Consider the following 113,109-nt stretch of genomic DNA (forward strand, 5'->3'; position numbering starts at 1 on the left):
GATTCATCCACATAACTTAACCATGGGAAGGCTGCTGGGATGGCTGGGTTGTCACTAATGTTTGGCACATTCCAGTTTGCCCCAGTTCTGTATATAGCCAGCCAGGCTGGGCTTTCTCTGGAACCAGCTGGCACATTTATCTGCAAATGAAAAACTAATCTAAAAAAAAAATAAAAAAAAATGACCTGCATGTACCAACTGCTGAGATGCTAGTGCTGGGCCTTATTGCCTTAAAAGAGGAGGGCAGTACAAGATTCACTGGGGCCTGGTCACAGCCCCAGGAGTCCCCTGGCCGCTCCCTGCCTGCTGCCCCCTCCACCCCCCGGCAGCTCAGCCCTGGCAGGGTCCCGTGGGCAGGGCTCTCTGCACAGCCAGCCCCTCATCAAGCACTCACACTTCATTTGCATCTAAGTACATAACCCGGTAAAGGCCATTAATCCCTCTAAGCCTGCCAAACACTCCATACTCTCACTGGCTGGTTATGATTCATGTTTCATGGGCAGTTAAATCCCTGCAGAAGACCTTGAGCAGGTTGTGCTGAGCTGCTTCAATTGCAGGTTACCAGAGCCAGCTCCAAGGGTGGGCTAGTAACGTGAGAAGATACCAGGAGCCACCCTCTCTTGGCAGCCCCATGCACTGCACTAGAGCCTGTGCTGCTGTGGCACAACAGGTAGAATGTGAGGCAGGAGCAGGGGTGAGCTCTGCTTGGGCCTCAACCTGGACTGCTTTTCACCTTAACTTGGAAAAAATATGCACTGCTCTGCACCAACCATGGGTGTTGTCAGTTTGTGACAGCATGTGCCTAGAGCTGAGCATAGGTACTTCAGTTGTTGTCTCAGCTCTGTACTGACAGACCCCACATTCAGGAGCAGATGTTTTCCAGCACATGGCAGCCTAAACACTGCAATGTGAGACACAGTTGTACAGCATACACTCTGGAGCAGTTGCAGTAAATTAAGTGGAATTAACACCCAGGATCCTGTTACATGTGAGCACACCTGCAGAGAGAGCTACATCTTAAGACTGGTTTTAGCCCTTGGACAGTTTGGGTGACAAAAGCTTTGCCTCAAGGTCCCATCACTTGGTGCACAGTCAGCAGGCCCTGCTGCTCCCTTCTGACGTGTCAGTGCTGATGCTAACGTTTCTTAGTATTAGCCATTTTATACTGCAAGGACTAACAGTTCCGGATTGGATTAAAAACATGCAATCTGTACTGGTCAAAGTTCATCACAAGATAAATAAATATTAATTTGCACACCACCTCTGCAGATCTGGCAGACTCTTGACTAGAACAACCTGAGACACATAAAGCACCTTGTTTTATCAAGTAGGGATGGGTGAGGCCTCCCTCCCCTCACTGTGACCAACACACAGGCACACGACTTACCTGGGCACAGGGACAGCCCCTTGTATTGTGTACTCCTGAGCTGCCAGAACAGCACCAGCTTTGCTAATGTGGTTAAGCTGGACTAGGGTATCAACATGCAGCTGGTAAAGTTTATTAAACCATTTAATCTATCCTGAAGCTCTGCCTAAGGAACTGCTACCTCAGCCTTTAAAGAAAAAGCTGTTTTAGCAGATGCCAACCAAGACAACTTCAGCCCGAACAAACAAGTTTGATCAATGCAAGAGAATAACAAAGTTGGCAAGTTCATATGCCTCCAGATAAAAAGCTGTATTTTCTTTAAGCTTACGTTTCTACTGCTTTCTGTTTAATTTATCACTCTCATGACCTTGATCAGTGCTGTTCAGTGGGAGCTCTTCAGTGCCTGCAGCAGTCCCAGCAAGCTGCAGCCCAGGGCAGCCAGCCAGGAGCTGGTGCCGCCCTCACACAGCAAACACCAGGAGTAACAAAGGGCAGTGACGTGCACATCATCAGTTATGCATCAATCAAGATATCACTTTTATTAACTGGATTTTCCATTTCTGTTGCACACCATGAATGTTTATACAATGAAAAAGCCAAACATTGCTGGAAGCAGTAAGATCAGCTGATATTTCTGTACCCTCTTAACACACGAACATGGATTCTTTCTTGGTGAGAAATTTGTATATTTCTGTTCATTAATTCTGCTTATTTATACTGCTACTCTTAAAATTCTGTGTCAAGATTGTCACATATTAAATACAGATTAAGTTGCTAGAGGTACATTTTTTTTAATATATATATATTTATATACACACATACAGAAAAATACAAGACTAATTGTTTTTCCACAATATTTAATTTATACACTACTGTAACTATATGCAACTTTTAAAGACACGTTAAGGGGTACAAGAAACTGTTTACTTGCTCTAAATAGTTTGGTCCAATATTATCTTAATGTAGTGGTTATTCTCGCCCTTCCTTTTACGTGACAACATAACACAACATACACCACATGCACAGTCATTCACCTGTCAACAAATGGGGAACAGACACCACTCAGACGAACATCTGTACGCCCAAAGGTTCAACCAGCCACACACAACTATAAGGCTATAATACAACTATGCAGCATAAATGGTCAACACTGCTGTTCTAAAGTGAGCACCATATATACAGTTGTATATAAAAACATTGGAAACAAAATACACCCAGGGTTAGTTAAAAGGTGCCATTCCAAGGCTGTACATATCAGGAAAGAGTATTTACAATACTTGGAAAAAAGCTGCAACAAATAAGTTTATTGCCAATGCCCTTTATAAACTTGTCTCCTACTTGGATGTTACGCTCACCGTCTGTGAACCACACATCTCATTTCTGGCCCTTGGTAAGATCCCTGCTCAAAAATTTCAAGCAAATATGTTCTATGGCTTCACCCACACGTCTATTCTTGTAGCTTGTGATTTATAAATATCACACTGACTAAACTGCAACTAGAGTTTAAAATGTAAAGCAGTAAAACACTTATCCTCTGCCTTGTTGAGGAAGCAGAATGCATCATCCCTGGCTAGGCTAGCCAGTAAGAATACCCCATGCAATTTAGACTCTTAGTAAAATCTTTTACTAATCAAGAGCAGCTGTCATGAGCTGTACACATTATGACCCAGCTTTAACAGTTCTTTGGTGCTCTGCTCACTCTGTGACATGAAATGTGCTGTATTTGACCATTCTGCAAGTGTTACAAGATGCTCGACAGTGTAAACTCCTCTCAGACATCCAATGTCTGCCCAGGGCACTGCTACATAATACCACCAGTTTCACTTGCTTAGAAGACCCAGTGCACAGCATGAAAAAATAAAACATTCTTGCCCTTCCCAAAACTAGGAATCTGCAATATATTTTATTCTAGATAATAAAATTCCACAAAGTTAATTCATCTGGTCAAAAGTATCCTTTTGTACAGAAATGCTCTACATCAAGACCTTGCCATGGCAACGGGAAACCCAACAGGAAGGCTAAGAGCTGTAAAATAAATACTTTTCCTATATGCTATTTTTAATTGACTTTATGAAAAAGCATAATTACTGAGGGAAAATAAGTGGCACATGTGGGAAACAGCAGTATTTTAAGTCTTTAAAAAAGTAATAGTGAGAAAAATATCAATGACAACAACATTTTCAGTTTGAATCCAATTACCTAAAGATTTTCCATCCCTTATTGCCTTTTGAAATCTCAGGAAGGGAAGGAGAAGATAGGGAAGAAGGTTTACAAGGTAAAAACCTAAAAATACTAAGTGTCATGATACACTAACAAAATTAATTCACACAAATATTTTCAGTTAGCATGTTAAAATTCAGAAGTAGATTAATAATTTACCTTTGTTATATTAAAAAAAGATTGTCTGCTTGTAATATTAACATATAACTACGGGAGAAAGCCTTACAAAGCTACTCGCCTTTTTAAAAAAGAAAAACTGCCTCTAGCAAAACAAGATCTTTTCAGTTTAATTTTTGAGCCACAACTTTATCCATATCATAGCTTAAGACAAATAGGTGTGGGTTTAAAATCATATTTCAAGATCACTAATCTTCAGTGCATCTTTGCTTTGTACAAGCCTTGGAACATCTGAAAGCTCCCTGAAGAGTTTTCAGCATCAAAACATTATTGCTTTGGTTCTGTTTCAGACACATAGAAGTATGTCACATATCACATATTTTAGATATCACAGAAGGTTAGAACAAGAATTAACATTTCACAAGCAAACAAAAGCTTCTCTCTCTAGTTTAAGTGCAGAACATGAAACTTCTAAGTGCTCCATTTACATTAAGATCCAGATACTAGTTTTAATTTAATCCAGATCTTCCATAGTGAAATTAAAAATGTAAAAATTACACAATAAAATATTCTGTTTTGTCAAAAAAGAAAAATATATTGGCTAGCAGCATGCAGAGACCATGCATTGTCATACCAACAAGCAAACACAAAATTAAAGTGTAATAAATAACTGCTCAAAGCCCACTTAAAAATCTTTAGACGACAAAAAGGGGTCTGTTGACAAGGTGTTCACAGCTCTGAACAGGAAGAATGATGCTGTCAAGTAGATTGAGCTATGGAAGTCAGGTCATTGTCAAATGACATGACAACAACTGGTCTGACTGGAGGTACACAGCAGCCCCTCCTTTGGGTTCCGCTGAATATTCACAGATATCGTCTTTTCACAGAGAGGTAGTTGTAGCACATTGTTTTTCAAGTTCCTGTTCTTTATCCGTTCCAATTTGTTTGCTGCATCTGACATTTGGTCAGAAAAAAACTTTAGGCTGCCCAACGAAGCCTGGTTTGCGCTTCCGCTGGAACTGATACACATTTTCCATGTTGATTTCTCCTGTACTTTTACACTGGAAAAGGACAGATTGTTTTGAGGATCAATAATGTATTTAGTGCTGCCGTGAATCTGTGAACCTAAGCAAAGGCTCATTAACTTCAGGCTTTCAACCAGTTCCCCTGCACTTCTAGACGAGAGCTGCATTGAGTTGCCAGATCCAGCGCATCTCCGAGTGGAACCTGAAGTGTTGTTGGTGTTACCGCCAGAGCTGCCGGAAGGACTCCCCCCACCCTTGTTGTTATCACTCGGGCTCGTTTTGTCTACCCCTCCGTTTCCGTTGCTTGGTTTGCTTTGCCCACCACCATCTCCTTGGCTGCCGGGTGGCCCCTCGCTGCTATCCCGTCTGTGCCAGGAGTAAGTAAACCCACTATCTTTGTCTAGGCGTCTCCTGCTTTCCGAGTCATCATCGCTTGTTTCTGAGCTGCTGCAACTCGAGCCCCGGCCCTGGCTTTTCCTCCTGTGATAGCGTTTATGCACTGTGCTCGGTGAAGCAATGTTCATTTTTAACCTGCTGAGCTTTGGGGGTAAGTTCTCGTCCATGTCAAACTCATCATCTGACTCGCCCTCCTCAAAAATCTGATTGAGGACTGGCGCGCTCTTTCTCGAAGTAAGACGATTTGTAACTGAAGGCTTGCGGCGCAGAACAACTTGAGTAGAAAGAGAAATAGGTTTCTTATCTTCTTCATCCTCCTCTTCATCTTCTTCTACTCTGAACAAGCACTTCCGGCCACTCGTAGTGGGTTTTAAGCTCACCGATGGGACGGCTGAAAGTGCAGGTCCAGCTAATTCAGGGGTATCTTCTTTCTTTGCCGAGTCTCCGAGGGCCTTGCTTCTGTGGCCGTTGAGAACATTCTCAGCCGTGCGAGCTGGTGACTGAGGAACAGTTGCATGGGAGAGAGGAGAAGCTGTGAGGTCATCCTCCAGATCTTGGGGTACATCGATTTTTGTTGGCCACGATTGCCTACATAAACAAGTACAAAAGGAAAGTTAGATCACGGTGAGCATTTCAGAACACAGAAGAAAGTGTAATATCTGCACAGGAGCAGCACAAGTATTGCCACACGAATGGGCCTGCTGGGCGGCATATGAACGTCCTTTATACAGAAGCATAGTTCAGAAATTACATTGGTTACTCTCAACCAAAATCTTAAGATTTCACTGCTTTCAGAAAATGAATTATCACTTAAAGTGAAAAAGCACTTTAAATAATTGTCTCAATAACATGAAGTAGTAGAAAGATGCGAGCTTATTCAAGCACAACTCAAGTAAGACAGTATTGCAAGCTGCTTTTAATCTTATTTTTTCCCAGCATTCAGAAAATAAAATTAGGTTACAATTAACATGACTCAGACTGAAAAGCTGAGTCTTAAGAAACATTCTCATTTTCAGTAAGTCTCATTCAGACCAAGCTCTAGTCTACAAAATCCCCTTCAATTTTAAACACAGATGAATTGAGATTATCTATTTGTCCTTAGCTGAGCAACTGGAATTATCCAGCTGCATGAATCCAGCACTCAAGCTGCCTAAGAATACAAACCATAAATCAAAGTTCAAAATGTAGGACTATGTACTCCATTAGCTCAAAATGGAAGTAACACTTCAATGCAAGTAAATCAGTTTTAACAGTTATCAGCTGATGTCTTATCACCAGTATTTAAATGCTTATCTAATGTTTTGTTTTTCACTGTAAATCCTAATATATACAGTAGTTTTCTCATCATACACACAAACTAAATAAAGAACAAAGACTGCCAGTCTTTCCTCTTTGTATTTTGAAAGCCTAATCCAAAAGACCAACACCTAAACACTGAATAATTCTTCAACTGCTTCACTCGGTGTAAGCCCCACATTTCTTGTGGGCAAGACATTCTTTCTAGCGTCTCAAAGTTAAGAGTTACCTGTAATTTTAAAATGTAACTTCATATAGCTAAAATACTCTTGCATACCACATGAGAAGCTGTAGTGGAGGCCTCTGTTCACATATTGATAGTGTATTACAAGACCTTACCAACTATATTTTGGGAGTGCCAAAAGAAAGGGCCGCATGTCTTTATAGCCCATTTCAGAAGCAAGGTGTTGGTGGAAAGCAGAGAATGATTCACACCAAGTGTGACCCCAGATATCTGCTCAGACAGCCTGCATACAAAGAAGGATCATACCAGCTTCCTGAACTCCACTGTGTTAATAGGTCAAGCTGAAGAAACAAGGAAAGCTCAGACACCTCTTTGCTATTCTTATTCTACACATGTTCTTTTTAAGTGTTTATTGTTAATGAAAGCACCTGCACTATGACTGCACTTGCACAAGGCTGCCTCTGTCATGCCTGGACAGAAAAGGATCCTGAAGTGTGAGATGCTTGTCTGCACAGGTGACAACTGACATCTGTCTTCCCAATTGTATGAGCTTTGAAGAAAAGTACTTCATTAAAGCCAACATTAAACTCATCAAGCCTAACTGCAGAGTTCAAAGTGCTTTGCTTTGCAAACCAGTGATACAAAAATCCACCAGGATCCTCTAACAGCAGGACCTGGCTGCCAACACACCCATATGAGCCCATGTAGTCCTTTCCCTGATTTCTCACTGGACACGGGGAGCTGCTGGTGCCCTCATACCAGTTCCCCTCCAGTGAGTTAAGGGGCACTGTCTGGAGGGAGACCACGTAACCAGCAGCTCAGCCTCAAGCTGTCCAGACAACAAGTGGTGCCTGGGCTGTGGTCCTCCTTGGTTTGACACTGGGATCCTCCCTTAGGCCCCAGCTGACTTCAGAAACGCTGGGAACCACTGACCTAGTTTTCTGATGACTTGTGCTATGCTGGTTATTTTAAACACAAACAACTGTCTGTGATTAACAAACAGGACTTAAATAATGTAGAAATCTAACTACCAAAGTGGCAGAATTTGAAGATCTAAACATTTTGAGGATTAACTGTGCTTTAGGAACAAGCTGGTTTGTCAGAAAAAGGAAGAGTTCTGTGGCTGTCACAATAAAAGGTAAATATAGTATCCAACAGTACTGTAGTTTCTAGGCAATAAACCTCCTCACTACAGTATGTTTATCTCTCTGTAGCAGCCCATGCTTGCCTCCCATCCCCCCACCCCTTATTCCCAGGAGGCCTGAGGGAAGAGTGGGATAGAAGGGAAGCTCCAGGTTGCAAGTTATTTTTTTTTTTTCTTATTAAATCTTTTGAAGTCTCAAAATCAAAGTAGTGCACTACTTTGTTGCCTTATCCATGAGGTCATTCTATATAGACACTTTGAATTTAGAACCATCATGAAGACAAGGAATTGCTACCTGGGACCATTAAGGGCAAGAGTTCCTGAGTTTATGCTTGATCTCCTTGTCGTGAAAAAAATAATATTCATAAGGCATGCTTCAACTGCTCCATTCAATTTTACAAATTCAGAGATTTAGGGTCCATTAACTTGTTTGATCCTGTTCCTCATATAACTGGAGCAGGTCTTCTACTGAAGGAGTGACAATGATGCAGATAAAAAAACTAAAACAATTTAAAAGCAGATTTCATAGTTAGAGAATTTTCATTTGAAGGTAAACTCAAATTTTTACTCTAAAATAATTTCTTTTATATCTAATACTTAGCATTAGACACATTTGATGCTCTTGCTTGGATTTCTTTTTTAAAAGAAATAGACATAAGAGGATGGTGGTTTTTTCTGGGTCTTTTTGTGTTGTGGTTTTTTTTGTTCTTTCTCTCCTCCTGTGTGGATGGTTGAACTTTGTGATCTTAGAGGTCTTTTCCAACCATAATGATTCTGTGAGGATGAGCACTTGAGAGAACTGCAGATGAAAGTTACAGTATTATCCTTTAAAATAAGTAAAATCTGGAACACCAAACTGCAGACCACTTGGTTCTGTAGGCAACCTTTATAAGAGTTATTGTTGCAGGCAACTAAAGTAACTTGTAACCATACAACATACCATAAAGTGACCTTGGAGTGAATGAACTTTCAGGGCAGCAACAACTTACCAGTCTACCCTAGTACACCACACAGGGTGCAGTTGGTGTGGAGATGACCAAGTTAAGTACCACTGTTAAGGTTCAGAGAGAAACAACTAGTTCTTCAGGGAGAAAGAATGGTATTGACAGCCTCCTCTAAAACTCAAAATCTCAGCCTAAATCCAAGTTAACAATCGATGAAGATAACTTATCTTTAACCTATTTTCCAAAGTGCATGCCCTTAATTTATACCAAGTGACCATTTTTTCTAGATTGAGCTTGAGGTAGTAGTATCTGACTTTTATCAATTAGGCCAAGGAAAATACGGATATGCACCAGAAGGCCACCATAGCATTTATGTCCTTCTCATTATTCCTATGGAATTATTTCACATGTGACCTGATATGAAAGTTGCACAAAGAAACCTTTGGAATGAACAGGCTGTTTTGTCTTTTTCTCCAAATTCCACAGACAGATTAACCACACTGAAGGTAGGCAGCAGCTCCAGACATCAGCACAAAAACTTACTAGTCGTCTCTCACAAAGAGATTAGAAGAATATTTTACCAAAACCTAAAAGGCAACTCTTGAAGAGACTGGAGGTAAAAGAACAAAAATTAACAGAAATTAACAAATTGTGCCTCAGCACAACCTCCACCTTCACTGGAAAGATTGTTTAGATGGGCCAAAATAAGATTTTTTTTCAGTACCATTGGTTCCCTATTCATAGTCTAATGCTTAACTGAGCAAGTTAAAACAAAATGTTTATGAAAAGTAACTTATCAAAACATGTATCCTCCAATACCAATGCACAGGTAGAAACGACACTATTCACCCTGTGTTTGTTTTTTTAAAGCATATACTGCTGTCACTGAAAACAGGGGGTGCGCTTTGGTAACTGGTTGCAGAGCAAATGGACAAGTTCAACTTATCAATACCAACTAGATGCCAGAATCCCAATTTCCCCTTTAGTTTTACTGTGTCACAAGCTTGAGCTTTGAAAAATCTCAGGGAACTTTATTGGATGTTTTTTTTAATCATGTTTTTGTTAAAAAAAAAAAGTATGGCCATATCTTGAAATGGGTGATTAAAGCAATTAATTCAGCAGTTTTTCTTAGACAACAGGTACACCAACTGATAATAAAAAAAACATAACCTACTCATTTGCTAAGCTATTTTTTTCCAGGGTCATTACATACACAGTTTGTATGAGGAACTGAAGGTCAATGAATATGCCCTTTCCTAGCAGGTGTGAAAACTTACTACTTTCAGATACAGAATTCAAATTGATTAGGCATTCCATGAACGTGGTACGGACCTGAAAATACTGTTGGTAACTGATTTCTGAACAGTTTCGGAAGCATCCACAGCACTTTAAACACATTTAAAATCTGCAGTCAGTAAGTATTTTCTTGTTTTTTAAGAAACAAGTACTTCAGCAATTCAGTAATACTCACATTAAGCGAGGTTAAAAATTTAAATTCCTAAATTCTCACCTGAACTGAGCTTTGATGTTGCTAGGGCTTGCGGATCTGGTCTGAATTTCTTTCTCTTGTTTTTCTCGCAGAATCCTTTCAGCTAGTAAGAAGTAAGTAGCAGTGATGTGATTGTATTTGTTAGTTTCCAGTGCCCTAAGGAAAGCACAAAACATGAAATAAACCATACCTCAGTGGTTTTCTAAAAAGTGGATGTGCATCTCACACAACATGCTGTACTTCTCAGAGTGGGAAGAGTGCCTGAAAGCACAACTGCCTATTTTTGATGTTTTGACAAGCATGTCTTGGTTTTATTAAAAATGAGGAGCCAACCAGCCAATTATAGTGGCATGAGGACATCCTCAAAATATCATCCAACAAAATTAAGAAATTCTTCCTTTATTGAGCACTCTTTACATGATGAAATAGTATTTCATTAATATTATGCATCCATGATGGGTTTCTCCACTGGCACATACAACCACAAAGTACTGAAATTTGTTTATGCAACAACTGGAAGAAAAGCCTTCATTTTAGGGCTGTCACTTTCATTTTACAGTAAAATTAAGCTGATAGGCCAGGAGGCATCACTGAGACATTCTCTAAGAAAGGATGCCACTATTTTGCAGCTAAAAGCTTAATGTTAGTCTGCTGCTTCCCAACCCTCCCCAATAACAGTAAGACAGCAACAGTTTTTCCAGCTTACACAAACAAATAGGAAAAAAAAATTAAGTCCTCTTTCAATTTGGGGAATATTTTCAATTTTGGGTTTTAATCTATTAGAAAAAACTATGTAGCTTACGAGTAAGCTCGCTCAGTGACAATGACTATTTTGAATTATATAAATAAAATGGAAAATATTTTCAATTAACAAACATCCAGGTATAGTGGAAATGTACTATGGGAAAAACGCTAGAATTTATCACCTCCAAATATGCATATGAAACACAAGTAAAAAGAATGAATTTCCAAGCAGTTTACTGAAAACTGCAAACTACTGCAGGAATCACACACTGTTCCAAAACATTTTTTTCAATTTTTTCCTAAGGTTGGGTCTAATTAAGTATTTCTCATCCTAGAATATACTATCACAGAGCAAGATTGCAATACTTTGTTTGTTAACTGAATGGTTTGATATTTAAGCCCTGAGGAGCCCTTGTTCTCATTACATTCTTCAATCAAAAGTGACAGATACACAAAATAAACAGCATATTAAAGACTGACAACTTACTCCACGATTGTATCCCGGTCTGCTATATCACCAAGAACCATGCGTTGTATTATACTGTTGTGTTCCTCCTCAGACAGATTTTTATATGACACAAGAGGAATATTGTACTTTGTCGCAGGAGATGGGTCAACTCCTTGGAGCCATGCGTGGTTTTCAATCTCTTCCAAAGATGCCCTTCGCTTCGGGTCTCTCTGCAACATCCGTGTAATTAGACTGGGAATAAAAAATAAATCTAAACAAAATGCACTCACAAGTTTAAAAAGCAGCCATTGTAAAAGCAACACTAGGAAGAAATTTTCTGCTGTTGGTCCACATAAATCTTTAGCAGTCTTTACAGTAAGCAACATGAAGGGAAATTATTTCTTCTCAGACACTCCAAATATTGCTGAATTGAAACAATTTGCTTATTAAAAACCATAAATATCACAAACACTGCAGTTTTTATTTACCATGCTTAGATTCTTAACCTGATTTTTCTGGTTAGTTTGTTTTTAATCGGTCTCACAGGGCAGTTGTCACAGATGGCCTACAGGCTGGTCTGTAAAGTAACAGAAATATGATTTTCTGTTACTGCTGCTGTCACCAAGAATATGGAATGGCAAGATAAGTAGAAATATTTTCTTCTGAAATACTTATCTGACACTGGATTCTTCAGAATCCCTGAAAGAACTGTGATCTGTTCTATCCATAGAGAGAAAAACCCACAACAAAATACTATCTGGGAGGATGAAGTGACAAACCTACTAATGGATTGATACTGAGTGTTTACAAGGGCTGGAAAGAAAGTGCATGAATACCCCAAATAAACATAAAATCACTTGATTAGCAGAGCACATCCTTGTTCACCTACTATACATGAAGAATTCTTGAGGGAAGTATTTTTGGCTTTGCACAACAAACAGAACATGGATACAGTTTTAGTGCCAAGGTTTCAGTGAAACTTTATTGCTTCAATATGTGGAATGAAAGCTCTGCAGCTCTCACATAATGCTTTTTATTGAACTAACTATACTACAACATGCAACTTCAAGCTGCAAGGCCACACAAATTACAAAGGAAAGAATTATTATTATTAATAATATTAAGAATTATTATCATCAATAAATTATTATTAATAATAATATTTTAGTGTGTGAAAAGATGTATGGCATTAAGAAAGGAGGCTAACTCAGACTTCTTAAAACTCTACTGTACAAAAAAGTCATGTATATACTTAGTAGCTGGGTCTCTGCCTTTACCAAAAGGAAAGGTGAAGTGAGACATGGGAGACTGGATTTTTCTTTGGTTCTGTTAATACTCTGACAGAAAGGGAACAAAATAAATACTTCATTTGACTTTTTTTTAAATTACACCTGTAGTAAAACCACACCAATGTACACATTTGCCTCCTCCTTTGAGCTTGCTTAAGCATCCCAGACCACCAAAAATGCTTTCATTCCAAGCAAGAACTTTAAATATTCCCAGTTTTCTCCCTAGGCAAACCCAACTTACAGGACTTGGGTAACTGACCATACATTGTTGATGCATCACTGTAGAGAAAGCAGATCTACTTGGGCCTTCAAGCAAGTAAGCCTTAGCCAATAGATTAAGGAAAGGGCTACAGAAAGTAAGTTTCCTGGCCTCAGCAGCAGCATCACAAAAGACTTACTCATGGAATTCACTGATAAGAGCTCTCTTATAAACCTCTCCTTGTATGTAAGGCTCTTCAAGCTGTTGGGAACACTGATGGCAGCTTTTCCATGTTACTATTAAATGCTAGACACTAATGACAAGACAGGAAAACCATCCCAGACATCATGCTATGCATTAGATTCCTGGACCACCCAGATGATATGTGAAGCGAGGAATGGTCTGTATTATCACAGCTGTAACAAATACCCTCTGTGTCAACCAACAGAATCCCAGGTTCTGCTCTAGAACCTAGATGCATTTTTCAGACATTTATAAAGGCACCTGGACTTTCATATAGAAAATGAAAAGTTACTCTTCTGCAGATTCAAGAACCCAGTCAAGCATTGTAAAATAGTTTAAGCAATGCAATTGGGATATATATTAAAACGACTGAAGAGGTAATTAACTAATAGGGAAATACAGGAAATACTGGAGCATATTAAAAAATCAAAAAGCTGCAGTGAACACAGCAGAAAAACAACAAACCAAAATGAGCCATGGTTCCTCAAGTGGCATATGGTATTTGCAGACAGAATATTTTTCTCCCTTGATTGCTTAGAATGTTGATTCGGAGTTGCAATTTCAGGAGGAGATGAGCAAAATTTGCTGTGATATTACTTGGGTTTTGACAACTTGTATTTTGAACAGAAATTTATAGGAATCACTACCTTTTTAATCCCTGCCAAAAAATACTCTCAGCAACACCTTGTAATTTGTCAGCAAGAGTGGTGGCCAAAGTCAGTCAATAGTGAGCAGCTCCTTCAATCATTTATAAAATACAAGACAACTGAGACATATAGAAGAAAAACACATTGTGTGAAATCAAAATGAAATTTCATACACATGTGGGAAAAACCTATTGGCAAAAAGTTATTATGGAATTAACCTTAGTATTAGGAGACACAAAGAATAAAAAAATTGCAATACTGTTTCCCAAGAAACTACACAATCAGTGGGAAGAAATACTGACAACTAAGCATAGGTATAGTATCTTAACAGGCAAGAAATACTCTGCACACTTATAATACAGTATTGGGGAACTCCCAAAGGTAATGAGAACCCACTTCTATTATGCTTCCTAGTTCTTTAGTACTCTACTTACTCTTTACATTCTTTGGACACATGAGGTGGCACTGTATATTTGCAGTCCATTATCATAGTCAGAGTTTCACTGTCATTTGCTTCTTGAAATGGTGGTTGTCCACAAACCAACATGAAGAGGATGACCCCCAAACTCCATATATCTGTAAATATATAGCACATATATTAAAATAACTGTGAGGAAGCAGACAATTGCCATCAAAATCATGAAGTATTCTTGAGATGCATGCTGGGGTTACTAATGCTCTCTTGATTATCAGTGTGGCTTATGGAATTTGCAATCCCACTAAAGCAAAAAATATGGTAGTTTCATTATTTGACAGCTTTTAGAGTGTTTCAGAGGATAAATGTATCATATTTCATTACTTCAAGGATGCATACCAGCTTGAGATGCATAACATTTTTGGTAGCAAAGTGTTAAATAAAGTACAACAATCTGGTCACTCAGAATACAAGAATTTATTACCCTTTTCCTCACAGGTAGGCACAGATTATTTAAGAGATTTGTATTCAAAGCACGTTCCTTTTTGAAGGACTAGCATAAACTGTTCTCAGTATTGTTTACATGCTACTGTATGAAATAAGAAATTACAAAAACAGTCACTTCTTTCAATGAGACTGAACCAGATATATTTTTTCTTCAGTACCATTGCTTTAAAAAATTATTTGCTACTTGTAACAGCAAATAGTAATTGAAATTTACATAAATCCTACACCAATCATGTTACAAAATGTCTTGTAATGTTACAAAGCTTTTTTATTGAAATATCAACCAAACATAATATAATTAACAGTGATCCCTACTACACTCTAGAATTCTTCTTGTTTTCTTTGTATCCTTCTAATTCCTGCTTGTATGAAATACCAAAAGATGAAAAAGAAGCACTTCTGGGCATGAAAGCTTTTAGCTGGTAAAAACTAATACTTAGGTCAAATCTTTAAGATTTTGCCTAGAATAAAATATTTCACAGGTCTCACTGCATGCAATACAAGGAGCTTAAATATCGAGAATATCGCACAAAATAAGTAACTCCAATATAGGGTTAGAGAAAAGGCCATGTTCTTAAGACTTCAGGTACAACTCCATGGTCTCGACATGTCAATGGCAGTTTTGGGTCTTATACACTAGCATTTCACAGACCTGTACCCAGTAAAACCAAACAAACAGCTATAGTGAAAGAACTGAACAGGCAGACGCCTCCTGACGGAACAGGGGAGAGCAGCTCACGGTGGTCTAGGAAGCAGAGTACACCAGCTCTGTCCTGGAAGGCTTGCAAGAGAAAACCACGCTACATTACCCACCCAACTGCATCTCGCTTTCTGTACTCTACTCCAAATACTTGACATACCCTTAATGCTGAGGAATGGCTACAATTGTATTTAATAATGTAAATCACACACATTCATCCCTAGAACAATTACTCATTTTTGCTAGTTACAACCCATTCTTCATATGGTTTAGCTGACAGAAGGAAAAGAAACACTATATGGTAATTTTCTTTTGAGCTCTCATTTGCAGTAAGTGTATGCTATTAACTCAGACAATTATTTGATTTCTGTTATACTTACTAGGGCCTCAATCCTGTACATACTGAGCATTTTGAGGCTGGTACATGATATATACCTGCAGCTCCAACAGGACTATTCACATGTTTAAGATTCAATAATTGGTTTAATTCTTTGCTAGCCCAATGCCAGAAAGCTGAATGTTCTGAAATGCAGGATTTTTTAAAGCCTCACAAGAACTAGAGGTAGTTCCACCTAAGAGGTATACTTTCAATTTTGTAAGCCTCCTTATGTCTTCTCCTGTTTGTGGCCAAAATAAGTGTTGGTGCAATATCTATTTCACACCACACAATAGATTACAATAACTCATTTTTGCATGCACATAAAATATGTAAATTTATGCATTTCTATCAGCAGTCATCTTTTGAATATCAATGTCCTTCCTACGTTTTAAACTTTGCCTACGATCTATTTTGTGATATGATACCTAGTATTCTGTTCAATGTTCCCCCCACAACAGAATAAATGCTTCAAGTCTCCTTTCAGCGTCAAGTATTTTAGAAAAGTCCATGTAGTATTCATAAATACAGACAATGTTTGCTATAATAAAGCAGTACACACTGGCTAAAAAAAAAATTGGGGAGGGGAACAGTATAACTAAACTAAGTTAAAAATAACCATAAAAAACTTCAAACAGAAGGAAAACCAGAATATTCTAAGACATCAAGCTTAAAGTAAGAGTCCTGGGAAAAGGACAGCATTCACAGTAAGAAGACAAGTTCCATGAAATCATCATACACAAGAAACTCCAGCAGATCTTGAAGTTTCAACTGCACTGAATAGATACTGACCATCCTTAACTATTTTCTTTCAGAAAGAAGCCTGCTAATCAATTTTCTCTTTTACTCACATGGCTTCTTTTCTACACTTTTCTGTACTTCAGTTTAGAAGTATTTCTGATTATAGTTACTGGTTAATAGTTTTCCACAAGTTATGCAGATAAACATGTATGTTTCCTTTATAAATAGAATAATAAATAAGTAAGTTCTGAAGCAGAATCCAACTGATCCTCTAAATGCAAAGAAATAACTATTGTTTGCTATAAGGTGATGTCTAGTTAGATATCAAGCTATATGTTTTGACAAATAAAACAGTAATTACTGACTAGCCAGCACATAACAGAAATTTGTATATTTTTTATTTCACTAGTTACTGTATTTTGCACTCCATATCCACAGGTCATTCCAGTTAAGAAGAGCTGTAAATGAAACATTTTTATTTTAAATACAACAGCATAAAAATAGAATATAAACTCTTGTTAACAGGGAAATACCATGCACTGAACTGCTAATGTATTTCATTGTACCATACATTTTGTATTACTAAAAGGGCATCATGTGTATGCAGAAAAAAAGTTGTTGGAAACTAAGAATGGTGCTTAAGACCTTTTGACCTTGTCATCTAGATATTCTTATGCTCTCAGTGAAGAGCACTAGAATCGTAGAAGGGTTTGGGTTGGAAGGGACCCTAACAATCATCCAGTTCCAACCCCTCTGCCATGGGCAGGGACACCTCCCGCTAGATCAGGTTACTCAAGGCCCCATCCAACCTGGTCTTGAAGACCTCCAAGAAGGGGACATCCGTAACCTCCCTGTGCAACCTGTTCCAGCATCTCACCACCCTCACAGGAAAATACTCTTTTCCAGTGTCCAACCTATCACTGGCTCAGGTTGCCCAGAAAAGTTGTGAAATCTCTATCCTTGGTGAGATTGAAAAATTGTCTGGACACAGTCCTGGGCAACTGACTCCAGATGACTCTGCTTGACCAGGGGGATGAGGCCAGATGACCTTCAGCAAAACTATACTTCCTTTTGCCCATCAGAAGCAGTGCATTGTAGGTCTTTGAGAAAATGAAAGCATGACAGCACAGTAAGAACTAAAATAATGTCCATAGTCTCAACACACAGAACTTGAATGCTCCATTTAAACCAGCACAGGGTTGTCTCAACTCAGCAATAAACCACAATTATTTTTCACTCCTCACACCAAACACAGTGTAAAGGATAAGTGTGAAGGAAGTGGTTAAAAAAAAAAAGCTGACAGAAACCAGGAAACAAACAAATGTTCAAAGTAACTTCACTTGAAATATAAAAACTCTATAAGAACAATTAAAAAATGGAACTAGTAAGTGGATTATTCATTGGTATTTTAAACTACCACAATTATTCAGACAACTGCATGCAATCCTAAACAAGTACAGTAACAACAGTATCTTGCCCTACTCAACTTACCACAAAATTTCAGATTGGCATTTTTTCTTAGACATAATCGTGGATGAATTTTTTTTTAAAAACTGATTTTTACTGACAGATCTTTCTGCAATTAAGTTTCCAGGACAACAGAAATCCCTGAAGATTTTGCATTATAAAGTTTTTATTTTGCATGTTTTGAAGACACTTAGAACTTGACATAGGTGGAGCTACCAAAAGAAAATGTCTCCTCTTTATAAAAAGGAACCACAAACTTCAGAGTTAAGTCTTATTTATTTGTAAATACTCCTAAATTTAAATAGGTGACCTACACTCCAAACAAGCAAGTTTAAACATGTTGGTGTGCTAGCCTTCAGTGTAATGCAAAATCCAAGATTTAGAATCTGAAGTCAAAGTAGATATTCCAAAATAATGAGTTAAACCCCACATATAATTTTGAAATAATAGATCAACAGTTAAATTACTATATGGCACATACATGAGAAATGCTAATGCTTGTACCCCATTTATTAGTTTTAAGCCCTTCTATACATGAAAAAAAAAAATCAATCCTGTATCTGTCCTTTCCACTTTTCTCTACTGGAGATCCATAGGTACATATTTTTCAGTCATATTCAGAAAATATACTGCAAGAAGATTGAAAGAAATGAAAATGCCCTCTCTTCAAAGATACAAATTTCACTCAGCCATTTAATGTAATAACCATAGCCCATTTGGGAAAATTGTTGGTTTCCAAAATAGAGCCATTTGGCTGATATGGGCAAAATTCTTTAAGCACAGCTGTCTTTTAGAAATTAGTGAAGGAGAAAGATTATTTTATTATAGTGCTTATTTACCACATTTTAGTATTTCCCCAGAAAATCCACAAAGCCACACACAGAAATGTTCTTCACCATACTATTTTGTGCTGCCATAACCAGCACTGTTATATTATTATTTCCCATTAAAGAGTCTGAATGGCATGGGTTCATTAAAGGGTTGCACAGGCACTAGAGTAAAAAAACAAACCAAAACAATCACAAATAAGAGTTCAGAACTATACAGGCAGTATCTGAATGCAGAGCGAGATCGTTTTTTCAGACTTATTAAATGAACTGTGCCACTAAAAACACCCCTCATGTTCAGTTCAGTGCAAATATGGTCTGACAAAGTATACACAGTAAAAACTCTGCAGAGCTCTGCCTCTCCTCCACCTTCACACCCCTGGCACAGTGTTTTAAGATACTGTATTAGCTATGGTGCTATGTTAATGCTCAAACAAAAATATCAGGTTTTAAACAAAACCTTTAGGTAGTGTAATAAATTTACTACTGAAAAGTTTAACCAGATAAAGGAGTAGATTTTGTGAGCAAAACTCCTTGGCTTGGGCCAGGAGTCAGTACATTTGCAGCTATATTCCCTTATCACAGCTCAGAACTCAGCTGCCAGTACCAGTTTTAGATTTGAGACTCGTAACTGAAGGAACACAGAGAAGTGTTACAGAGGCCCATTTTTAGAAGAGCAGATTTAAACAATTTTTCCACATTTTTTTCAAGGTTTTTTTTCTACTTCTAAGAATTAGTAGTTGAAAGCTTTATGGAAACTGCTTCTCTCGTCTCTTCAAGGGTCACCTAATTTGCTCTCTGCACATAACTGACTTAAAAGTACAATTCTGGCCTGACATGCTGCATGCATTTAGTATGCCTAAAGCCTTTAAAACCTCAAATGAGTATAGTGAAGAGAGGCACACTTGTATACTGTAGTGGGCAAAATCAAAGTCTTTCAAACACACAGTGAAGTTCTCAAGATGCAATTTAACCTTTACATTGGTTATTAGTAACTTGAAACTGCCATTGCTGTAACAAGAATAAAATAAGATTACAACTTTTAAAAGCACTAGTTAAATAACTGCAGTACAAAATATTTTATTGTTTTTAAAGCCATTATTTAATGTTGATCAGGAAAGGACTCTTCAAAGCAGGATTCCCAGAACCATGACAACCAGGGCTGTGTATATGCAACTTCCTTACATAACATGAAGTCACTGCCATAGAAACCAAACTACGTCACTAGCTGTCTACACTGTGCCTGTCTTAAACACAAGCCACTCACACATCTGTTACGTTCCAGTTTGTACACTGCAGAAAGCATATCCATATTCATCTGCTTAAGCACTAAGCTGGGCTTCACCATTTCATTAGCCATTTATTGCCTTCTGAAGTTCCTGGCTTACTTCTAAAATAAGCCCTACAAATTTCAGAAAATTTTAAATTTATGTGACATAGGGGATCCTTATAGCATAAGATTTGCTCAAATTTAGACCATTCCTCAGAAGCCAGATCCTTGTCACACTACATAGGCTATGTAAATTTGTGATTGTAAGCAGCTAAAAATCCATACTCATTTTGGAATAGACACATTCACATTTAACTACATAAATTGAGCCATTTATGAAAGTTGCTTATTTCTGACCTTTATAGAAACAGATACTTGTTTTTTCCTCCTAAATTAAATGTAGAAATTGGTTAGCAGTTTACAAAGCATATATTGCTCACTCCATAAGACAGCTCTTTCTACAGAAAGTCTGCTTCTTCAGAAGCAATTTGTAATATTGAGTAAATTTTGTCAGGTTTTATATATGTCTGACGGGAATGTTTGCTATAACAGCTGAACACAGTATCTTCCACTAGACGCCACTTAATAAGCAAAGAAGGAAAACCTTTATGGAGATTACAGAAATGTTTATGTTTATTTTGCCACTGAAGTATCAACAGACTGTGGATAAATGAAGGATGGAAATGGACCCTGATTTTCAGCATCACAGGCAATTACTCTAATCACTGTCTTAAGACATTTTCTGTAATGTCATCACCACTGCTGCTACAGCCTCTTCAGAGCAGATTTGTGAAGGAAAGCCCAAAACAGAAATCTGTTGAAGACAAGCCTTGAAAGAGACTCCATACATGAGCATTTAATATCAAGTTCTTCTATGCAGAGCTAACTATGAAAATCTAATGCAAACATCATAAGCATCTCTGCGCTCTGATCATGTTCAGGGCTAGGCAGCAACTGAGCAATATCTTGAAGGCTGCTGTTTTGAACTCAGACAAAAGTGCATCATGTTCTTTATTTGGATTGGAATTTAGGGGTGGAACCTTCATTAAGCTCAGGAGTAGGTAGAGACTAGTAACTCAGGAAGATAACAGTGGTAAGCATGCTTATTACAAGTTGAAATTTAAGATCCTGCTCAGACCATAGGCTATGGAAAACAGAATGAACACTCAAATTACAGCATAACTTCACATAATTGTCTGAAGAACCAAAACACAGCATAAGAGTAAAAATTCATATGACAGGTCAACACTGCAGAAAATGAGACTTCTACTAAAAACAGTGATGAAAAATTACATAGTTCAATATAAGAGATTAAAAGCTGGTATTCCTGTTGTATTGTTGATGTGCTTCAAAAGGAGAGTAAGAAAAGTATTTCCACTCCTGTATAAGCTACAAAGCTGAAAAAAGTTCTATCCTTTGTATAAAAAGTCAGCAGCAAGATGAAAACAATTTTGTGTTAACAATTTCAGCATGTCTATGCATCACTGGTATGTTTATGCTACCATGTGTACAGACTGCTGGCAAATCTGAAAGATGCTCAGATTTGACCAGTTGTGAAAGTCTAAAGAGTATGGGTAAAGAACGAAGATCACTTTTGTATAGATACTCAACTTTTAGCTGACTGAACCATTCTTCCATTCTTTAACTTTTCATGAAAAAGGCTCTCAATAAACTTCTGATCTGAGCTCTGTAGTTTTAAGAGATGTAACTGTTTGTTAATCCAGTGTTTTGGGTTTTTTTCAGTCATTGTAAAATGGTATTTTTTTTCCCTTGCAGAAGGCTGAGGAAAGATAATCTGCAATCAATGCTAACATTTTAAAAAGTAATGGGCAGATCTGGGTTTTCTCCTTCTTTTAAAGCACTACAAATCCAATTAAAATTACTATTAGAACACATAACAGACAAGAGAATTAGGAGAAATATTTCCTTCCCTTATCCCTCCAAAAAAGAGCATAAATAGCAAGTGGCATTTGGCAAAATTGTTTTCATAATTAGCTTATCTGTCTGATGAAACAATCTGTTCTATGTTATTTTGACTAAGACATGATCATCAGTAACTAGTCTTATCTTTGGAAGAGGCTTATTTTCACTCAGTCAGGCAACTAGTACTACTTTTTTCCCTGAAGACAATAGCTTGGGTTTTGCTGGTTGCATAAAACTATCCTAACACAGACAAATAGTTGATCTCTATTTTTTAGTAACAAGCGCATCTCAAATTTCAGTAAGGACATTTTAACAAAAACCATGACCATTGAAAAGTCTTGCTGAACACATGCCACTGCCTTTATTCCAAAATAGTCTGGTTTACTCTTGATTCATTCTGCATTTAGAAATGCATTCTTTCTCCTTTGGTTTCTGTTGCTTAGCCACATTTCAGAAGTTACTGAATCTACATTATAAACACAAACAAAACCAACATTCTCTACATGAACTGGCTTTCCAGTACTACCACTCCAGAAAATAATCCATGATAAAAACCAGTATTTATTAGTTAAATATAGAAGAAAGTTTTTCTCTGTATAAGCCATGTTCTCAAAATCACTGGTCATAATAAAATCTGTGCAACACATACAGCTTATATACATATTTCACTGCAATGTTTGTGGTCTTTATATATAAATACTAAAGACAATTTGTTCCTGGCATCCAAGAAATCGTTCATATTTTCTGATCAACTATCTTTTCCTAAAGGTTTTTGCTATAAAATGTATAATTTGTACTTTATAAATAAAAGTTAACCTCTTAGTACAGTTTTACACATGAATGTAAAACTGAAGCATCTGGTTTACAACTAAGTAGTAAACCATCGATTAGGTCCCACCAGATCTGTGCTGCCAACTTAGACAGCCATAGGCTCAACATAAGTCATCTGAGTATTTGCTTGCAAGACACACAAAATGAAGCTTCCCAGCTCCACAACAGCAGTTTGAAATATTATGAAAACAGTTATCCCATGAACCCAGTGAGATGACTAAGAAACATTCTTAAGTTGCATTTTAGCTGATACGGTAGTAACTGAAGACTATCTTGACAGCTTCTCCTCTGTAGTGTCACTTGGATAAATTTTTGCTTCACTCAACAATTCACTGTCTAATGCATTAAAATGTGCATAAAGTAATCCAGAACTGAATATAAATATTTCAAAAATATTAAGCAGTACAGATTCACTTAGAAGTCATCAGGATCACAGACTCTCACCCTTCACATCATAAATTTATTTCTGAACACAAGGCTTTGATACCTGTAGCATAACACCCTCAATAATTTGAGGCATTAAAATTATTTTCATGTCAATAAAGTAATAGTATTGAGGGGAAAAAGGCAGAATGAAAGGATAGCATCCTACATTAAAATTCTACTCTCATTAAAAATAAATTTTACTACCTTCCACAGAATGTAAAAATACATTATTTGTTAATACATCCTGAATATCCTCAAGATTGAAACTTTCTGAAAGTGTTCTACAATCAGTTCCTTACACTTTCCCCTTCTGAAAAGTATAAAAAGCTAATTTCTGATTATTTTTCAAATTTGTTTCAGTTTTTTTCAGCAGTGAGACACACAGAACAGCAGGCCAGAAAAGCACTGCCACAAACACAAGTACACAGGAGGAAAAATCAGCACTGCAATACACAAGGTGCTCACATCAATTCCTTCTGTTTTGCTTCAAAAAGCATTTGAGGCTGAAAAAGTAGAGCACACAATTCCCCTAAAAATGCACTGGCAATGATACTCAATGAAATTCAGTCAAATTAGTTTATTTCACATGGAAGGTGAAGTCAGCTAGGCTGAGCTGCTCTAACCTAAACTTGCTAACACAAAAGAGGAAGAGGCCCTATCACCTTTCCCCAGAGCTCTAGTTCAAGCTACATGCTCACTTCACTTCCTCTGCACCAGCTCTTCCTCTCAATGCAAAGGGAACAACCAGCTCTGCTAACCTGGCAGAAGTTAAGCCTGCAGAAAAGTTAATTTTTCTGTCAAGTTAGCTGATCAAATCAGTTCATCAAATGGTCAGCCATGCAACAGAGTGCAACACATGAGAAGGGGTAGCTCTGCACTGATGCAAGTAAAAACAGAAGCAGAAGACCTCTTATACTAGAAGCAGCTAAGTACAACACTCTAAGCTTTCTGCACCTTTACACCTCCAAGCTCATTCTACAATATAAACTATCCATCTTTTAAAGTGTTGCAATACAACACTAAAAAGAGGGATTTTCTAAACAAAATAATCAATACAAAGCTTTGGTAGTACTTATCGCTTTTAATTTCTGTCAAATTTGGCTGCAATCTGATGTTGAGCATATTGAAACTCCAAAATGCTGCCAGGTATGCTAAATGATTCAACACTGTATATGGTTTGAGAGTAATTTACCACTTCTTTTAACTCAAGTCTGTCAAATCTTTTATTCAGCATTTTTATAGCATAATGTTACTGTACATACCTATTGCTCATGCTTACATTAGTCATTCATTTTGTGACTAAAATACTATACACATGCAGAAACATTAAAACTAGCTCCACACAGGCCAAATAGGGTCATCAGGGCTACTTAGCTATGCTCAAGCACAAGGTAAACCTGGTTGAAGCTTTCAAAGACCAAACTCACTCCAGCAACACTATATGCAAAAGCAAAAAGCCCTTGCAAAGGCTTGATGCAAAAACAAAACAAGAATTTGGGATCATTCCAACAGAGACAAAGTGGGTCTAAAAGCATTATTGTAATCTCAGGAAAGGGAAATGTATGCATGACAAATCCTCTCTTTCCCTTAGTCATTAGAAATACATGACTCTGTAATAAATACATACATCCATATTATTGTACCATATTGTCAGAAGACAGCCAGGTCTGAGTTGTGCAGGAAAGCCAACATCTAACTCTTAAAGCAGTGAATGCTATCTAGGTAGTTGGCCCCTGCAACTTTCAAGATGGCAGTAAATTGGATTTGGACCTACAAACTGCCAGCTCAATAGCACTAGGCTACAGTAACCATAATATTCTTGTCAGTCACATCTTTTATGAGGAACATCTTGCCACCATTCCCTTCGTGTTGCTGTGATGACAGACTCCAATGATAAATAACTTAAAATGTTATTTTTGCATCACAGCTCAACTGTGCTAAATAGACAATCCCAATCTTATAATCTGAATTTGCCCATTTGTCATCCCCAGAAGGATTAGTTTACACTGCAAATGTTCCATGCATCTACAAAATCACATACAGAATACCTGACCACAATAATAACCTATCAAAAGGGTCAGTGTCCTCCAGAATTACTGTAGCCTACACAACGCTTAATACTTTGTAGAGACGCCAAGCAGTTAAAATAGAATTTGCTCTCATCTGAAAGAATCAACTATTCTGAAAAACTGTAATTAAACTTTAGCACCTAGGAAAGAGGGGGTTTCTATTTATTTAATGATCCGATCTCTGCTGATGCTGGCAGAGGAAAATAAAAAGTATTACCAGAAGCGTGCTTCATTCTCTCTCATCTGTAGTTAACCACTTTAGAATACTGCTGGAGTTCACTGGATTACACCACTGCTTTAGACAGAACTCTGAGCTAAAATATGTCCATTTGATTTACAAAATGAACTTTGTGCCACCACAGTCCTCTCACTTTCCTCTGACTAAAACAAATTTTAATTAGGTGTCAAAGAGCATGGGAAGCTACAAGCAACAATTTCTCATTATCTAACTCACTCAGCTTTTTGAAAAGCCCTGGGAACATATGATCATTGCCTAATATTCTTCTTGCATCATTTTAACTACAGCCTTAAACACAAAAGGAAATGAGAGACCTAAATTAACTAGCCTCTTTTCCCATGTTAAAACTTTTAAGTAGCATCACAAAGGGGAGATTAATCTCTAAACCAGCTGAAACAGCTACCTTTTCATAAAGCAAGCTTTTCCATGATATTTATTAAGCCTATAACATAATACAAAACTTGCCATGAATATTTCAGCTCTTTGAGCAAAAATATGTAAACTCCTTTCCTTTATATACTCATTCTAATATTATTCATAAGACACCAGGAAAGCCAAGTTTGTGGCAAAAATCTTTGGCAAAAACAACCTTAACATATAACTTGAACAATTTTTCTTGCCTTTTTTTTGCGAGTATAACAGCAGTTTTAGACAAATTAAAATAGGTGGGGGTTTCTAAAATATTATAATGAATGCAAATGTACCTTAAAATGCACAAAATGTAAGCAGGGAAACCCTTTTTAATTTGGCATTTTAATAAATGGAATCGGTTTTCAAGTGGTCAGATGTTCACAAAGGGAAAGGATGACAGTTGCACTGGAGAAAGCATGACCTCCTTTCACATAAGCAACTAGCTTTTAGATTGGTTCAGCTACAATGTAGTTTCATCCCAAATGGCAAAGTAAAAAAAAATAAATCTTTGCCATTGTCAGCCATTATTCTTGCAATACTAATAGCCCTATATTCAGTCAATAGCTAGGTGATTTCATAGGCATTTCACCACAATTTCAGACTATATATGCACACCTTGCACATTACTAATGTAATTTATCTTCTTTTGAAAATGGCTACTTCCAAATTTATGAATACTTCTAGTCTACAACTATGCCTCATCTTAGCATGAAAGTTTATCTTTAAAGGTTCAGAAAGGTTTGCAAAGCTAATTTCTCAGTTGTGAAATTACAGGCTGGTGGTAAACTTCCTAAGCATATACTCTTTCAAGATTCTACATTTAAGACTACATTTGGTAGAAGAAGGGCAGGGGGGGGGCTTTAAAGAAGTCCTTTATTTTTTTTTTTCCACAATCTTTGCATTTAAAATACACAAATAAGTCATATTTAAAAATCTTACATTGCCCATCTTTTTACCCACAGTTAGAAAAGGAAAACCCAGACCCTTCACAGTCTTTGTCTTATTGGCAACTCACAATAAATGTTGGTATTTTAATTCTGTAACTGTTGTACTGACAGTACTTTAGAGATTTTGTAGTATGCTACAAAGTGATGAAAACTGTCACTAAAGAAGTTACAACAAGCACTGTAATCTGTCAAGTAGAATAGAAAAAGTTCCAAGTATCCAGTAACTGAGACAGTGTGCTGGGGAGTAAGTGAGCAAAAACTAAGCACTGATGTTTACTTAAATATTCTCAGAAATAGAACTTGACTAGAATCCTTATGCATAAGAATACATTTTTTCTAGGTTTTCTACTGTTCACATCAATCCACTCTATACAAGCCAGTCCACCTCCTCTATGAATCCACTCAACCACTTCTATTGAGAAGTTTACCTACCTTGAAAAGTCCTCTAAGAAACATTTTACATGATGCCACCATTCTTAAATTTATCATTTAGAGATCCAAAGTGCACACTAACTATATAATTCCATTTGGACAATCCAGTCAATGCTCCTAATGTGCTACTCCCCACCCCAGTAATCCCTGTAGACTTTCTTCCAAGCATATCTAGCTGGGCAGCAACATAAAAATGTCAGTCTTTGTTTACCCTCCAAAACTTGTCAGCTATTCCATTTTTCAGGAAAAAATTCACATAAGGCACAGTTTAAGATATTTAACAAATACACTTTCCCATCTACTTTTGCAGGCCACTGTATCAGTTATACTCGTGCTCCACGAAATTCAAAATAAAAAGACACAGAAGAGCTCAGTTGTTTGCTACTAATAAAACCAGAACCAATTCATCTAGAACATTTGACTCTAAATAGAAGTAATTTTGTCAAGCATCACTGTAGCATCAACATGGATTTACAAAGCCACAATTAGCATAGGCATCTAAAATTCCTCATTATAGCACACTTGAGAAATTACTTTCAAGTCCAGAAAACCCACAGTAAAATACCTATTCAATGTTAGAAGCCATGAAGTGACACTCAAATGTTTAAAAATAATGCAAGACTTTTAATTTAACAATGTGCAGGAATATTCTGTCAGCATACAGAGTTAGCCGACTGTTTACCTCAGGTAAATTAGCAAAAAATTGGACAAATCAGTCTTAAACTACCACTGCAGCCACCAAAACCATAGCAAAACACACACACAGTCATGTTCAGAGTCCTAATGGGTGTTAATTAAGACAGTAAAAGTATCAGATACTGGGCCCACAAGAACAAAAGGGATGTTGCCTACATAAGCTATTTTTGAAGCATCATTTAGAATTACATGTACCTACATTTGCTGAAGAAGCAAGTTCTACCTCAACTAACAGATACAAACAATCTGTATGTCTACAGGACATTCTTCAGTAACTCTACCAACATTTACAGCTATTAAAAAAAACCAACAACTTTTAAGTTTCTCCTAATAGCATGTGCAGCAGACCTAACAGAGAGAGTACAAGCATTATCTGTAGTAGTCTCTCTAGCAGATCCCACTTTCCAGCTAGAAACATAGACTACTTTACACATTACTATTTCTTCTACCTTTTAAACAATTGGAAACAACTGGGAACTCATCCCTACTTTCAGCTCCCAGACAAGAAAAAGGCTGAGAAGGGGAAGAGGGAGTTCAAGCCTCCTTAATTTACTGTTTTGTCCTTTGATAGCCAAGTTAGTAGTCATTAAAAATTTATTCCTGCCATCTCACAGCAGAACATGTAAGCAGTCTGGGCTCACAATGTCATTCTTACTGAACTGAGAAAAAAAAATCACTGGCTGGTTAGGGTTTTCTGGGGAGGGATGTCAAATTAAAATCAAGCACTTTTCTGAAAAGGAGATGGGTCCCCTAAAAAAGCAAGTACAAAGATACAGACTGCATTCAATTATTAATATTAAAGTTAATTACAATGCATACAAATGCATAATCTCATCAAAAAAGAACTTAAGCAGTTCAGTAATTTCATATTAAAAGTACTTTTAAGCATCTTTTAAAATGTTTGATTATCTCCTGTAACAAAAAACAGAATGGTGCAACATCATGGCACTTAATTTTAGACTACTGATTGAATTCAAAGAAGACATACCCACTGCTGGTGCATCGTATTCATCCCCAAGTAAAATTTCAGGAGCAGAATATGCAAGAGATCCACAGCTTGTAGTGAGCTTCTTTCCAGGCTGAAATTTGTTGCTGAAGCCAAAATCAGTCAATTTCACAAGTCCTTGTTTTTCAAAGAAGACAACATTCTCTGGTTTTAAGTCTCTATGAACTACATGCAGTTTATGACAGTAGGATATAGCATGAACTATTTGAGCAAAATATTTTTTTGCCAGATCCTCATTCAGACCTTCTTCATGCTTCATGATGTAATCAAACATATCTCCCCCATCACCTAGCTCTAAGATAAGATAAAGCTTAGTCTGGGTGTCAATCACTTCATATAGCCGTACTATATTGGGATGCTGCACTAGTTTCATGCATCTCACTTCTTGAAAAAGATGTCCGGTGGCTAAAGTGTCCAGCTTGGTCTTGTCAATTACTTTTACTGCCACTTTTTCACCTGTAAAGACATGCCGAGCAAGTTTGACCACAGCAAAATGCCCTCTGCCCAAAGTTTTATCCAAGTCATACAATCCTGCAATTTTTCCATCATATCCTCGTTTGAAGCCTGCCATTCTGTGCCAGAAGATGAAATACTATTTAGGATCTTTGGAAATGTGTTCTTTTCATATAAGGGTATCTGATGCAAATAAATAGTCCATTGTCACTGCCGAGCATACCTAAAACCAAAGAGACAAGATTATATATTTGTATAAAAATAAGCAAAATTACTATCCTGTAAATCCTCCTGAAGTTACACTGACACATTATTACAGACTACTCATTGAATTCTTCAGAGGTTTTTGCAAAGGGTTTGATAAACCATGCTGTGGTAACAAACAGGTTTTTGAAATGGCATTATCATTATGCTCGAAGAAAGTGAATTTCAACAGTGCAACAATGATAACTTGTCTAAAACGCAGCAGCCTTTATGTTCTTGAGTTAAGAAACCTTGCAAGCAACACTAAGAAATAAGTGCTGTAAGGACTGCTTAAACTGGCGCAGCTGCAACCTGTAACTTTTCCAGCTACATTAGAAATAAGCTGAGTAATACAGAACATTGACAAGAGGAACATGCTTGATTTATCTTAATTTTGTCTCATGCCTTCATGTTGCAGCATGAAACAGCTGTAATATAAAGTTTTGATGCCATGACTTTCGACTTCTACCTTCTCCCTTTTAACAGCTTCCTGTTTAACAGGAACATGTCAGAGTGACATACAAGATTTCATTTTGTTACTCTATTTAGTTTGAGCATTATCAATCAATACTGTAATTACAACAAATGAATATAGATTTACAGGCTGAAATGAAATATTTGGGTTGGATGTACTCTTAGTAATCAATAAAAATTCTTAAATATTTTGACCAGAGTTACAAAAACTGGTGATAAAAAGTTTCCATGTAGGCTGCATTTGTTCAGCACTCCTGGGAATGAGTCAGGAAAAGAGGAAGAACTGAAAGGAAGGGGAAAGAATTCAAGAGTTCACCTCATTTGTGCTAAACTCCTGCTTACCAGTCAATAAGGCATTCAAGCAAACAAGATCCAACTTGTAAAACAGTCACATTTCACAGAATTGTCACAGAATAATCATGCTTGGAAAAGATCTCAGAGATCACCCAGTCCAACCATCAACATAAAACAAACAAAAACCCACACAAAAACCACCACACCCCACCAAAAAACACCCACAAAAACCCGCACAACCTCAGCCTCTAGAGCATGCCCTGAAGTGCCACATCTACACATTTCTTGATTACCTCCAAGGATGGTGACTCAACCACCTCCCTGGGCAGGCTGTTCCAGTGCCTGACCACTTTCAGTATAGAAATTCTTCCTAATATCCAATCTAAACCTCCCCTGCTGCAACTTCAAGCTGTTTCCTCTGGTCCTATCGTTATTTACTTGGGAGAACAGGCCAACACCCACCTCACTACAACCCCCTTTCAAGTAGTTGTAGAAGGCAATGAGGTCTCCCCTTAACCTCCTTTTCTTCAGACTAAACATCCCGAGTTCCCTCAGCTGCTCTTCATGTGACTTGTTCTCTAGACCCTTCACCAGTTTGGTAGCTCTCCTCTGGACACACTCCAGCATCTGTGTCTTTCTTATAGATAGGTGCCCAGAACTGAACACAGTACTCAAGATGTGGCCTCACCAATGCCGAGTACAGGAGCACGATTGCTTCCCTACTTCTGCTGGCCACACTATTTCTGAAGCAGGCCAGAATGCTGTTGGCCTTCTTGGCCACCTGAGCACACTGCTGGCTCCTGTTAAGCTGGCTGTCAACCAGCACACCCCCAGGTCCTTTTCTGCTGGGCAGCTCTCCAGTCACTCTTCCCCAAGTCTGTAGTACGGCATGGGGTTGTTGTGATCGAAATGCAGGACCTGGCACCTGGCCTTATTGAACCTCATGCAATTGGCCTTGGCGCATCAATCCAGCCCATCCAGGTCCCTCTGCGGAGCCTTTCTACCCTTGAGCTAATCAACACTCCCACCCAACTTGGTGTCATCTGCAAATTTACTGAGGGTGCACTCTATCTCCTCATCCAGATCACTGATAAAGATATTGAAAAAAACTAGCCCCAAAACTGAGCCCTGAGGGACACCACTGCTGACCAGCTGCCAACTAGATTTGATCCTGTTCACCACAACTCTCTGGGCCCAGCCATCCAGCTAGTTTCTTACCCAGTGAAGAGTACACTTGTCTATGCCATGACATGCCAGCTTCTCCAGGAGAATGCTGTGGGAGATGGTGTCAAAGGCCTTGCCAAAGTCTAGGCAGACAAAGTTCACAGCTTTCCCCTCCTCCAATACATGGGTCATAGAAAGAGATCAGGTTGGTCAAGCAAGATCTCCCTTTCATAAACCCATGCTGGTTAGCCGTGATCCCCTGGCTGCCCTGCATTTGCAGTGAGAGCTCACTCAAGATGAGCCTCTCCATGATCTTTCCCAGTTCTGAGGTCAGGCTGACAGGCCTGTGGTTCCACAGATCCTCCTTCTGGCCCTTCTTGTAGATACGAGTCACATGAGCCACCCTCCAGTCATCTGGGACCTCCTCTGTTGACCAGGATTGCTGCCAAATGATAGAGAGAAGCTTAGCAAGCTCCCCCACCATCTCCCTCAGCACTCTAAGGTGGATGCCATCAGGCCGCACAGACTTGTGAGTGTCTAGGTGCAGAAGCAGATCATTAACTACTTCCTTGTGGATTGTGGGGGGCTGTTCTGCTCTCCATCCTTTATCTTCCAGCTCAGGAGGCTGAACACCCTGGGGGTAGCTGGTGTGACTATTAAAGACGGAGGCAAAGAAGGCATTAAGTATCTCAGCTCCCCCACCACCACATCCAGTGGATGGAGATTCTCCCTGGCTCTTTTTTTATTGATGATGTATTTGTAAAAGCTTTTTTTTTTCTCTTTCTTTTTTTGTCCCTTATGTCAGTGGTTGAGTTGAACTCCAGCTGGGCTTTTGCTTTCCTAATTTTCTCTGTATGACCTCACAAGATCTCTGTTCCCCTTGAGTTGCATGTCCCTTCTTCCAAAGGTGGTAAATCCTTCTTTTATTCCTAAGATCTAGCAAAAGCTTCCTGTTCAGCCAAGCCAGGCCATCTTCCCTGCCCTTTGATCTTATGACACATGGGGAGAGCCTGCTCCTGGGCCTTTAAGATTTTCTTCTTGAAGACCATCCATGCTTCCTGAACCCCTTCACCCTTCAGGACTGTCTCCCAAGGGACTCTCTCAATTTAAACCTAGTTTTGAAGGTCTTGTGTCCCACTGCCACTTTTTTTCCACACACAAATCCTCCAGAAAAACCTTTTCCTGCATCTTTAACTTAGATGGAGGTTTAAATAAAAATCTGTACCTACCAACCTCTGAGTTGGTACTTCACAGAAATATGAAATTAGATGGCTTATTGCCAACTGAATAAAATACAGAAAACATAGCTCTTTAGAATATGCTTTCAGTTTCAAACCTGAACTTCAAAAACAAAATGTATGAAAAGGAAGCTAGCAAACAAATAGACCTTTGCATTAGTTATTCTCAAGTTGAAATGTAAGCATTAGATTAAAAACACTCCCTGCTAAACAAGTTACTTCACAGGCAATAAAACTAATGAACCTGGTTTCATATGGATTCAATTACAAGGTTGGGGGTCCTACAAGGATTCTCTGATGTTTAACAAGCTTACCTTACTGCTTCTCTCAGCTGGAGCCATGGTATAACCTCTTGTCTATCCAGCTGTCTACTTCCACCAAAGCCATGGGAATTCAGCTTGAGACCTCTACCCCTGTAAAATTTGAATGAAATCAATCAATTTCTAGAATATCACAAATTAGAGAAGGAACAGAGTAAATGCAACAATAAATATTAGGGTTTGGGTTTTTCTTTAAAGATAGTGATTGAACTTTTAAAAACTTAATTGGCTTTTGTGTTACTGTACTCTTTCATTCTGCTACTAAGTACTGTGCTTCAGATGCTCTTCTAAAAACTACTCCACCAAAAGATGCCATAGTATCAAAACTGGGGTTAGCATGTCTGTTTTCCCAGCACATCCCAAACTGCTAATCTAACAAACCTTCCCCTACCACTACCAATTCATCATGTAATACCATCCCATCCTTATTCCAGAAAGCACAAGACTAGATTAGAGCATGCTACATTAAACCAAATGACCACATCAAACACTCTCCTAGCTGGTAACTAACCATTAAAGGATGCATAGGGAAGAACACAGTACTATGACAACATAATGATAAGTAATTAAAACTCTCCTTAAAAAAAAAAAACACCTCATTTAAAAAAAACAAACTACTTCTTTACATCAGAGGGCAGTGGCTATGTGCTTCATAATGATTGATGGATTCTACCCCAACATCCCCCATGAAACTGGGCAGATGCTTTATTAAAGAATGTGAATTTTTAATATCAAGAACATCCTGCAACAAGGAGTTTAATAGCTTAACTATATGCTGTGAGAAGAACCACTCTGTCTTGTTTGTTTTTAAACTTTTAATAAATTGTGCATCTTCTTATTCACTGTTTCAAAACAAGAACTATCATACTCTATTTACCTTGCCTTAAGGAAATCACAGTTTTAGTTTCCTCCCTTCCTAAACTCAGTTCAATCTTGTTCAAGTCCTAGTCTATCATTCATTTTAGAGGTTATTGCACAGGCTAGAACATACTTCTCCCTGAACATTTTCTGGTTTGTTCTATACTACTTTCTTAGGCAAAGTTGTGGTGGTTTTTTTACTACTACTGAGCATTGTCATAATGTTGATACAACTATAATAAATAAACAATGTTCCATCATACTGACCTAACCCCCAGAACAAAGGCTAACGAAAGATAGTCCATGCACACACGAACCACCTAACCTTAATCTGTACGAAGCAACAGAGAAGGTATTAACCAACAGTGCCCCATATGGTTGTGTGATTCCAGAAGCTCATTTCTAAAAGGATTGCAAGCATTTAAAAAAAAACAAACAACAAAACCAAAAACACAACAAAAAACCCACCCCACAAAAACATGCTTTATAAAACTGCTGTCTCCATAGCACCCTAATCAGACTCTTCACTCTTTCTACATTAAGGAAATAATAAAAAAGAGTATACAAACATACCAAAACAATTTTTTCAAACTGCCACTAGGACATCATCCCTCCTTAGAAATCTCTTCAACCCATAATGCATCCTATTGTCAATACCTTATGGTAAACTACTTAACAGTTTAAGAATTCTTAAACTAAAAAAAAGGAAAAGTTATTTCAAAAAAGAAACAACCAACAGACAGCCATTCCCTATGCAATTGAAGTTACCACCTAACTCCACCGTTCAAGTTTTTACGGACCATTTCTTTCTTGAATATCATGACAAAATGCAAGATTTACATCTCTATTCACGTGAATTCATCATGTCCTACAAATCTGGCCCAGATCATGAAACACTTTTTGTCTTCAAGGAGACATGGCTTTAAGAAAGATTTTTTCTGTTAAGTCTTTGATTTAAAAACAACATCTGCACACAAGATGGAGCTTTCTTAGTGCATGGCAAAACCAGAGTTTTGCTACTGGAAGAGGTAAGGAAGATAGAAGTATAAAAGCCTCAGTCAATTTTTACTTCACTTCTGTTTCTTGTATTCAAGAAGGTTGCACCTCTGGAGCAAGAGGGAGAGAGCACACCCAGCCAGATGTAACAGAATGTAACTTGTCTGAATTTAAGTAACTGCAATACTCAGCAGTAAGAAAAGATTTATACATAATTATTTTGTTCACTTGACACATTCCCAACCATCTTTGTAGAAACTCAACAAGTAATTTATTTCTGAATGATATCTCTGAATGACAATACACATAAACATCGACCTGTCAACAAAACTCCAGCAAAAATCAGTTATGTTTAAGCCATGGAGAAATACATCAGACAGTAATCAATAGGATAAAAGCTTACAGAAATGGAAGAAAAACTATGCTTACTAATGTCACAGCCCAATTATCTGAAATAAAATTAATGCAGATTTATTAACAGTTTAACACAAACACTCCACAATAATAGACCAACTAACTTTTAATTCTGTGGTTTTAAAATTCATCTTCAGAGATGAAGCTCCCACAGCTAAACACAAGGATCTTAGATGCACACACAGTTTGAACTGAACATAACAAGAATCGTTCAGTAGTAGCAAATGGGGGATGTAAAACTGTCACAGGGTATACAGACATAATTACAATTTAAATGGGCTACCTAAAGGATTGCAGTTGCTTTATCAATACTTATCAGAGAATTACTTTCTTTTTTCAGTTTCTCTCTAGAGTAAGAAAGCAAAATTAAGGATCAAGAGTGCAGTTTCACAAGGTACCAGCTTCCAAGCTGAAACCTCTTTGTGATCCTTACTTTGCAGTTGTCTCCTTAGTTACATCAGCAAAACTTTTGGAGCCAGCTATAAATGGAATAATCCAAAACTTCCAGATTTAACACATTTACTACCATAATGCGCTATAGTAGGGTTAGCTTTAATGACAGATCATTTCAGTGATCCTACTGAATGTGACCTATTGAACATTTTTACCAAATGAAGAAGCTGCAAACTGCAGCCTGGGACAACCATCTATACTTCGCCAGCAAGTCAAAATACAGCCCAACAAAAAAACATTTAAGTGACATTTAAATCACAGAAAATATTTATTTATCCTTCTTTTAATTCACATCAACTCAATTCCTTTGTAAGTTCGTTTTTCAGCTTTAGAGTTTGGGTTTTTCAGTTGGCAAGCTTACTAACCATTAGCAGCATTTAATGTGGCTTAATCATGGTTTTAAAAATGCAGTTTTCCCTAACTATGCCAGAATTCAGCTATGCCCCCAATACTCACTTTGTGCAATTTAGACATATACCAGTAAATAGATTCAGAACAGATCCTTCCTTCCATGGAAACTAATGTACCCTATCCCACAAAATACTGCAAACAGTCTCTGTAACGGAGATCTGCAGAAGCTGTTCCGTAATACCACATGCACCCTATTAAGAGGCTTAAACAACAGTACTGCAATCTAACCATATCTAAAAGATGGATGAATAGACCTCTAATAGGTCTGTTTAGAAAAGCAGCATGTTTCAGAGACACTTTTTTCTTTAGCAATTCATCCCATCCAAAAAGTTTCACTAGATTATACATTAGATGTAAGACCAGCATAGTTTGTCTTACTTTAATGCATATATTAGCTTATTACTTCAGAAAATGAAGATTCAAGGTTGCATTTCAACAAAATGTTAGAATTACATCAATGCAAAAACTTCACTGCATTCTCAGGCTGACAGATACATAAGCTCAAGTTGCTTTTACTGGGACTCATCTGTCCACAGACAGCTAATCATTCCTGTCTCACTTCACCATGAATAGAGAAGCAGCCAACACAGATAAGAGTTTACAATAAAATAAATTGCACCCTAAAGAAGATGCTAAATAGATAAAATTAATCATTTATTAGAAGTACACATTTTCATTCTCTGTAACACAAGTTTAGGATGACTAGTTCAGTGGATGTACACATTACACTCATCCACAAGGCAGATTAAATAAATTCCACCTTGTTTCTCCTTTTGGTCTTTTTTTGTCTCAAATGAATAACAGCATCTATACCAATCACCTCCTTAGTACATAGTTATATGTTGAGACTTAAGTTGCTATTCTTCCTAGAAAGAGTAAAGCAAAATTTGAAGTAAACTGATCACAGAGATAGAGAAGCATTTTTTTTTTAACCCTGAAAACAATTTGTACTAATCATTAATATCTGAGAGCAAACTGAAGGAACTATCAACTCAGTATATGAACTGCAAAACTGTAACTTCTCACATTTTTTCCCCCAATATTTCTCATCAATTTTATCTGCTATCCTACTTTAAGATACCTTTCATGGCCTAATCCAGGAGCCTTTAAAAACAGTCTCTTTGTTACTGTGTGAGCCACCACTTACATGTGATGATGTTACACCTTCACCAGTATGTCAATCTACTTTTCCTAAGAGGGCTTTCGAATACCTTTCCTTTTATATAAGGGAGAGCCAACATGCTAGAAACAGGTACAAAGTGTTGCAAGAGTCAGGTGTGAAGAACATACACTCTTAATGCATAGCACTTGCTCTGAAAACTAGCCATGATTCTTTTCCTCCAGAATATATGACAATTTTTCAGCCTCATACTATCCAATATTCCTTGAATATTTAAGACACAATAGGGGAGTTAAAATCCCAAGAACCTGTATTCTCCCTTTGCTTCTACACACAGGTGTCACAGTTCAGCAAAGCCCTTCCTCCCCCAGCTTCCTGTGCAGAGTAGGTTCTTCAAGGTGTACATTCACTTATTTTCATATCATCATCATCTCCCACAGCACCAACATCCACCTCATACTGTATTACAAAAATATCAAGATGTATCAGCAAATCTCTCTACCATTCAGCACAGCTCCATCTAAAACTATGAAGATAAGAATTATCAAGTAGTTCAATGTTCCAAACAAAAAGATTTAACCTGAACAATCTAGTGGTATTCCCTAGTTTTAAGTAGGCTTCAGAATTTTGCTCTGGAAAGATACAAGAGCTGCCAATTGCTCAAGTTTTGCCATTGAACATTTGGGAAGCCTGTACTGAAATGTCAGTTTTTCATTATTTCAGAATGTACTGCAGGCATCAGAGCTACCGATACCTAGCCTTAACTCTTCTTAGAATCCAGAAATAAAAAAATGCTAACAAGAATGCTTCAACTCTAAGGTCTATTCAGTAAGCAGCAGCGATATTTGGCAGGTCAATAAACTTAAAAAAACATCGCTTCTGGACCTATAAACAAAAGGGTGGGGGAAGGGTAGAAGTATTGAGTTGAGAAGAAATTGAGACAGAATAGAAAATGACCTGAGATTCAAGATCAAGACTTCAAGGCAGCTCTGACATATAAGAAAAATTAAACTTAATATGATACACAATTCAGGATATTGTCAACTAAAGAACATATTTATTTCTTAGGCAAGAAATTCCCAAACGTTTAGACCTATAAGACTGCTGTAAACCATCCTGTTTTCTTAAAGATTAGTACAGTCACGCCAAGCACGGACAGTTTATTTCTTTCACATGGGTTTGCAAAGATGTGGTAAGTGGTTTGCAGACTGCTATTAAGAGCAAACTAAAATTTGAGAACTATGTTGTAGAAACCCCACTATGCAAGGGTTTCTCACAACTTTGTGAGAATCATCATCAATACAGACAAGTGAAAAAAGCCACTTGATCTGGATTGGTCCTTCAAGGTACCCCACCTTAAAAGTCAAGGATATGCATTTCCTTTTATTTTTTTCATAACAAACAGGTGTATGAGAAAAAAAAACACAAACACTGAAGCAGGTATATACTGCAAAGCAATACCAAGATTATGATTACAGACTAGATGTTGAAGCTACTAACAGAGATGTGTTGTGAGTGATTAAACTATGATCCATTGACAAACCCATGATTAGCAGTCACTGGCATCAGTTCCAACTGCCTCTACTTGTGAAATTGGGTATAAGCCCAAGATACTTTCATAACCATGCTGATAATCACTGGAGTTCACAAGGCACTTTCCATTTCTAAGAGGAGGTATTACACAAGACAAATGCAATCTACCCTATGGATTTGAAAACTCAGCAACAGCTTTACACCATTTAAAGTCCTCACAGCAGCCAGAGGTCCAAAATAATTAATTTCATGGCATTCATGTTTTCCTCTTGTGCCTACTCTCAAAGTCTAGTATGTAGCTAAACAAATAAAAAAACCTCCAATAAAAACAGACACCATCACCCTGTTCACTTATCAGGTGCTTCAGCAATACACCACACAAGATCTAAAGTTGCTCTTAAATTACTACTGAAGAGGAAAAGAGGAATACCGAACCTTTCTAAATGGCCATGTCTTCCTAAATTATCTCCTGCAAAGTAGTATGCGATAACATCTCTTAGAAAGGACTTGCTCCACATCTTATTATATCTGCTAGCACTTTCTTTTTATATGTGTAAATTGGTTATAAAGCTTTGTTCAGATGTCATGATACATAAAAAATAGTTTCAATTGAAATTATAATATTTTGCAGTTCCCACTGAAAATAAGTTTGTCCTCAGCTACAGGAAATTCACATGGGTGTCTTGGTTACAGACATTCATAATTCTAACCAATTAAGATCTGCTATCAAAAAAGTCTGAAGATAACAGAAACCAACAAACTTTTCAGTCAACCATCTTATAAGCAACAGAGATAACTCATGGTAGTTTGACTTCCTAGGCCAAAGTTATACTTTTCCAAGCTTGATAGGCAGTATACCCAGGTAGCTTCTCAAAGGCTTTAACATTCTAAAACTTCTCACTTTTTTTCTTCTTGTTTTTTAAAAAATATAAAAATAGGAACATGACACTGATGAAGAAGTACTTTGCATATCAGACAGAAGTCATGTAATTGTGATTCATGATGGTATCACTATCTTTTAGACAGGACACTACATCTCTATTTCCAGAAAACCTACTGCAGGAACTTTGCAGAGGAGAGAAAACACAAGATTTCTATTCCACCAATCTGGAATCTTTCAGAAGAATTGCCTCATCTACTCCACATTCATGAATTCTCAGAATTGTTTCACCTTTTTCAAGTGTCTGTTTATTAATATCACCACATAACTTTCTCATGCCAGACAGTGTAGCAAAGACAGCCTTAAACATTCCACCATTAATCAAGGAACACTTCAGTGTAGCTTAAGATTTTGATAAGTTACCACTGCTGTAACACCTATCACCACCTTTGTTGTGTAAATTCAGAATCAAACATGCTTTTTATTCTGTGTCAGGGGAGGTGAAAGCATCAAATGCTAGCTCAAATCTGAGTATTCACATGCAAATACGTGCATAACTTCTTAGTACCTATTAAAAGCAATAATAATTTATATTAAATTTCTTATTAATTATGAGCTCAAATTTCAGATAGCTTCATTTGTTTAGCAATCTCTCTGATAAGTCAATTCAGTACCTAAGTTTTACGTCAGGTTGCCTCCAAGATGCAGACATTTTCCACCTAGGATACAAACTACTTAAACCTTAAGAAACAGCACCTACCCCAACCTACAGCTGCTCAGTTACAATACTTCATCACAACTAATAACATCCTAAACTAGTTAGGAACTGGCAGACACCTGAAATTCACCATTCACATGAACTAAAATTATAAAAGTCTAAGCTACCACCTCATCTCTCGAGTCCAGTCAGTTACTAGATAGGAGATCACTGCAGAAAACAAACAATTATATATGAAGAAAAGACTAAAAAACAGCCTGTCAAATTTAGTGCAACATTCCTGCTCCAACACTGTCATAGAAGACCACTGTACAACTGAAAGATTCAGCTTTTCAGAAAGTGAGCATGCTCTGTCTTATATTTCACAACTGTAAAAACTACACAGCACTTTTCCTCATTAAGTTCTTAACATTGGTGACTTAATCAAATTATGTGTACTATAACTCTGCAAGGGTAAGTTATCCTGGAATTGTAAGTGAATATCCAGTTTTTAAAATCCTCTTAAGCTCTTATATAATACTGGTATGTGTATTAAAACAACAGCTATTTTATAGTATTAAAGAATCTGTAGCATTTCAGTTAAGTGCTTGAAAGCAGTGTGACAAGGAGGATGCAGAGAACCTCATACATTACTGATGTTCAGAGCTTAGGCCATTTAATATCAGTACATTCATCATAAACTGCAGTTCAGCCCTTTATACAAAAGACAGTGTTCCTGATCTGAACCATGTTGCATTGTTTTCTTGCATTAAGACATAATTAGAAAATACTATTAAGCAGAAATGGATAGAAGTTCACCAAGAAGTTTCACAACTACAACATTTCAGTGGAATTTTGAAAGCAGACAAAACCCAAGAAAAGTACTGCATTTTTTCATGAGACACATTGCGAGGAAAAAAGCAAGCTGCACCAGGATACTGTGCCCTTGGAAGCGAGGCAGGCAACAAAGCAAGACAAAGGCACTAACTTGGCATTACAGTTGCTAGTGGGATAAAAAGGACAATGATACACTGAAGGTGCAGACTGCAAAAGAATTACTCAAATATAATATCAACAGTAGGGAATTAGAGCATTAGAAGAGACCAGGTTGGTCAGAACAGTGCACAAGAAAGTTGACTACTGCAAGCACACAAATATCTTCAGTACTATCTTAACACACATACTCTTAACACGCGATTTGTGTAAAATAATCAGAAAGCAGATTGTGTATCTACAGGGCAACAACCCACAGCACACAGGAATATTAGCTCTCATAGCAAGATGACTCGAGAAACATCAGTAACCTGCACAGCAATTTCAGTATGTTAAACTCAGTATGTACTTTCTTGCTTCTCAATTGTGTAAAAAGGGAAAACTTTATATGTCCACTTAAGACTTTATCTTCCCTTTTCCCTGTTTTTGTTGGAAGTCTCAGGTATGAATCATAAAGACTCCCTTAAAAGAGCCAGATGAATGTGCTATCTTAGATGACACCTTGTCTACCAGGCACTACTCACAGCATTCAGTTTAGCTTCTCTCCCAATCACTTGAAAAATCATGCATCATTTTACTATTTTTCTGGAGATACAGAACATTTAGGTAAAATGTGAGACAAGACCAGACTTTCTTCTTCTTAGATTTTATTGTTAATACCTCAAATCTGATTTTTTTTTAATGCTAGAAAAAGGGGCAAATATTAGTAGACTACTTAAGTTAACATTTCAACATGTTCCACAAGGTAAAATTTGATTGCATTATGTAGCAATGGCTGTTATCTTGTAAGTTTGTTTCACATTCCTTCCTTCTAGAAGATCAGTGTAAAAATAGTAGAGAACTAGTACAAAAATAACTACCAGCCAAATTCCCACTTTCTGATATAGGTATCAAAAATCCCCCACCATTCATTAACCCAGCTCCTAGTGGTGCATGCCTTGCAAGAACTGCTTAATTCTAACATAATAAACATTTGCTTGTAAACACTTTCATATAAATTCCATTTTGCAGAGACTCATTAAACTGGTCCCTCCCCAGAGCCTCAAGATCTAAATATATCCATAATAAACAAATCCAAAAACAAGCCTACATGACTAAGTAGTGACTGCACTACCGAGGGCAGGCGTAAGCAGATTTACATGCAATTCATTCATGCTAGATAGCTAGAAATCATACAGCACACATCAGCCGCCCCAGAAACTTCAATGGTACCACTGAGGAAACCACTTATTTGCATATGTACTCTCAAGTTTTTGAAATAAAGATGCTCAGTAAGAAACTATATATGTATAAGCAAAAAGACTCAAAGCTTTTTGTATCTCTATAACCTGTGTAAAGCTTTCTCCTTCACAGGTGTTCTAGCATCACTTACCAATAAAAATATCCAATTTGAAAATAGGTCACATTTGTCGCCAGCCATCCTCAGGCCAATATAGCCTTTTTCCCTAGTGGATGGTCTGATGTTTTATTCAGTCTACTAAACAAAACAAAAAAAAAACCAACAGACAACACAAAACAACCACAGCACAAAAAACCCAAACCACACCACCAAAAATAACCACACATCTGTCCTTCAGCTACTACCAAGACTGTATATCAACGACAAACATCTTTAAAAGTCGTCTTCCCTAAATTAAACTAGGGGAGTACTATCTGGGTGCCAAAATCCACCGAGCAAAAAGCACAAAGACCTCTCTCCGGGACTTGCCTACTTATCCAACGGATTTCTGTAGTAATCTAAAGGCAGCAAATCCAATGCAGTAAGTTATCGACTGAAGCAATGCACGTATTGACACGGAACAAGGGACACTTGCGCTTTCAGCCTCTGCCAGGGGCACGCTCCAGAAAAGCCGCCAGCTTGCATTCTGAGCAAACCTGTTGGCTACGCACCTGGCTCCGAGGGATAAGATGCACCGTCATTCCCCCAAAACGCACCCGTGACCGCACCGACGCTCTCACCGCAGGGCTCTCGCCTCGCTCGTTCATTTTTATTTTTTCGTTTTCCTTACCAAGTGACAGAAAACACGCGGCGAGGCTGGAGCGAGCAGCGAGGTGGCGGAGGGACAAACCGCCCCCCCCCCCCCCCCCCGCTTTCACCGCGGCGACCCCGCCGTGCGCGGAGGCTGCCGCGGGCGCACCGCGAGGGCACGCGCCCCCGCCGGCCCACAGCGGGCCGCCGACACGCGTGGGGCCAACGGCAGCGTCCGGTGACACGCACGCCCCGCCAGGCGGGCTGCTGCCGCGGGGACGGGGGGCACCCACACCGCCCCGCCGGAGGAGAGGGCTCGCGTGGGGCACGCCGCGCTCCGCCTCGCCGAGGGGCACCAGAGGCTCCCGCCGGGAGCCCCGCAGCCGTCACACCCTTCCCCCCCCCAAATCCCGCTCCTCGAACCCCGGGCGGCACAGACACACCGACCTGCGGCGGCCGAGAAACGTCCCCTCACCGCCTCCTCCCGGGCCGAGGCCGCCATTGGGCCGGCCGGGCGGCGCTCGACGGGCGAGGCCGGCTCCGGGCGAGACGGAAAGGCGCAGGGAGGGGAGGAAGAGAACCCACCACACCCCGCCGGGTCGGCCCCGTCCTCACCGGCCCACCCCCCGCGGAACCCGGCCCGACCCCGCCGACAACTTACTGCCCGCAGCAGCGGCGTCTCCTCGGGCCGCCGCGCCCCGCGCCGCCCCCTGCATGGGCAGCACCCGCCGCGACCGCCCTCGGGAGCGGCGGCGGGGACGGGGAGCGCGGCGGGAAGGGAAAGGGCGGAAGAGCCCAGCGGGGAAGCTCGGCTGGGGCGCAGCGGGGGAGCGGTGAGGCGGCGGCGGGGGCTGCCCGGTGCTGCCCGGCTGGCTGCCGCTCGGCCGGGCCCTGCCGCTGCGGCTCCCAGGCGCGACTGACAACAACGGCCGCGGCGGCGCGCGGGGAGGCGGGGGGGGGGGGGAAGGCGGGGGGGGGGGGGGGGGGGAGGCGGGGCCAGGGCCCCCCGCGCGAGCCCGGCGGCAGCGCGCCTGCGCGGCCGGGAGGCGGTGCCCGCGGCGTCACGGCGGGCGCGCGGAGCGGGGCGGGGCGAGCGCCCGGGAGGGGAGCGCGGGGGGGCGGGGCTGGGATGGGCTGGGATGGGATGGGATGGGATGGGATGGGCTGGGATGGGCTGGGCTGGGATGGGCGGGGCTGGGCTGGGCTGGGCTGGGCTGGGCTGGGCGGGGCGGGGCTGGGATGGGATGGGCGGGGCTGGGCTGGGCAGGGCTGGGCTGGGATGGGATGGGCGGGGCTGGGCTGGGCTGGGCTGGGATGGGCAGGGCTGGGCTGGGCTGGGCTGGGATGAGCTGGGCTGGGCTGGGCTGGGCTGGGCAGGGCTGGATGGGCTGGGCTGAGCTGGGCAGGGCTGGATGGGCTGGGCTGTGTCCCCTGCCCGCACGCCCCGGCTGCCTGGAGGTCCTGGGCGATCCCCTGGCAAAAAAAAACAAAAAGGAAGGGAGGAAGCATGGAAGGTCTGGAGAGGGCAGAGCCCGCGGGCCCACCAGCTGCGTGGCGGCCGCTCTCCCTCCGGCAAGGTTCTCTAGTGGTGAGGGGGACCCGGCGAGGATGGATGGTGGAGGTCAGCTGGAAGCAGGGGCAGTGAAAGCAAAGGGTGGCATTGAGGCTGGCAGGAGTACGCAGGCCAGGAACGGGCCCGGCGGGTGTTTCAGGGGGAAAGGGCTGTTGGTGTAATGCAAGGGCGCAAAAACCCGGCGTGGTGGTGACGCGGAGGTGGGTTCAGGCTGCGGCATGCTGAGGGTCAGGGGCAAGGCGGTGGGTCAGGGCGTCAGAAGCGGGGCAGGACTTCCCTCTGAAGAACAAGGGAAAGACCTCTGTGAACAGCCAGGGGAAGGAAAGACTAAAAAAGTGGCAGTTTGTGAAGTGCCCGTTTCTTGCAAATAGAAGTGGCCGATCAAGACAAACATAGAGAGAACACAAAACTTCATTATACTGAAGCCCAGTTTTAAGAAAATGGTTCCCCCCCTGCTTTGACAATATTTAGATGTCACTCATGAATAGCTTATATTACACAGCAGGGGCTATTGAATTAACCAGGAATTTCTTTGGCTGAAACCAATCATTTGTGAGTAAACTCAACTAGAATATACAGTTCGGAAAATGACTAAACTGAAGTAGTGTTCATATGTACTAGAAAGGATCTCACAAATTCCTATTTTAAGGAAATTCTCAAAACAGAAACAGACAATACATCAAGGTTTCAGAATATGTTGTTCCTGATCACTGTTGCCTATAGTGAATGAGAATTTTTTACATTTTTTTCAACATTTAAACAATTCAGTAGGCCTGATTCTCTGCCTGTGTACCAGTTGGACATCAGTAACACAGAACTGATTGCTGAAATTACCAGGCGGATCTGATGTTGGACATTGCAAGAATCAGCCCATCACCTTTGGCTACCTGATCATTGCTGGTTTCCTTAAGTCTTGGTTTGCACCAGTGTGCAGCATGCACGGCTTGGGTTTCTGAGCCTGCTACAATCAGGTGGCACCTGATAGTTATTGTTCTGTAAAACGTAAGCCTAGATTCTGTGTCTCACTTTCTAGTTAATAATAGCTGTTATTCCAACTTGTTTTTCTGTTTGAGTTTCGTTTGGATATTAAAGAAGGCACATCTTACAAAGACCACAGATGTGTGAAGGTTGTAATGATGCCTCAGTTCAGTGCTACTAAGCCTCCCTTTGCAAAATATTTTGGCCTGAAGGACTTTTTTTTTTTTTTTTAATATTTGCTGGAAATCACATTATCTGTTGCACTGCCACATAAGGCATCAAACTCACGTGTACTCAACCATTCAGTGTGTTTGCGTGTGTGTTTGCTTGTGAGGGAGAACAAGTGGGTGGAAAGGGATAAGTTAGCAGGAAAAAAAAAAAAAAAGGATTAAAAAAAGCCTATTCTCACCTGTGATATAGCTGTTGTGAGTTACTATACTTTGGGTCACTTGAATAATACAGTACTTCTTTGCACAGGCTGATGTGTCTATCTAGATGAATATGTGTGAGACTAAAAAGAAGAGGGTCAAGGATATGTGCAGCAGTTAGGGGGAGACAACAGGGACTGGAAGGCATCTGGCAGTCAGAGTGGGCTGGAATTCAGTGCAGGCTGGTTTGCCTTTTTTCAGACAGTTGTATTACTGCTTACATGAGATTGCACGCTGCTGGGGTGAGACCGATGCCGTTCCCCAACGGGCTACTGTAAATCTCCTGTCACACACACAGTCACTTTTCTCTTCAGTGGCACAGGGCCTTGTTTTGGTTTTGTGAGGTTTTTTCGCAGTGAAAACTTAATTCGTGTGCTAGCTACACGCCTGTGAAATCAGACAAGCTGCAGCTAGGTTCCTGGGGGAGGCTTTTGGTTGGCCTCACCTGGTTTACCTTGCAATAAAAGCGCCGTGCCCTGTCTCCACCTCAGTTTTAAAACAAGACAGGTAATAGGCCTTAGCTGTGCCACAGCAAAAACACACCTCATCCGACAGCCATAGCCTGAATGTATTTCTCTAGGAAAGGTGACAGCAACAGCCTCATGCCTCTGTTTGAGGGGTTGCTCATGGTGTATATGCATCCAGATCAGCCCGGACAAGATTCCTCTTTCCTAAATCCAAGCTTAGTCTACTGTAGAAGGAAAATTGTAGGTGATATTTGTTTTTACAGAGTCTTACTGGCTCGCATCAGAAACAACCTGGTTTTATACAAGGTTTTAAATGTGTAAGCCAGTTGTGAAAAATTGCTAGTCTGCAGTACTTGAGAAGGGGTGTGCTTTTCAGGAGATGAATCATTACAGTTCACCTGTTTCAAAAATTAGGCTAATACTTAATGTAAATTAGTTTGCACCTTTCTAATGAGATGTGTTTGAAATGCAAAGTAGTGAACATGTTGGGATGTTTCAAAGCGTATGAGGCTTAAATAATGACTTTGGACCAGCCTTTGTCAGTCTGTCCATTCTCCCTAGTAATTCCCAAACCCAGTGGTCAAAGCTGAATTAAAGGACTAGATACCTCCAGAATTACATGTTTTCACAAGTGTCATCAAACTAGGGCTAGGTACTGGAGAGTAACCTTACCTGTACTCCCTGTGCAGCAAAAGCTGTGGTGTGAGCTCACCCTTTTATTAGTCACAGGAGAATCCGCATGGATGAGAGTGGCTTTTTCGCCTCAGGGTGGAAAAAGCTTCAGTCAAAATTCACACTTCATTAGACACTGGATAATCTGAGCATGAGGCTCAAATCCATAGGCCTCATTAGTTCCCTTTCGTTATTAAATTATTAACAGTTTCCCTGACAAAGCAGAACAAAGCAGCTGCCTTTGGACAGATATAGAAGAGTACAATTCAGACTGAAGCTTATGCAGGACATCCAGATAATACATTTCTTAATAGTCTCAGTGCTTGCATTTGAACATTCCGTACATTGAAACCATCAGAGTAGCTAACTCAGGTTTCTGGGCTGATGCAGAAGCTGCTGCAAATGTCCAAAGGAATCACATGCAGTCTCTTTTCTGAGGTCAAAACTCAACTAAAGTTAAGATTTGCGAAGGATCTCAAGGGCCACATCAAGAGCTGCCATAACTCCAGGAGTAAAAGGCTGAAAAATGACAATATGGGCTGTTCCCGAATGGGGCTCGTGATTTGGTAACACTGGAAGCAGATAAGATTGTGGTCTTTGCCTCAGAAACCATCTTTGCCTCAGAACTACCAACAGGGTATGCCAGCTTTTTGTTCTTGGTATTCAAGGAGGAGAATGGCCAGCAATGGGTGAGGATCAAGTCAGGGATTACAGAGGAGAACTCAACCATAAACATGCATGGGATAGCTGAGCTGCAGCCAAGGGTGTTGACGGAGCTGGCTGGTGTCCCCACAAGGCCACAGTTTTATCTTTGAAAGGTCATGGAAACTGGGAAAGGTCCCCAATAGACTGGAGAAAGGCAAGTGTTGTGCTCATCTTGAAAATAAAAGCCCAAAGGGAAACTGTTGGCTGATAGCCTCACTGCAGCCCATGTGGAAATCCATGTCCTCTTGGAAAACTTTTCTGAGTACAGGAAGGAGAAAGTGGTCAGGAGAACAGCCAGAATGCATTTACCAAGGGTGAATCATGTCTCACCAACCTGATTGCCTTCTGTAATATAACAACTGGATTAATAGATTAAGGAAGAGCAGTGGATATAATTTACCTTGATTTTTGCAAGGCTTTTGACACCATCTACCACAATCTTCTATCCAAATTAGGACATTATGGTCTGAATAGATGGTCATCTACATGGGTATAAAACTGTTTAGATGGCAGGGCTCAGAGAACAGTGCTTAACTGGCTATACTCCTTCTGGAGGCCAGTGAGAAGTGGAGTACCATAAGGGTCTGTCCTGGGACCTGAGCTATTTATCAGTGCCTAGAGGATGGGACAGAATGCTGTCTCATCAAGTTTGCAAATGACAGCAAATTGGTGGGACTAGCCAATATGGTCAAGGGTAAAGCTGGCATTCAGAGGGACTCAGGCTGGAGGAATGGGATGACAAGAACTTAATGAAATTCAACCAGGACAAATGGTACTTGGGACAGACTAACAACCTGCAGGGTATGGGGGTGGAGAAGGGCCTGAGGTCCTGAAGGAGCTGGGTGAGCCTGAACCAGCCATGAAGGCTGACAGCACTCTGAGCTTTGTCAGCAGGAGCACAGCCAGCAGATGAGGGAAGTGATTACCGTCTCGGCACTCCAACCACATCTGGAATACTGTGCTTTTTCCACCACTGCAGAGTTACTCCACTGTGCTGCAGGTTGCAGGTCTTTCCAAAAAGTCTCTCCTCCCTCCCTCTAGGAAGAGGAGAGGGGCACAAACATCCACCCACAGCCTGTATTGGGGAGGAGAGATGCAAAGCACGGCTGGGGGTTCTACAGTGCTGTAGAGGAAGAAGGTGTGTCCTTCCTGCTGTGGGTGGAGTGCAACATTTCCTGCCGGTGCCAAGGACATTTGGAGGGTTATTGCCGACTGTGAGGGAAGCACATATTGCATCCCCTAACTCCTTACTTGCTTTTTAGTCAAAGCAACCAATCCAGCTGGTGACACAAATAGCAGAGACAGCGACACAGGGGACAGAGGGCCCTTTTGCTGACAGGAAACTTGGGTTGTGGCACTACCTGACTTATCCCAGGCAAAGCTGACAAAAATATCAGGCTGAGATCCAGTGTGCAGCCTCTCTGAGTCCAATTAGCACAGAAGCAGTGCAGAAACTTCACTTTTCCTGTGATACCTTTGTCCCACAACTAGTTCTGGTGAGGTGACAGCACAGTGTACAAACTTCCACTTCACTCAGAAAGGAACAGGACATTAAGAGAAAATCAAGCATAGAAATGATGAATGAAGTCAGGTATGATGTGGCCTTCTAATGCCTCAGTTTGAGAAGATTAAAATGTGTGAATATGGAGGGGAATGTAGAAGCACAAGGTCTGTGGACATGCCATTAGTCTTTTAGGTGATAAACTAATTAAACATAGTAAAGTTAGGAGTGGTTCTGAGGCTGGTGATTTACATTCCTATTCACTTATGGGTTTGGGCTTGGCCCAAGTTATTTAGGGATTCCCAGTAAGTCTTCTAGGGAAGATGGATAGGAAAAAATTAGTCAGTTCCAGAAAAAAAAAAAATTCCTTGGTGCTAACATGTTACTTTGTAGTAGTCATGAGCTTAACTCAGAAGTACTGTCTGACCTTCTCTGTTCTGGGAAATGTTGGGAGGCATTTGTGTGGGATGAAGTGCCAGGTTTTCTCATGCAGGTGTCACACTGGCTGGGGAAGACTTTGCATGAGCTGGAGTCTCAAAATACCCCTTACCTTGCCAGGGTAGAAGAATAAAGAATACAGCAAGGACCTGAGAGGAAGAAAGGAAGGTAGGATTTAGAAAAATCGTCCTTCTGAAGAACAAATCCATGGCAAGAGCCTCTGAAAATAAATGCAGAAAGGATTCTTTCAATTTATTTATAAAATGGAGGATTGGAATACACTAAGTGGTAGGAAGTGTAGAAAAGCTGTCATGTATTTACTGCTGCAAGAAAAAAGTACACAATTCATTTGTGTTAAAATAAAAATCAGAGTTCTCATCATGTGACAGATTAGTCAGCGCCAGTGTTTGCTACTGAAGCACAAGGATGTGACCTATATTCCTTGGTACCACTTTAATGGGTGAAATAATATCATCATGTCCTTAAAAGCAAATGTTGAAAAGTTTTGTACAGTATTAGAATTATTACTTATTTTTAGGTGTGTTCAAACATACATTGCCTACTGAAGGGTTCTTAAGAATACATAGCCCTGATTTAGCAGCAATAGTTCCTTCCATGCCCTTACAAGAAAACTTAATTGCATCCCATGCATTGCAGAAAATAAGAAGATGCAATGTGGAGACCTGTACCTGAAGACCTATAAAACCACATCTCAGTGATGTAATGCCATGGATTTAAAAATAAGCAATTTCTTGAAAGGAAAGCTTGAGAATTGCACCTTTGAGGGCAATTGTTGTCATGAAACAGCAGTAATCATGTTTTACGCAGCAAAATATGTTTCCATGGGATAACTGATATTCACGTAAGAGGACAATGTTGCCATTTTTGCAACTGCAACATTTTAGTTTTGAAATGAAACATTTCAAAAAATTCTGTCAACGGAGGATTTAGTGATGGGGTTTCTTTGTTTGGTTGGGTTTTGTTGTTTTGTTTTTGTTTGGTTGATTTTTTTTTTTTTTTTTTTTTTCTGATGAATGCCCTACTAAATGCATACACATCTGCTTGTGGTGCTGCATCGAAATGCAGTCAAAATGACTTCTGCCAGTGCAGTAAAAGCCAAGGGTTAAAGCTGTGTAATTAAATTCACCCGTGGAACGAAGAGCGAAGGGCAGAGCAGCTTTCCAGGGTTAGCAGATTTTAAGCTGCACATTCCCAAGGATTCACAACTCCAGCCCTGGCCCATGCTTCCCTCCCAGCACTACAGAAATTGTATCCACCTACACCTCATCTTCAATCTGGCCTGTGCCTTGAAGCCGAGGAGACAGTCTTTCTATTTTGTTGGGTTTTTCTGCCTTTCACTCAGTCTTCCTTTCTGGACTCAGTCTTTCTTTTCCTTAGGTGGCTTGAGAAGAATGCTATGTGTTTAGTTTATCAGACTGCTGTTTCATGAAGTTACTAGTGGATATGTAGAGTTTCTCAATTCAGGCTGGAAAATAAAAATGCAGTTTTCTTATAATGACTTTGCTTTTGACACTGAGTAGGTGTGCCAGAAATTGAGATCTCTGGAAAAGAGAAAGAAAGGAAAGAACGATTTTCTCAGTAAATGTGTCTTAGAAAAAGAAAAAAGAAGAAATAGAAAAGAGACTTCAGAAACTTCTGGTTCATAATATCTGCCACATAATACAGTGGCTGCAAACTCAAACAAGACAAAATAACTGCTCATACAATGCAGTATTATTTGAACAACCAAGAGGTTTACCATGCTCTATACAATCTTTGTACTTTTACAGCCAGCTTCGATATGTCCTTTAACATTCTTCCCATTTTCCAAATAGGAATAGTACTGGAGTCACATATATATATTTAATCTCCAGGTTTAACTCCAAATTAAAGGCAACCTCAAACATAATTGAATGCAGAACTTTAAATTCCCTTTCCATGTTTAAACAATTACATTCCCAACCACTGATAAATAACATTTGTTGTCCATTTACAACTGGAGTATTAAAAAATAAATAGGATGTCATGGTACCTAATTAGAAAGTTCATATATAAGGGTTGCCAGTCTTCAAGATAGATGCATGGATTCCTCTGTGTTCCTGCAGCGACTGTTTTATAGCTGAGATGGATTTGTCAATGCCATCTTGAAACTATGTCGACATTTTCTTGAAGTCCTACTGAGCCTGTTCCTGCAAACTGTCCAACTGAGAATCAAAGGGACCAGATGCTTTGAGGACTGAAACTGAGCAAGTTATGTCATGAAGCCACTGTTGTGCTTGTTCTATGTTCCTGAGAAAGATCAGGATTAGACTTTCTCTAGGCCCACAACAAGAAAATGTATGTTATTTCAGCTCCCTTCACTCCACGAGCCTGAGGACTAGAAACTCAAGGAGGGGATAAAAAGGGTTGAATTTTTTTCTCTCTGTTTGATCACTGCCTGTGAAGCATTTGTCCCATGGCACTATATCCACATTAATTATAGGACTATTTTAGAAAATGATCAGGACTGTTTATTGAGTACTGCTATAATGTATAAATGAGTCTATATTACTCACAGTGAACATATGCTTTGCTGTATTTTGGTCTCATGTCAATGCAACCCCATTATTATAAATCAAACAGAGGATTTGACAGACTACTTGAGTCACATCTTGCTCACTGCTCCCACTGTTCATTCTAACATACACAATGTGCCATTTGTAAAAGGAACAAACCCCAACAGATTATTTTAATTAATTGAACAGCTGAGCACATCTTGGTGTAACACAAAAGATGCTGTACCTCTTTTACTTTTACTAACAAACTTGCTAGCTAGCTCATGTAGTGTTTGTGAAATTATAGTGGATTGCTAAAAATGTATTAAAACACAATTCACTAATATTCAAGCTCTTTAAAAGGCAGCAAGAACTACATACTCTACTTGAGAAATAAGAGGCAGATTGCTTATCTGTCATGTGAACAAAGAAAAGGTGAGGACATTTCTCAACCAATTGCCTGTTTAAAATGTTTCCAGATGGAATCACACCTGATGGTTTTGCACTGAAGAGTATAAATTACTGCAGTGAAGTGTATTTATTAATGGAGCAAAGCAAAAGCTATCTAAATGTAAGCCTTAGTGACCAGTAATGTAATTCACTCATAATATCTCTTCTTTCACATGTTGATAAAATATAATTGGGGTGCAGCTTGGAGAAGATTTCTGGAAGACAAAATTTTCTCAACATTTGCTTTCAATTACTCATTGCATTTTTTTAGGTTTTTTAGTGCTTGTTTTAAAATTCCTGATCTGTTTGTTTTATCACGTCTCAAGGAAACACAAGCATGTACATGTAATAAAACTGTTATGATACTTGTTTGTGCACTCTGCATGCTGGCTGACTAGGCAAGCAATTATGCTAATCTCACTGCGAAGTGTATTTATTACTTGTGCTGGATTTACAGCCACACCTGTCTGCCCTGTCTTGTACCAAGGCATGAGAGTTCAGGAACAACAGTGTTTCTTTAATCCAAGGACAATTCTGTAAGAAAGTTCATACATCATACACTCCAGGCATCCCAACCCCGAAATCTTTAGGATATTTGATCCACAGATCATTGGGAAGGACCACTGCTGAGTCATAGACAGCATTTTGAAATCTATGACTTCTTTTCAGTCTTTGATGGATCCAGGGACTTGTGCTAAAGGAGTCAAAGAAATGCAACTGGAAAGAAGTTCAGTTGTGTCCTGTCTCTTCCCATACTTACATGGGAAATTCCACTGCCTGCCCTTACTCATAGGGTCTTTACTTCTTGTGATAAGAGACAAAGGATCTGCAAAGGGTTGGGAATTGTGCTGCCGAGGAGGGCAAAAGCAAGGGTTCTCTTCTCTTCACATTCTCTGCTCAGGTCAGAAGTATGGTCTTAGCTCTCTCCCAAGCAAACTCAGTGAAGATGGAAGGTTGGAGGTGCTGGGGTACAGAAGAATAGTGAAGTTTAGGAGAGGTGCTAAAGTGTATTTCCTAGGAGTTGCTAGGTTGGCTATTTTGTCTAAAAGAGAAAGGAGGGAAAGTCAAACATTGGGTCTGTAGGCACCTTCCTTCATAAGCACCTTGTAGGTACAATCTAATCCTGAGGCCCAGTTTTGTCAGGACTAAATTCCACATAAATCTGACTGCTTAGTGTTGACCACCAGTGGACACAAGTAGCTCTGTACTTGAATCCTGACTCACATCTCTGGAATAATTGCTCAGAAGCGTTGGGGGTGCCAGCCAATGGAAAACAGTAGGCACAGAGATTTAGTTGGATTTTAGGCCAGCAGAATCTGGGACTAAGTTAAATATTTAGATTAATTGAAGGTGTTATTCACCCCTCTCTCCTCCTCAGTTTGGATACCTAGCAATCCGTCTTTTCTTTTAGAGTTCTGAACATTTATGCAACCAGGAAGAACTATATCCCAACCTCCTTTAGGCTGTCCACAATTAGTCCTACCAGCTACACTCCAGAGTTGAATCACATGCCTTCCAGCAGTGATTTTTAGACCACAACTGAGTGTCTGTCAGCTGGCCAAGATTGCACATGCTTTGGAGTCCATCTCTGGTTTCCTAGGAAACCTCGTTCAGGTCCTCCTGCAATGTTCCAAGGCACCCAGGACACATTTCATTGCTGCCACTGTTCATGTTTTTGTACGTCCCTAAGTAATCAACACATCAAAGGTGCATTTGCATTTTTTATTCTTAAGTTTCTAAAGGAGTACAATGAATTGCTGACCATGCAAAACTGATTGTATTTCCAGCTATAAAACTCAAGAGCTTTACTGGGAAGTCTGAAGTTGAAACTCTACCTTATTCACCTCACCTACACTGCCAGTGTTGGGCTACTGACCAGTACTGCTGTTTTCCTTCTTGTTATGTCGACTGGCAGGCCACACTTCATCCAAGCAGCTACCTGTGGCTTTGCTCTGATTTATTTATCTGCTGTTGTTCAGGACTAGTTATTCTTCAAAGATCAAAATCTCTCTCACAGCCCATATTTCTAATGACAACCTGCAACCATTAACAGCTTATCTCTTACCTTCCATGGCAGGCCAGAAGGCTGAACTTTCTCCGGGGAGTCTTTAACATGTACACAGTATCTTTGCTCAAGAATGAGCTATTTATTTCTTAAAAGAAAAAGGGGGGGAAACATTGCATATTGGGGATATTGGCTAAAATCTTTTTGGTGAGCTTTTCCTTCGAAACAGAGAATATTCTGTAGAGAGCAAATATTTCTGGGGAAAGCAAAGTTTTAATTAGAAAATTTTTAGACAGTCTTCATATGTTGTGATTCATCTGTCTCTAGAGACTCCAAGACCCTTGTCACAGATGTAGGCTTGATATGCACCTTCTCTTCTCTACACACACTGGTCACAGATGTCTGAATTCTACTTTTTTCATGGCAGGCCGAGGCTTTAATGCTTTTCCCTGGAGGAGAGGTAAGAGCCAGAACATATGTAGGCTGTATTACATTTTCATTTGTAGTCAGTGATGTGTAAAGTTTCTAAAAGTTGTTGACACTCAGGTGATATGTTCTATCTCCATTAGAGGGGAGATACACAGGGATACACAGTCAGATACCTTTTTGTTTGCAAAGACCTTCTCTCCTTTTACCAACCCAGAACCGTTCTCCATCACTTCTATCTCATGTAATGAAATACACAGCCTTGTAGTTTTCCAGTCTTATTCCTCTTTCTTATCATTCATATATAATGCGTTTCTACCTTCTATTTTGTAGCCGTTTACATTTTATTGATCCTTGGAGTTTACAAGTCAGTGATTTATTATCTTTCACTTCTCTTTGTACTGACAGGGAACCTTCCTATTTTTCTACTTCAGATGTAGTGTGAGGTAAAAATATTTGTGGCTGAAACACATCAAAATGTAAGGGACACTTTTAAGCCATGCTAATCATTATTACACAGATTTTTAGAAAAAGAGACAAGGAAATTCATGGTTAACACCCCATTTTCTGAAACACCCGTCTTAATGAAACTTGGTGTGGCAGCATCTGCCATGTATTAGATGCAGCTGTTTAGAGGGCTGTGCAATGTCTGACGAGAGAGGAGATGAAGGATTGAGACCTTATTTTTTAAGCTTCAGAGCCAGAAGGTGGGTATCCAAGACTTTTGAGCCAAGGATGAATTCAAGAGCCTGTAATTTAAAAAATAGGATACAATGGCATGTGTGCAGAAAGATAAAATGTTTTCTTGAACAACAACTGTTGGAAAAGGAGCCAGAATATCTCCTGCACAGCATGGGCCCTAGAGAAGCACTGTGGCCTGTATCACTTTCCAAGTGTGGGCGAGGGGCAGCACCAGGAATGAAACTGAGGTGAGGGGAAGGCACAGCAAGACATGGGACAGGGACCAGCTGCATCTGCAGGGCAATGACTGCTAACTTTGGCAGCAGTGGGCATGACTAGTGTTAGAGGTTTGCCACTCCTTCCATGCCAGGTGTTTCCAGACCAAGGGTCAGATCCTCCTGGGTGCAGCGTCATTTGTCCTGCCCTTTGCTCCTCTCTACTTTGTAAATGAGGAGGTTTAAAAATAGGCCACAGCACTGCAACTGTATTGTCAATAACTAGTCCCCTTTCTCTGGCTCACCTGGCAAGGCTGGTACTGCTAAAAACCTCACACAGTGCTGAAGAGGAACCAAGGTTGTGCTGAAATGGCTTGGTGGAAATGACAGGTGGCAAAAATAACTTAACTTGGTTTGGAAAAGTGTTCTTCTCCACTCCTTGTGGAAGATGTGTGCCTGTCATTTGTTGGTTTGTCACACAAAGGCTCTAGGTGGGTTCCCATTGCACAGCCACACAAATCTGCAGTTTTTAGGAAGCTTCTCATTTTTATCTGGCCAGGACGTTGCAACAGTGTTGGTTTTTTCCCCCATGGTGGGCCTTGCTATTGCCACTCAGTCACTTGTTGCATCACACCTAGGTTGATGCAAAGCGTTCCTCTTTGGGCTACAACTACAGTCAATCCAGGAGTTGCAGACAGCTACACTCTTATTAGACAAGGTGTTTTACCATGAGCAGCAATCTTTACAAGACCAGCTGTTGTTTGTGATGTCACGTGCCCCCCCAGCTTGCATGGGATTTACATAACATATCCCTTTTCTGCTGTCAAATAAAAGGATAGAGCACAGATTGGAGCTCAGTATAATGGAAGGACACTTTCTGTGAGGAGCTCTCAGCTTTGGCATTTGCTCGAGGCTGTTTGGGGGCTATGGGGAGGGGGGTGTTAATGATCAGGACAGGCTGTGAGTCTCTTCTGTTTTCCCAAGATTTCAGAAAAAATGGGGATAGACCTGACAGCTTTCCCCAAATCTGTTGCGTTTGCTAAGATTTTTAATAATGTGACTGGAATACAGCCCTGTGATCTCCAGCCACTCATCACACACACTAATGTGGCTCTGACAGGGATTTCATTCCTGGCCCCTACACTGAGTGTACAGGAGGCTCTTCGCTAGAAGAAGTGGGGCTTTGTGTAGAAATCCTATGTCTCAGGCCCACAGTTTGCTCCCTTGGGCTGCTCAGCTGGTTGAGCAAATTCCCTCTGTGAGCTCCAGTGATGTGAGTGCTCCAGAGTTCCTAGCTCACCTCTCCAGCCACCCAGGACAGAGGAAACAGAGGCAGATTTTGTGACTGTTCCTAAATTAAACAAGCACGATTGCCTCTGCCTAGATGGTGTTTCCTACTGCCATGGTCAGAGGTAGAATGTGAGTCTGGCAAGGCATTTCTTGTGTTCTTAGGTTCTGCATCTAGCAAAATAAGTGTACTACTCTAGGAAAAAAACCAACCCTGCACAACACCAGTGAGCAGCTGCATGTATTTCCCTGCTTAATTTTCCTCACCACTTCATAGTGTTCTTTGGCTTTAAGTCTAATGCTTTCTGAATACAGAGGATCCTCCTCTCTCCGTCCTCCCCACAGAGTTTTTCTGCATCCCTTTAGCAGCTGGTTCAGCAGCTAAACCAAATCACTCTGCTCTTCCTCTTTCCTGTCAAGTTCCTCCATGTCTCTGTAAATCTCTTTAAGTCTCTCAAGCTTTGCAGTATTTAAGATCCCAGGTTAATACCTAATCTCTTTGTCCTGCTTCTAGTAGTGGAAGTCTCCTCTTCCAAGTATTCTCCCTACAAACAAACTAGTTTTCCCAAGTCTCACTGCACCATCAGCCAGCTTGTTGACTATATCACAGAAAAAAAAAATAAATCTACAGATGGATGAATTGTCACTGCACTTGACCTAGAAATCTTAAAACCTGTTGCCAGTGCTGTATTTCTACCTAGTGGATAAAGGAGAAAAAAAGAGTTTTAATGATTTGTCCACAACCCTGCAATAAAAAGGAATAAACAGAACTCTGTAGAAACTGGAATTTGTATGGATTATATGTGGTAATTTAATAAATAAATAAATGGATAAATAGATAAATAAATAAATAACCTCCTGGTGCAGTAAACTAAAGTCCTTCCCCAAATCCTACCATTGGTTTCACACTCTGAACTGACAGCTTCTGAAAGTCAATATTGGTCTAGTCACAGAAAGGAAAAGAATCTTATGGTCATTCAACAACATCCAGTTAAATCCAGTAGATTTAGCTACAAGCATTTAAATAGGGTCCATGTGTCTCTTTTTTTCAGGCACTCTTGCACAGGAGGGAAAATGTGGATTTTGGAGCTACATGGGACAAAAATAATTTAGAAGATTCCCTTGGGCATCTCAAAATGGAAGAAAAACAAAGTGCAGGTTACTGCTGCGCTGTTGCTGAATGAGGTCACACTTCACACTGTATGTGGATAAAAGACAAGACAATTTCTCACTTCTCATTTCTGTTCTGTGCTGCCAGGTTAATTGTTGTCATTGTATTCCCCACAAGAGAATCTTCAGCAGTAGTGCCAAATAAACCAGATTAGTGTTCTGGGGCATTTGCTGGAAGTGATGCCAAATCCATTCTTGATCCTAATTATATGAAATATGCTCCAATAATTTTCCACAAGGTGAATAAGAATAATGCCAGAACTGCCACTTTCACTAAAGCTCAATTAGGAGGTATTCACTGAACCCAAGGTATATCATAACTTCTTCTTTGCAATTATATTATCCTTTTTGTAAACTAATGTTTACCTAGAGAAGATGAATTTCCAAATTCCTGGCACCAATACGAGAGTGATATTGGGAGAGAGAGAAAAACACATACAAGACCTGGCCCGTGTCCCAGCATTAGGCAAACTGACCTTTGGTTTCAATCTCTGCAGACAAGCTGTTGCATCTGTACAATTCCAAGCAGTACACATAGGAAATACACACTCAAATACAATGTTCGCTCCTGAATCTAAAAGAAGAAATGGCAAGCCACTTGACTGAGAAAATGAAATCAGATTAAACAAATTATCCTTTGTTCGTCATGGAACACTTCCTGTGGTGTAGAATACCTTGTTCTGCAATGAATTTCCGATTTCATGATGACTGATTTGCAGCAGCTGACTAAGAAAAAGGTATGTTTCAAAAACAGGCACCCACTACCAGCAGCTGCAAATTCAGACTTTTGTGCAAACTATTGAAAAATCATTGTAAAATTGACAGGCTTTCTCCTAGTGTGCAAGGACAATGAAGTATGTTTTTATTGCATTTGGAAAAGTAAATAAGTAAATTCCTTTACAGCTGGAGTTGAAAGAAGGTGGACAAACACATATACCAAAGCAAGGATAACGAATCATGTACATAATCTATAGCTGGCTTATGTAACAGTACCACCTTTCAGAGTTCTTAAAGCATCTTGATTTTCCATTTAAAAAAAAAACCAACAACCCAGCTTTCTCAATTTAGAGAATTTTGCTAATATCTGACTTTCCTGTTCTGTCTTCATGCTTTTGCTTTTATGGGAAGTCTCTTGAACCCCAAAGCTATCATTACAGAAATTGATGTTATGTTTCATGACTTCATTTACCTCTTTACATTTTTTAAGCTTCTTCCACCTCTGAATCTGCTGGAGAGACTATATTTATCGATTTTCTGATACAGGATCACAGAATATCTCAAGTTGAAAGGGACCTGTAAGGTTCACTAAGTACAACTCCCTGCTCTTCGCAGGACTACCTAAATCTTAAACATATGCCTAAGAGCATCATCCAGACACTCCTTGAACTCTGACAGGCTTGGTGCTGTGACCGTTTCCCTGGGGAGCCTGTTCAGTGACCAATCGCCCTCTCAGTGAAGAGCCTTTTCCTCATGTCCCATCTGAACTTCCCCTGGTGCAGCTTCAGATATTTGCTAGACCAAGCTCTGACTAATTTGCAGGATCACATTGTGGTTGCTGTATGAGAGAGTGAAGCCTGACATTTAAAGAGGGCAAGAAAATTGTTCAGGTGAGTTAGTGACTTCATGGTCGAGGCATTGGTATGCTTATGGCATGCTCTCTGCCACTGTCAGAATGGCTCTCTCAGCTTCAGGTGATAGTTACAAAGGTATCTCCACAAGTGGAGATACTCTCCAGTGGGATAATAGAGTACATTGGGATTAAGAAAAAAGCAGCTACACATCTCCTCTCCGTGTACACTGAATGCTGATTATACTCCCCCAGCCCTCTTGCAGGATTCAGCTAAGCAGATGATGCTCAATAGCTCACACTCATTCAGGCTAAAGTGCTCGAGGAGGCTATTGTTTTTCCCTTGGCAAAAGCCCAAAAAAGATTTCATTAGCAGTTGCTTATCAGGAATAGGGACAGGAAATCGTTGTGTCTCTGCTTGGAGACCAGTCCCTAAAATTCAACATGACAGACAAGCCCTTATACATACACTGCAGAGGTTTACAGCTGCCATGTCCCTGATACTCAAAGTGTGAAGTCTTTCTCGATTGCTGCTGCTGAATGGTGTGAGGGGTTTTGCTCCACTGACATTAGCTCCCAATACAAATTAGTATCCTTTTTTTTTCAGGAGCACTGGAAACTTGCCAGCAACTGGGCAAAGCTGAAGAGATGATAAAGGAGAGTTCAGAAGGTCTCCTGGGTGAAGTCTGAAGGAGATGCACGAGAAAGAAAGAGCAGGAGGGGAAGGGGCTGAACTGGGCTCTAGATCAAGGGATGCAGATCTCACAGCAGATACCCCTCGAGGTGCCTGTTTGCCTTTCTTGCCACAGGTGGATGCCCAAGGACTTCTAAAGCAGGACAGAGATGGAAGGAAGCTGCATTTCAGAAAGAGCTTGAGGAGCTCTCTTGCTTGTTTACTTTTAATTAGGTGGTTTAGGATGTCACATAAAATCTGTGTTGCTATATTTCCTCAGTTTTCCCCACAAAATATTAACGGGAACATGGAAGATGATAGGGGATATTTATAATCTCTGGGATGAATCTGAGGAATCAATACTAGATCTTGTGGGAAATGCCAGTCTCAGGGAGGAAGCTATCAGAGAGAGGGTTTGAAGGGAAGCTGTATGATCAACAGGCTGTACCTCATTTCTACCAGGAAATTCACTGCTGGGACCCCTGATTTTTAGTAATCCAGTGCATGTTCAAGGCAGGTATGTCCCTAGCTTGTATCCCAACCCCTGTTTTTGTGTTGATAAGAGACATCAGGATACAGAAGAAGGCCAATTGTGAAAAACAGGTCAGTGTCAATCTAACCTTGGAAATGGGTCCATTGCAATCTAGCAGCAAGCCTCCACCAGGGCTGCATGTGTTGAGAAATGTTCACCATGGGTTGAATCTTGCATCCAAGCAATATTCTGTTTAGTTAGTTAATGATGGTAAAGCTGTTCCTGGCATCTGAAAAACGTACGTGCATAAAAAGCAGTATTGATGTGCTGCATGATGGGATTAATGGAGCTGGCCAAGCAGCGTTGTTGTGTGCCTCTGCAAACTGCATGATGTAACTTGCTTGCACTGCTGGAGCTTCCTGGAGGCTATGCTAGAATCAGGGTATGAAAATGTATGCAGGCAAGAGACAGAGCAGTTGCAGTAAGCATGGTCTCCATTGGAGCAAACACAGGTGATTAATAGAGCTGCAAAAATGACCTGGGATGAGGAGATGGTTGTCTCTTTCTAATGCCAGAAATGAACATTTTCTAGTTGCTGAGATGGAGTGTACATGCCAATTAATTACCATTTTTCAATTAATTGTTACTGCGACATACCTTTCCCCAAAGAAATTATTGAGCAATACGACTATAACTCAAACTGGATCTGTCACAGCTGAGAGGGTAACTGACTGCATTTGCAATTCCTACTTCCCAGGTGTCACACATTTCTTCAGGTAATGGACAGAAGCACAAAAAGGGTAATTTGAGAGAGACATCTCTGTTCCCAGGTCTCATTGACTGACACTCAGCTTTCTTCCTGTTTTGTCAAATTTGCTCAGTGTGGTGCTGATGGTGTTGTTAGCTAGTGGTCTCAGCAGAGCTTGCAAAAACCTGGATGTTTGCATGGGCTGTTTGCCGTGTGATGGGAACTAATGAAGGCTTTTTTACAGAGACTTTGGTGGTCACTGCTCATGACTAAAGCACTCCTAATGAGCAGCTCTTGCAGGCCCATTAGAGTAACAGCCTGCCAAGAGGAAGCCAATTTTTCATGTTGTGATCTCTGTATTTATTTTCCTACCCAGGAAACAGTTCTTTATTTCTCCTTTCAACAGATGAAGCCTCTGCTTGGATGTTCTATCATACAAATGCAATATTATTCATTTCTGTAAAGGCCCTTTCCCCCCAGAACTTCATGAGCTAGAAAAGCATTCAGTGGGCCAAAAGCACACTCTCTTATTGTGCTGTGTCCTATATACTCACAGCCCCAGAATTTATTTTTTTATACTTTATTCTATTTACCTGGGTAACCATATAAAGAGTGAAAGCTAATAACTAATAGCCCAAAGTTCCTTGCAGGATACCTGGTAGAAATAACATTTGCCTTCTTCTAATAAGCAGCAAAAGTTGTTGGAAGAAAATGAAAGCCTGAAGCACTCTTGGTTTGGTTGTTGCCGTTTTGAACTATTTTTGAATCTCCACTAACCTTGGAAGACTTCTCAGAGGAATGAATGCCGAAATTAGAATATCCATTTCACATGAAATATTGGGAAAGGAGACGAAGGGTTATATTAGCTATTTCATTAGAACTAACTCTCAGGGTCTGTATCCCAGCCTGCAGCAGAAATGTCAAGAGGAGCAGCTGCTACAGCACGCAAGCCAGCGAAATATTTCCATCTCTGAACAAGGCAAAGGAGGGGGGCAGGTGGGGGGAAGCTGAGTGAATTGCGTAAGACTTGAATGTTGTAAAGTAGTGATGAAGGGCTGTATGTCAGCAGAGGCTGAGCTGAACACTTTATCTGTCTATTTCCAGAGATTAAGGGCCATTTTAATTTAATTTATTTTGTGTGTGTGTGCAGACCTTTGATGGTGCAAATGTGCCGTTGCTTTTGGGTGTTCGTGTGGTTCCTCCTGAGTACTCTGTCCGCCTCAACCCTTTTTAAAAAAGTCTTTATTGGCACAGCTTTTTCTCAGCTCTCTATCTTCACTAGATGCCAAATAAGCAAACCTCTTAGCCTATTATGCTACTCAGTCCTACCAAACAACTCTTGCCATCATAAAAGTAGAGCAAATGAACTGAAAAGAACAAAGAGGACAATCTTTCATGGGTCATTTCTTACACTTCAGTCTCACAACTGCTCTCTGACTAGGTGGGCCATCAGCAATGGCAGTAAGATATTTTTTTCCTGTCATATATTTCTTTGCCTGCATAAAGACAGAACCCAGGTCTTTCTGGGAACTATTTTGCCTAGTATTTCTTCAAATATTGCTTAACACTAACACATTGTACTCGTAAAGTATGTGAAAGGGCTGGGTTGTTGCTATGCCTTTTTAGTCAATGTCAGCAAGTTGGATGGGAGTCTCACTGTAAAGCTGTCGTGGTAATATGCCAGGCTCTGAAAAAAAAAAATAATTAAGAATAAAAACATTGGCACATAAAAAAGCATGCAAAGCATATAGCAAACCATGGTGCATACTCACTGCCAATACATACTTTGTTTCATCCCTGTGTCATTCCTGCAGACTTCTAGAAGGATTTGTTAACAAACAACATCCAAAGGGGATAAAGTAGAGCAGTATGTGGCTTTGAGTGTTTTTTCATACGTACATGTGACTACTGCTTTTTGATAAGCTAGGCTGTGGATGTATGTCTTCTTTTGGCTGGCTTAAGAGGTCGCTGCCCACAGGTCCTTCTTATTCCCTGCATATCCTCTACCCAGCCTAGTCTGCTTGCTGAGCTGGTTGTCTGAGCATTTCATAACCTTTTTGGTCCCTCTTGAACTGATTAGGCTAGTCCCTTTAGTGGGAGAGTTTAGCAACTGTTTTGTCTGAGCACCCTACCAGGAGGTGTGAGGGAGCTGGACACTGGCAGCGAGGCTGTGGCAGAGCTGGAACTGCTATTTTTTTCCTTCAGCTCAGCTGTAGCAGTAAGAGGTGACATGGGCACAGTCTTGTTTCTGAGCTGAGGCACGGTCGGCTCCTAGACCATTGTGGTTGAGAAGCAGAATATTAGAAGAAGGTCACAATTGCCATGGGCTAAAACTATACCCGTAGCCATTTACCACAGCTCAGACTAGTTCATGATAACTCGTTCAAGATCAGATATTCTAGTTTTCATTTCCTATTGGATCTTGGGCTGCTTTCTAAGTACACTGGCCCCTGCCTATTCCGTCTGTACTAAATATCCCTAGTCAGCCGCCGGGAATCCACTGTTACCCATTCAAATGTGCAAGAGCAGTATCATGTAGGAACTTTTCATTTTACAGAGTGAATTTGCTGAGACTAAGAGTTCATAAGGCTATTCAGCCTTGCTGTACCATATTCAAGATTACAGTGAGCCTTCCCTGCAGCGCGTTGCTATCACTGTGTGTAAAGTCCTGGTGATTCATGGCTGGGTGCCTGTAGAAAGGCTTTTGGTTTTAATCTATATTGGAGATACCTGTATCTCCTCTGACCAATAAATCATATTCAGTATAAATATATAACTGGGAGGGCCACCTGGGTTCTTTGACTCTGGTTCCACATAGACCTGGGAAACCAGGTAATAGGAATTTGTAGTCCAGAAAGGTCCATAGAACATTCACTTTTCCTATGTGTTATCTGCCTTTTGTATAGACCAAATTGTTTGTTTTTGTAAAATGACTACCCAAATAGATACTAAATCTTAGCAATGACAATCATTTAGCCTGACTTCCTCATATTGCTCATCCTAACACCCATTCCTGCAGTGAAGGAAATTAATCTTGAGTATTAATATTGTGTATGAAAGCCAGAAATCAGATTGGTCCATTTGCAGTCCATATTAAGTAAGAATCCCCGCAGGTCCTTATTAGATAGAGGAGGGACCAGTTTGAAGTTCCTTGTTACTTAAATGAAACCCATGTTTAGCAAAGCTGTTAAATCACAGCTGAAAGCAGACATCTTAATGAATAAATCAGCATTTATGAATAAATAATTGACATGAGTGCTAAAATGGGATTCTCGTTTTCATGCTGTTTCTGTCCTTGGCCCAAGACTGAGACAGTCAGCATGAGCAGCACTGGTGACCCCTGTGGCGGACACAAGAAGTAAGGGCAAGTTTCCAGAGGTGTAGATATGATTTGCAGTAGGACCAACAAGAGCATCTCAGTCTGTTGGGAGCTCCAGTTCCTTCAGTTTCAATGTTTCTGGTGAGTTAGGGAGCTGGAATGAGTCTTACCAGCACTCTTCCCATAGGACATCAATAATGTGAATCAGTGCTGCTCTGGGACACATTCACACTTTGATCAAACAGTAAAAGGCTCAGTGTCTCATTACCAGTTCATTGAAGATGGCTGCTTTTTCCTGTAATTCTGCTGGTTATTCACATCAGTGGAACTGTCATCACTCACCCAGTTCCTGGGGACAGTTAGTGCCCACTTTGCATTACCAACCTTTAGTAGGTTATGAGTCTTGCAGCATTTGGTTTACAAGGAAATGAAAAGATTCAAGAAGAGGAATGCTTATGGAAGAAGGTTTTTTGAGTGCAGTGGCTGTGTCCTGCCTGAGAGAGAGGGGAGGAATTACATCCAGTGCTCATCTTGCACAGAGCTGACTCTGGTATTTTTCTGTCTCCTGCCTAAGCTCTACACAGGACCATTCCAGCGTGCCATCTTGTTTTGCTAAATATTTAAAATGCCTGTGGTTATGGGGAAATGCCAATTCTGAAATCTGCCACTTTTATAATACAAGTGGTTTTCAGATGCTGGAGATAAGGATGCAGCTGCTCCAAGAACCCAAAGTGCTGGTATTCTTAAGAACTGCAGCCAGGCACTTACAATGCACTTGTGTCTTAAAGCCACAGCAAAGGGCAGGAGCTGGTGCCACCCGGGAATCAAAGGCTGCCATTCATGTCTGCACAGAGCAGGCAGGCAAAGCCTCTGGAATACCCCTGGTATCAAAACAGGGCTCAGCTAGGACTAAAGTAGTGCCAAGTTCTTGTTATCGTTGCTGTGGTTTTCTCCTTCTCACCTCATGCAATGCTTTCGATAAACATCAGAGCCGCTGCTGTGCCTGATGGGCCAGCACGTGGCATGACATGCAGTCATCTGCAAAGGTGTGGTGCTAGTACACTTGCAGAGAGAAAAAGCTGAACGGTGTCTTATTACAGGCCATTTTGGGGTTATGTCCCCAAAGCCTGAGTCAGTGGAGTTGCACTGATTCACACACACTGTGTGTGAGGTGCTCTGGATTTGTGCGGGATAAAGCCACTCACTCTCAATTTCACCTGATTCACTGTAACTTCATGAAGTTACAAAAACAGTGAGCAAATATTTGCATATTATAAAACCAGATACTACCTGGAAACAGAGACATTCCTGGAGTCCCAGGGCATGCATCTGCCCAAGCATGTACCAAGCCAACTGTGTGAGGCATATAAAAGCCACTCACCAGCATCAGACTGTGAAATACTTTTAAATAGATCTCATTGCATCATGGCATGTAGAAGTAGCAAGCACACAGCATCAAACTCAGGAGAAGTTACATAAAATTAATTAATATATAAAATTCCAGCTTTCAGGTAAGACAAGGAGCTAGGAATTTGGATCCTGATCCAAAGCAGTGACCCTGCTCCATGGCTTCTGTTGTCCTGCAGCCTCTTCCTCTTCACAACTGTTGCAGCAGCAGAACTTCCCTTGACATCTTCTGATTTTCCCACCAAATCTTGTTGTCTCTTCCCAAGTATCCCTGTTTTATTTTGGGCATGAAGCTCCTGCCTGAGATAGAACCTGTTATTTGGTAGTTATGGCATGTATCTAGGACACACATATTCCTACTCTTTTAGAAGAGGAAATTATGCCTGGGATTCCCACATTATGGATGCAGCTCCTTGCTGTAAAAGAGGTGCAGAAGCAGAGTGAGAGTGAATTGTGTTACCCCTTTCCCATTTTAGGGGGAGAATTAATTGGCTACCTGTGTGGTGAGAGCACTTCCTAGACTAAGTTTGACAGGTGACCTGGGCAGAAGAGCCCCGAATTTTGGAACTTGTGAGTCCTCCTGTCCTTAGCTACGCAACACCATGAAATCTGTGCTACTCAGAGGTAGCTGCCTGGGTTCCTGGCTGGATGGTGCTTGGGGGCTCGTGGACTCTTGCTGCCTTTTGCAGACAGCAGGTCCCTAGGTGGGTTTTTGAGAATCCGAACAAGTCTGGGCTGAGACCTGGTTCACCTTTTACCCAAACTGGTGGCACACAGGCCTGAGCTAAGATCTGAGTGGAAGCAAAGGACATAAGGACACACACTGTGTCAGAGATGTTTTTTGCAGCCGAGCTCAGTCTTCCCTAAGGATGCTGCCCTATGGGTCTTCACATCCAAGCCACGTTCTGGCAATGCTTGAGCTAAATACAACAGCATCCAGGCAGGAGTGGGCTCTGGATCACCTCTGTGATCTTTCCTCTTTCAGCATAGCAGTGCTGAAATACTGAAACTGAGGCATCTGCACTGGAAATTTGGTGGTACAGATGATGCATGGGGAACCCATGGGCCAATATTTCAATGCCTTCCTTTATATATCCTTAGCTGTGAGTTTGCTGTAGATGACACTAAAAATATATGTGAATGTGGGACCCGTGGAAGACACTTGGCTTTGTCGTGCTCTGCTCCTAAGTTCTGTGAAAGCTGGCACCAGGCTTGCCAGGTCCTATTAGCTTAAAGGCCAACACCAGCTGTGCAGGCTCAGCAGGGTTGCCTTAGACCTTCTTCAGCCTTGAGAAGCCAAGTTTACTGGAGAAGTCTTGTGGAGTCTGTGCTACCTAGAAATGCTCCTGGTTAGCATTTTAATTTCTTTTTCTCTTGGTTATCTCAGCTGAAAATGCTGTTGTTTTGAAGTTGCCCACAGGACTTCTTGTAACTTAAATCAGTTGCTCCAGGATTTAAAAGTTATGAGGTATATTTTTCCCTTGTCCATTTATTGCTCTGAAGTAGGTAGGGTTTTATTGTTTTTCCTCCCCTTCATGGTACCTGCATTTCTGACCTCTGGATCCGATATTCTGGAGTCTTGTAAGCCAGATTTCAAGGGGGTTATAAAACCTGGCAAAAGCTGAAGGAGTCCAGGACAAAAAATACATTGACATTTTTTTAGTCACTCAAAAAAAAACCACCAGTATTTTGCAGCATAGTCCCAGAGGAAGACTCTGCTTGTCCAAAAATTCTTGCAGGAAGTGCTGTTGTTCCCTGCAAACTTAAAAAAGGCAGAAAAAAATCTCCCTGCTTTTGTTAACGTGCACACTCCCTGCTTCCTCAGTGATTAGTAACAGTAGATAATGAGGTTGCAGAATGGTGTTTGTTCAACAGAAAGGTAGGCTAAAGTGGAATTGGAGTTCATCTGGACCAGCTACACAAAACTCCCTCTGACCCAGCTCAGAGGCCAGAGCCCTGGAGGCACGTAGGGTGCTGTGCACTGCAGGTACAACATTTTGCTTGGGTTATCTCCCTGGCCTGAGCAGTTTTGGGAGCACACATCCAGAGCTGATGTCAGAATCTACTATGTCAAGTGTATGGCTGGATGGTTTTTAATTTTGAAATGTTTAAAAAATGTTTTTGAATTATTTTTTTTTTACATATTCTAACATTTTAACATCTTCTAGTCAAAACTGTGCTTTTATAAATAATTTCTAAGGCTTTTGTCCAAGATTTCCATAGACTGCAGGAGGCTTTGGCACAGACTCTAACTGTACAAAGCCTATGACTATAAATACAGATTCCCAGTGACTTGACTGGAGGGAGTGACAGATGTATAGCTTGACTCTGTGATCTGCCAGGGCAACATTTTCCAGAAGCAAAAAAATGAGAATCATCTGTGTTAAATTTATCAGCACTTGGACTTCTTTGGTACGTGCAGGAGGAAATCACTAGGGAGCAGATGACTTTTTCATTTGCCAGCAGTGTCAAGCGTGTGCGCTGCCTTGGTGGCGATACTGTTTATTATGTTCCTTGGGTAAATTTTACCTCTGATGCAAAGTATATAAAACATCTTCACAGGGTGGAAGGGAGGCTCAAGAGCATATGGTGAATAAGTCCCTCTCCAGCGTCTGCTCGAAGCGTTGCCGTGTGCTCTTATGACACAGCTTAGCTCTCAGGTCCATATGGCCAGTCTTGCTGTCGATGACATGTGCTCCCTGAGGACGTGATCCAGCCCCCACTGAAATAAATGGAAAAGCCCCTCTCGACCTCAGTGGCTGAAATACATTGATCTCCCATTGATGCCCCACCACCTCCCAGGGACTTTCTTGCTCTTAGGGCTGAAGAGTAGTGTTTTGTTTGGTCTGGCTAACAATTTGAGAGTAGAGTTATATTTTTTCCTCTGTTTCTAGTGACCTTTGGGACTGGAAGTGCGTTTTGGACGTGAGCTCTTAGGTAGCAGAATGCTGTGTTTGGTCTTGCTGTGGCAAGGACGGAAATTTGTGTTTAGAGGGAAGTTCTGATTAAGATCATCAAAGCGTTTCCTTTCTTCAATTCAAACAGACCTGCACAATGGAAGCTCTGCAAGCCAAAAAGCATGACCCAATGCTTCAGTCATCATGAGAGGTGATGGGGATAGAAAGGAATCACTCTTGTTTCGAGGTGTACTGGAGGGCAGATGTTGGCCATGTTGGTAAAGCCTTTCTGCTGGTGCCCACCCATGCCCTTCACCAGAGATAGGATACACGGGGAGATGGGACCTTGGCTTGACCCAGTACTGATGCACTTATGGTTTGGTCAGTGGTTCACAGCGATGAGCACTGGAGGCAGCTCGACCAGCTGGAGCACAGAGCTGAGTAACTCATGCGTTCACAGCACAGGTTAGCAGGAAGGCCTTGGGCAAATATCACCATCGTGCCTCTGACCAGTTTTCCCATCTGTCAGAGGAAATAATAACCCTGACCCTGCCTGCCTTGCAAGGACACCCTTGCAGGGCCTGAGTCACTTGGGAGGGGGATGGGCTCTGCACACCACCACTGGTTCCAGCACAGTTGCCTGGCAGTTACTGAGAGGAGACCATGGCCAGCTGACAGCAGAGAGGTTCAAAGATTAGAAGGGCCACTCCAAACTGATTACACCACAGGGCTTGACACACCTTTACAAAACCTGTACTTTAGGGAAAATGAGTGCCTCTCTGGAGGGTCCAAGCTCAACCCTGAACTGGCTCTTTTCTTCTGCCCTGGTGGGAGGAAGGGGCTGGAGGCTGGTGGCAGTCAGCTGACTGGGAGTTGTTCCAGCAGTGGGGAGCACTCAGCTGGCAGCACACTGAATGTTTGAAGCTGGAGGACCATATCCCAGGGACCACTGCCAGATGGCTGGGATGAGAGTATCCCTTGGGTGGTTTTAGTCCCTGCCAGAGTCCTGGAGTGACCTGGGGCAAGACTGAGAAGAAAAAAGATGCTTTGCAATGGTTTAGCTGGGAAGGCTTCAGGACAGGAGGGAATGTCACCCACTGTGTTCCTGTGACTGTTAGATAAGCTGAGATAAGGAAATAGCTGCCTAGGTAGAGAAAGGACCATTGGTGACAGATACTACGTGAATACCAAGTTTGAACTACTCTGTGTGCAAATGTTATTCTTGAATCAGTGATGACTGGCCCTGGAACACATCACAGCAAAGCCATTTCTAAAAGCACTGGAGATCTGTTGGCCAAACCTATGCATCTAATGAAAAGGTACATGCTGAAACATCTTATCCACCGTGCTGCTGTTCATGGTTATACATGGAGGGAGAAGTTGCTGTGCTGATCTCTGCTCCTTCTGTGCTGAGGGTTAGCCTCAGTTTGCTGGACCTTTGTATGAGGGTAATGAAGCTGCCTGCATGGCCAGCCAGGGCCTTACTCCAGTCTTTCCACTACCTTGGCTCTGCGATCCCACATTGGTTTATTGCTCCCATACTCAGAAGCCACATCCCACAAAAGATGTCCTCTCTTAGCATGCAGCCTGCAAACATACTCTTCATAGAGGTAAATGCAGCGCTCTGGTTGTGGTGGAGCTCAGTGCTAAACCTGGTGGTCTCACAGGCAGTTACACTCTAAATAAATAAGCAAAACATTTTGGACACATGCCTAGGTGATAGGTGGCCTGAAGGAAAGGGCTGGTTTTAGGGCTGCGGCCCTGGGTTGGCATCCAGAAGTTGTTCTGCTGCAGCCCTGCTGAATAGTGTCAAGCTCACTGTTTACTCGCCGAGTTTCCTCTGCCGATCTGCTTTGGTGTGGGGGGCGGAGAATGAGGAATCTGCTGTGGAAACTCTGGGCTCCTGCACAGGGACATGGTTTTCAGATATATATGGCATGATGTAATGATGAGTATGGATCTGCTAGTGGAGGGAGGAAGGGGGACTAACAGGGCTGAAATCTTACCCCTCCTGGTGCTGCGCCTGTGCCGCTGAATCCTGTGACACCACCATGGCCATCTCGTTTGTGACAGCTCAGTCACAACTATGACGACCGTGTTGGGGACTATCAAGTTTCTGGACAGAGAGAGACGAGAAGTTGAGCTTAAGGAAAATGTCGCAGTTCTTGGCAAAATACCCTGACCTTTTGTAGCCAACACTGATGTGGTGAAGGAAGACATTGCTTCACTGGAGAAATATGAGTTTTAGGGAGGGGTTTAGAAGGGCTGTCAGAAGCAGCCCTACCCAGAGAAGAAAAGAGGGCTTCCAGATACAAAAGACACAGAGAAGAGAGGGGGACAACAAAGGGATGTGGTGGCAGGGTGAGAGGTTTCAAGGGGAGCTTGAGGTGCTGGGAAGGTAGAAGGGTTGAACAATACAGTTTATTCCCCACTGGATGTGTACAGACCCTATTGTAGTGCCTTGTACAGCGTGGGTATCAGTGTACCAAGGACTTGGAACTTCTCAGGAAAAGTAAGTGCTGCATAAACGTAGGATCATTATTCACTCAGCATGTTGACTTGTTTAAATTTCTGTGAGGAGAGCAAGCATATTATGGTATTGTTATCCTATCCAGAGAGTTGTTCATTTTTAATTATAGTTCATGGGAAATACAGACTCATACAACATGTCATCTGTTCAAACAGATATATACATCTTAGGGAAAAAAAGTAATGGTGCTGTTAAATACCATTCTTATAAAGTGTCAGAACAAAGCACGTGTGCATGTCACCTCAAATCCAGGAATAAAATGAATGTAGAGGACTAAATATAGAAATGTATCCTACAAATATGTATAGCAGCTAACCATGAGTCAAGGGGACCGATCTGTTCAAATCCCTCAGGTGTTTGTGTGTAAATGGATAGCCCCACACCCCAAGGCTGACATTCATTAAAAAGGCAATGTCTCGTATTTCCTGATTAGCTTCCTCGTTCTTCAGAAATCTCTATTCCTTCACCTGGCAAAAGACAATTCAGGGATAGACTGTGAGCCAAATACCCAATGCAGTTCAGGGAGGCTCTTCCTGCCCACCGTGGATGTTATTCACGTCTCCTCTCTGCTGGCTGCTGAGAACTGCAGAAAATGAAGTGTCGCCATCATCCTTTGTCCTGCAGGCAGCAATTTTCTGCTTGCCTGTGGGAAATAATCCTCTTTTAATTTAATTAATTCATTTTTCAATTATTTAATGCAGCACGCTGGGATAGCAGCAAGGCTTTTGGTTAGTTTTCAAATCGCTGCCACCTCAGACAGTAGAGCACTGGGATCCAGCTCCCAGGGAGAAGGGATTCATTGTCTTTCAAGCCACTGCTTTTATTAGGAGGGGTATGTCATGTCCCTTCTCTGGCACATCCCCCAGAAGGTTTCCATGCATCCTGCCAGACTGCTCAGGTCCTAGGGAGGCTTGATCCTGTCTGGCCAAAGTCAATGGCTCCGGACACAAAGAGCTGGATGGGGCACCAATGACATCCAGTGTTTCTCCTCTTGCCAGCAAGGAGGCTCCTTGGAGAGCCCCATGAGCACCCTCCCTGCTGCCAGCACCTGTGCTGTGCTGTGACATTTTCTAGCTTTGGAAAAGCAAATGCTGATCCTCCATGGAGGCACTTTGCATTGCTCTGTGCTGGCCCCTCAAGCTGGCACCAGGATTGCTTCTGGTATGGCTAGGGTCTTCAGGGAGACTGATTTTTCCACTCTGAGCTGTATCTGTTAGTTCCTGAATGGCATCAACTTTGATGTGAGGTGCAGGAGTAAGCCCTAAAAGATTACTACTGCTGTCAGTTGTGCAGTTTTTGGTAGATGAAACTCCATTCATTTCTGTATAGCTCATTTTGTTTTATGCCAGTGTAAGTGAGAGCAGAGTCAGGCCTTCCTCCTGCAGCAGCTAAAGTGAAAAACATTTCTATTTTTAAAACTGAAAGCATTTTTTACTCTTATTTATCATGTGTCACTTTGTTGGCAGTGATGATGTAAATGGCACACAAAAGTTAAATGAACTATTTATAGCACTGCTTATGACCCTAATGCTCAGCATCACAATAGTCGCCAGGCATTGCTTGGCCAGCAGAACCAAGGAAGCCTGGGTTCCTGGGCACAGATAAGACTGTTGGCCTAAAGCTGCTCTTTCTTCTTTATGGATATCTGATTTTGCACTGCTTCTGGATGTCTATTATCTCTAAGCTCTCTGTAAAATCTGGTCAAAACTGGTCAAAGGATTCAAAAGCTGTTACAGGAATAAGATAAGAAGACCAGTGAGGAGGAATTAAGAGATTGTCTGAGCCTCTCTTTCCCCAGTAAATGCAAGTTAAAAAAAAAAGGTTTTGGTGTTTGCTGCAAGGCAAGTCCTGGCTCCAATAAACACCTTCCCATGTGTGGAAACCTGCAGAGACATCAGCCAGACTGGTAGGCAGTTGTCAGAATCAGAGGAGGAAGAGCGGAGCAGCTCATAGCAGCTTCTGATGGTGCCTCCAAGACTCTCTCTGAAGAGCACAACCCCCCGCCCCGCCAGCATGGGATGAAGAGCTTCCTTTCTTTTGTCTTAATTCACCTTTCTAACGCCTGGCTTGTGAGAGAGGAAGGCAGGGTTGAGGCCAGGGGCAAGGGCTGCTGATTCTGGCATCCCTTTTTCAACTGGGGACAGTGCAAGGATGGCAGGAGATAAGCAACACAGAACAGGCTTGGACTGACCCTCCATCCTCAGGGGTGATAGCAGACTCTTCCCCTGCTGAATTTGCAGGCTTATTGGAATACAAAATTATACTTCCCCCCCCTCGGTGTTATAGTAAATCCATTGGTAAAGTGTCTCAAAGAGACATTTTGTCCCCTTGCACAGGAAGAAATTTCCTTCCAGCTAGGAAATTTATTCTCTGTAAAATTGAACAGGAGAATAAGATTTCCAGAGGCAGCCTGTGGCTGTAATAAAGGATTATTGCCAATTTCTTAGCTGTGCAGGCAGAGCTTGACACTCAGGTAGCAAACTTTGTATGCCCAAAACCCCACAACCAGGGGTACACAAATGTCAGGGTGCAGAGCCCTCACCAACCAATGACTGATGGTTTCGAGGATGCTCATCTCCAGGTGAAGATCTTGTTAGCGGTCCTGTGAGGCTTCCCCATGCTGAATAATGAAGCAAGTCAGTGGTACAATGTTAAGCCCAGAACACTGTGGTTTTCCCTGAATTTTCTTGGAGGCCAGTGGCCAACCAGCTCATCTCCCCATTTGCAAGGCAGAGGGGCCCTTTTTTGTCTCCTTCACAGGGGGGTTGTTACACTGATAGCATTAAAGACTGCAACATGCTGCAAGTGCTAGGGCAGCCATACGAATACCATGGGCTGAGAAAAATATAAAATGCAATAATTTAAAGGCTCTTGTCTTTCAGTTGCTAATGGCTTAATTAAACAACAACATTTAACAGATGTGCTTTTTCTCCTCCAATAATTCACTCCATCTGTGTCAACATAACTAGGCCCAAATTAGTGCTTCAAAATGTAGATGTTACTGTCTTATTTCAGTTTTTATGTATTAATGTACATTTACATATATATTGTTTCATCTTGTAGTGAGATGAGTGCCTCCTCAGAAGGAGATGTTGCACACTATGGAGTTAAAAGAGCCTCTCTTCTTTTGTGGAGTGAGAACAAAAAAGAGAAAAAACCCCACACAAAACAAAACCAGAGACATTCAAATACTGATGCCTTGAAATGAAGAGAAAATTAAGTCGGTATTAAGGGTGTTCAATACTGAGCTACAGAATCTGTGGCTCTGTGCCCTTTCGGATAGTGAATATTTTGTGACATTTTGTTTCTGAAGTGATTTTTCTCTTAACTTCACATGCTGAGAAAAAAGCTTGCCTTGCTCTGTGTGAAAGCAGATGACCAGATGAATCCTTGGGCTGGAGGAACACATAACTTAGACATATCTGTAGAGAGCTTTGTTGTTTTATGAAATAGCTTTAATAGTGTCAGAGACAAATATAGCTCTCCTGATTGTTATTATTATTACTTTAAAAAACCCTTATTTGTGTTAAGTGCTTTCTTTAAGACACTCAGGAGTCCTTGAAGACCTCGTGGGCTGTGACCCAGATCTTGCAAACCCTCCTGTGCGATGGATGCTACATGTGGAGGTAGTTGCACTGCTGGGGCAGCAGGGATGAGGACAAGGAGTGCAGCAGTCCTCACTGGCTCTGAGTTTCCCTGCTTCCTAACATGTTCCACCTCCCACACACTGTGGTCTCAGCCTGCTTGGTAGTTGGGGTGGGATGCTGCAGGTGCTGGGCACAGCCTGTGGGCTTCTACGTGGCTGTGTGGCAGGTCCCACCACCAGGCACTCCCAGCCTTGCTGTCCCCTGGGGAGTCTGCAGGCTGTGCTAGAGCCAGCTAGGTGTACAGCAGGGCTGAGGAGCCAGCACAGCATGTTCCTGGCTGCTCCTGAGACTGGTCTTACAAGCCATGCAAACTCTGCTGCTGAATGCATCTGAGTGATGCCTGGGCAAGAACACTCCCAAGTCCAGACCCATTGTTTCTTTACAGTCTGAACGGCTTCTTTTTCATGTTTTGCTATGAATTCTTATGAACTGACTGGGTTACTTGACTTTCCCCTAATTTAATTTGGATTAATTTAATTTTAATCAGTCTGTCTTCTCAGCATCCTATTAACCTTCCAATGAACTCTTCATATAAGGAGACTGAGGAAGGAGACAGTCTACATCTGTTAAAATATTAGCCTGCTCTTTGAGTTGCAAAGTATTAGACAGCAGAAAAAGAGTTGAAATGGTCAGAGAGGATGGTGGGTGGTGACCCAACCCTGTTCTCACTGAAGACACCAGGAAAACTGATCTAGTGTCTCCCTGGGTCCCTTTGGCGCAGCTCACCCTGGCAGTGGTGTGGAAAGCAGCTAGAGCTGTCTCTGCCATGAGACTAAGAGGCTCTGGCTTTAGTGGTTCTGACCTTGCCACTCTGAATCCAAGGGGACATTCCAGACCAAGAGAAACACAGGGTCACTAGTAGTTTTAACCTATACTTAACAGGATTAGAGTTGTGTCTGCCTGGTTTTCCCTCCTGTCATACTGCCCAATTTGCCATCTGCTTAAAAATTTCTTCAGACTCTTAACCAAATTCAATTACATACATGTATATAATAGATTGGCCTCAATGTTAGCACCTGTCTGGGTAAGTTTTGCTGACAATCAGCCATGGTATCTTCAAAGCATTGCCTCAAAGGAGAGCTGAACTTTGCTGAGACTGGCAAGGTGGCAGCAAGACTTTCTCCTGAGCCACTTCTAATTCAATATTTTTTCAAATAAAACAGGGTAGTTAATAAGTCAATTCAGCTAAGAAAGGTCTGGGAGATGTGTGATTACTTTGTATTTCTTGTGATCTGTGTGTAACTTCTCACTTATCACCAGGAAGAGAGAAGGGTGGCTAACTGCAGGTCCTCAGCATCACAGAAGTCAAACACCGCAGTCTCCTCATTCTGACACTGGAAAATTCCCAGTAATTGCATCCAAGTCTTGTCTGCTAAAGACTGACATGTTGGTCACTTGAGTTACTCAGGGTCTATTTAATTTCTATAAAAATAGGTATGCAATGAACATGTCCATCAGCTAATAGAATAATAGATATTTCTGAAACTCAGTGAGACTCTGCCAGTGGTCTCTGGAAAAGCTGTATGCCATTTTGCTTAGCTAAATTTGCATTCAGACTGACCAGGATTTCTCTACACAAGTAGCTGATACCATCACCACCAGGGCTGTTAATGCAGCCCTGAAAGGAGGAGCAGGGCTTTGGATTATTTCAAATAGGATGGAGAGTCCTTTATGAAACACCCTTTTTATTAGGATGCAATCTGCAGTATGAAGTCCAGAATGGAGAGATAGGTGGTGGATGTATGCCAGTGCCACAGCCTGGTGCAGGGGACTGTGGGGACATCTGCACAGGGTCCAGGAGCCATCGGCTCAGCAGGACCATGGCCCCAGGATGCACCGTGTGATGGTGACAGCCCCTGCATGAGTTGTGCAAGACTTGCCCAAGGTCCACATTACAGCTGGGGCTTAAATGCCCAACTGCAGGCACCTTAATCTCAAAAGTAAAGTCTTCCCCTGCTTACTAAGGATAGTCAGCTCTGATCCTGCTAACACCCAGGGCTCTGACAGATGGGCTCTGACAGCCTTAGCTATGGGTCTTGGGGTGTCATAGCCCCCCCATGCCAGGGTGCTCCTGGGCTGCCATGGCAACTTCACTGAGTGATGTGAGAGGTCAGTGCCTTAACACACTGCCCACAACACCGGCAGAGCCTGCTGCTCACAACATCCCTCACTGGAGTCACTCCAGGCTCAAGCAGGAGAACACAGGGAAGGCATTGCACGAGAACCGCCGTTCCTTTTGCTAATGACTCCTCTAACACCTGCTCTAGCTTTGCCTGGCTTTGCGATTTCTGCACTGGTTTGTGTGCACAGATCTCCAACAGGGACTGAGGACTGGCACCACACTGCTCTTGGAGGATTAGAGTTCCATCAAAAAAACCGCCTTGGCAGAGCATCATTGCAAAGCCAACCCCTTGGAAATGAAGAGCTGTTAAAAAGGACATGAGTTGTGCAACTTTATCTGAACAACATCTTCAATACACAGACTCTAATGACTAATATAATTGAAAGTGAGTTAATCCAAATCTAATTTTTCTATTAGATTCTTGCCATTCTTGGTACATAAGATAGAAATCCCATTTGATAGACACTACTGAGTACAATATCTTCCCATTTCTCCATGTTGTCCCTTCCCTTCCCTTCCCTTCCCTTTCCTTCCCTTCCCTTTCCTTCCCTTCCCTTCCCTTCCCTTCCCTTCCCTTCCCTTCCCTTCCCTTCCCTTCCCTTCCCTTCCCTTCCCTTCCCTTCCCTTCCCTTCCCTTCCCTTCCCTTCCCTTCCCTTCCCTTCCCTTCCCTTCCCTTCCCTTCCCTTCCCTTCCCTTCCCTTCCCTTCCCTTCCCTTCCCTTCCCTTCCCTTCCCTTCCCTTCCCTTCCCTTCCCTTCCCATTTCATTCTTTTCTGCCCCAGCAATCCCAATTCTCATTCAATTCCTTATCTGTTTCCCCCCCATCACCACCTGCCTGTCACCTACAACCTCTGCAGTCATTTCCCACTTTCATGGCTGTGACAAGAGTCCCTCCGGGATCAGTTGTGCCCATATTAATCTGCTTCAGGCCGAGTAATCCCCCCTGGCTAAACCCAGTCAGTGGATGTCTCATCTTCCACCCACTGTCTGCATCGTTGACTCTGGGGGTGGCCCGGGCAGGTCAGTGGGAAAGGCAGTGCTGGGAGAAAAGCAGGCTCGAGCCTGGAGGGATGGAGGACCTCAAAGCTCATCCTCAGCCTCAAAATCCCCCACCCTTAAGGCAGGCACCTGTAAATTAGGAGCAAACAAAAAGCATTTGTTTGCTGTCTGTGGAAGCATCCATCACTCAGGCAGGAGTCATCAAACCACCTTCTGCCACTGCTTGTCCCGCCGGTTTAGTGAGGCAGATATCCCATGGGCACGGCTCAAAGCCACTGTTACCTGTCCAGCCAGAAAACAGTGACAGCCATCAGTTTCTCAAAGGCTTAATTAAACTATAAGCAAATGACTAACCTATTGTGAAGCAAAACACTCTCTTCCTCATCATGGCCACACAGGCAGATCTCAGACCGAGACCTTCTGTCCCCACAACCATGTGCATGACAAAGCCAAGTAACTGGGATTGTTTTGCTCACGTACTCACATGCCTGAGATTAACGCATGCAGCTCATACACAGCTTTTGTCTGAGAGCAGAATGGCCAGACCTCCCTATCCAAGCAGGAATGGGTTTGGGAGGCTGTCCACTGGCACTGGTTTTGTGAGACATGGTGACTCAGGCCCGCTTTGGTCCACCATCTGCTCTGTGTTCTCATCCCTTCACGTGGTTGCTCTGAGCATCCTCTTGCTGTGTGGTTGTTAGCAGGGTGAGAACAGGGAGCTCTGAAGAAACCGTGCCCCTGCTTTCCATCCCAGTATTCATACTGGGACCTGGGGATGTCCAGGTGGAGACCCCAGACCCAGGCAGTGGCACAGAGTGGGGCAGCAGCACAAGACTTGGGGAGGATGAAATTATTGGGGAATTCCACTGAATAACTGTAGTCCTTACATGTATCTTAACATATGGTCTTGTTTTCCAAAGGCTTATACCTAGCCCAAATTTGGGAAGATTTTTACAGGAACAGCAGAAGGCACACCCCAAAGGCCTGTTGCACCTGCCAATTTTCACAACTCTGCTCCAAACCACAGAAAAATAGGCCTCGGAAAGGTCAGTGGTATTTTTAGCCTTACTTAGTAAGGAAATACAGCTATGCAATCACGCTGCCACTCGGTCCTTTTGCATTCCCCCCTATTACGTTGGAATTGTTGGCCAGCCTCAGCCAAATCTGACAGAGGAACGGAAGGTGCAAAGATATTAAGTTCCTCCAAGCTTCATGAAAACAGGAACTGGGCAAAGCAGAGATCCCAACAGTGCCAGCAATGAGAGGGAAGCAGCAGGCACCCAGCTTTTGCTGGACAACAGATTAAAAATCATTCCTCTGCTTTGGCAATAAGTTCCCTCTAAGATATAGGGGATATAGTTTGGTTGCATCTATGTTAGCACCTTGTAGTCCCTGGAACCAGAGCTGATGGGTTCATGGGGAAGGGTCCACAGCTCCTTGTTTTCCTTATGAGATGTAGCAGCCAGAAGAGTCACTGCAGCAATGCCCTCAGTGCAGCTTTGCAGATGGTGTAAGGATGATCTCCTCTCAGCCAGTGATGGAGTTACCTGGGTGTAGTCAAATATTTGGGCGAGTTTGTGTTAAATAAAACATCTTCCGTGATCTCTAGAGCCTGAGGATCTTGCTACAATATTATACAATATCTTACAAGGGATGCCTGATATTTGAGTAATATAATTTATTCGCATCCCGCAGTGTAAATATGGGCTGATTAGTTTCTCATTTTAACTTTAATGACCTCTCGCATTTTATGTGGCATATAACATCCTGAGAGGACATAAAAGATGGCACACAAATATGAGGCTATTAAGGCAAAGATTTATTTGTGATGTTTGACTGAAGGACTGTAAGCAAGACTATTTTGTGTCTATAAGCAAGTCCCCTGGAGATCAGAGATTGGCAGCTGCCCAAAGATCCCCAGGGATGAGCCAGGCAAGTGCCTATGTCCCCTGGTCCCCAAGGGGCACTCTAACCACATGTACAAGTGGAAAATGGCTGCAGTCCTACCTTTGTAGGGTGGGCAGGGCCTCAAAACTGGGAGTAAAGAATGTTCTGCAACTACAAGGAGCTTTTAATAAAGCAACAGGCAGGTCAACAAACAGGAGAAGAACTCAGGAGGCATCTGAGTGTTGAGCTGGCCCAGGCTGGCTTATGAAAATGCCCGTGGGGCTCTGCCAGGATCTCCTAGGGTATTAGATTACAAATAAGGCTCTTACTGGACTAGTTAAACTTGCAAGCTGGATGTGGGTTGTCTGCCTTGTTAACATCTTCTGGTCCTCAAATGTATGGGTTTCTGCTTGGCTCTGCTCAGCCACATTTTTTTTGCTCAGGTGCAGATTGCCAGGTGATGGTGATCTGTGATATCCCTTTTTTTGGTACTAGTGTGACCCCCAGCATCTGTGTCACCCACAAGTACTGTCAGTGGTGATACTCAGTTTCCTTCTAAGAAGTTATGAAAAATATTAGCTGTAATTGAGGCAAAATAAGTGATCTCTGAAGTGGCCCACATGCAATGCACACAACAGGAGATTATTCCTATTCACAATTTATTTTAAGATGTAGACGTTAAACAGCCTGGAGTTGCTTACTTTAATTTCATATTGACACATTGAATTCATGCCGTTCTAGTTCCTAAGCCAATGTCACGTAGTACCAAGTCCAAGGCTTTTTATCTCTTTCAGCAAAATTTATCATCTCATCAAAGGCATTGGGTTAGCTTAAGAAAGTGCATTTTATACAAACCAGGGTAGATAGGCACAATTTATTGTAACCTCCTTTAGTTCTTAGAACACTGTGCCAGCTGTTGCATTATTTGTCCTGTATCTTATCTCCCTTCACTAGTTTGAAGCTTAACCCTGTCCTGCTATAGAATCCTGAAGGCGTTAGTGCGAGACTTGTATCAGTTTATACAGAAATCACCTGGATAATTTCCATTCTTGTAATTTTCTCATTTTAATCCGCTCCTAACCCAAAAGTAAATGACAAATTTTGAAATATCCTCTGGAATGAAAATTCATTTTACAAGTGTATTTTGGTTTAATTGAAAGGTTTTCAATGAAACAAGGGATCTGTGATGGTTTAATAAGATTGGAACACTTTGCTTAAACAAAGAAAAGTATTTTTTTTTTTTTTCCAAAATTAGTACACAGGGAGTTTTAATTTGTGTAAAAAGGCAATCTCAAACAGAAAAATGTTCGGTTAGAACATTTTTTATAAGCTCTGTGTAGGATGAGTGAGGAGAAGATACACAGTGATGCTTCCCAAGTTATTGCCTACCCAAGTCTGATGCCGCGTGAAGCCCTGGCACCTTGTGTGGTGCCTGCCAGCTCTTTTCCCAGTTTGATTGCACAAAGTCCCACCAAAAGAGAAGACCGACCTGCTGTGTGTGCTTTCCCTGTGAGCAAGTGAGAGAGTTGTGCAGTGCTGGCATCCTGCAGCAGGTCTGCCCATGTACCTGGTGCTCAGAGGAAAGAGAAGGGTCTTTTTGAGGGGATTAATGAGAAGTAGGGAAGGAGACAAGCCTGAGCACTTGGTGTTCGTTACAGCTAGGGAAACGTCAGTCTTTCTGTCAAAAGGGGATGGGGGAGAAAGGGTGATTTAGTTTTCCTGAGGTAACCTCAGTTTATACCACCAGAAAAAGGGAATCAGCTTTTTTAATTCGAGCTGTAGTAGCTTCTATGTTTAAGTGTGGCAGTTGGGGCTCAGCCCTCCAAGTTGCCTGTGATGGCATTCCTGTTTTACCCTCCTTGGCCAAAGGGTAACAACTTCTGTTGCCATAGCTCATGCTGCCTCTGTGGCAGTGGGGAGGCTACCGGGGGGCTGGTGGAGTGGGGAAGGGGGAGCTGGAAGATTTTTGAGGCACATCCCTGGACCAGATGTGGTACCCCTGGCCCCAAGTCCTGAGGACCTTTAGCTTAGCTGGTGGTTCATGTTCATGACTGCCACGTCCTCAGTGTGAGCAGGGGTTGCTTTTTGTAATCAGGTGTCAAGAACAGAAAGGACTTAACCAGGCTTGTTTTGTGGCTGTTGTTCTTCTGATAGAGGAAAATATTCTTCCATCTTGCCTTTATTGACATTTTGTATGGAGTTAGAATGTATCGATGTGCACCTCTCTTAGAGCCAAATGTAAACCCTGTTTCTCACAGTTTTCTGTTCTTAGTGTATAAACCAGACCTCTAAGTCAGGGAGAAAAAAACTGCTCTGTGTAATAGAGAAGATTTATGATGATTTTTTTCTTAAAAGCTGTGTGTATTTTACTGCATTATCTTTTGGCCTGATAGTCTAGATACTATGTCTCCTTGGCAACAGACAACATCCAGCGTGGACTATCCCACTGTCGCCAGATGCTGTGGGAATCTCGCCACCCCAGTGGGCAGGAGGGCAAAGCCTGGAGCAGGAGGCAAGGAGCCTGTCAGCAGGGTGCCTGCAAGGGGAGGGTTGCAGCCAGTAGCCAGCCTGCCCTCATCTCGGCTGTGCTCAGCCCCAGGTAAGTCTGCAAAGCCGCCAGCCACAACAAAATTGACTTTTCGGCTTTTCAGAAATGTAAAAAACTCAGTGTGAAGGAATAATTAATGCAGCTGATTAAAAGCAAAGATTACATGTTAGCAAAGGGAGATAAGCATTTAATTTCCAGCCTTATTGCATTTCAAACTTGAATATTGGTTCCAAAGGCGGCTGCAGACTTATTTGCCTTTCTATATGTGTATGTACATAATATACATATGTACAATTACAATCTCCTGCCCTGCTTTAATAATACACTTAATTGCTTTCTGGCCCCACCTCAAGCTGCCTGAATTCATTTCACAGGGAACAGATTATTTGCCGTTGGCCTTTAGCAAATAAATTGCCTGCCATCCTTAATCTGGGTAATAAAAGGTACGCCATCAGCCCGCTCGCAGTTCTGCACGTTGCATCTGCTTCCACACAAAATATTACTGACAGCTATTTTCCTCGTGCTGTCCACAGGAAATGGAGTGAGTATATAATGGAAAATGTAAACCCAACAGATCTGTAGGGAGTCGGATTCCTTGTCTTCCATTACTCTTGCTGTGACACTAACTATATTATTTGCATACGACATTTGCATTACATATTACATCTACTATGCTATCTTTTAAAATGCCATGCATTATAATAAATGATAAAAATACAGGTGCAATACTTGGATCAATTTACATGTTTGTATATACCCATACTTACACACAGAAGCACACACGCCATACACCCCCATCTGCCAGCACAGAAACCATGACTATGGTTCACCCTGTGCATATCAATAGGCTTTTCCTCCAAAGTATTAAACAACAGGACACAAATTGTAAAAGGGAGAAAACACATAAGAGAGAAGGAGGGACAAGTTCTCTGGTAGGATTTTTCCATCCAAGAAGTCACTGATGTAATATTTTTTATTACAGGAAGGCAGCAGGAGGCAGGATCAACCAAGGACAGGAGAAACATGCAGTTCTTCGCTCTTAGCACTTTCATGTGGGGGACTGTAGGATGTAAAAGGCCCCCAGTGGTACCAATGTCATGGCCAGGCAATTCCCAGAACATCAGGTGTGAGGCTGCAAAGATGAGAAGCATGTTGCATCCTTTAAAAGTAATCCAGCAGAAGGAAGGAGTTCGTGAAGATATGGTAAGCTCCTCTCTGCACATCTGTGCCTCAATATTTAAGGCAGCTACATGTGTCTTTGGCAAAAGAATACAAGGCACTGAAAGCTTCCAGACTGATTTTCTTTGCCTTTATTTTTTTTCAATCAGGAGGAAGGGTAGGAGGTGACATTTAATCTCTGATAAATATCAGACATGTTCCACATTGAACTTGCCAGAAAACAAATACAATGCCAGCAAATGTCAGTGCAAATTTTGCTGTATCCCCCCTTTGTCCTGGTTTTGTTCAGCTCCCCATCAAATGAATAGCCAGAAGTGAAATTGCAATGAAATTGCAAGAGGCGGGATGTAATCAGGACTGGGACACAACCTGCAGCAGGGAAAATAGATCAGGGTTGGTCCCCAGAGTTGCCAGATGCAGAGGAGTACAGGATAGATTGTGCACTGGTTTGGTCCTCAATGTGCTTCACATCTGGTCCCCATTTAAAGCCAGGCTGATAGGAAAATGTATGGGATATTGCCAGCCTGTCTGGTTTAATGATGGTAAAATACCATTCCTCACTCAAGCAGTGATGGGTGGGCAGCTTCTCAAAGGCAGGAGGTGAAGGCAATAATTAAAGTAAATTGAAATATGCTGATGAGCTCAGGAACAGAAGGGCAAGAGGGGAGGAGAGTGCCAGCAGGGGAGTGCTCCCCCTGCTCCTCCAGAAAGGGAAGAGCTGCACTCACCCCCTTCCCGTCTTCTCTATCTCCCAGAGAGAAGCAAGGATGAATTCTTCTCTGTGGCTGCTCCTGAGCCTTCCTCACATATGGAGTCTGTGTTTGCCTTCTGGATGCTCTTGGGCGTGGGCTGAGAAACTGAGGCAGTCATGCTGTTCTTTCTTCCCCTGTGCTATTTTCCAAGATGGGCTGAGTGATGCTCTGTTGCATCCCTACTTTGTCTGCACTGTGGTCATTCTATCATGGTGGGAGCCGGACCGGGACAGCCTGGAGCTTCTAACTTACTCATGGGCACATCCAGCAGCAGCATCCCCATGGCTGAGCATGCATCAAAAGGACAATGGTGAGACTTTCCATGTACAGGGCAATGTTGTGCTTGACGCAGTAACCTCAGACAGAGCATCACACTGGTGTGGCTCTGCCTACCTGTAGCTAGGCTGCCTCCTTGTGAGGTGTCTCATGTAGGTCAACATGGACAGCATTGCACTGCTGGGTCAAAATAGGTGGGCAGGGAATGGACTCTGCAGGAGGATGGGCTGGATAGGCTGGGATGTACCAGTCTGGGATAGATATGGCTGCAGGGCAAGGGTGAGTATGCAAGAGGTCTGTGAAAGGAAAGGGAAGGAATTTTAATTCCTTCTCACCAGGTTTAAAGTCATAACATACATTTATTAGGCAGCAGGTTTAAAAGAAGCAGGAAAAAAAAAAAAAAAAAAAAGGTATTTCAGCATCCAGTTGCCCTTTGAAGTTGTTGGCACAGGATGTTTGGGTGCTGGGAGTTTGCAAGGGGTCAGAAAGCAGCTAGACAAATTGAAGAGAGCAAAATCCTTCAAGGGCTGCTAAGCACATGGATGTCACCTCTAGCCAGTGAAGTCCTTGGCTCGTGGCATGCCTGCAGTTTCCTTATGTCCTCCCTAGACACCTGCTCAGGCTGCTGGGCAGGGGCTGGGAGAAGCCACCTGCCCAGGATGGCTGTTTTCTGTTCTTGCAGCCTGCTGTGATGTTCTGGCATTCCTCCTGAGTCAATCACCGTGGCCGGCTTTGCCTCCTGGAGTTAGACAGCGGGAGGTCAGAAGCTGAAGTGACCTGGTGTGCTCAGCACATCAGCTGAGCAAAGTTCCCCCATGGAGCTACACGAGTCCCAGGCTTTGGTGAGGCCCCAGTGTATTTGCATCCCTACCACACATGGAGGCTGCAGCAAGTAACAGCAAGTTAATGAGTGGGCTGCTTTGCAGGTTGCAAGATGCTCTAGAATACGTTGCACGTATTTGTCATGAGGCTCCTAACTTGCTCTGGCCCTTTTTTCCCCACTTCAGGAGAAAGGCAGTCTTGGTTTTGCAGTGGAATGTTTTGCTCCCTGTGAATGATTAATGGCAGATTAAAAAAGGTAATAATTAAATGTGAATTTCAGAGTTTCTCATCTGGTGTCTTTTGTTGCCATTTCACCGTGCAGCTTGATGGCACTTCAACAATATTTCATGAAAACTTTGCTGCAGCTCCCCATTCCTGTGGCTCTGGGCTAAGAAACACCAAGGCTATAAGGAGCCTTGAGCTTGACTAAGCTCACAGGGACAAAAAATAAAAAACTTCATAGCTTAGTGCTCAGACCTGCTGCCTGTTAACAGCAAGGAAGCTGGTTTTAATTCTAGAGGTGCAAATTAAACCATACGGGAATAAAGTGTGACCAAAACCTACAGCAAGCAGGTGAAACTCCTAACAATTCAAGTGTAGGAAAGGAAAGGGAAGAGAGGCTGGGCTGTTGGGGAAGGGGCTCCCGGGACCCTTCACTACAAAAGCCTCCAGAGGATCCCCCTGGGGAGGTCCCCGAGGATGCCTGTGGGCCAGCCAGGAGCTGGCTGGTTTGTCAGGTTTGTCCCGAATGGGGGTAGATAGCAGACAAGATGTATATACAGAGAACAAGATTAATTGCAAACAGCATTGGGATCTTAACTGTTTCAAAGTAAAAAGCACAAGCACACTCAAATTGTGGGGAAATTGGGATGTCTGAACAGAATGCTGAAGCTATAATGCAAAAGGTATCTTAACAATAATGTACCACCAACAGTGAAATCAATCAATAAAGGTATACCATTAAAATGCTAGCAACTTGTTAACAATTTTTATACTAGATCTAGAATGTTAATTACTGACTTCAAAAGGGTGCTAAAGTGTTAAAAATTAAAACTTAATGAAGAAAGATTGTTTAATGTCAAGTTAACTGGTTAAAGAAAATAAGGGCGTTAATATCTCTCACTCTTGCACAGCCACAGCTGGGTGTCCCTTTGTCCCAATGCTTAATTCTTGAGAATTAATCTCTCTGGCAGGTGTCCCCACTGGAGAGGAGAAGGTCCAGCACATCTCCTGGAAAAGTGTATAGGAGCCCCTCTGATCAAAGATGGGACCAGGCTTTTATAGAATGAAGTGGAATGACTGCTGTCATTTAACTATTTAGCTGTACCTCCAAAATCTCTCATTGGAGAATAAAAGGAAAACAGTGGAAAAACCAAGAAGGCCCTTTTCTCAGCAAGCAAACTCTTTTGTTTATCTGTTCATTCTTACTTTATCTCCATTATAGGCCTAATTGAGGTTAGTCTGGGCTCTGTGTCCTTCAACACTGGAGAGCAGCTGGTGTTATGAACATCAACTTGGCCTTTTGTTTGTATTGTCAAGGTTGCTACCACTTCGAGCTTGCTAGGCCCTTTCCTCCTTCCTCGTCTTTCTCCCAAAGCAAGTCTCACACAAGGGGTCACGAGGGGAGGCCCTCAGGAAGCCTTTGCAGAGCCCTGGAAAGCAGAGACAGGCAAGCAAATCTCTGGAGTTTACTCCTTATCTTTCCAGGTACCTCAGCCCGTGTCTGGCCAAGGGCTGGTTCAGGCCATCATTTCAAAATCACACTGGAAAGGTGAAGGTGCAGCAGAGCATAGCCCTTGCCTGGGGCTTGGCTCTCTCCTCCAGCTGCTGGCTTCGTGTCCCAGCTGGCAGAGTGGGGAGCAGCTTGTGGAGGGGCTGTGTGTGTTCCCAGCAGGCAGAGGAGACCTGCCAAGGGAGTACAGCTTGCTTTGGGAGCGAGAGAGGAAGAGGAGATGGTGGGCAGAAGGCCTGGACAGCCTTCCCAAGGTGACCCACATGAGGGGTGGCAGGAAAGGTGGGCTGTAGTATACCCACATATGGTCACACCATCCCCACTGTCACGCATGTCCTTGGCTTGGACTCCTTGGGACATCCCGTGGGAAGGGGCTGGGGAAGCTGGTTGTAATCAGCTGGGATGTCACCCTCTGGCACATCACTGACCTAGCTAGTGCTAGGTAATTGGGTCATTCTTTTGCCTATGGGCCACACCAAAGGGTGTCACCCAGATTTGTCCTTACCAACCTCATTGAGCTCACAGAAGGCTTGGGGGCTTCTGGCAAAGCTTGGGACATGCCAGGAGCTGCTGGGCTCCAGCTTTCAAGGGAGGATTGCCTGCACTACATAGCAAAGAGGCTCAGCTTCAACTTTAAAATCTTAAAATTTAAGAAAAACATTTTTTCCTTCACTTTCTCTTGGAGGTGGACTCAGACTAAAGCCCTGAGTGAACACTGTGCCTCAAACTCAATATGTAAATGCAAGTCCTGGAGCTGTAGCAGCACCCTGAGTGCAGGCATCAAGAATGCTGGTAACTCCTGGAGCCGAACTGGAGATCTGTTTGCATCTTGGGTCTTTTTACTTAATTTATTCTTAATGAGAGCTGGAGTTGCCTGTGTAAGTAAACCATTCTGATTATTGTAGATTTACTACAGCACCATCTGCTTTCATGGGACTATGTGGCCATAAAAATAGTTGTTGTCATGAGTTTGCCTGTGCCTATTTACAGGGCATACTGGTCAGATAGCCTCAGCTTTCTGCAGGCAGTAACCCCACTGGAGACTATAGAATCCAAGAAACTCTGAATTTGGAGGCAGTGTACCTTCATACACCGAGCAGGTGAGGGACCTGAATTGTTTCAAGAGAGTGACTGGAGTATTAATTAAAAGGAGCAGCTGTCTCTGACACCCCTTGCTCAAAACAAAAGCGCTTTCTGTGGCATCAGTACCCAGGAATTTTTCTGCCCTGAAAGCCTTCAATTTTAATTATTTGTAAAGTTACTAGCATAGAAGAAGGAATGGGTATTCTTTCCCCCCATTCAGGACATCTTTTTCTTTAGAAAAATGTGCTCCAACCCTGGCAAGTAGGTTTCTGTTCCTGAAACTGGTGTTTACACCAGGGCTGGAGGAACAGTGGGTGACTGCTGGAAATACTGGGTGCACCCAGGGCTTAGAGCACCCAAAGTGGAGCCAGACAACACCTGCCCTAGTAAGATGAGCAAGCCCTGGACTCCAGAGATGAAGCACAAATACTTGCTGTTGGAGAGAAGTGTGAGAGGAGGGAAGGAATAAATCAGTTTAAAAGAGCAAGGTTTTGTATATCTAACAGAAATAACATTTCAGACCTGCAATAACACAGAGCATTAAATTGAGCAGAGTCTTCGGGGTGCTAATATAGCTCACTGTCATGTTTCTTGAGGTTTCCTTTGTGCTGAAGGGATGCTGTCAGAGAGCTGAAGCCAAAACTTGAGGCTAATAAAACAAAAGGGTCTTATTTATTTATTTATTTATTAAAATTTGTTTCACTAAAGTCACATGTCTATTGCTTAGTTTAATCATCCCTGGCTGATCTTGGAAAGAGAAACAAAACAGGGCTGTCTGACACAGGAGGAGTAGAAAGTGTCAACAGCAGCTGTACTGCCTTATCCCAGCTGAGCAGGACTTGAACTATGAGGCCATCACCTAAGCCCTGGAAAAGCATTGCATTCTGAAACATGTTTGGATAAAAACACACCCCAGGTGCAACTGGAAGCTCAGGTGGGAACACAGAAAAGGAGTCAGGGGGTTTTCACTCCCCTCCCCAGCTTTAGCAGGGAGCCTCTGTGTATGACATTATTCTGTATGTCTCAAAATGCAAAGGCCTTGCTGAAGAAGTTCAGGGTTATGTTTAGGCATTTGGAAATATTTTCAGTACCTAAAAGCTCTCTCCAGGAGTGCAAACAGGAGACCAGCTGGAAAGCTTAGATTTTAGGTTTGCTTTGGATTGCCAGTGCTTCCTGGAGAGCTGGAGAGGGTTCATCCCAGCCCTTGGTCCCCCAGCAGGGAGGTGACACCAGCAGCAAGCATGCTGACTGTGCAGGCACCCCACATCATGGGGATAGGGCATGGGGCCACTGCTGGCCCCAGGGTTTGGAGAGGGAGCAGGGATGATGCTGCAGAGCACCATACCACAGATACCAGCTTGGCAGCCCCACCTGCTGGGTCATGCATTGGGTGGGTGAGTCGCTGCTTTCTCCCCTCCCCGAAAGGATCAGGAAAAGTCCTGATCTGAACTTCAGGTCCTTTTTCCTGATTTGTTTTTTTTTTCTCTGCTGTTGTCCATTATGGGGGCTGGTTTGTATCTGCTGGGGCCGTGAGTGCAGCCAGCACAGCAGCTCAGTGTGATGGTTGCACTCCTCAAACCAAGCCTCAATGAGGGCAGGGAGACAGGAAGCCGTGTTTCCTATCTGCACATCTCACAGTAACTGTTCATGGCCTTTTGAGGAGACCCCAAAGATTTTTGTAAAAAATGTTCACAGTTTTGGAATTGGGGCTGGACCTCTGAAAAGCCAGGTGCTACCTCTGGCAGGGCTCGTGAGCTCAATGCAGGAATTGCTGGGTGAAGTTTCATGGCTGAGTTGTGAGAAGATAAAACCAGGTTATGGTGATGGTCTCTTCTGGCCTGACTACGGATGGGTTAGCCAGCTGAAGAGTGCCAGGCTTTGCAGTGAGTAGGACAGAGCCTGGCTTGGTAAAACCAGAGCATGGGGGCTGTGCTGTCCTGCAAGGAGCTGTTCTCACAGCCATATCTCCTCCCAAAGACCTTCCACCGGTTTTGGCCTCCAGATGGGGATCTGTAGAGGACAACAGAGATGGAAGCTGTGGGAGGCTGACCCTCCTCCACACTCCTCCTCAGCTGAGCTTGGAGCTGTGCTTTGCCCATCTTGCTGAACTGTCCCAGGGCATGCAAGGAGACAGGTGGGAGGGAAAAGCTCCCAACGTCTGTTACAGTGCCCCCACTTTTACAGACAATTAATAATGAATCACATTTGAGCAGGCTGCAAACTGAAGGTTATAGCATTGCCAGAGGAGGAAAACCCAGCGGGAGCAGGTGGCAGGAGAGCTGACTCCAGGTACTGTCAGCTACGCCGGCTCGCAAGCAGATGGCAGGGAGTAGAGGCTCTGAAAGGCTGAACTTTGGCCTCATTTTAAGCGGGGGACAAAAAACACTGTGGAAAATTGACCCAAGGTGCATGTCCGTCGCTGTGATTTTCCCCCGTGTGTTTCTGCAGGGCTGCACCGGGTTGTCACCGCAGGTGGGGCTCGGTTTCCAGCTCTGTATGTGTCACACGGGGAGATAAGCCCCTGTGCGGCTCCTGCGCTATGCCTTCTGCTTCGCGGTTACCACCTGCCAACGACAGGCAGGATGTTTGTCATAAAACAGAGCTGTTTTTAGAGCCAATTGCCGACCGCCTCCCGCTTATCTCCGGAGAGGCAGGCGGCCGCACGCTGAACCCTTCCTCGACCTCCAGGGCAGGGGGTGGGAAAGCAGAGAGGACTTTTTCCCTTTAAACTTTTCCATGCGCTGTGCCCAGGTGACTGGCAGCAGTAAAAGCTATTCCCAGCACCGGCCGGGTCCCCGGCAGCCCACAGCTGGCATAGCTCAGCCCCGGCGAGTGTGGCTGCTCCAGCCCCGGCCCCTGCACCAGACGTGCCGCCCTCTGCTCCTCCTCACAGCGTCTGTTTTGTTTATGGGGTAATATTTTCCATTGGGTGCATCCAACAAAAATAAAGTTCAGACGGGTGCACAGTCCTCTGCACCCTGATGTCCCATCTCCCTCTGTCAGAGACCTGCACTCAGGGCTCTGCTCCCCAGGAGGCAGCTCCCACAGTTCGTGAACAGCTTTTTTTGCCTCCTGGCACTCGCAATGCTGGCTGCTTGAGGTGGCTGGATCCTGGGAGAAGGGATTGTGCTTTGTCCATCTCTAGGTGGATGGCTAAGGCTTGAGACAAAGTGTTGCCCCAGCTGGCCTTCAAGCTGCCAGACCTCATGTTGGCAACCTGGGGAGGCGGTGGAGGACGCAGGCACCATCCGTCCTGTGTGTTAAAGTACAAACCACCTGTGAACGGGGTTGTGTGCCTCTCTTTTAAATGGCTGGTGGAAAGGAAAGCCATAATCTGAAGCTGGCTCTTCTGCCTCCAAAGGGCTGTATCCCATGGTGCATTTTCAGAAAGGGTGGCTTTGCAGAAGAGGAGATTTCCCAACAGGTTCTCCTCCACCACAGGGTAGGAGGAATGGCTTGAGGTGCCAGAGAAAAGGTGATGGCCTTGCTGAGCAAGAAGGTTGCAGGTGTGTGGCCACGTGGCATGACAAGCAGTTTAATAAGAAGCTACCTGTCCCTCAGAGTGAGCTCAGGACAGGCCCCCCAAAAATGGCGATGAGGGGAAAGGTGGGGTGCATACTGCAGCCCCACCATTGCATGTCATCCTCAACTGTCCCATAGCAGCCCCATCGCTGGTGCTGACCCAACAAGCAGCCTGTCCTGGCATGAGGGTGTTTCACAGGCAGGGCTGATGACCAACCAAAGTAAAAGGCAGCAGATGTGAAATTCATGGCCCACAAAGCACTGAGAAGAAGCGTGGAGGAAGAAAAAGGAATATACACCAAGGAAGCAAATAAAATTACAGTGGGGGAGGGATGTTTGTATCAACAAAACTAATTGCCTGATGTGGTGGTGGGTCTAGTTTTGCTGCTTATATCTTGTCTTTTAATGTTGAGCCTGTCCCAGGCTGCAGATGCAGCCCAGCTTCCTGCAAAAAGCCACAAAGCAGACCAGCAGCAATGGGAAAATTGCCCCAGATACATCTCCCATGTCTCTGGAAGAGCTGCATGGTACAACATGACATACACAGCCAAGAAAGCAACATCGCAGCTCATCTAGGAAGCCAGCGAGCACAGAAGCAGCACCTGCTTCTCCCAAAAGGCTTGTGAAGAAATTCAAGCCGTGATTCTGTGAAGGATGTGAGGGATCCTGACTGCTGACACACCTTGCGTATAATCATGACCGAGAAATTTCCCTGTTACACGGAGAAACAAAGATAGAGGCAGAAAATAAGAAGCTGGGCTCATTTTTGGCAGGATAGCTGTAGGAGTGACTTGCAAGCTCATTAAGAAGGTCGGGGTTGTTTAATGCATGCCTTAATGATCTGGAAAAATTGGTGAGCAGTGAGGTGACAAATCTGCAGATGGCCCCAAATTGTTGCAGTTGCTCAGGATCAGGCTGTGAAGAACATTTTTATGGCAAGGCCCCTACCCAGGAACCTGGCCTGAGCAATGAGGGGTTGGTTCCAGTCATTCAGGGCTCACTGGTGGTACCCCTTGTATTCTGGCTACAGGGCACAAGGTAGCAGGGCTTCAACTGCCCCGTCTTTCAGGTGAGTCCCAAAATAAAGCATGTGACAGGAAATTTTGGAAAGCACACACCCTGGGGTCCAGTGTAAGAAGAGTAACAGGCATGGGGGACAGTTGTGCGGGTAGACGGGGAGCTGGGAATGAAGATAAAGTTTTCCTGAGGCCCAGCCTCTTAGCTGAGGTCTGAATGAGGTGAACTCCCATGTCCTTATCTCCTCCATTTTGCCCCCATAAATCTACCCTTCAGTTATCAAAACCAAAGGAGGCTGCTGCTCTGTCTGGGCTGCATCTGTGTGTCCCCCTCACTGACCATGAGTTGCTGCATGTTGCACGTTGCCAAGTCCAAGGAATGCAAAAAGTCATGTGCAAATACAATGCATAATCAGAGCTTAGTCATATATATATCTGTATCTCTAACTAATATATTTATATGGAGTAGGTATGAGAAATAGTCATGAGAATCAAACACTCTGTGTCCCAACATTTTATTTGATTTTTCAGAGCCTGAGTATAAACAAGAGATAGTGTTTTACACAGCAGTGGCCTGCTCATTGGTGTCTGTAGGAGGCTCAGATGTTGCCAGCATTGCAGCCACACAAGCAGGCAATAAAGTGACACTGTGATCCTCTTAATAAGAGTCTCATTAATCTAAAAATTAAATATAAGGTCTTAGGGATTTACTGAGAATGGAGAAGGAGAAGGAGAAGGAGAAGGAGAAGGAGAAGGAGAAGGAGAAGGAGAAGGAGAAGGTGGAGGAGGAGAAGGTGGAAGAGAAGGAGAGGAGAGGAGAGGAGAGGAGAGGAGAGGAGAGGAGAGGAGAGGAGAGGAGAGGAGGAAACTCAATATCTGCCAACAACAGATGCCAGAGCCTCCCTCTGAAATAGCCACAAATCCTGAGGAAAACAGCGTCATAAGCCACTTCCTCTTGGACCAGAAAACAATAGCTGAAAGGCTTAAATGAGCTACGCTGAATGGCAAGACACTAGTGTCCCCTACATTTCCTAAAGATCTTGGTCAATCTGCCTCAAATCCAGGGCCTGACTCAGCAAGATGGGGAATTTACACCCACTGATGTCCCAATTTCAATGGGCTTAAATATGTGCTCAGCAGCATGTGAGCCTGACAAACTGGACTTTTTAGTGCAGCAATCTATAAAGCTGTGGAAAACACAGGTCAGGTCTCATTGCACTTTCAACTTGCTTAAAGATGTTATGGCGTGTGTGCTGAGAGGCTGTGCTGAGTCAAATCTGAGAAAAGCACCTTGTAATGCTGCAGTCATTGTGTTAGATGGTATTATCTTGTACATGAAGGGAGCTGTCAAAACTCAGGAAGATGAATTGTGTCAAGCTTCAAAAAGCATGCCTTAGCTTCGTGTTTTCACGTATATAATACTGTTGTGGCAGCAGTAGTGAAGTGATAAAGCTGAGTCTCAAGGTAGCTCAGCAGGAATTAGCAAATTTTCATCATTGATGGGCTGTAATAATAATAAATATGTGAAAAGTTTATTTCTCCCTCTATCCAGTTAGAAAATGACTACACAGGAATCCTTGCCAGAACTGGAACTCTTCTATAATTACCAAGTCAATCCACTCTGCAACTACTGCCAGTTTCAGGATCTCAATAATTAAAAAGGTAGCACTTGTAGCTAATGGTAAAGAGAACAGATGTTTCCCCTTAGAAGTTTTTTTTTCTTCTTTCCCGTTGTTTCTGTTGCCTTAAGCCATACTGTGAGCATCTCCCAGTTAGGCTGGCACACCTGTTCCAGCAGGTTGCAGGGCAAAGCCCAGTGCTGTCCCACTCCCTGAAGCACATGAGGAATGCTATTTGCAGAAGCAAAGCTAGGTTTGTTGTACTGAAGGTGATCACTGTCATAGCTGGAGGGTGAAGCAGCGGCATGTTCTCCATAAGTTGGCTTGATACCCTTATCCATTTTCCTGCTGGCACCCACCACTTGAATGCCAGGCAGGACGAAACTCACATGCATGTGCCCATGCTGGCTGGGGGAGGAACCTTCAAAGCTTTTCCAAACTTGGCATGGAAGTAGCTCACACACAAAACTGTGATTTGCTGTCTGCTGAGGGCTGTACAGTGCCCTTAGTCCCAGCACTGGTCTGGGCTGTGCTCAGCCTTTGCATTGTCCAAGTGTGAATTTTGAGGGCCACTCTTCCAGGCATGGAATCATCTGCTCAGTGGGGCTGTTTAGCCTTCCTCTGATATTACAGCTCTTCCGTGGCCTGGTTTGTTTGCTTGCTGCTACAACCACACAGTATGTTATCAGCACTCAATAAATGCTTCAGTCATCTCAGGGTGAAATATGAGATATGAAATATGAATGCATCACTGGTTTTTTTTTGTTTGAGGCTTACAAGACACTTAATCTATAACAGCATCTCAAAAGGCAGCATGTTTGCTGCTGCTTAAAATTTGTGTTTTACCCTGTGAAACGGAACCTTTTCTACTTGCTAGCCTTTGACAAATGACTGCTAAAGTGCTGCAGGTCACTAAAGGATGTTGGCAACAAAATCACAAACAAGTGCCACCTTTAAAAGTTTTCTTGCCATGCAAAGCTTAAGATTTATGATAGTGTAGTATTCTGGTTTCACACATAAGATAAACAGAGTTGCTGGTTTTGGTCTCAGTAAAGCTCAGTCCTTGTGCACCTGATAGCAGCATGGCAGTTCCATTGACACATTTTTATGCTTGGCAGAGATATTGGTGAATCTGATCTCTCCATTCCTGCATGGTGCCCAAAGGATTGAAGTGGCTTACCTGCTCCCCTTCTGGAAGCAAATGTGAGCAGGTTCAAATTTAAGCTGCCCTAAGTCAGTCAAAGCCTAGCTGGCTCATTGAGCTAGAGTTGTTAAGGCACATAAGAAGATGGTGTGGCTAATATTAGCTTCAACTGCCTTTGATTCCATGGGCCAGACATGCATTTATAGAGGGTCAGGCAGCCGAGGTGAAGACACAAATGAAGCATAGCTGTTAAAAGCCTGTCTCTGGACCCTTAAAACCTGTCAGGCACCTCTCTGTACAAATACTGCAGCCCTCAGGTGAAAGCCATGGAGCTGCAAACATTTCACCCAGCCACACATCCCTTACAAAGTAGAGAAAAAGTCATGTTGCCATGAGCACACAATTGCTCAAGGTCCCTTTGGGATGGGCAGTGAACAAAGGGACAGTGATGGCAGCCCAGTGACATACATGGGTGGGGCTGTGAGGCACGACCAGATGTAGAGTGGGGTCTGGCAGAAATTACAGCAGAAAGGCTGTAGCTTGCAATGTGCAGGGAAGGGACTTGATGAGTGCCAAGAGTCAGGAAAAGGGAACAGCAACCTCTTCCCTTGTGGTAACTGGCCACCAGTGCCACAGACAGTTGTTAGTGCCCACATCAGGCCATCTGGCTGCACGGCACAAGGGGCAGCAGGGCTCGGGAGCAACCCTGCTGCCCAGACCTAGCACAGGAGCAGCCCTGCAATGAGCAGCTCCTGGATCCACATCCTCAGTGTACCAGACCTGACAGTTCCCTCCACATACTCTGGCCTGATCAGGTCCCATTTGACTTCCAGGTAAAACTGTACAGATGCTTGCATCCTTCCTAAGGCAATGAGGGACTGGGCGAGGCAGGAATATCCTCACTTCCCTTTCCTTGTCCAAATATCCTTTGCCCTGGAGGGGTTGCACAATGTCTGCCTGCCAGGACAGCTGGACAACATCCATCTGCCTGCCTTGGCTGTGCTTTGGGGAGTATTTTCAAAAAGCAGCTGGGTGATATAGGTGCTTATATTATCTTGCAAATCAACAGGACTTGTGCTCCTTTGAAAACTTTCACTGCGTGAGCAAAAGCCTTAAAATATTTTTAAAGCTGCTCAAGAGGCGCATAAATATTTGGGTACAGTCAGCCCTATTTTAGACAAATAAAACTACCTACAGAGACCTTCAAAGATGCTTACATCACGCCAAAGATCAGTATGGGGCTGATGTCTCCTCTGAAGGTTGCCTGTTTGATCTGTTCACTGTTCTGATCCCTCTTTCCTCCTCCTCTTCTGCCCATGCAGAGAAAAGTGGTGACATGATTTATAGAGGTATTTCAAGGTATTTTAATATTTCCATTCCTGCTGCCTGCTCCGATGGCTGCTGTGCCAAGGGCTCCCTGAACAAATGCTCAGGACAAATGAATCTTCATCTTCACTCCCAGGAAAGGTTTAAAAACAATCATATTCTTCTATTATTTTCTTGTCTTGTTATTTTAATTTTTCCCCTCTGCAGACAGTGGCATTAAGACCACTAGAGAATGAAGGAATATCAATGAGACAGGGCAAAGATGGAATATGCATCAGTTCTTTCCCAACGGTGTTATGAAAATGCCTACAGGGAGATGGCATTGCAGCAGATAACACACACACACTCACCCACTCTATTTTTGGGAAACATCTACATTTACTGAAAAATACCACCTCTGTGGGCAAGTTTCTAAATGCCCATTCAAGCTCATGGTGTGCACACTCTCCTAGCAATTTTGTACAGCAATTGTCTCCATTCTGTCACGGAGATGCAGCTGAAGTCCAGGGGTGCAACAGGCTGGGAATGCTAGAAAGTTAGACCCTGGCTTTGCTGTGAACTCCCAAATCTGGGACGGTGTCTAAATATAAAATGCATTACTTGGGTATTAAACAAACTGATTCCTTGCTGGCAGGGAAAAGAAAGAGAGAGGTGTTTCTGATGGAGAGCAGAGACAGAGAGAGGCAGAGAGAGCATCTACCCCATCATAAACACCACACCAGCTACATCCTCCCTTCAAAACTTTCTGCTAGCCCCCTGTCTGAGCCCAGACATCTGCCCAGGATGCCTTTCAGCAGGGTACCCTCCACTGCAGCCACGGGGAGACCCTCACAGCTCTCCAGTTTTATTAAAAAAGACGAGGGAACCAAGTGTTTTCATGTGGCAGGGACTCGAGCTCAAAGCTGGGGCACAAGATCAGTGTTCACAGCAGGAGCTGGTGGATCCCTGAATGCTTCCTCTGCCCTCCCTGGCCCCCCTCCTTTCCTAGTTCCCCAGAACTGGGTAACAACAGCTGGGAGTTACAGGACACGTTTTCCTTACAAGGCTGTTCAGGTAGGACTCAGCTCTGGAGGTTTCATGACCTTGGTAAAGGAGGAGCAGCCTGGTCCCTCTGAGGAACAGACTAGAAAGGAGAATTTACTGTGAAGCTGTAAGCAAAGAAACCAAATCCTGCCATCGTCTTGCCAAAATGTTCACCAAAAAAAATTTGCCAGCTTTAAAAGGAAATTTCAGTTCAAAACTAATTGATAACACAGTTTTTGGAGAATGTGAGTGCTAGGCTTTCCAGTGCAAAGAAATGGCTGGCAGCGGAGTAAACATTTTGGGACCATCATGAGCGTTTCTTGTGAAGGAAAAAACATTTCCCATGAAGTCTGTGATTGTGAAAACAGGACTTTCTGGCCGGGATGCATAAACAGAACTGGCTTCAGGTTTTGGTTCTTTGCACAATCATGAGACACAAGGAAGAGAAGTGGTGGCACAGCGCATCCCATGCTGGCAATGTTATGTATGCAGTGGGTGGGACACAGGTACCATACACATGGAAGGTCTGAGGATGTGATGGTAAGGGAGGTCTGGGTGGCTGTGAACAACCAGTGAGCAGACAGCAAAGAGCTGGACTACCAGGATGGGGAAAAATATTAGGATCCATGAAGCACCACACAAAAGCTTGCCAGTGGCTGGTGCAAGGGCTTGGGATGTTGTTCAAAGAGGGGTAAAAGAGCTTCTGGGGGAGAGAGGACCAGCAAGGGAGCCCAGGCAAGGACTGAGGAGGCTGTGTCAGGGCAGCAGTGTGCACAGATGCTCCTGCCAGCCAGTTGTGTCCCTCCTCTTATCCAAAGGCTTCCAGCCATCACATCTGCCGTAAGTGCAAGACCAGCTGGGAGGGTCAATGCAGCTGACTCTTGTGGCTCCAGGCAGAGGCTGAGGAGGCTGCAGGAGGAACATGTCAGTGCACCTGGGGAGCACCAGAGTGAGGGCAGGACATGCTTGCTCTCTTACAAACCAGTTGCCACATAAACTCTGCAAGGCTAATAGTCAAACAGCAAGAGATTGCCATTTTTTTATAGAAAGCACATTTTTACAACTGAGAAATGTCACTTAACTCATGCTTTGTATGTAAATACTTCTCTGCCTGTGGTGGCAGCCCTGCTTTGGGGTTGTCTATACCTAAAACGTTTTCAGCATCACTAGGAGCAAACAGCAATATAATCGTTTCTGTCGTAACCAAAAAACATTTTCCCTTCGTCTTCTTTCTGAACCGTGTAATCCCTGGAGAGCAAAGGGTTGGGGCTTTTATTAAATATTTTTTTGGTATGATAACAAACTCAATGCTGCCCTCTGTCAGAAAGGCAGCAGTACTGGTCCTAAATTGCGTGTCCTTAATTAACAAGTACTATGTGTTCTTTCCGTGGTGCAGCTTTTAACCATAAATCCCCCTCATCACATCAGAGCCTGCTCATAAAGGAGAAGGAGGCGATCCAATGCCTTCCCACATCTGACAGTGATTAATAACACACCTCAACTGCGCAGCTATTTAATAGGACAGATAACTTAAGGATGACTTAATGATAAGAAGACATGTTACTACCAAAGTTTAAAAAAAAAAAAAAAAGTGTTGTTACCACTTGTGTTTAGTGCCGTTTAAGTGGAAGAATCCACAGGCTCTCTTTTAAATGCTAACAAACCTAGTGTGTAAGATAACTTCCCATCTCATTAAGGCCAAGTTGAGGGCAAGCCCTGCAGGTATTCTGAGAGGAAGACAACACCTCTCCCAGTCTGCCATAACCCCCCCAGCTGGTTTAGCTCTGTCCCGTGCAGTGTGGCCATAAAATGTGTGTATGGCTGTGGTGCCCATCCCACCCACCTGGGGCACAGGGCTTGTGCTGTCTGGGTCTCTGCCCAGGGGTGGGTTCAACACACCAGGAGAATTGATTGCCTCTAAAGGGATCAATTACAGCTCTTAGCAATGTATCTATCAAATCAATGGCTAAGTCCAGAGTTGTTTGGTCCCATCACACTGTGCAGTAGCAAGCAATCAAAAGTGCTTGTTACAGGGGACTGGCCTGGATAAGTCACCTCTTGGCAGGGCTGACAAGATTTACACACTGCAGACTTAAGGAGTGCTGCCTGCAACACCTAGCAAGTGGGTTACTTGTGCCAGGCACCCCACAGCTGCTCCTGGAGCATATCTGAGACACCTCTTCTCCAGTGCCGTGTCCTGCAGGCACGTGAGTCTCTCTCCACAAATGCATGACAGCAGTGGAGGGGATAAAATGGCCATGAGGGTGTTAAGAGCCTCCCTTCTCCTTGCACCCCAACACAAGTTGCCTTTGTGCTCCTGCTGGGGTCACCACCATGCAGTCCTCTCTCTTCCCCATGATGAGAAGCTGTGGGGGAGCCCACCTTGCCGGCATCCTGCCTGCAGCCAGAGCACATCTGCCCTCAGTAGTCCCTTTGGACAGCACATCCACGCTCTCCAGTGTGGGCTGGCAAGTCCAGCAGCCAAAGGAAGGAAATCTGTGCTTGTAAAACACCACATTTGGTCTGGACCCACAAGCACAAAGCGTTGGAATGGGCTGCTTTTCAGGTGGGTGTTGCCCTTGAGAAGGCACAGAGGTCTGGGATGAATTTTCCTGAACACTGACTGAAGACTCTGCATATTTCAGTTGGTTTCTCAATGAGTCACTGAAACTCGAGAAGGGCAATCCACTGGGGAAATCAAAAGCAGTAATTAAGGCAACATAGTAATTAAGAATGCATCCTAAGAGATCCTGTACGTGACACCTGCACCAGACAGAGAAGCATGCCTTTACCCACCCCAGGTTACACAAAGTCTGGGGAAAGTTGCAGCCACAAAATCGCCATGGTTACAGATGCACAAAACTGAGAGTGATGAGATGTCCTGCTCTACCACGACCACAGCATGCCTCTTTGAGCTGCAACTGTTTAATAGACCTTGAATTATGCAATTTAAAAAGAAAGAATCCCAGGAAGTCCTACTATATTCAGGGCTTTAAAAGAAGACAGATCAGAAATTTTAATATATGCACACTCTACAGGGTGTGGGTAGGAAGAGATAACATGTTATTGGACTGTAAATTGAGGTTCTCATTATGCAGTCCTCATTCTGCATCCAAAACTTCTGCTTAGATTTGTTTATATCACCTTCTGTCTTAGAGATGCCTGCATTTAACACACTGATGTATTATGTGTGTATTTGTATGCATGCATACCAAGATGGAGTTGTAACACGTCATAAACCCTACGCACTAATTAACATATGATAATGTAGCAAATTAACCATACATTAGATTCCATCAGAAGCAGATTTCCTTTGCTTACAAGGTGCCAGCTACAAACCCATGTGGCCTGATTGGAGTGGAAATGATGGGTGCGTTGTAACCACTTGAATACCCTTCCTATGCTATTTTGGTGACATAAATCCTAGTAGTGAAAGTGTAAAAAGCAACTGAGAGTTTTAGCATCACAGTGCTTACTGCAAGTGATAAGGGAGCTGGATTTCACTGTCTGAATGCATTCCCATGGGCACACTGATACACAGACACGGATTTAGGGTAGTGGTGATAAAATCCAAACTCCCTTTTCAGATTTCTTAAGATGGTTTTCTATTTTTCCGATCACTCTCTTTATCCGATGCCTTGGGGCTGCCCTGAGTTAGTGTGTAAGGACAGCACTGCAAACATAGCAACCAGGATCTTGACTTCACAAGCAAGTCTACAGGCAGGAAGAAGCTGTCTGTAACCATAGGCTGTGTCTATAGTAAGAAAGAAAGAACTCACCTAAGAGTACAAGCAGAGTCAGGTCCTAACTCTGGTCCTGAGGTTCCCAGTCCACAGGATTATGTTGACCCACCTTACTTGTCCCTGTCTCCAGAGAGCAAGCAGCTTTTCTGTGACAGTGGAGAGGCTGTTCCCTCCTCCTTGAGCATGGATACACATGGGACAAGCAAATTACATGCTCAAAATTGAACAGATGTGGCTCCTAGCTACAGTTCAAGGCTTGCTGAAGGTGCATGGATGGCAGTACAGCAGCTTCCACTGAGCCACAGGATCGGTTGCATCTCACCAGCATTTTACAGGACTTCTCTTCTGAGATGAGGCTGGCTCTCAGCAGATGGAACAGGATAGCTGGCCGATTTTCTGGGAAGAGGAGGAAAGTAAACAGCAGACTTCTTGCTCAAAAATCCGAGCTTTCTTTTCTTTTTTGAAATACAGGTTGGTAATTCCTAAGCTGCAGATACACAGTACAATAGGTAAAGAGGTTTTCCTTGGAAGCTCTGGAAACCCCTGCTCTACATGGGTAATAACACACCATGACACAGAGCAACCCGAGTCTCAGACACTGAATTTCAGTAAACCTGTTAAAAGTAGAGGTTTGCAGGCAATGAATTAACCAGCAGCATTTGGCTGTAAAGGATTATAACTGCTGGGCTGGTAATAGGACTCAGGCATTATATAAACCCTGATTAGAAAGGGAGTAATTTGCCTGCCCATACATGATTACACCTTACTTGTGTCACACTGCTGTCTCAGCTCTATTTCCCCGTAAATAGGGTGACCAGGAACTGTGATATCTACCGTGACATGTGTCTGTGAGCGTTCTGGTGTAAGCTGTGCTGTGTGGTGCCCCTGCAGCTCCCACGCAGCCCATGCATGCAAACCCCATGACCTGGACAGGACAAGCCATGGGTTTTTGTGGCAGCTGAAATGGGAAAGTTAAACTTTGAGCTATTGGGGTTCCTTCACCCTAAATAACCAGGTCCTGGAACTAGCCTTTTCTCAAAATCTGAATTTTTATGAGTAGCTACTTTCCTCTGTGCTACCCAGTCATGTCTGGAGGATTAAGCTGCCTGTCTGTGCTCCTCACACAGGTTCTTGCTGCTTGTTATTGGCCTCGTTGCCTTTGCCAGCTACTTGAGACATTGCCTATCAGTAGGGGGCATCATTGTCTGTGGCTGCCTAGTCTCGGAGCACTGCTCGTGATTCCATATTTTATCCTAGTGAAGGCTGAGTCCGTGAACAGAATGTGTGGTGACTAGCGAACTAAGATCACTTTGGTGGGTGGTCATACCAGGAGTTAATAATCCAAGTACCAAAGCCACAGCTGAGAGGCTGGGACCGTAACCATCATGCTCACTATCTATTTGAAGAAATTATCTCTAGCATAAATTTGTTACAATACTCTCATCTGTAGAATCAGATGTTTATAGCTCAGATGAGTTTTGTGGGCACCTTCTTTGCCATGTTAGGTATCCCTGTGTCTCATAAGAAGGAACAGAAGAGGAATAAAGTCTACTGCAAGTTAGATTCAAAGATGGGAACATGTCTCGAGGCTTCCATGTAGAGGAGTAGTATTTTGCAATTTTATAACACTTAGATTTTTTAAAGAGCCCAAATCCCATTCACCTCCAAATTTTCCTAATGTGTCAGCAGCCAGTGTCTCTCCTCTAGTCAGATTTTATTTTGCTAATCTTCAACTTCAGAACTAATAAAGTTATCTTCAAACATGACCTACAGCAATGCTCTGACATGAGCTTGTTCTTGTGCATTGAATCTAATTCATTCATGTACAGAGGAATTAGCAGAGGGATCTATGTGCCACTAACACCCTGGAAATAGGACTTACAGAGTCTCTCTGCATACTTTGTCCTTGAGGCCACTAAGGGGGCTGAATTTCAACTCAAAATTGGACTTCACCTTCAAGCTAAAATGTGATTTTCACACCTGGACTTTCCTTACTAAAGATTTCTATTACAGCCCAGGGACAAAAATGCTAATGCAATAGCTTTCATCTTTCCGGAGTCTCTGTCCCTTCTCATTCCCCAGCCATATTCTGGGATCTGCTCTGGTTAGAAAGACATGCTGCAAAGAAGGCTGACAAAGGGCCTGATTATTTAACAGTTGAGTATTTATCCACTAGCCACTATGAAATAGTTGGAATTATTTTTATTGCATAGCCTTCTCTATGGAATAACTCGGTCATTTGCTCCAAGAAGGAGCAAAGACTCCTCCTTTCCTTCATCCCTGTTCCAGTACTCAGGTGAGACCCATCAGATCTGCACGACGCACGGTGAAAAAGTGTAGAGAATTATTTTGTACCTTAAACTGGAACTTAGTTGGGGATGCCAGCCTCATCTGGGGCAGCACAGGAACCATCATGAGGAGCAGCCCCTCAGGTCATCTCATCTGGTGCTCTTCCCAAGAGAGCGGCCAACACCACCTGACTTGGAAAAAGAAGCAAGAAAACCTAGTAGTGCTGCTACACGGGTTAGCTTTGGTCTGGAACGATAAGCACTGGCAGCTTCTAAACACTTTGAATGGTACGTTGCTGTTGAAAGTAACTCTTGGCTGTTCCAGCTCTCCGTATGGCAGTGGCTTCTTTCAGACTGATGGTAAAGGCTGGGGAATACTAGAAAGCTGCAAAGAATTCACACATTTAAATCAAGCTCAAGTGTAAGAAGCAATTTCCAAAGTATTGGTTTGCATATTTACTGTGTTGTGTTATCCCACATCAAGAATTACTCATTCTTGGCAGCATTCTCACCTGGGAAGCACAGCAATTGCAATTACACTTCCTAAAGAAGTCCAGCACCTTAAACAACCCAAACACCTTTTACAAAACTCACCTGCAAGGAACTGTATTTTATGAAATGTTTGAGAAGTCATGACAGCCATCAGGTCTGACTTCAGTGTAAGTATTTCTTCATGGGACTCATCATTTTTGCACATGGAAAAGAAGATTGAAGCTCTTTCGCCACTGGGTGCTACTGTACAAGGTAATCACTAAGCTAATGTGCAGATGTTCTTTTGATATGACCTGTTTTATACTCCACACAGTGGGCTGTTTAGGTTTTCTGTGAAGAAAATGGAAAGACACCCAGTGGGTGCCTGAAGTCCTGCATGTTTGTTATTATCCAACTCATAACACCATATGAGTCCACGTGTCTGCCATTTCTTTGTCTTTGAACATCTAGTGTAGTCACTACGAGTTGCCACTGCAGTGGTGCTGTCTGTGGAAAAGAAAAGGATTGAGGAGAGGTTTAAAATCTACACTTCAAATCCAAATGGCACAAAAGCTTCATTTTCTGTATCATTTCAGGCATGATGAAGAAGGTGACCACACGGAAATAATTTTAAGAATATAAATGAGATTAAGTGTGTCATCTGCAAGTGGGGGAGGGGGAAGGCAGCCACAGTACACAGGGGGCTGTAGCTGCAGGGAGATAAGAGCAGCTTCAGCTGGAGATTATTTTTCTGTCAGAGCAAAGCGCAGGAGACAGGATATGCACACAGACAGCAGTCCTTTGAGAGAGGTGGGAAATGATGCTGTCACAGTCTGGCCCCCAGGAGAGGAGACCAAAAGAGCATTTGCTTTATGGTCGCTTTGGGCACCTGAGAAGAAAGATATGAACGCTTTCAGGTTGGAGTGAGGCAGTCCAGCCTTCTCTACAGATGAGGGCTGCTGGAGGAGTGCTGGGAGGAGGATGAGTCTGCCAGTACTTCCCCAGGAGGCAGGCAGCTGGGATCACTGAGTAGAGGAATTGCCTCCCATTCAGTGTTGGGAATCACACTGTTAGTGCTTGTGTTAGAACAACTAAGGTACTGCTGGCGTGAAAAGCCAGAATTTCTTAACACTAGGTTTCATGTCTCCCGTTGTTTTTCAGGACGGACAGGACTCTCAGCTGCAGCTGATGCAAACTTCCACCGTGCAGTCTGGGAAGTGGGGACAGGGACAACTGGCCGCCGCCACCTTGACGCCGCCACTTCTGACCTCCGCCCGGCAGGCGGCGCTCATCAGGCCCTCCCCGCCCCCGCCCCACCTGCTTTTATTACTCCAAACTACTTGTTTTATTGGCTGGTTTTCATTAAAGAATTAACATAAAATTCAACAAGAAATTGGGGGGGGTGGGGGTGGGGACGGGACACCCGGACCCACCAGATCGTGGGTGCTTCCCTCCGGCTTCGGACAACAACCCCCCCAGCCGCCCCGCCCGCGCTGCCTGCCCGGCCGCTCCGCGCTGCTCTTCTTCACAAGCCAGGAGGGGAAAGGTGGAGGCAGGCGGAAAAATAGAAAAGTGGGCAGAGGGGGGCAACGACCCCCAAAAACCCCAGCAAGCCGAGTGTGACCAAGGGGAAGGCTGTCCTGGAGGCGGGTGGCTTCCCCTCCCCACATGTGGTGGCTCAGTAGCATCGTCAATAATCACTCCGGATTTCGGATGGATGACCTGGAAAAGATGGCTGAAGAGAGACTCTCCAAAGGACTGCTCACCTCAGTGAATTTCAGATGTCAGCAGGTTAAACTTCAGTGTCTCGGCTAAACAGTGACATGGTCATCTGCTCAAATTAGGCATCCTAGAATACATTCTAGCCACTAGCTACCAGATCTTTTCCTGAGAAGTACAGTTGGATGCTGAGGAGTCACAGCACAGGTTTAAAAAAAAATGGAAAGCAAATATTCTGCTAACCACAAGTTGGCAGAAAGAACTGTTAAAAATCCTGTCCCTGAAGAGCTCATGAATAAAGGAAAGCAGCTCTTTGGAAAGAGCAACGAAGCTTGTGAAAACCCAGGGCAACCACATCTTTATTTGTTATCATAAGCCTGAAGAGTTAACCGCTCTTTTATTTGGTTCTGAAGAGTCACATGCAGAAATAAAGGGAAGTACTTCTCTGTGAAGACTTTGTTTTGTTGTTTTATTAAAGAACAAATGTCATTTCAAGTTTCCACTTGCTGATGTTATGTTTCTTGAGCAGTAGTAGGAAGCCCCGTGGAACTGAAACTCACTTGATACATCACCCTGGTACTTTCAGAAGTAACATGCAAGTGGTATTTTATTCAGTTTGCAAAAGCAGTTGCTTAAGGTATGGCAGAGGCAGATCTGCAGTCTTAATCCATCCCCATGTGACTTACAGACCGGATTCAGCCTTTGTACATGCCAAGTTTACGCAAAAAAGTCAGAAGGAATAGATGGGGCACATTATTAAAAAGCAAAAAGTGAATTGATAAATTATACTTCATGATAGAGAGGATACAGAGAAGGCTGAGGTTCTCAGTGAATACGTTGCCTCAGTCTTCACTGGCAAAGGCATGGACTGTGAAAAGGAAGATCTCCCCACTGTCGGGGAAGAACAGGTTCATTTGCCTTCCTTTGCATCACATTCTGAGAAAAATCTGCTCTCGTGAGACCCCACCAGGAGTACCGTGTCCAGTTCTGGAGTCCCCAACATAAGAAGGACAAAGAGCTCCTGGAGAAAGTCCAGAGGAGGGCCACAAAGATGATTAGAGGGCTGGAGCACCTATCCTGTGAAGACAGGCTGAGAGAGTTGGGGCTGTTCAGCCTGGAGAGGAGAGGGCTCTGGGGAGACCTTATAGCAGCCTTCAAGTACCTGAAGGGGCTACAGGAAAGATGGGGAGGGACTTTTAACAAGAGTATTTAGTGAGAGGACAAGAAGTAATACATCAAAACTGGAAGAGAGGAGATTTAGGTTAAACATTAGGAAGAAATTCTGGAATTCTGAAATTCTGAAAGTGGTGAGACACTGGAACAAGTTGCCCAGGGAAGCTGTGGAAGTGTTCAAGGTCAGGTTGGATGGGGCTCTGAGCAACCTGGTCTAGCAGGAGGTGTCCCTGCCCATGCGGGGGGTTGGAACTAGATGACCTTTAAGGTACCTTACAACTCAAACCATTCTATGATTCTGTGATATATAAATAAGAAGCTGTATCAGGCCAAATCAAAGGTCCAGAATGATGTAGTCACATTTCGGGTTGCAACAGTCCAGTGAATACACAGGTATGTTTGCACATTTTTAATAATGTCTCTTACCAACAGTAATTCTCACGGAGGCAGGACACAGTCTTGTGTTAGAGGAATTCCTACCAGCAAGGATGGGAGGATGAAAGCAGTCATGGTGATAGGAGCCCCTGTTTATGGAGAGCAGCAGATGTGAGAGGGTAGGTCAAGGCACACAGGGCAGGGGGAAACTGAGTCAGACAACTGAGAAGCTGTCTCAATGACAGGTACAGCAGGCATCAAAGTTGGAGAGCAAGACTTGGTTAGCTGGTCTTATATCCATCCTGTATGGAAAAAGAGTGAATAAATACACCACATTCCCCCTGCATTCAAGTGATCCCCCCTCTCCCACCCCACCAGTGGCAATGGCCAGCACCATTCCTGCCACTTCTGAAACCACCTCTAGGCTGGACATTGCTCAGTGCAGAAGCAAACTGGTCTCAAAACTTGTGCAATGCTTCTCATGGAATCCAGGCCCGCATTCTCCCGTTTTTTACTGGACAGCTCTCCACCTCAGCAGTTAAATGCGTGCCGTGTTGTCATTTTAAATGGGCAGATTACAGAACACCAGAAATAGCAGAACACCATCAATTCAATTGCTGAGTGACACAAGGTACTAAGAGTGATGAATCTTTCCTACCCAGACAAGAAATGATTGATTTGAATAATTGCCTGAGAATATTCGCATGACACTCGAACACAGTCGCTGTCATGATTACCAATGTCTCTCTTCCTCACAGTAAGTCTATAATTGGCAGGAGTGTCTCAGATAATTTATACAGCAACAAGATTTTCACACTTTCCCAGTTCTGGATAGTTGCTAATATTTCATGAGACAGTCACTTTATCATACAAGGAAACTTTCATGAGCTCTTGGCACATCTCTTGATGCCGACTGTCACTGAATTTCTCCATTTTCCTGCCTTTTTTTTTTTTTTTTAATTTGTCACTAGTAACTACCTATTCCTTCTTTGTATTGTGGAGGTTAGTTTTAGTCATGGTATTAGATTAGTGCAAGTCTCTTTCCTGTATTTAAGAGGAACATCTACTGAAGTCCATTTATGAATCTCTCTACAACTCTGTTATGAGGGAAAATTCCTTCTTTCTCAAGTACCTCAACAGCTTGCCTGTAAAATGTTGTTAATTAAAATGAATGGCTAAATAAATCAGGTGTTTGCTTCTCTAACTGTGTCCTGCATTCCGAACTAAGCAGACCACTCCAAAACCAAGCAGGATCTTTGAATCATAGAATGGTTAAGGCTGGAAAGGATCTTAAAGATCATCAGGTTCCAACCCCCCTGCTATGTGCAGGGACACCTCACACTAGACCAGGCTGCACAAGCCTCATCCAACCTGGCCTTAAACACCACCAGGGAGGGGGCTTCCACAACCTCCCTGGGCAACGTATTCCAGCACCTTACTACCCTGATGGTGAAGAATTTCTTCCTGATGTCTAACCTAAATCTACCCTCTTTTGGTTTTAAACCATTACCCCTTGTCCTATCACTACCCTCTCTGTTGAAAAGCCTCTTCCCAGCTTTTCTGTAGCCTCTTCAGGTACTGGAAGGGCACTACAAGGTCTCCCCAGAGCCTTCTCCAGGCTGAATAGCCCAAACTCCCTCAGCCTGTCTTCACAGGAAAGGTGCTCCAGCACTTTGATCATCTTGGTGGCCCTTCTCTGGACCCTCTCCAACAGCTTCATGTTTTTCCTGTGCTGAGGGCCCAAGAACTGCACACAGCACTCCAGGTGGGATCCCACCAGAGCAGAGCAGAGGGGCAGAATCCCCTCCCTGGCCCTGCTGGCCACACTTCTTCTGATGCATCCCAGGATGTGTTTGGCTCTCTGGGCTCCAGCACACACTGGCGGCTCATGTCGAGCTTCTCATCTACTACCACTCCCAAGTCCTTCTCCTCAAGGCTGCTCTCTAGTAATTCTTCCCCCAACATGTGGTGGCAGCACTGCTCAGCAGCAAAGGCAGATCTTTTATTTAATTTTTTTTTACTCTTGCATGTGTTCCACGTCAGCACATGAAAAATTAATAGCAGGGAGTAGGTACCAACCGTGATACAGCAATTACAGGTTGTGGGCTCACTGCTTGCATTTCCCAAATGAGAGACAGTTTAATGAAATCTCACTCTTTGGAGACAACAAAGTGTCTATTCCCTCCAAACAAATTCATACAAATATTCATTCAAATACAAATTCATACACCTGAGGTAGAATGATATGAATATGTATAATATGTTTACTGAATTACCTGAATTTGTAAGAGAGATTTGAGGCAGGTACCACTTTCAAAACACCTTGTTCAGCTCTCTCTGCTGCCTGCATTTAGAACACGCCAGGCCGATGTGCAGAGAGTTATGTGCTGCCCTTATTCCCAAATGGCTTCACTGACATTTTTGGCTGAAGTGGTGCTCTTTGACAGGATGATCAGACAGCAGCACACCCGTTGGGTGTCACTTATTAACTTTTACAGGACTGGAATCACTGGTGCTCATCCAGTTTTACATACTAGCTGGTTGGCCCACCAGCTCTGCTGAGCTGTGCCTACACCACAGGCAGACTGCCACATCCCCTATTCCCCACCTAATAAATTTTACAAAGCTGACATTTACAAAAAATCTGGATGGCTCAATCCCAGTAAGATCCTGCCAACAACTTATGTAGATGCTTCTGTCTGTCCTGGTGTAGAAAGGTTAAGAGTGCTTACCCCTGAGCAAGTTTGCTGATGGCACAAAACTGGGAGGAGGAGTGGCTGTTACACCAGGAGGCTGTACTACCATTCAGCAAGACCTGGGCAGGCTGAAGAGCTGGGTAGAAAGGAATCTAATGATGTTCAACAAAGGCAAGTGTAGGGTCCTGCACCTAATGAGGACTAACCCCATGCACCAGTACAGGCTAGGGGCTGACCTGCTGGAAGGCAGCTCTGTGGAGAAGGACCTGGGAGTCCTGGTGGACAACTAGTTAACCATAAGCCAGCAGTGTTCCCTTGTGCCAAGAAGGCCCAATCCTGAGGTGCCTTAAGAGAGTGCGGCCAGCAGGTTGAGGGAGGTTATCCTCCACCTGTACACTGCCCTAGTGAGGCCACATTTGGAATTCTGGGGACTTGATTATCTCTTTTATGAGGTAAAGGCTGAGAGACCTGGGTCTGTTTAGCCTGGAGAAGGCTGGGAGGGGATGATATCAATGCTTATAAATATCTAAAGGGCGGGTGTCAAGGGGATGAGACCAGACTCTTTTCAGTGGTGCCCAGTGACAAGACAAGGGGCTTAAACTGGAACACAGGAAGTTTCATCCGAACATGAGGAAAAACTTCTTTACTTTCAGAGTGACAGAGCACTGAAACGGGCTGCCCAGAGAGGTTGTGGAGTCCTCCTCTGGAGGTATTCAACACCCACCTGGGTGCAATCCTGTGTAACCTACTCTGGGTGAACCTGCTTTGGCAGTGGGGTTGGACTAGATGGTTTCCAGAGGTCTCTTCCAACCCCTACCATTCTGTGATTTTGTGAAGTGCCCACCAAATATTAATTTGGTGGAAGAGGGAGAGCACAGGCATCAGGCAAACCGAGAAAAGAGCTAAGGCAAAGTCACACAGAAATACACAACAAAGAAGCTTGTGGATCTAGTTGACTTCAGCTGAGCAAGGCTTGGAGTGCTGCAGTCTGGTATGTTAATGTTCACGAGCAGGCACATCAGTGGCCCTGGGCAAGGGAAGCTCCTAGGATTGAGCCCTCCAGTATTTTCTAACTCAAAGAGTTGGCACATACAAAAGTAGCTATAACCCAAGTGCAGAAGGTGAGGACATAGGAGGTGGAAACATTTAAATGTTTTTGCTTGAGGCTGGAGATACAATTCTGTCTATTGGACTGTAAAAAGTGTCTCAATGGTTCTAGCTCCTGATCGTGACTCCATTCTCTGCATGTGCCTCTAAAAGC

The 113,109-nt window shown here is 42.7% G+C and overlaps 2 protein-coding genes across 13 annotated transcripts; one reads left to right on the forward strand and one right to left on the reverse strand.

The window, feature by feature from the left end:
- Nucleotides 1-1,879: 1,879 nt before the first annotated feature.
- SNRK (SNF related kinase) lies at nucleotides 1,880-44,447 on the reverse strand. Of its 3 annotated transcripts, none has more exons than XM_051610590.1 (7): nucleotides 44,205-44,447; nucleotides 33,214-33,312; nucleotides 29,016-29,709; nucleotides 14,186-14,327; nucleotides 11,413-11,625; nucleotides 10,203-10,337; nucleotides 1,880-5,712 (listed from the first exon to the last, which is right to left on the reverse strand). In XM_051610590.1, exons 3-7 carry the CDS (start codon nucleotides 29,602-29,604, stop codon nucleotides 4,497-4,499), a joined length of 2,295 nt encoding a protein of 764 aa, XP_051466550.1. In that variant the 5' UTR covers nucleotides 29,605-29,709; nucleotides 33,214-33,312; nucleotides 44,205-44,447; the 3' UTR covers nucleotides 1,880-4,496. The 3 variants fall into 3 exon arrangements, with proteins under 3 accessions (XP_051466550.1, XP_051466551.1, XP_051466552.1); XM_051610591.1 differs by lacking the exon at nucleotides 44,205-44,447 and adding an exon at nucleotides 43,465-43,541; XM_051610592.1 differs by lacking the exon at nucleotides 44,205-44,447 and adding an exon at nucleotides 42,947-43,430.
- A 14,585-nt stretch (nucleotides 44,448-59,032) lies between these two features.
- On the forward strand, nucleotides 59,033-87,984 carry LOC127380944 (uncharacterized). 10 transcript variants are annotated; one of them, XM_051610609.1, is made up of 9 exons: nucleotides 59,033-59,103; nucleotides 59,571-59,810; nucleotides 61,248-61,916; nucleotides 78,601-78,840; nucleotides 80,375-80,500; nucleotides 83,740-83,940; nucleotides 84,872-85,092; nucleotides 85,824-86,130; nucleotides 86,779-87,984. In XM_051610609.1, exons 4-9 carry the CDS (start codon nucleotides 78,822-78,824, stop codon nucleotides 86,865-86,867), a joined length of 963 nt encoding a protein of 320 aa, XP_051466569.1. In that variant the 5' UTR covers nucleotides 59,033-59,103; nucleotides 59,571-59,810; nucleotides 61,248-61,916; nucleotides 78,601-78,821; the 3' UTR covers nucleotides 86,868-87,984. The 10 variants fall into 10 exon arrangements, 6 of the variants coding, with proteins under 6 accessions (XP_051466569.1, XP_051466568.1, XP_051466570.1 ...); XM_051610608.1 differs by having other exon boundaries at nucleotides 78,644-78,840; nucleotides 85,824-87,984; XM_051610610.1 differs by lacking the exon at nucleotides 78,601-78,840 and having other exon boundaries at nucleotides 61,248-61,830; nucleotides 85,824-87,984.
- The last annotated feature ends 25,125 nt before the right edge of the window (nucleotides 87,985-113,109 follow it).

Source organism: Apus apus, chromosome 2 (assembly GCF_020740795.1).
Source record: "Apus apus isolate bApuApu2 chromosome 2, bApuApu2.pri.cur, whole genome shotgun sequence".
Classification (NCBI taxonomy): Eukaryota; Metazoa; Chordata; class Aves; order Apodiformes; family Apodidae; genus Apus; species Apus apus.

Excerpts from the sequence above, each read along its gene's own strand:
- SNRK (XM_051610590.1), bottom strand. The coding sequence starts at position 29,604 with ATGGCAGGCTTCAAACGAGGATATGATGGAAAAATTGCAGGATTGTAT. Across the intron at positions 14,328-29,015 it reads ATACGATGCACCAGCAGTGG|ATATATGGAGTTTGGGGGTC; the intron begins GTATGTCTTCTT and ends ATATATTTACAG. Across the intron at positions 10,338-11,412 it reads GACCGGGATACAATCGTGGA|GGCACTGGAAACTAACAAAT; the intron begins GTAAGTTGTCAG and ends TGCTTTCCTTAG.
- LOC127380944 (XM_051610609.1), top strand. Across the intron at positions 83,941-84,871 it reads TCGGCTGTGCTCAGCCCCAG|GAAGGCAGCAGGAGGCAGGA; the intron begins GTAAGTCTGCAA and ends TTTTTATTACAG. Across the intron at positions 85,093-85,823 it reads AAGGAGTTCGTGAAGATATG|AGAGAAGCAAGGATGAATTC; the intron begins GTAAGCTCCTCT and ends TCTATCTCCCAG.